Genomic DNA, 144179 nt, shown 5'->3' with positions numbered 1-144179 from the left:
TGGAATGATTTATAGACAGGAAGATCTTGTTCCTTTGAAATCTGCTCAATAGCTCAGGTCTGGTTAAACTGATTAATTTCAGCCTGCTTAACTTTGCTGCAAAACAAGCGGACAGCTCAACCTACTGGATATTTTAATAAATGCGCTGCTTCTCAATGCTTTTCAATAGCAGTCACATGACTGGAAAAAAGGTTGTTATTCTGAAACGGTGTAAATTGAACCGTTGTATAACGAGGGTCACCTGTATTTAATTTAGGGAATTAATTTAATTATAGTGTAGTGTTAGGTGTTAGTGTAACTTAGATTAGGTTTTATTTTACATGTCAATTTGTCTTTATTTTAGCTAGGTAGTTTATTAAATAGTTAATAACTATTTAGTAACTATTCTACCTAGTTAAAATAAATACAAACTTGCCTGTAAAATAAAAATAAAACCTAAGCTAGATACAATGTAACTATCAGTTATATTGTAGCTAGCTTAGGGTTTATTTTATAGGTAAGTATTTAGTTTTAAATAGGAATAATTTAGTTAATGATATGAATTTTATTTAGATTTATTTAAATTATATTTAAGTTAGGGGGGTTAGGGTTATACTTGGGTTTAAGGGTTAATAAATTTAGAATAGTGGCGGCGACGTTGGGGGCGGCAGATTAGGGGTGAATAAATAAAATGTAGGTGTTGGCGATGTTGGGGGCAGCCGATTAGGGGTTAATAAGTATAATGTAGTTGTCGGCGATGTCCGGGGCGGCAGATTAGGGCTTAATAGTTATAATGTAGGTGACGGCGATGTCGGGGGCGGCAGATTAGGGGTTAATAAGTGTAAGATTAGGGGTGTTTAGACTCGGGGTTCATGTTAGGGTGTTAGGTGTAAACATAAATTTTATTTCCCCATAGGAATCAATGGAGCTGCGTTAGGTGCTAAAAGCTGCTTTTTTGCAGGTGTTAGACTTTTTTTTCAGCCGGTTCTCCCCGTTGATCCCTATGGGGAAATCATGCACGAGCACGCACAACCAGCTCACCGCTAACGTAAGCAGCGCTGGTATTGGAGTGAGATGTGGAGCAAAATTTTGCACAATGCTCACTTTTTGTCTGTTAACGCCGGGTTTGTAAAAACCTGTAATACCAGCGCTGTCTATAAGTGAGCGGTGAACATAAACTGCTCGTTAGCACTGCATAGCCTCTAGCGCAAAACTAATAATCTAGGTGTAAGACATTAAAGTGTAGAACCACCTCTACTATAGACTAACTTTTAACCATCATCTATTTCAGGTAAGGCATATTTTATACAAACGACCAGTTTAGGGGATTAATTCTTCATGTATTATAGTATAGACACCTTGTTTTCTGTTATATATCCCCCTATCATTTGAGAATGTTGACCTGAGAAGTGCAGTGTTACTGTGAGTATACAGCAACAGCCTCTACATTACTTTATTTGTTATTTAAAAATTGTTGTGTGGGGCAATATTAGAAAAAGTAGTAATAACCTAATATGAGACATCTTTATAAAAATGAAAGTTTATATTACATATACATGTTGAAGCTAGAAGACCATTTTTCTAAGTTGTCCCAAGAAATTTCAAGGTCTGACTGGATTTTTCAACCCCTGTATATATATATATAAAAGCTTCAATGATATGTATGTCTCTACACACCCTTATGAAGTTACATGCTTTTGACATTTAAAGACAGAAATAGCAACAATGTAAATGTAAGATTTTCAATCTGTAATGTGATCTTCCAACATACAAAAATCTATATATTTATACCCACTGTATGCAATTTGGTAAGTGTCATTAAAATGAATCCCCATGTCAAATGTAATCTAAATTGCCAAAAAACAAATAATAACTTTTAACACCCTTTGCATTTATACGTCAGTTTTGTCCTTAAATTTAATTTTACCGGCTGTATGAATGGTACAGGGAGTGCAGAATTATTAGGCAAATTAGTATTTTGACCACATCATCCTCTTTATGCATGTTGTCTTACTCCAAGCTGTATAGGCTTGAAAGCCTACTACCAATTAAGCATATTAGGTGATGTGCATCTCTGTAATGAGAAGGGGTGTGGTCTAATGACATCAACACCCTATATCAGGTGTGCATAATTATTACGCAACTTCCTTTCCTTTGGCAAAATGGGTCAAAAGAAGGACTTGACAGGCTCAGAAAAGTCAAAAATAGTGAGATATCTTGCAGAGGGATGCAGCACTCTTAAAATTGCAAAGCTTCTGAAGCGTGATCATCGAACAATCAAGCGTTTCATTCAAAATAGTCAACAGGGTCGCAAGAAGCGTGTGGAAAAACCAAGGTGCAAAATAACTGCCCATGAACTGAGAAAAGTCAAGCGTGCAGCTGCCAAGATGCCACTTGCCACCAGTTTGGCCATATTTCAGAGCTGCAACATCACTGGAGTGCCCAAAAGCACCACTGAACAAGACACACAAGCTGAAACGTCAAGACTGGGCCAAGAAATATCTCAAGACTGATTTTTCTAAGGTTTTATGGACTGATGAAATGAGAGTGAGTCTTGATGGGCCAGATGGATGGGCCTGTGGCTGGATTGGTAAAGGGCAGAGAGCTCCAGTCTGACTCAGACGCCAGCAAGGTGGAGGTGGAGTACTGGTTTGGGCTGGTATCATCAAAGATGAGCTTGTGGGGCCTTTTCGGGTTGAGGATGGAGTCAAGCTCAACTCCCAGTCCTACTGCCAGTTTCTGGAAGACACCTTCTTCAAGCAGTGGTACAGGAAGAAGTCTGCATCCTTCAAGAAAAACATGATTTTCATGCAGGACAATGCTCCATCACACGCGTCCAAGTACTCCACAGCGTGGCTGGCAAGAAAGGGTATAAAAGAAGAAAATCTAATGACATGGCCTCCTTGTTCACCTGATCTGAACCCCATTGAGAACCTGTGGTCCATCATCAAATGTGAGATTTACAAAGAGGGAAAACAGTACACCTCTCTGAACAGTGTCTTGGAGGCTGTGGTTGCTGCTGCACGCAATGTTGATGGTGAACAGATCAAAACACTGACAGAATCCATGGATGGCAGGCTTTTGAGTGTCCTTGCAAAGAAAGGTGGCTATATTGGTCACTGATTTGTTTTTGTTTTGTTTTTGAATGTCAGAAATGTATATTTGTGAATGTTGAGATGTTATATTGGTTTCACTGGTAAAAATAAATAATTGAAATGGGTATATATTTGTTTTTTGTTAAGTTGCCTAATAATTATGCACAGTAATAGTCGCCTGCACACACAGATATCCCCCTAAAATAGCTAAAACTAAAAACAAACTAAAAACTACATCCAAAAATATTCAGCTTTGATATTAATGAATTTTTTGGGTTCATTGAGAACATGGTTGTTGTTCAATAATAAAATTAATCCTCAAAAATACAACTTGCCTAATAATTCTGCACTCCCTGTATAATTAAGAATGGGAACAAACAAATGTAGCAACTTAAGAAAAGAGATATTAGTATTCATTACCATAAGTATTAAATAAATATAGATGCCTATGTCAAGAAACAGCATCAGCTTACTATATACACAAATACCCCGTGCATATCATTGTTAAATGCTAGCTATGTAGTTCCGAACTGTACAGAAATGTATATGAATGTCTTTGTGCATGTACCCACATATAAATTTAAACCTATAATTTAGGTTGGCATGACTGCCTTCATCTCTTTATTGTATTGCCTACAACAATCTTTATTTGATTTGTATGAGCAGTGCAAATTAAGTAAAAATATGCTTGAAATGGTTTTCTCATTTTTTCCCTGCGCTTTGTAAAAGAACATCTGTGAAATTCAACTCTGAGATCTAAGGAAGTGTCTGTTTTATCAACATTCTAAAACACAGAAAAAAAATTACAGGCAGAAAAGTTGGCTTAGAAAATAGAATAAAGGGACACTTCAAAAGCAGAAATTATATTTGAAAAAACATCTTTTTAATGTTGCTCTACGTCTGATAATATCAGTAAGAAGCCAACATCAAGCACATAATGTTATCTTTTATCTCATTTAACGTCTCCCAGATGCATTTATCATATTCAAGTTTATTTTTTTAATTCATGACTATAAGATCCCAAAGTATGTGTACATTATTAAAGGCAATTGTATTTTATAGTTTTTTAATATACTAAGTGCTTAAAATCTTTATTTTTAAAGGGACAGGAAACCCAAAATCTTTCTTAATGATTCAGATAGAGCATGTTATTTTAAACAACTTTCCAATTTACTTCTATTATCTATAATTGTATTTGTGCTCTTTGTATTCTTTGTTGAAAAGCATACCTAGGTAGGCTCAGGAGCAGCAATGCACTATTGGGAGCTAGCTTTTGATTGGTGACTGCACATATATGCTTCATGCTATTAGCGCCCAATGTGTTCAGCTAGCTCCGGGTTGTGTATTGCTGCTTCTTTAACAAAAGGATATTAAGAGTATGAAGCAAATTTCAAAATAGAGTAAATTGAAAAAAGTTGGGGTTTCATGTCCCTTTAATGTAGTTATTTTACAAAATAAGGGCGATATTACGAGTGGAGCTCAAATCTTTGTGCGCGAGCGATTAGGGGTTTATTGTGGGTGTTTGTGCTCGTCAGGTTTACCGCTAATATAAGTTGAAAGTAAACTCGGTCACGAGAGTGCAATCGTGATTTATGCTAGAATGATTACAGTGACTTCAGAGCTCTGGTTAACTGTTTCATAAAACAAAAAGTTGCACAAATCACATCAAAAATACATTACAAGTACAGCTACACTCATAATAACACAATCTAATAAACATTATTCACAAAAAATATTGCACAGAAAAGCTATAAGGGCTCAAGTATATGAGGTATCAGGTGTTAGGAAAAAATAGGCATAAGAGCTTTTACATTGAGATACATGCATATACATATCGAAAGATGTATATGTATGTGAGTGTATATAATATATATATATATATATATATATACAACATCTACAGTATATATATATATATATATATATATATGTATATAAATATATATATATATATATATATATATATATACGGTATGTATAGATATGTATTGATGTATTTATGTGTATTTTTGTATTTACAGATATATACACATATAAACACATAAATACATATGTACACACATGTAGATATATATATATATAACATGTAAAACATTTATGCAAAATTCATATTTAATAATGTCTTCTACTGTGTATTTATTTACATATTTCACATTCCAATGTTCTGCACATAGCAGAATATGTTCTAAGTATTTATAAGTAGATATTCCTATCTATACATATATACAGTATATCAAGTAGAAGGAGGCACTCACTGGTCTTTTCAAGTGTACTTTATTTCAAAAGCGCAACGTTTCGGGGACACACTCGTCATGCTTTTTAAATAAAGTACACTAGATAAAACCAGTGAGTGCCTCCTTCTACTTGATATATTTAACCGCTGGCACCCTGGCACCCTGGCAGTTGCCATTAAGGTGAGAGTGCTCATTATTGCATTGCCCCTTATTTCAGTGCTTTTTACATACATGCATTTTAGCCAATCAGTGCTGACTCATAAATAACTCCACGGGAGTGAGCACAATGTTATCTTTATGGCACACATGAACTACTGCTGTCTGGCTGTGAAACACTGTCAGAATGCACTGAGATTAGAGGTGGCCTTCAAGGGCTTAGAAATTACAATATTAGCCTACCTAGGTTTATCTTTCAACAAAGAAAACCAAGAGTACAAAGCAAATTTAATGATAAAAACAAATTGGAAAGTTGTTTAAAATTACATGGCCTATCTAAATCATGAAAGCTTAATTTTGACTAGACTGCAACTTTAATTATTAAACTGTTATTTTACTTGCATGGGAGCTTGAATACAGACACACTGAAAGTTTGACGTTAATCTAATCAGTAGATTTGAGCTATTAAAAACTATTAAAATTGCAGTTTTCCAAAATTTTATTAAGAGATAAAAAAATAGGAAAATCTAATAGTTGTGTTTTTTTCAAAAGGCAAGGAGATTTGGTACAGTTTGAAATAATAATTTACATCTGATTAAGGGCCAGATTACGAGCAGTGCACATGAGTGAAAAGGAGTTTATTGCGGCTGTTTGTGCACGTCGTATTAAAAGTTAAAAGTAAAGGTGATCATCTGAGCGTAATAGAAGGTAATAGGTGCTTAGAGCTCTGGTTAACTGTTTCTCGAAACAAAAAAATGTCACAAAACACATGAAAAATACATTGAAAAGTACAGTTACATTCATAATTACACTATATAATAAAAAAATAGTTTTAGAAAATTGCATACAAAAGTTATAAGGGCTCAATGATATGAGGTCTCAGATGTTAGAAAAAAAGAAGGCAAAGGGCTTTAAGATTAAAATTCACGTCCTAAGCTACTAGCCAGGCCAAAATGTTACTTGTCACTGGTCCCACCCATCACCCACCCACACCACACCCCCTCTAGAAATTGTGAAACACCTTAATGTGCAGTCAATTTTATTTATTTTTTCAATTTTAAACCATAACAAATTAAAACCAAGATTACAAGTTTTGCGCTATATCGGGTGCGTAAATAACACAAAAAAATTAGCGATATTGCACTTTCCATAGCGCTGCCATTACAAGTTACTTAAAAACCTTCTCTTGTGCGGAATGGTGCGTTAAGCTCCATACCGCACAAAAACCAAGGCCTGACTTTACGTGCTCGTGCACGCTTTCATCCATAGACATCAATGGGGAGAAAGTGTTAGAAAAAAAATAACACCTGCAAACGCGGAATAGCGATCACCGTAACGCAACCCCATTGATGTCTATGGGGAAAAGAAAAGTTATGTTTTTTTTTTTTAATTTCAGTAGCTCTCATGCTATTGGCTGATTTTAAAACGTCAGCCAATAGGAATGCAAGTTACCCCATTTTAAAACGGGTACCTTGCATTCAAGCTTCAGTGATCGTATGAAGAGGATCCTCCACGGTGGAAGTCTGCGCCGCCGGCGACGATGCTCCGCGCCGCCACAGCTCCACACCTATACAGCTTCGCGCCACCGGGATGAAGATAGAAGATGCCACTGTGATGGATGAAGATGTCGCCTCTTGGATGAAGACTTCTCGCCGCCTGGATGAAGATGGATTTACGGACTTCAGGAACTGTGAGTAGATTTTCTGGGGTTAGTGTTAGGGTTTTTTTTTTGGGGGGGGTTAAATAAGGGATTGGCAGTATAAGAGCTGATTGAAAAAGAGTTAAATGCCATACAAATGCTTTAGGGGCAATGGGTAGCTTAGGGGTTTTTTTATACTTAGGTTTTCTTATTTTGGGGGGTTGGTTGGGTGTGGGGGGTTACTGTTAGGGGGACTTTGTAATTTTTAGGTAAAAGAGCTGTTTAACTTAGGGCGATGCCCTACAAAAGGCCCTTTTAAGGGCTATTGGTAGTTTATTGTTAGGTTAGGGGGTGATTTTATTTTGGGGGGCTTTTTTGTTTTTATAGGGGTATTAGATTAGGTGTAGTTTTTATTATTTTGGATCATTTTGTTTATTATTTTTTGTAATTTTAGAGTTTTTTATTTTTCGTAATTTTAGAGTTTTTATTTTTTGTAATGTAATATTTTTTTATTTTTTTCGTAGTGTTAGTTTTTTTTTTTAATTTGTAATTTAGTTTTTTTAGTTTTCATTTATTTTATTATTTTAAAATAGTAATGTTAGGTTATGATATAGTATAAACTGATTTTTTTTTTTTTTATTTCACAGGTAAGTTTTTATTTATTTAAGGATAGTTATATTGTAAATTTAATTTAAAATTAGGTGGGTATTAGGTTTAGGGGTTAATAGTTTAATTTAGTGTGTTGCGATGTGGGGGCTAGTTTAGGGGTTAATAGATTTATTATAGCAGTTGCAATGTGGGGGGCTGGCGGTTTAGGGGTTAATATAATTATTATTGTAGTAGTGATGTGGGGGGGGGCGGCGGTTTAGGGGTTTATAGCTTTATTTAGTGTTGGCTATGTGGGTGGGTGGCAGATTAGGGGTTAATAAGTTTAATATAGTATTTGCGATGCAGGTGGGTGGCAGTTTAGGGGTTAATAGGTAGTTTATGGGTGTTAGTGTACTTTGTAACATTTTAGTTATGAGTTTTGTGAACCATTTTTGTTTCTCAAAATCCATAACTACTGGTTTCAGATCGGGTATGGATCACGGCGGTATAGGCTATAACGTCATTTTTTGAGTGTGGAATGGAGAGTTGCGTTACAGGCTAAAACGATTGCATTATAGCTATACCACCGCAACTTGTAATATGGGAGACCTGCCATTCCATGCGCAATGGCCAATTTTTTAGCGGCATAGTCATACCGCACCATACCACAAAATGTATTATCTAGGTGATTGTCATTTAAATAGAGCTATTAAGCTGTATAGACAGAATGTATCTCCCTTTCACATGATGCAAATTTGTGTAAAAGAGGGCAGTTCAATCTAAGGCAGCAGGGACATGAAACAAGTCTCTTTGATGTCCAGTTTGATTTTTTTGTTTTAGTTTTGCATGAGTTGTTACCTGGACAAGTAAACATGGATGTTCTTTAGCTTAATAAAGGGGGGAATTATTTTAAAAAGCTGATTTTGCCTGTGGAAATTGCCACCTATACTGACCATGTCAATACTGCAATATTTGCTATAGAAAGGCTATGTAACCAAGAGGTAGTGGCAATGGGGGTATGTGAATATAAATAACTTAGCTGCTTGGCTTGCCTCAATACAGTATCTGCTAAAAATAACTGTTCTATGGGTAAAAAACATTTCTTATTTACCCACATTATTCATTTAAATGAATGTTTTAAGCACATTCCCCTACTTTGCAACCTGACTAGGATATCCACCCGCCTCATGTGCCTTATGCAATAGCCAAAGGCCAGCTCATACTGGCTGAAAAGAAATTGTTCTAATGCAACATCTTTCAAAGATCAATCACAGGCACTGGTAGAACGTTTAAAGCAACGTATAAAAACTCAGACATCAAAAAGGCCCAATCCGAAGTAGACAGGATTGATAGGAAATCCCTGTTAACTAAGAAAAGCCAAAGATTGGCTCATAACAAAGGTGTGACTTTTGTAACAAATTATAGTGCCCAGTATAAGCAAATTTGTGGTATTATTTGAAAACACTTTTGCCTTTTAAAAGCAGAAGATAAATTGGTCACTACAGTGGAGGGTGGTCTCAGATATTCCTACAGAAGAGCAAGTACAATAGGGAATATTGTGTCCCCATCAAAGCTAAGAACACAACCAGGAGCAGTGAGTTCATGGCTTACACACAGAGGCATGTATAAATGTATTCACAACAAATGCAAGCCTTGTGACTATGTAGAAATAACTCCAACTTTCACATCAGTTGTAAATCACAACACACATGATATTAAGTAATGCTTAAACTGCTCTTCCTCTAATGTGATCTACATGATCCAGTGCACTCAGTGTAGGGTACAGTACATAGGGTTCACTACTAGAGACATCAGATCCCATATTCTGGAACATTTTAGCTCCATAAATGTATCTAAAGCCACTACACCAATAGTAACACACTTTGCCCTGAAACATCATAAAGATGTGTCAACTTTTAGATGGAAGGCCATCGAACAGGTTGTTACCCCCAAAAGAGGGGGAGACAACCTGTACAAAAGGGTGATGTACTGGATCTTCCATTTGGAAACCAGGTACCTGTGGGTTTGAACTCCCAATATGATTTGATAAATTATTGGGAGTAGGGATTGCTTTATTATCCAGCAACCATGGACCCCATACTTCTTTGGCTAATAAGTACAATTAATTGATAAATATTAACATTCTGCTAGATTGCAAGTTTTGTGTTATGAGTAAAAAAGTAGCGTTAAGGCTCATAATGCTGCTTTTCTACTACCGCTGCTATTACGAGTCTTGTAGGTACAGCTGTCCCGCACACTTTTTTGGCATTACTGCAAATTAACTTACACAATTTGCATAAAGTCTATTTTCAATGGGACTTCCATAGCGCCAGTATTACAAGCTTTTTTTTTTAGGCCAAAAAGTGAACTTCAATCCTATTGGCTGATTGGATCAGCCAATAGGATTGAGCTTGCATTCTATTGGCTGATTGGAACAGCCAATAGAATGTGAGCTCAATCCTATTGGCTGATTGGATCAGCCAATAGGATTGAACTTCAATCCTATTGGCTGATTGGATCAGCCAATAGGATTGAAGCTCAATCCTATTGGCTGATTGCATCAGCCAATAGGATTTTTTTAACCTTAATTTCGATTGGCTGATAGAATTCTATCAGCCAATCGGAATCTAAGGGACGCCATCTTGGATGACGTCAATTAAAGGAACCTTCATTCGTCCGGTAGTCATCAGAAGAAGAGGATGCTCTGCGTTCTTCCTGAAGATGGACCCGCTCCGAGCCGGATGGATGAAAATAGAAGATGCCATCTGGATGAAGACTTCTGCCCGTCTGGAGGACCACTTCTCCCGGCTTGGATGTCAGCTCTTCAAAACTGTAAGTGGATCTTCAGGGATTAGTGCTAGGTTTTTTTAAGGGTGTATTGGGTGGGTTTTATTTTTAGGTTAGGGCTTTGGTCTGCAATAGAGCCCTTTTAAGAGCAATGCCCATCCAAATGCCCTTTTCAGGGCAATGGGGAGCTTAGTTTTTTTTAGTTAGGGTTTTATTTGGGGGGTTGGTTGTGTGGGTGGTGGGTTTTACTGTTGGGGAATTGTTTGTATTTTTTTTACAGGTAAAAGAGCTGAGTTTTTGGGGGCAATGCCCCACAAAAGGCCCTTTTAAGGGCTATTAGTAGCTTAGTTTAGGCTAGGGTTTTTTGTTTCATTTGGGGGGGCTTTTTTATTTTGATAGGGCTTTTAGATTAGGTGTAATTAGTTAAATATCTTGTAATTTGTTTTTTATTTTGTGTAATTTAATGGGGGGTTTTATGTAATTTAGGTAATGTATTAATTTAGTTAATTGTATTTAATTTAGGTAATTGTATTTAATTATAGTGTTAGGTTAGGTGTTAGTGTAAGACAGGTTAGGTTTTATTTTACAGGTACATTTGTATTTATTTTAGCTAGGTAGTTAGTAAATAGTTAATAACTATTTAGTAACTATTCTACCTAGTTAAAATAAATACAAACTTGCCTGTAAAATAAAAAATAAACCCTAGCTAGCTACAAATGTAACTATTAGTTTTATCGTAGCTAGCTTAGGGTTTATTTTACAGGTAAGTATTTAGTTTTTAAAAATGAATTATTTAGTTATTAATAGTAGGTTTTATTTAGATTTATTTTAATTATATTTAAGTTAGGGGTGGGTGTTAGGGTTTCGGGTAAGACTTAGGTTTAGGGGTTAATAAATATAGTATAGTGGTGGTGACGGGGGTGGCAGATTAGGGGTTAATAATTGTAGGTAGGTGGCGGCGATGTTAGGGACAGCAGATTAGGGGTTAATAATATTTAACTAATGTTTGTGATGCGGGAGTGCGGCGGTTTAGGGGTTAATATGTTTATTATAGTGGCGGCTATGTCCGGAGCGGCAGATTAGGGGTTAATAAGTTTAATGTAGGTGTCGGCGATGTCGGGGGCAGCAGATTAGGGGTTAATAAGTGTAAGATTAGGGGTGTTTAGACTCAGGGTTCATGTTAGGGTGTTAAGTGTAAACATAAAATGTGTTTCCCCATAGGAATCAATGGGGCTGGGTTACGGAGCTTTACGCTGCTTTATTGCAGGTGTTAGACTTTTTCTCAGCCGGCTCTCCCCATTGATGTCAATGGGGAAATCATGCACGAACACGTACAACCAGCTCACCGCTGACTTAAGCAGCGCTGGTATTGGAGTGCGGTATGGAGCTCAATTTGCTCTACGTTCACTTCTTGTCTTTGAACGCCGGGTTTATGAAAAACTTTAATACCAGCGCTGTAGGTAAGTGAGCGGTGACAATAATGTGCAAGTTATACGTGCAAGTTAGCAACGCACCCCTCTTACCGCAAAAACTCGTAATCTGGCCGTATATTAGGAACATTATTTAAAGCTTAAAGGGACACTGAACCCAAAATGTTTCTATCGTGATTCAGATAGAGCATGCAATTTTAAGCAACTTTCTAATTTACTCCTAATATCAAATTCTTTTCATTTTCTTGGAATCTTCATTTGAAATGTAAGAATGTAAGTTTAGATGCCGGCATTTTTGGTGAACACATTGTGTTGTTCTTGCTGATTGGTGGGTTAAATTCACCTACCATATAAACAAGTGCTTTCCATTGTTCTGAACAAAAAATAGCTGAAATGCCTTCTTTTTCACAAATAAAGAAAGCAAGAGAACGAAGAAAAATTGATAATAGGAGTAAATTAGAAAGTTGTTTAAAATTGCATGCTCTATCTGAATCACAAAAGAAAAAAATTGGGTTCAGTGTTCCTATAGGCAAATGAGCATAGACAGAATTCTACAGTCAATGCTTGTGTACAGAATCAATACACTCTAATAAGCAATATGTATACTATCCTATGTATCAGACAAAGGTTTGTACAACTAACTATCGCCTAGATTACAAGTTTTGTGGTAAGGTGAAAAAGCAGAGTTAACAGGTCCTAACGCTGCTTTTTACGCCCGCTGCTATTACGAGTCTTGCAGGTATAGGTGTACCGCACACTTTTTTGGCCTTACCGCAAACCAACTTACGTAAATTTCATAAAGGCTTTTTACTATGGGACTTCCATAGCGCCGGTATTACGAGTTTTCCTGGGAGGCCAAAAAGTGAGCGGTACACCCTCTCCTGCCAAGATTCCTAATGCATTTTAAAGTCAGTAGTTATGAGTTTTACGCTACAAAGCTGTAGCATAAAACTCATAACTAAAGTGCTAAAAAGTACACTAACACCCATAAACTACCTATTAACCCCTAATACACCGAGGCCCTCCTCCACGTTTGCAAACACTAAAATTCAATTATTAACCCTAATCTGCCACTCCGGACATCGCTGGCCACCTACATTATACTTATTAACCCCTAATCTGCTGTCCCCAAACATCGCCGCCACTTACATTATACTTATTGACCACTAATCTGCAGCCCTAACATTGTTAAACACCTCATTATATTTATTAACCCCTAATTTGCCATCCCCAACTTCACCACCACTATTCTAAATTTATTAACCCCTAAACCTAAGTCTTAACCCTAACCCTAACACCTCCTAATTTAAAATATATTTAAAATAAATATAAATACATTTCCTATCATGACCTAAATTATTCCTATTTAAAACTAAATACTTACCTATAAAATAAACCCTAAACTACCTACAATATAACTAATAGTTACATTGTATCTAGCTTAGGGTTTATTTTTATTTACAGCAAGTTAGTATTTATTTTAACTATGTAGAATAGTTACTAAGTAGCTTATTAACTATTTAATAACAACCTAGCTAAATAAATACAAATTGACCTGTAAATAAAACCTAACCTACGTTACACTAACACCTAACACTACACTACAATTAAATAACTTACATAAATTAAATACATTAAATAAATTAAATACAATTAGCTAAATTACAAAAAAACAAACACTAAATTACAGAAAATAAAAAACAAATTACAAGATATTTAAACTAATTACACCTAATCTAATAACCCTATCAAAATAAAAAGCCCCCCAAAATAAAAAAAAACCCTAGCCTAAACTAAACTATCAATAGCCCTTAAAAGGGCCTATTGTGGGGCATTGCCCCAAAGAAATCAGCTCCTTTACCTGAAAAAGAAATACATAACACCCACCAACAGGTAAAACCCACCACCCACACAACCAACCCCCCAAATAAAACCCTAACTAAAAAAACCTAAGCTCCCCATTGCCCTGAAAAGGGCATTTGGATGGGCATTGCCCTTAAAAGGGTATTTAGCTCTATTGCTGCCCAAAAGCCCTAAACTAAAAATAAAAAACCCACCCAATACATCCTTAAAAAATCCTAACACTAACCCCTGAAGATTCACTTACCAGGAAAAATCTTCATCCAAGCGGCAAGATGTCCTCAACGAAGCCGGCAGAAGTGGTCCTCCAGACGGGCAGAAATGGTCCTCCAGACAGGCAGAATTCTTCACCCAGACGGCATCTTCTATCTTTATCCTTCCAACGCGGAGCGGCTCCATCTTCAAGACATCCCAGCGTGGAGCATCCTCTTCTTCCAACGGCTTCTTGCTGAATGAATATCTCTTTAAGTGGAGTCATCCAAGATGCATCCCTTAGATTCCAATTGGCTGGATAGAATTCTATAAGCCAATCGGAATCAAGGTTGAAAAATCCTATTGGCTGATCCCAATCAGCCAATTGGATTGAGCTCACATTCTATTGGCAAATTGTAACAGCCAATAGAATGCAAGCTCAATCCTTTTGGCTGATTGATCAGCAAATAGGATTTTTTCAACCTTAAAGGGACACTGAAACCCAAATTTTTTTCTTTTGTGATTCAGATAAAAAATGCAATTTTAAGCAACTTTCTAATTTACTCCTATTATCATTTTTGGGGGTTGGTGTGATGTGGGTGGTGGGTGCTGATTTCTTTGGGACAATGCCCCGCAAAAGGCCCTTATCTAATTACTATTGATAATTTAGTTTAGGCTAGGGTTTTTTTTTATTTTGGGGGTGCTTTTTTATTTGATAGGGCTCTTAGATTAGGTGTAATTAGTTTTAAATATCTTGTAATTTGTTTTTTATTTTCTGTATTTAGTGTTTGTTTTTTTTTGTAATTTAGCTAATGGTATTTAATTTATTTAATTGTATTACATTTATGTAAGTTATTTAATTGTAGTGTAGTGTTAGGTGTTAGTGTAACTTATGTTAGGTTTTATTTTACAGGTAAATTTGTATTTATTTTAGCTAGGTAGTTAATAAATAGTTAATAACTATTTAGTAACTATTCTACTAGTTGGAATAAATACAAGCTTGCCTGTAAAATAAAATAAACCCTAAGCTAGATAAAATGTAACTATTAGTTATATTGTAGCTAGCTTAGGGTTTATTTATAGTATTTAGTTTTAAAAAGGAATAATTTAGGTAATGATAGGAATTTTATTATATTTATTTTTATTATATTAAGGTATGGGTGTTAGGGTTAGGGTTAGACTTAGGTGTTAGGGGTGTTACTTAAATTTAGAATAGTGGCGGCGACGTTGGACGGGCAGATTAGGGTTAATAAATATAATGTAGGTGTCGGCGATGCCTGGGGGCAGCAGATTAGGGGTTTAATAAGTATAATGTAGGGTAGTCAGCGATGTTGGGGGCAGCAGATTAGGGGTTTAATAAGTATAATGTAGGTGGCGGCAGGTGACCGGAGCAGCAGATTAAGGGTTAAATAAGTATAATACAGGTGTCAGTGATGTTGGGGCAGCAGAATTAAGGGTTAATAAAGTGTAAGACTTAGGGTTGTTTAGACTCAGGGTTCATGTTAGGGTGTTAGGTGTAAACATAACTTTAGTTTCCCCATAGAATCAATGGGGCCGGCGTTACTGAGTTTTACTCTGCCTTTTTTGCAGGTGGTTAGACTTTTTCTCAGCCGGCTCTCCCCATATATGTCTAAGGGGAAATCATACACAAGCACGTATAACCAGCTCACCGCCTCACTTAAGCAGCGCTGGTATTAGAATGACAGCGTGGAGCGCAAATTTTCTATACGCTCACTTTCTTGCCTCTTAACGCCGGGTTTATAAAAACCCGTAATACCAGCGCTGCAGGTAAGTGAGCGGTGACAATAAACTGCAAGTTAGCACCGCACCCCTCATAATGCAAGACTCGTAATCTACCCATATTATAGCTAAGCCAACTGTCCATTTTTTCTATTCATCTTTAATGTGTCTAGCAATGTAACTTTATTTATTTATATAGTTCTGCCCCATAGTGTATTTTTCACACTTTTTCTCTCTATCTTATATATGAGAGATATCTTTAGGGCTTGATCTGTAATGTTACACTCGGGTACAAGTAACAACTTGTTATAACCTCCATATACAGTTTTTTGACTGATATAGATATTTACCGATATGCTCCGTTAGATAACCTCACCTTGTTCTATGTATCATTTTTTTTACACTGTAAATTAACAGAGTATGTGTTAATGATCATGTATTTAGCACACAGGTGCTTTCTGCTGTTGTGTCACTAAACCTAGCACCGCCTTTTATTTTTAGTCCAATCACAGCATTGTGAATCACCATAAATACACAGCTAGTGAGTGTATATTTAACAAGCTATGAGTAAGGCTACGGCTGAAAATGTGTAAGCTTGCTCTCTAGTCATATTTGGCATATTTGGAAATACCCATGTTGTTGATATTTGCTTTTAAAAATTTGGCTTATTAAAGCATTGGAATTTTACCTCAATACATTTTTGGCTCAATGATTCTTACACCATATTAACTTTATGTCTTTGCCAGTTTCATACCAAGAATCATTATATTGAGCAATGGAGCATTTTGCTATGAGAGTATACAGCCAATCGGCAGTGGATAGAGCACGTGTGTGTCACTTATTTTCGTCACGCTAGTAAGCCTATCGGTGACATTTCAGACAATGGCGCTTCCTATACCAATATTCACCTGAGGGAAAAGAGAATCCCAGACGAGTGGCGGAACAGGCTAAGCCACACCAGAGAGGAGCTCCGGAAACATGGAAGTGAGAGGACGCCCAAGACTGCCACAGTTCCTGACCCCTGCAATGGTACGCTGAACGTGAGTACAGTGTTTACTTTGACTGAGCCCCTTCTTCCATCACTTTCAGCCCGAATTATCCATATACGGAAGTTATTTATTATTTCTGTGTTTTGGGGGCACACAGTGCATCACGTATAGACTGTTTGAAGTACTGAACAGCATTAGCTCACTTGATTTATGTGTGGGAAGGGGTATCTTAAAGCGCAGTGTACTATTTAATTCCCCACTGAATGCAAGCATATCCACATAGAGGTTGGATGTTTGCCTTTATTCTGCATACAAAGTTGTGTGTGACACACACAACCACTACTAGCTATAGTAATCCCATAGCAAGTCACCCTCTCATTTTAAAGGTATACAGAGGTTGACTGTAGGTTCTTTCCATTTATCAGCATGTAATTTTCTCTATGTTCCTACTAGGATATTACTCACCACAATTTAATTTCTACTTGCCAATGGCTAGTGGGCAAGCTGTAATGTACAGTCTGTAAACAGTGTAAATTTGCTGTTCCCCTCAAAATAATCAACACACAGTCATTAATGTCTTACCATTGGCAACAAAAGTGAGTGCACCCTAAGTAGAAATGTCCAAATTGGGCCCAATTAGCCATTTCCCTCCCCGGTGTCATGTGACTTGTTAGTGTTACAAGGTCTTAGGTGTGAATGGGGAGCAGGTGTGTAAAATTTGTTGTTATCGGCTCTCACACTCTCTTATACTGGTCACTGGAAGTTCAACAATGGCACCTCATGGCAAAGAACTCTCTGAGAAACTGAAAAAAAAGAATAGTATGCCTAGGCTATAAGAAGATTGCCAGAGACCCTGAAACTGAGCTGCAGCACGGTGGGCAAGACCATACAGCGGTTTCACAGGCAGGTTCCACTCAGAACAGGCCTCACCATGGTCGACCAAAGAAGTTGAGTGCACATGCTCAGCGTCATATTCAGAGGTTGTCTTTGGGTAATAGATGTATGAGTGCTGCCAGCATTGCTGCAGAGGTTAAAGGGGGTGGGGGGGTCAGCCTGTCAGTTCTCAGACCATATGCCGCACACTGCATCAAATTGGTCTGCATGGCTGTCATCCAAGAAGGAAGCCTCTTCTAAAGATAATGCCCAAGAAAGCCTACAAACAGATTGCTGAAGACAAGCAGACTAAGGACATGGATTACTGGAACATGAGACCAAGATTAAAATAATTTCGTTCAGACTGGTGTCAAAGCGTGTGTGTCAGCAACCAGGTGAGGAGTACAAAGACAAATGGGTCTTGTCTACAGTCAAGCATGGTGTTGGGAGTGTCATGGTCTGGGCCCGCATGAGTGTTGCCAGCACTGGGGTGCTACAGTTCATTAAGGGAACCATGAATGCCAACATGTACTGTGACATACTAAAGCAAAGCATGATCCCCTCCCTTCAGAGACTGGGCCGCAGGGCAGTATTCCATCATGATAATGACCCCAAAAACACCTCCAAGACGACCACTGCCTTGCTAAAGAAGCTGAGGGTAAAGGTGATGGACTGGCCAAGCATGTCTCCAGACCTAAAACCTATTGAGCATCTGTGGGGCATACTCAAAACCGAAGGTGGGGGGAGCGCAAAGGACTCTAACATCCACCAGCTCTGTGATGTCATCATTGAGGAGTGGAAGAGGACTCCAGTGGGCAATCTGTGAAGCTCTGGTGAACTCCATGCCCAAGAAGGTTAAGGCAATGCTGGAAAATAATGGTAGCCACACAAAATATTGACACTTTGGTCCCTATTTGGACATTTCCCCTTAGGGTGTACTCACTTTTGTTGCCAAAGGTTTAGACATTAATGGCTGTGTGTTGAGTTATTTTGAGGGCACAGCAAATTTTACACTGTTTACAGGCTGTACACACTTATTACTTTACATTGTAATAAAGTGTCATGTCTTCAGTTGTTGTAACATGAAAATATATAAAAAAAATATTTACAAAAATGTGAGGTGTGTACTCACTTTTGTGAGATACTGTATATATTGTGGGGGGAGAAGGAACTTTAAAGGAGGTGATATTGTTTGAAAAAGACAAATATTTCACTAAATTAAATAATGATGTTAGAGAAATAATAGCTAAGTTAAAAACTGACATCAAATTAAGAAAGAGACGAAAGTTGGCTTGTGATCAAGATGATTTTAAGAAGAACAAAGTATACACATAATATACAGCAAAGAATTCTTATGACTCAGGCACAGATAATTCTGATATAGAAAATGATGGGATGAGATAAAAAAACCGGAAAGGTTAGGCTCCAGATGGAGGGGAGGTAGGAGACGAAGAGAAAAAAGGAGGAAATACAAATTTACAAGAGAGGAGATACCAACATGATTCAGCAGGACAGGGAATATGGGGCAATTTCAGATGAGGGGACAGAATTACAGAAGGAGAAGAGGGAGACAGAGGAACTTCTGAATTTGAATTTAAAGGGACACTGAACCCAAAAAAAAATATTTTGTGATTCAGATAGAGCATGCAATTTTAAGCAACTTTCTAATTTACTCCTATTATAAATTTTTCTTCATTCTTTTGCTATGTTTATTTGAAAAAGAAGGCATCTAAGCTTTTTAATTAGTTCAGGACTCTGGACCGCACTTTTTTATTGGTGGATTAATTTATCCACCAATCAGCAAGAACAACCCAGGTTGTTCACCGAAAATGGGCCGGCATCTAAAGTTATTTCAAATAAAGATACCAAGAGAATGAAGAAAATTTCTAATTTACTCCTATTATCAATTTTTCTTCTTTCTCTTGCTATCTTTATTTGCAAAAGAAGGCATCTAAGCTTTTTAATTAGTTCAGGCTCTGGACAGCACTTTTTTATTGGTGGATTAATTTATCCACCAATCAGCAAGAACAACCCAGGTTGTTCACCAAAAATGGGCCAGCATCTAAACTTACATTCTTGCATTTCAAATAAAGATACCAAGAGAATGAAGAAAATGTTGCCTATATTTAGAGTTTTGCGTTAGAAGGGGTGAGTTAGCTACGCATGCTTTTTTTCCCCCGCACCTTTTAAATACCGCTGGTATTTAGAGTTCACAGAATGGCTGCGTTAGGCTCCAAAAAGGGAGCGTAGAGCATAATAAATACCAGCGGTGCTTACGGACGCGGCCAGCTTCAAAAACGTGCTTGTGCACAATTCCCCCATAGGAAACAATGGGGCCATTTGAGTTGAAAAAAAACCTAACACCTGCAAAAAAGCAGCGTTCAGCTCCTAACACAGCCCCATTGTTTCCTATGGGGAAACACTTCCTAAGTCTGCACCTAACATCCTAACATGTACCCTGAGTCTAAACACCCCTAACCTTACACTTATTAACCCCTAATCTGCCACCCCCGCTATCGCTGACCCCTGCATTATACTACTAACCCCTAATCTGCCGCTCCGTACACCGCCGCAACCTACGTTATCCCTATGTACCCCTAATCTGCTGCCCCTAACACCGCCGACCCCTATATTATATTTATTAACCCCTAATGTGCCGCCCCCAACGCCGCCGCCACCTACCTACAATTATTAACCCCTAATCTGCCGACCAGACCTCACCGCTACTATAATAAAGTTATTAACCCCTAATCCGCCTTACTCCCGCCTCAATAACCCTATAATAAATAGTATTAACCCCTAATCTGCCCTCCCTTACATCACCGACACCTAACTTCAAGTATTAAACCCCTAATCTGCTGACCGGGACCTCACCGCTACTCTAATAAATTTATTAACCCCTAAAGCTAAATCTAACCCTAACCCTAACACCCCCCTAAATTAAATATAATTTTTATCTAACTAAATAAATTATTTCTTATTAAATAAATTATTCCTATTTAAAGCTAAATACTTACCTGTAAAATAAACCCTAATATAGTTACAATATAAATAATAATTATATTGTAGCTATTTTAGGATTAATATTTATTTTACAGGCAACTTTATAATTATTTTAACCAGGTACAATAGCTATTAAATAGTTAATAACTATTTAATAGCTACCTAGTAAAAATAATTACAAAATTAGCTGTAAAATAAATCCTAACCTAAGTTACAATTAAACCTAACACTACACTATCAATAAATTAATTAAATAAAATACCTACAATTATGTACAATTAAACCTAACACTACACTATCAATAAATTAATTACATACAAATATCTACAAATAAATACAATTAAATAAACTAACTAAAGTACAAAAAATAAAAAAGAACTAAGTTACAAAAAATAAAAAAATAATTTACAAACATTATAAAAATATTACAACAATTTTAAGCTAATTACACCTACTCTAAGCCCCCTAATAAAATAACAAAGCCCCCCAAAATAAAAAAATGCCCTACCCTATTCTAAAATAAAAATTGAAAAGCTCTTTTACCTTACCAGCCCTTAAAAGGGCCTTTTGCGGGGCATGCCCCAAATAATTCTGCTCTTTTGCCTGTAAAAAAAAACATACAATACCCCCCAACATTACAACCCACCACCCACATACCCCTAATCTAACCCAAACCCCCCTTAAATAAACCTAACACTAAGCCCCTGAAGATCTCCCTACCTTATCTTTACCACGCCGGGTATAACTGATCCGTCCAGAAGAGGCTCCGAAGTCTTCATCCAAGCCCAAGCAGGGGCTGAAGAGGTCCATCATCGGGCTGAAGAGGTCCATCATCCAGCTGAAGTCTTGATCCAAGCGGGGGCTGAAGAGATCCATCATCCGGCTGAAGTCTTGATCCAAGCGGGGGTTGAAGAGGTCCATCATCCGGCTGAAGTCTTCTATCAAGCGGCATCTTCAATCTTCTTTCTTCCGGCTCCATCTTCATCCCGCCAATCGGAATTAAGGTAGGAAAATTCTGATTGGCTGATGGAATCAGATTCAAGTTCAATCCGATTGGCTGATCCAATCAGCCAATCAGATTGAGCTCGCATTCTATTGGCTGATCAGAATCCTATCAGCCTATCGGAATTTGAGGGACGCCATCTTGGATGACGTCCCTTAAAGGAACCGTCATTCGTCGGGAAGTTGTCGGCCAGGATGGATGTTCCACGTCGGCGGGATGAAGATGGAGCCGGAAGAAAGAAGATTGAAGATGCCGCTTGATAAAAGACTTCAGCCGAATGATGGACCTCTTCAACCCCCGCTTGGATCAAGACTTCAGCCAGATGATGGATCTCTTCAGCCCCCGCTTGGATCAAGACTTCAGCCGGATGATGGATCTCTTCAGCCCCCGCTTGGATCAAGACTTCAGCCAGATGATGGACCTCTTCAACCCTCGCTTGGGCTTGGATGAAGACTTCGGAGCCTCTTCTGGACTGATCGGTGATACCCGGCGTGGTGAAGACAAGGTAGGGAGATCTTCAGGGGCTTAGTATTTATTTAAGGGGGTTTGGGTTAGATTAGGGGTATGTGGGTGGTGGGTTGTAATGTTGGGGGGGGTATTGTATGTTTTTTTTTACAGGCAAAAGAGCAGAATTCTTTGGGGCATGCCCCTCAAAAGGCCCTTTTAAGGGCTGGTAAGGTAAAAGAGCTTTTCAATTTTTATTTTAGAATAGGGTAGGGCATTTTTTTTATTTTGGGGGGCTTTGTTATTTTATTAGGGGGCTTAGAGTAGGTTTAATTAGCTTAAAATTGTTGTAATATTTTTATAATGTTTGTAAATTATTTTAATTTTTTTTTGTAACTTAGTTATTTTTTTATTTTTTGTACTTTAGTTAGTTTATTTAATTGTATTTATTTGTAGGTATTTGTATGTAATTAATTTATTGATAGTGTAGTGTTAGGTTTAATTGTAGATAATTGTAGGTTGTTTATTAAATTTATTTATTGATAGTGTAGTGTTAGGTTTAATTGTAACTTAGGTTAGGATTTATTTTACAGGTAAATTTGTAATTATTTTAACTAGGTAGCTATTAAATAGTTATTAACTATTTAATAGCTATTGTACCTGGTTAAAATAAATACAAAGTTACCTGTAAAATAAATATTAATCCTAAAATAGCTTCAATATAATTATTATTTATATTGTAGCTATATTAGGGTTTATTTTACAGGTAAGTATTTAGCTTTAAATAGGAATAATTTATTTAATAAGAAATAATTTATTTCGTTAGATTTAAATTATATTTAATTAGGGGGGTGTTAGGGTTAGGGTTAGACTTAGCTTTAGGGGTTAATACATTTATTAGAGTAGCGGCGAGATCCGGTCGGCAGATTAGGGGTTAATAATTGAAGTTAGGTGTCGGCGATGTTAGGGAGGGCAGATTAGGGGTTAATACTATTTATTATAGGGTTTTTGAGGCGGGAGTGAGGCGTATTAGGGATTAATAACTTTATTATAGTAGCGGTGAGGTCCGGCCTCACTACCGGCAGATTAGGGGTTAATAATTGTAGGTAGGTGTCGGCAGATTAGGGGTTAATAATTGTAGGTAGGTGGCGGTGACGTTGGGGAAGGCAGATTAGTGGTTAATAAATATAATATAGGGGTCGGCGGTGTTAGGGGCAGCAGATTAGGGGTACATAGGGATAACGTAGGTTTCGGCGGTGTGCGGTCGGCAGATTAGGCTTTAAAAAAAATTATTATAGTGGCGGCGATGTGGGGGGGCCTCGGTTTAGGGGTACATAGGTAGTTTATGGGTGTTAGTGTACTTTAGAGCACAGTAGTTAAGAGCTTTATGAACCGGCGTTAGCCCAGAAAGCTCTTAACTCCTGGCTTTTCTCTGCGGCTGGAGTCTTGTCGTTAGATTTCTTACGCTCACTTCAGCCAAGACTCTAAATACCGGCGTTAGAAAGATCCCATTGAAAAGATAGGTTACGCAAATGGCGTAAGGGGATCTGCGGTATGGAAAAGTCGCGTCTGGAAAGTGAGCGTTAGACCCTTACCTACACGACTCTAAATACCAGCGGTCCTAACGCTGGTTTTGACGGCTAACGCAGAACTCTAAATCTAGGCGTTTGTTAATAGTAGTAAATTAGAAAGTTGCTTAAAATGACATGCTCTATCTGAATCATGAAAGAAAAAAAATTGGGTTCAGTGTCCCTTTAAAGACGAATTTCAAATTTTCAACTTGTCTTCATTTAAACTTAATTTTTCCCACATTAGTCTTCTGAAAAAAGGCTTGTCCTTTTGTCCTAAAACACACTTAGACAAGTTTGAATTTTTGAAGGACTTGCATTATTTTGCAGGAAAGATCATATTGTCACAAATGTTTTAAAAAAGGAGCCTGCTGAAGTCACAGTTTTTGGTAGTGAGGATATGTTGGCAATTTCAAATTTAGAAAGTCTCTTAGATGAAAATGAGATTTCAAGTATGTCAGATATATTGACAGTAGAAAATGAACAACCTCTAAATGTTAAAACTAATTTCAATTCTAAGTCATTATTTATGCCTTCCTTGTCAACTGTACCAGCAGTGCAATATTCAGTTGAGAAAGATATTGAAAAAAATTGTTAATACAAGGATAATAAATGATAATCTTACAAAAGCAGAAAGAAGTGCTTTAAAAGATTTAGAGAACGCACCAAATTTGATTATTAGATCAGCGGATAAAGGAGGAAATCTGGTCCTCTTAGATGAAAATAAATATGTATTGGAAGTGAAAAGAGAACTACTAGACAGGAATCAGTATTTGAAACTACCCAACAATCCATTGAAAACTTTACAATCCTCTCTATTAAAGATATTGAATGATGCTAAGAATGAAGGAGTAATTACGTTACAGGAGTTTAAATATTTATATCCATTACATCCCGTAATGCCAGTGTTTTATTGTATTCCGAAAATACATAAAAATCCTAAGAATCCTCCCAGAAGACCAATAATTGCCGGTTTTGGCAGTTTAACTGAAAGGATAGGTAATCATGTGGATAATTTTTTGAAACCGTATTTAAATACCCTGCCATCCTTTGTTTTGGATACCTCTGACCTTCTACGAAAACTAGATGGAATTATTGTATCGGAAGAGACAATTTTGGTCTCATTGGATGTAGAAGGACTTTATTCATCTATTCCACACAATATTGGCTTAAAAGCTTGTAAACATTTTCTGGAAGGTCGGGTAGACAATATTAAAGGCATACCAATTTTGTCATTGAATTGATGGAATTTATTCTGGAAAATAATGTTTTTTCTTTCAATAAGAACAATATTTAAGCAGGTTCGAGGAACAGCAATGGGAGCAACTTGTTCTCCCACTTATGCATGTCTACACTTACTGTAGGTGCATGGGAGAATCAAGTAGTTCTTGAACAATGGAGCTATTATACAGAAAATTTCGTACAAATTTGGTTACGGTATGTAGATGATATACTACTATTGTGGAATGGTACTGAAGAAGTTTTGTTAAAGTTTATAAGTGAGTTAAACAACAATGAGAGTAATATCATCTTAATGTACCGGTATGATTTGAATGAAATAACTTACTTGGATATCAAAATTAAAAAAGAAAGAGGTGTCTTGGTTACTGAGAATTATAGAAAGCCTACGGCTACAAATAGCCTATTACAGGCTATTAGCCACCATCCTGAGAATCTCAAGAGGGGTATTCCAGTTGGACAGTTCCTCCGGATTAGGAAGAACTGCTCAACCAGATCTTCTTTTGAAAATCATGCTGATGAAATGAAGAACAGATTTAGTGCAAGAGGTTACTCAACAAAGTGCATTAATATAGCATATAAAAGAGCGAAACAACAAAAGAGGGATGAACTATTATATAAAAAAACAGAAAAGGAAAAGGACAATAGACCTAGATTGGTGACTAAATTTAATTGTCACTGGAGCACTTTGGAAGATATTGTAAGGACAAATTGGAAGTTTCTGTTAGCTGATGAGAGTTTAGCAGAAGAATTAGGAGAGGGACCAGTATTAACAGCAAGAAGAGCCCTAATCTCAAAGATAAATTAAAACACAGCAATTTTGTGGCATCACCTACAAATTAGTTGTCAAGTGTTAGGGTTAAAGGAAATTTTCTGTGTGGAAAATGTGTAACTTGTGAATATATGGAAAAAAACAGACGATTTTCTACCAATCAAAGTAATATGTTTGACATTAGATACTTTTTCAACTGTATTAGTGACGATTTGGTCCACCTCTTACACTGCTGTTGCCCAAAATTCTATGTAGGAAAAAAAAAGAAAATTAAAAAGATTGTATTAGAGAACATAGAGATGATGTTAAAAATATAGATATGGACAGTAGTGTGGCTAGACATTTCATGGAATTCCATCAAAGTAATCCAGAATCATTGAAATTCATAGGTATTGATAAGGGAATTGTTAATGGAAGAGGAGCAACATGGAATAAAAAATATATACATACACTAGAAAAATAATCGCATTCAATATCACTATATATTAGGACAAACATACATATACAACACTTCACTAATACCACACCATCGCAAATTCACATTTAAAAAGAATACTATTGGACAATGTTAGAGAAAACGACCACTATGACATCATCACATTCTACACATTCCACAAATACTAACTCCAAATGAGCATGCGCAAATTCACACACCTAATACACATTCCACAAATACTAACTCAAAATGAGCATGTGCAAATTCACACAACTAATACACATTGCACTAATATTAATTGCTAATAAAGCACACCTGAACACAATTTACAACGGAAATTGGTACATCATTAAACATTTACACAGGGTATATAAGCACCACACAAGCAGGGCTTCTTTGACTGTGTTGCTGGTGGGTCTTTGGAGATTGGAGGTTTAAGATTAGAGAGTTGGTGCATTATTGTGAGTGAGTTAGTGTTAGCGTGAGAGAGTCAGTTGTTAGTGTTATCGTGAGTGAGTTAGTGGGAGTTAGTGGGAGTGGGAGAGAGTCTGTTAGTGGGAGCGTGAGTGAGTTAGTGGGAGTGGGAGTTGTTAGTGAGAGTTGTTAGTGGGAGCGTGAGTTAGTGGTAGTTAGAGAGAGTTAGTGGGAGTGTTTGTTAGTGAGAATTAGTAGTAGTGTGAGTTAGCGAGCGAGTGATTTTTCTGTACACGTAACACATTTACACGCAAACACATTCAATACATACATACACTTATCAATAACACTACATACACTCCATACCCCCTACCCCCTCATACTACACTCCATACCCCATTCCCTGTAGTCCCATTCCCTTTCATCCCATTTACTCTTATCCCATACCCCATACCCATCCCATACCCATCCCCTAGTTACATTTAGTTTACATATCCTCCTTTTAGTCTTATTCTTCTTTTGGTTTATTTAAATACTCCTTACCCTCTTTGTTTTTTTACATCCCACTCACACTTTCAGCACTTTTTTTGTCTTTTTAGTTCTTTATTTTGACCCCCTTTTATTTCATCACACTCACTTTTTGTTTGATTATTTGGGGTTTAGTTTAGGGAACAGATGGAGGGCAGGCAGGGGAGAGGTAGAGGGGGGAGGAGAGGGAGGGGGAGAGGAACAGGGCAGGAAGGGGGGCAGGAAGCGGGGGTGGAAGCGGTGGGTGGACCCAGCCACTTGGTTCAAGATGAACAAGTGGCTGGGCCCAGTGGCGGACAGAGTAGGGCTTCACAGTCCGGGAAACAGAGGGCATCGTCACAGGGGAAGGCCAAGGCGACTAGGGAGGCGAGGTTTTCGATGGAGGAGAAGGAGGCCCTCGTAGAGGCCTATATGGCCAGGTATAGGAGGCTGCAGCACCAGAAGACTTCCCCGACTGACAAGAGGAGGCTCTGGAATGAGATAAGAAATGCAGTCAATGCAGTGGGTGGCCGGAACAGAGATCTGGATTCGATAAAACATCGCTACCGGGACTGTAAGATGGATCTCAAGAAAAGTTAAGCCTGGAGGCCCGACATGCCGCAGGAACCGGTGGCGGACCTGCCCTGGAAATAGAGTACTGCCGATGGGAGGAAATGTTGCGGCCCAGCATCTCCGAGGTGGAAATAGTCGGTATCGGAGGAATTGATACCGGGAACCTGCCACTTTCATCTGACGGTAAGCTCATTGAACAATAAATTCACATACAAATGTATTTCAAGGGACACTATACGCAAACCTTTACTTTCATGATTGAGGTAGCGAATACAATTTGACAAAACATTCAAATGTACTTATATTACCTAATTTGAATCATTCTTGAGATATATTTTAATGAAGAAATAGCCATGCACACGGTGAAACAATCACAGGAGGCAGCTATATTCAGCTAACAATCAGCATCTTATAAGCATATTTAGATATGCTTTTCAGCAAAGAATATCCAGAGAATGAAGCTAATTAGATAAGAAAAGTACATTAGAAAGTTGATAATAAATGTATGCTTCTAAATCATGAAAGATAAAACATTGGGTTTCATGTCCCTTTAAGGATCAGATTAATGCTATAACGTTGTTTACACGCATTCAATTACTTTGCGGTTTCATCACTATCTAGGCTATAGGTTAGGTGTGCATTTAAAAAGACTGAAAACAAACGCGAAAACATTCAGATTGACCAGAGATATCACAAACACGGTTTAGAAAATGCGGAAATCGTATTGATTGTTTGTTAGATTTCAAAGTGGATTAATGATTCTGCATTTGTAATTGTATCGTAAGCTATGTCATTTAAAGCTTGATTTGCAAATATGCTAATATATACATTTTTTTTTTTTTTAAATATACAGAGTCTGGGGAGGAGGCAGCACAAGAAACACAGCCTCATCCATCTCCCCGGGATGAGAGTGGTGGGGAGAAATTTCCACTTCGGAGGGAAGAGGCCCCCCGTGATGAAGAGCGCACGGAAGCTGATGAAGAGGCCCCGGAAGCAGAGGAGGAGCCCGCGGAACCAGAGGAGCCTCAAGGACCTGCACACCGCTGTGCACGGGCACCCCGCCGTGCACGGGTACCCCGCCAAGCACAACAAGAGGAAATAGCGGAGGTGCAGGTTCTACTGGACTACATAGACCAGATGCGTAACTCCCGGACACAAAATATCGAAGGCCGAACTCGAATTCTTGATGGACAAAATCAAATAATTGAAGGCCAAAACCAAATAATAAACATACTTAATAGAATCGAACAAGGCCAAAACCGAATCATTAATCTGCACCAAGAGATGTTCAATTTTTTCCGGGAGGCGCATGCTGGTCTACCTCCTGGTCCGCCTCCTGCTGCTGGGCCTCCTGCTGCTGGGCCTCTTGCTGCTGGGCCTCCTGCTGCTGGGCCATCTCCTCCTGCCGGCCCATCTACTCCTGCCGGGCCATCTCCTCCTCTTCAGCCATCTCCTCCTCTTCAGCCATCTCCTCCTCTTCAGCCATCTCCTCCTCTTCAGCCATCTCCTCCTCTTCAGCCATCTTCTCCTCCTCAGCCATCTTCTCCTCCTCAGCCATCTTCTCCTCCTCAGCCATCTTCTCCTCCTCACCTTGGTCGTCCCAGTACTCTTTCTTCCACTCTTCCCACAACATCTCCAAGGAGAACTCTTCGGAGTCGGCAGTTGCCCCTCCCAGAGCCTCAGCCCTGTGGGAAGAGGGGAAGGAAGAGGAAGTAAGTATTTATTTTCATCTTTAATGTTTTTTTTTATTTAATGTGTAATGGATAGGTATGTGATGATGTGGTTTTCATACACTTGTGGACCACACTCTGTATATAATCTACTTCTATGGGACCGGGTCCATGGAGGCAGATTGTTTGCAGAGTGTGGGTTATAAGTGTGTGAAAACCACATCATCACATACCTATCCTTGTTCATGATATTGATTGGTTTCTGTGATGTGATGTCCAAACTGTTTCCCGAATCGCAAACAAAATTACCATTACAATTATCCATGATGGCATATTACTGTTTGAATGCCAATAACACAGCTTAAAGGGACAGTCAGAAAATTATTGATTACAAAGAAAACACTGTATTACGCATTATCAAGTTGGAAACAACAAAATATGGAGAAATACGTGTGACTTATGTGCTTAACCTTATATCTATGACTAGGAAAAATGACCACTTATTTGTTGTTCTGACATAACAACATTTTAGATATCAATGATCAATACATGGTAAATAATATGCTGTATGAGCACAAGGTTTTACATATACAAATGCTATCCAAATGCCCTCTAGTGGTCAAATTGTATAATGATTACATGCACTCTTCAAGCTCGAAGAAATGAGCACACGAACCTCATAGGTTTAGCTAGCAAATTTAAATAAACACAGACAAATGATTAATTGGTGAGAAACATTTGAAATCATTGATATTACAAAATTGACTTTTAGAATAATGCAAAACATTATTTGTTTTCTAAACTGTCCCTTTAACAAAATTACATATGCTAACACATATTTGAAGCTTGTTGGTATATCTACATGTACTTGTTCAAAAAATAAATATTGAAATCAGATTTATATTGACGTGTTAAATAAAGTCTATTTTCTTAAAGAGACATTATTGTGTTAATTTTTTTTTAGAAAGACATTTGTTTTAACAATGAATATGGTTTAAAGTCCTTTTAGGAGTGGGGGGTGAAAATATGCTAACAATAATATATTTGAAGATTAAACAATGTGGAACTCATACATGATACAAAAATCAACATTTACATTAAAGGGACAGTATACTATATTTTTAACAGAACTGTATGTAATAGACACTACTACAAACAACAAGATTAACATATACTGATATCAATATTACAAAGCTTCAAACACTTTCAAAGAAAATCGGGTTAGCTCTATTGAAAATATAGATGAACCCCCATTACAACCGTAAAACAAGACAAAACACCATCATACACAAAACAGGAGAAAGCTGGAGATGGTACTCACATGAAACTTAGAGGCTTGGCGAGGAGTCTGATAATTAATTACATTTTATTTGAACAGAAGCAAAATGAAACGTGTATTTGTTAAACAATGGACTATCTAACTAGAGACCAAATTAAAAGATTTCATTTATAATGTGAGTGTCTAATGAACCTTTAATAAAATATACAACGAAATTACATTTAGAAGAAGTCCGCATCATATATTTAGCATATGATAAAGCTAAATGCATATTGATTACTTTATTCTAACACAATAGCGCATATTTATTAATTAGATATCTTTAACATTAAACACAACAGTCATTTTTCAGAAAAAGGAACATATTGTTGACAAACATATTAAACAACATGGACTATAGAGATTTGCACTTGCCTCGAAATATCATATGCATGAAAACATTTTGCTTTCGTTCGTTTATTCAACCAGACATCCAGCAAAAGAGAATGTGGTGGTCTTTATCAGCTACGGGTCAACAATGTAACATGATGCAAATAATACATATTCGCAAGGTTTTTTAAAATTGGCTGCAGTCACAAACGTGTTTAACGTGCACAAACAAATATTGCGGGACTACGTAATCCAATCAGACGTTTTTTTACCTTTGCATGTGACGTCTTAACATGGCGCTTCCTTGATCACGTAAGAACGCCATCCAATAAGAGGCACATTCTTGATCACGTAAGAACGCCCAAAAAAAAGGCGCATCCTTGATCGCGTCAAAACGCCATCCAATAAAAGGCACATTCTTGATCACGTAAGAACGTCAGTCAATATAAGGAATCATTGGACAACCTGGCAGGTGACGTCTTAAGCAACATGGCGCATCCGAGATCGCTGAAAAACCGCAGCCAATACAAGGACTCAGTTGACAGCTTGGCATATCACTAAGAAACGTATTTATATTTTAGGAACTAGTATGTGTCTAGATTGCTATCTAGGAATGTCAACAAATCATGAATCATCTTTTCGGACTTGACTGTCCCTTGAAATATAGCTATGGTGTATATCTTTAACATTTAAAAGATACACATGAGAAATACATATGCCATTGATGTTTTAAGATATGTTTTGATTGTTTTGGAATAACAATAATTATACATGGATTGATTAAACGTGTCATTTATTTAAGTTTAAATATGGTCAGCCTACCTATAGCCATATATGGGAGGAGAAGTATTTTGTAAACATATTTGTTAAAAAATATTCATCATCTAAAATATTTGCATTACACACAGAGATTTATTTGGTTACACTTTTACAATAAGATAGAATTGAAAATGAAATACATGTGCTGTCAACATTACAATAAGATTGTTTATTAATAAGATTATATGTCCTTGTTCATGTAAAAAGGACAAAAACGCTTTAGAAATGGAAATACATTCATTAACAATTGTGCTCACCATCACTTAAAGGGACATGATTTTGTTTTTAAAAAGAGGATACACATAGACAATACTATTTCAATAAAATGAACACTTTACAGGGATTATATCATTGTATCAATCCTCAGATCATTTGTTAAAGGTGCATCAATTCATGCAGAGTTTCTAAATACACACATGGATGTGAAAATTGAAATATACATATATACACAAATAACAATCTATATATACAGATATAAAACAATTACTATGCTAATCATAATCATGTAATGATAAAGCTAAGAGAAAAATATATAAAGACAAATAATAAGATTACATTGGAGATGTTAATCTTAAAGTCATTTACAATTGTCTTACATATATGATTTTTTTATAAAAAAATATTTTTGGTAGGTCCCTTTAAGGATCAACAAGATAAACTAGAGCTTTCAAAAAATAACATGAAGAATGAGGACAAAGAATCGTGCAATTACATGTCTTATATTAGTATGTAAGAAAACATCAACAACGTTTAGAAATAATCTTGTAAAAATAAGGAATATTTGAGCCATATGACAAGGTAACAGAGTGCATCACAGTCCATGAAGAGAGTTGCCAAGGGCCACCATAGCCCCATTGGAGACATATGACAAGGTAACACAGTGCATCACAGTCCATGAAGAGAGTTGCCAAGGGCCACCATAGCCCCATTGGAGACATATGACAAGGTAAAAGAGTGCATCACAGTCCATGAAGAGAGTTACCAAGGGCCAGCATAGCCCCATTGGAGACATATGACAAGGTAACAGAGTGCATCACAGTCCATGAAGAGAGTTGCCAAGGGCCACCATAGCCCCATTGGAGACATATGACAAGGTAAAAGAGTGCATCACAGTCCATGAAGAGAGTTACCAAGGGCCAGCATAGCCCCATTGGAGACATATGACAAGGTAACAGAGTGCATCACAGTCCATGAAGAGAGTTGACAAGGGCCACCATAGCCCCATTGGAGACATATGGCAAGGTAACACAGTGCATCACAGTCCATGAAGAGAGTTGCCAAGGGCCACCATAGCCCCATTGGAGACATATGACAAGGTAACACAGTGCATCACAGTCCATGAAGAAAGTTACCAAGGGCCAGCATAGCCCCATTGGAGACATATGACAAGGTAACAGAGTGCATCACAGTCCATGAAGAGAGTTGACAAGGGCCACCATAGCCCCATTGGAGACATATGACAAGGTAAAAGAGTGCAACAGGCACAACAATAAACTTTGAAAAAGGCCAAATGGCAACAATAAAAAAAAAAAAAAACATGTGAACGGAGGATTCTTATCTGCCACCTTGGAGCATCTCCAGATCCTCCACTTACTGGTCATCCTCTTCATCGTCCTGTGCATGTCCAGCTCCAGATTCAGGCCTTGAACTTAATCGCATGATTTCACGCAGAGTCAAGTCCTGAACCCGGAGCTGGGCCTGCATGGTGTCGTTCATCCCTCTCAGGACAGCTGTGTTCCTCAACACGGCCTGCTCTACTCTTGCTATACCTTCTAGCATGAGCCATGCTGAGTCACAGCCTAAAATAAAGAATAAATTAAATATTAAGGATAATTACACAACAGACGAAAAAATAAGCAAAGATACATTGTCATCATAAAGACAAATCATTCTTTACATCAATTAGTTTAAATTGATTCTTTACACATGATATATGTTATTCAGACAGACCGAAATCATTAAAGGGACAGTTTACTCAAACATGTTGTCCCCTTTAATTGGTTTTCGATGATCCACTTATACAGCTTGAGTGTATCAAATCTTGTTAAAGGATTTACATTGTACTTACATTAGCAATTTTAATATTTTAATTATACTGTGGTAGGCACACCTATCCTTAAACATTTTGGCATTGAGGACAAGCTGTGTAAACATAGCAACCTGAAGAAATTACATTCCCACTGGGTTAGACAAGAGATAATGTATAAACATTTGTACATAAATTGTTGGATCCAAGTAGTGGTGATTGGTATATGTAGTGATATCAAATTAAAGGGACACTGAACCTAAATATTTAATTGACTGATTCAGATAGAGCATGACATTACAAATATTTAAAAATTACACATATTCTTTAAATGTTAGAATTCTATAGCTAGATTTTGAATGCAAGAATGTCGGTTTTTAGGGCAGGCCATATTTGTTTATCAACTTTGTTTGTCCCTGCTGGTTGATGGATACATTCATCCAACAATAAAGAAATGATGTCCACAATTATTTTCTATTTAAAAATAATTATAGGCATTTCTTTGTTTCAATAAAGATAGCAAGAGAATGAAGAATAATTCATAAGAGTAGTAAATTATAAATTTGATTAACATTGCATGCTCTATTTGAATCACAATAGAAAATATTTACCTTCAGTGTACCTTTAAGTATCTTATAATGTTGATTTTGAATGATACTTACAGCTGTGCCTGGGAAGGACAATCCGACACCCAGGACAATGAAGGTTGAGACAGGGGGGAGGGATGGGATTGGGTTGGGGAGGGATGGGATTGGCTTGGGGAGGGATGAGCTGCTGCTCCGGGGTAGGCTGTACAGCTGAGGAGTGGGGAGTTGGGGTCTGGGCAGCTGTACGGGCCATAATACGGGGAGAGCGGCGAAGGGGGTTGTAGGGGTGTTTTTTGGGAGGGGCAGGAAATGATAAATGGGAAGGGCCGGCAGGGGTCTGGGCATGGGCAGGAGTCTGGACATGGGCAGTGGTCTGGGCATGGGCAGGGGTCTGGGCCTGGGCAGTGGTCTGGGCATGGGCAGGGGTCTGGGCATGGGCAGGGGTCTGTGACTGGTCAGGGGACTGGGCAGGGGCGGAAACCAGATGACCAGAAGTGGCGGATCCATCTGAAAATTTAAAAAATATATATTAACATCTCATACATCATGAAATCAAATCAACGCATTTCAAATTGATTATGTTTTCAATATACTTCGAAGTGTGTTTGAATTTGTAAACAATTATGAAATGAGGATATGGTATGCATATAGGCACTCAGATGAATATCAATTACTGTCTGTACAATTATAACATTATTATTGTGTTTTGGCCTGGAATATGCATGTGACATAATGATGGCATGAATTATACATTTTTAAAAAAAAAAATATTTTCATGCTGCCTGATATAGAAAGGGGGCAGTAGTGTATTTGAACAGACAAATAATATTCCTTTTTAAAGTGCAAAAGCTGTAGACTTTGAATGTCTTCAATGAAATGATTTCAAATAAAGCAACATGTTGGAAACATGATAGATATATTTCACATACCATTAGACTCCAAGGCAGCCTCTTCCTCCTCCGTCACATATGTTAAATCAATCTCTGTAAAACATAACATGTTGTGTACACGTTAAGAACAGATATTATAATATATGTTACTGTTGTTCAAAGACACACATCAATGTTGCATTAAAGATATACACACCCAAAGTTATGATTTACATCATTTTGATGGAGCATACAAATTACATTAGATTTGTTATTCTCAATGATTCATATTTTCGATGTATTGTTTGTATTAATTTAAAAATCATAAAAGCATAGTACATAGAACATTTAAGATTTCTCATGTGTGTATCACTTGATGACTGTTGTCAAAAATGAACATGGAAACAAAGATATGCTATACATCTTCTGAATAACAAATGTTTAGACTAATAAAGTTTTAATTATTAATCTTTCAATATTAAAAGAAAATTAATATATAATCAGAAGAGAAAATTATATGTTTGTTTCAAATGTTATGCTTCATCAGAATCATGCTCATAATATTGATTACCAATACACCTTCAATGACATATAAATGAGTCAATGGACTTACCAGGAGACCGCAAAGGTGGCTCTGTGTCACTGCTGGATTCCTGTGGGCTCCCCACACCAACTCTCTCTATGAATGATATAGATATATATTAGTAAACACATTTGGGATATCACTAAATCACATCTGTATCGAATTTTAAGATTAATCAACTTGAAAATGTGAAGAATAGAGCAGTCATTAAACCAAAAAATGCTTGATTGAATCAAGGGAATTCTGTTAAAAATGATGTATTGAACATATGTTTAATTTCAGACTATATTAGACATCAAACTCATCTCATACGATGCTATTGCATATCTAAATATACCCATTGATCAATGTTCTTAAAAGAATACACACAAACCACATTTTGAAGAACAGCTGTTGACAAATCTAAACAAACACATGTGGCACATCGAGCCATTTGTGCAATGTACAGTAATCTTGTTTAGGACACAACACATATTTATCACAATACAAAACCAAATTGATTAGTACAAATATGTAATCATGGTGCTGTTAGAGTATGCTGATATCTATAAAGTAACTCCAACAGTGAATATGTGAATTATATATCAATATTGTTTAATCCAAAGAATGTAAAGATGAATGAATCTATTGTTTATTAAAGGGACACTGACATGATTTATTTAAATAATTGATTTCTCTGTTCAAACTGTTCAAAATGATTTAACATTGACTCCTATTATAATTTGAATGTTGCTACATTTTAATCTTAAAGGCAGATAAGCAATATTGTATTCAATAAATATTGTTTGTTGAAGGTATCCACCAATCATCAATAAAAACCCAGGTTGGTCAACCAAAATTGAGATGCAGATAAACGTACATTCTTGATTTTAAAATACATTTAGCAATAGAATATTTCACATATGATGATAGTATTATATTTAAATGTTTATTAATATTGCATACTCTATCTGAATGACAACATTAATAATTGTAGCTCAGTATCCCTTTAATATAAAATTATATTGATTTGACAATGTTGGTGGTAATGAATTCTCTACTCCATATGTTGATGTAATGAATGGGATTGAGCATGCAATTCAAATCTAATATGTTATTTAAGGATATCCGAAGAATTATTTAATTTTCATCTATTAAAGGGACATTACATATAAATATTGAACAATGTGGATTTAGTATGTAATGTTCTGTCCATGTTTCTAAGACAAATGTCAATTAAAATGAGACATACCATACTGTGACAAGCCCTGCCTTAAGGATCCAGCAGCAACATCCATATCTGTAATATATTAAATGAGGATTGCATATCATTAATACAAATTATGCCATGTTTAAAATCTTTACATTATTAGCAAATCAATTTAAAACTATTAATCCTTTGGTAGTCCCATGAGTTAATTGTTTCCTCAATTCAATTCATGATAAATATATCCTGTACTCTTATTTTCAATCAGTTGTGTTGTTTACTGTAGCTTTAATTATTTTTTTGGTGTTATTTCATTCTCATCAATTGATGGGCATATGTTATAATTTATTTGGATTCTTCTTTTTTTATTATGTATAATATTGAAAATAAGAATACTGTATTCTTCACATATATAATAATTCACATTTCATTTTGACCAACATGTATAAAGCAATGCCACTTACAGCAAAGCCATGTTAACGTGTATGCGAAATTCCATTTTCGCGATCATTGCGCAATGATTCAAAGCGGAATTACGCATCCGTCATTTGACCAACATGTATAAAGCAATGCCACTTACAGCAAAGCCATGTTAACGTGTATGTGCCATTCCATTTTCGCGATCATTGCGCAATGATTCAAAGCGGAATTACGCATCCGTCATTTGACCAACATGTATAAAGCAATGCCACTTACAGCAAAGCCATGTTAACGTGTATGCGCCATTCCATTTTCGCGATCATTGCGCAATGATTCAAAGCGGAATTACGCATCCGTCATTTGACCAACATGTATAAAGCAATGCCACTTACAGCAAAGCCATGTTAACGTGTATGCGCAATTCCATTTTCGCGATCATTGCACAATGATTCAAAGCGGGATTACGCATCCGTCATTTGACCAACATGTATAAAGCAATGTCACTTACAGCAAAGCCATGTTAACGTGTATGCGCAATTCCATTTTCGCGATCATTGCGCAATGATTCAAAGTGGAATTACGCATCCGTCATTTGACCAACATGTATAAAGCAATGCCACTTACACCAAAGCCATGTTAACGTGTATGCGAAATTCCATTTTCGCTCTGTGACGCATATTCTGTAGAGCGCAAGACACATCATTCCTATTTCATGTGTCACTAATCTAAAATCAGATATCTAAACATCATATGTAGTGTATGTTGTGAGATCTGTATAGGTTTAGTATCTGACTATATACACCTTTTTTGATAAAAAAAAAAATATTAAGATATTATATGAAGTTGGATAATTACCTGGTTCAGATTCTCCATCTCCTCCCAGGCCACCGGACGTAGAAGCAGCTGCCCTGGCCCCCGCGTCAGGACTTTCAGATCCCGCAGCTGGGAGGGAAGAAGAGGAGGCCGAGGATGGCGAGGATCTGAATCTTTTGGGGACCCGGAGATTGAGGAGCTCGCATAAAGTCACCTCATAAGGGAGTAGGTACAGTTTCCGCGGGGCCTCTCTTTTGCCACCTCTTTTACGGGCTTGTACCCAGTCCCTTATGAGGTTGACTTTTTTTGTTAACCGCAACCTCATATCTCCGAATCTCCTCATGATCTGATCCTGGGTCCTCTGGACGTCACACACCAATCTAACCGCATTGGTGATAGACTCCCAGAGGGCCTTCTTCTCAACAGAAGAAATTTAAATGCACATGGTTGAGACAATCACATAAGGCATCTCTGTGCATCCACCAATCTTCATCTACTGAGCCTATCTCGATATGCTTTTCAAGCAAAGTATGTCAAGATAGGAAGAGAAGTAAATGCACTATTTAAATCTCTTAAAGGGACACTGTACAAACAAATTTAGCGTTGGTGATTCAGATTGAGCATGAAATGTTAATCAACGTTATAATTTAATCCGATTCTCAAATGTTAACAATTATCTTGTTATCTTTCTTTGCAAATCAATAATGATATTTGAGATTACGGACAATTGTTTCAAAAAACCTGGGTTGTCCTTGATGATTGTTGGATAAATTAATCCACCACAAAAAACCAAGTTCAGTCCAGAGTACTGAAGCAAATAAATTATCTATTTAATGCATTATTTTTAAAGTAATGATAGCAACATCACAATGAGCATTCATAATATGAGACAATTTTTAAAGTTGCTTAAAATAGAATACTCATTCAGAATGTATAAATCATTAATTTTTTAACTGTCTCCCTTTAAGTATATTTTTAGTTCATGTCCCTTTAAATAAACATTTCACAATAATGCTTGAAATATCAGAAACCTAGGCACCTTCCTTTTGATAAATTAGTATAACATATGAGTAAATAAAATTTAGATTAACTTCTGGATTGTTTTACACACTGACTGAAATATATATTGTAAAGGAGGTATTTCGGAGTCTTCAGCTTAGAGGGACATTGAGCTATATGTTATGTATGCATTTTGGATAAGATTATAATATTTGAACAACTTAATATGTTTTGCTATTCAATCATTAGATTGTAATTATATATATTTTTGGATTAAATACATATCTACATAGGCTATTTTGATGCTGATTGTTGGTTGCACATAGATACCTTATGTAATTGACTAAGATATGTGCATTGATGGGTTTTTTTCAAAGTATATTTAAAGACTGAATGTAATTCTATAGTACTTTCTAAATATGTTTAAATTATTTTATGAATTATTTAAAAATCAATACACAATATACTTTGTGAATGTCCCTTTAAGGATAAAAACATTTGTAATGTTGATTTAACATTGTCAAAATAAACTAAAGGGGAATGAAAATTATATATAGATATGTGATGTCTAACCCAAGAGGTAAGATTTTAAAAACTACATAATATTATTAACTATAGTTAAATGACTCCACTAGAAAATCAAATCGATTAACCTGCCATCCAATAACTAGCTTGTGAAAAATATCAAGTTAAATGACCTACCATTTATAAATGTAAAAATTAAAATAATTTAGCAAATAATGTTTTGAGATACCTAAGGAAGATACAAGATCTTATAAAATTAATTTTACATTCAACAACACTGTCACTTTAATGTAATTGAACCACTTCCCCTTCTTAAAAGTGAAAACAATTAATTTTTGAGAAATTGACTACATATCCGAAATTGTTTTAACATCTAAGAATTTCAAAAGAAAAGCATTGATGGATCTCACTCCCCAATGAATGTTAAAAAAGATAGTTTAATGTAACATTCTCGGAATCAGTGGATTTTCAACAATTAATGCATTATTTGATCTTATGCATGTGCTTGTCAAATAGACAACTACCAGTCATGGGAGTCAAATTGTTTTTTATTGACAGATTATATGGATATTTATTATAATCTGTTCCAAAGAGTGTATTTAATACTAAAATGTTTATTATTACCATTTTAAAATGTAATAGTTTCTGAACCAAAAAGAAAAAAATATTCCTGGAAGTCATCAGATGCCAATCTGAAATTTAAATTTTTTTTTTAACAAAGTTAATACACACGTAGTCAAAGATTCATAAAATACATTTACAATCATCTTGTGTCTATGCTCTAACTTTGTTCAACATTTTTTAAAGATATTTATTAATTAAATAAAAAAAAATAAAAAAAAAACAATTATATTGTGTAATAAAATAAAAAAAAAATCTGATTTTCTAATTATACATAATAATGTATATCACATTTCAATAATATATATGTTGAACATAAATGTCATATTTCATGTCCATTCAAATACCTCTATATCAACTATAATATGTATTCCTTTTTCTGATTGTGATCCCTAAATATCTAATGATGAAATATGTATGACTAATGTATGTAAGCTACCAATAATCAACATTCTTCCTGTGATTCTTAACTAGCATGCATTGGTACACCAACCTGGATAATGCATGGTCTTTGAAAGTCAATTCAGGGGTAAACAGTTGATCTACAATAGGTGTCTTATTCATCATTTCAAAAATAGAGGACTGAAATCCCATCTAAAAATTAGAAATTCATCTAAGTGTCTGATTGTGATCCCTAAATATCTAATTAAGAACTAAATATGACTAATGCAAAACAGAATGAGAAGCAGTCTGCCAGGAACGAACAGCAGCATCAATAGCTTGTTCTATGGCCCGGTTGCCACCTGGTAGTAGCTTCTTTCTGCCCAATTGTGCTTTTCACAGAGGAAAACTTTCCTGTAGTATATCAGTCTGATCCCGCCGACATGGTCAGTCCAGCACCGAAATACCAGGCAATTCTCCTCTGAACAAGGAACATGACAACCCCAGACGATCGTTTCGGCCTCCTTTGGGCCTCGTCAGTGAGGTGCAATCATATCCCTCTAAGCACATTGGGCAAGGAGTCCACGTCTGGTTCCCCCATCACCCTTAGGGAGACTATCCCCAGGGTCATATTTACATATGCAAAACAGAATGAGAAGCAGTCTGCCAGGAACGAACAGCAGCATCAATAGCTTGTTCTATGGCCCGGTTGCCACCTGGTAGTAGCTTCTTTCTGCCCAATTGTGCTTTTCACAGAGGAAAACTTTCCTGTAGTATATCAGTCTGGTCCCGCCGACATGGTCAGTCCAGCACCGAAATACCAGGCAATTCTCCTCTGAACAAGGAACATGACAACCCCAGACGATCGTTTCGGCCTCCTTTGGGCCTCGTCAGTGAGGTGCAGCCATATCCCTCTAAGCACATTGGGCAAGGAGTCCACGTCTGGTTTCCCCCATCACCCTTAGGGAGACTATCCCCAGGGTCATATTTACATATGCAAAACAGAATGAGAAGCAGTCTGCCAGGAACGAACAGCAGCATCAATAGCTTGTTCTATGGCCCGGTTGCCACCTGGTAGTAGCTTCTTTCTGCCCAATTGTGCTTTTCACAGAGGAAAACTTTCCTGTAGTATATCAGTCTGATCCCGCCGACATGGTCAGTCCAGCACCGAAATACCAGGCAATTCTCCTCTGAACAAGGAACATGACAACCCCAGACGATCATTTCGGCCTCCTTTGGGCCTCGTCAGTGAGGTGCAGCCATATCCCTCTAAGCACATTGGGCAAGGAGTCCACGTCTGGTTTCCCCCATCACCCTTAGGGAGACTATCCCCAGGGTCATATTTACATATGCAAAACAGAATGAGAAGCAGTCTGCCAGGAACGAACAGCAGCATCAATAGCTTGTTCTATGGCCCGGTTGCCACCTGGTAGTAGCTTCTTTCTGCCCAATTGTGCTTTTCACAGAGGAAAACTTTCCTGTAGTATATCAGTCTGATCCCGCCGACATGGTCAGTCCAGCACCGAAATACCAGGCAATTCTCCTCTGAACAAGGAACATGACAACCCCAGACGATCGTTTCGGCCTCCTTTGGGCCTCGTCAGTGAGGTGCAGCCATATCCCTCTAAGCACATTGGGCAAGGAGTCCACGTCTGGTTTCCCCCATCACCCTTAGGGAGACTATCCCCAGGGTCATATTTACATATGCAAAACAGAATGAGAAGCAGTCTGCCAGGAACGAACAGCAGCATCAATAGCTTGTTCTATGGCCCGGTTGCCACCTGGTAGTAGCTTCTTTCTGCCCAATTGTGCTTTTCACAGAGGAAAACTTTCCTGTAGTATATCAGTCTGATCCCGCCGACATGGTCAGTCCAGCACCGAAATACCAGGCAATTCTCCTCTGAACAAGGAACATGACAACCCCAGATGATCGTTTCGGCCTCCTTTGGGCCTCGTCAGTGAGGTGCAGCCATATCCCTCTAAGCACTTTGGGCAAGGAGTCCACGTCTGGTTTCCCCCATCACCCTTAGGGAGACTATCCCCAGGGTCATATTTACATATGCAAAACAGAATGAGAAGCAGTCTGCCAGGAACGAACAGCAGCATCAATAGCTTGTTCTATGGCCCGGTTGCCACCTGGTAGTAGCTTCTTTCTGCCCAATTGTGCTTTTCACAGAGGAAAACTTTCCTGTAGTATATCAGTCTGATCCCGCCGACATGGTCAGTCCAGCACCGAAATACCAGGCAATTCTCCTCTGAACAAGGAACTTGACAACCCCAGACGATCGTTTCGGCCTCCTTTGGGCCTCGTCAGTGAGGTGCAGCCATATCCCTCTAAGCACATTGGGCAAGGAGTCCACTTCTGGTTTCCCCCATCACCCTTAGGGAGACTATCCCCAGGGTCATATTTACATATGCAAAACAGAATGAGAAGCAGTCTGCCAGGAACGAACAGCAGCATCAATAGCTTGTTCTATGGCCCGGTTGCCACCTGGTAGTAGCTTCTTTCTGCCCAATTGTGCTTTTCACAGAGGAAAACTTTCCTGTAGTATATCAGTCTGATCCCGCCGAAGAGGCTGCTTCTAGGGTGGTAACTAGCCATAGAACAAGCTATTATGCTATTGTTCGTTCCCAGGTTGAGCGCTTCTCTCTTTTTAATTATGCAAATTATGACACTTAGGGAAGTCTCCCTAAGTGTGATGCGGGAATCCAGACGTGGACCCGTTGCTCAGTGTGCCTAGAGGGATATGGCTGCACCTCACTGACGAGGCCCACAATAGGCCGAAACGTACGTCTGGGGTTTTGCTGTTTCTCTTGTTCAGAGAGGGATTGCCTGGTATTTCGGGGCTGGACTGTACTGTGAAGTCAGGATCAGACTGATATGCTACAGGAAAGTTTTTCTCTGTGAAAGGCACATATTGAGCAAAAAGAGGCTGCTTCTAGGGTGGTAACTAGCCATAGAACAATCTATTATGCTATTGTTCGTTCCCAGGTTGAGCGCTTCTCTCTTTTTATTTATGCAAATTATGACACTTAGGGAAGTCTCCCTAAGTGTGATGCGGGAATCCAGACGTGGACCCATTGCTCAGTGTGCCTAGAGGGATATGGCTGCACCTCACTGACGAGGCCCACAATAGGCCGAAACGTACGTCTGGGGTTTTGCTGTTTCTCTTGTTCAGAGAGGGATTGCCTGGTATTTCGGGGCTGGACTGTACTGTGAAGTCAGGATCAGACTGATATGCTACAGGAAAGTTTTTCTCTGTGAAAGGCACATATTGAGCAAAAAGAGGCTGCTTCTAGGGTGGTAACTAGCCATAGAACAAGCTATTATGCTATTGTTCGTTCCCAGGTTGAGCGCTTCTCTCTTTTTATTTATGCAAATTATGACACTTAGGGAAGTCTCCCTAAGTGTGATGCGGGAATCCAGACGTGGACCCGTTGCTCAGTGTGCCTAGAGGGATATGGCTGCACCTCACTGACGAGGCCCACAATAGGCCGAAACGTACGTCTGGGGTTTTGCTGTTTCTCTTGTTCAGAGAGGGATTGCCTGGTATTTCGGGGCTGGACTGTACTGTGAAGTCAGGATCAGACTGATATGCTACAGGAAAGTTTTTCTCTGTGAAAGGCACATATTGAGCAAAAAGAGGCTGCTTCTAGGGTGGTAACTAGCCATAGAACAAGCTATTATGCTATTGTTCGTTCCCAGGTTGAGCGCTTCTCTCTTTTTATTTATGCAAATTATGACACTTAGGGAAGTCTCCCTAAGTGTGATGCGGGAATCCAGACGTGGACCCGTTGCTCAGTGTGCCTAGAGGGATATGGCTGCACCTCACTGACGAGGCCCACAATAGGCCGAAACGTACGTCTGGGGTTTTGCTGTTTCTCTTGTTCAGAGAGGGATTGCCTGGTATTTCGGGGCTGGACTGTACTGTGAAGTCAGGATCAGACTGATATGCTACAGGAAAGTTTTTCTCTGTGAAAGGCACATATTGAGCAAAAAGAGGCTGCTTCTAGGGTGGTAACTAGCCATAGAACAAGCTATTATGCTATTGTTCGTTCCCAGGTTGAGCGCTTCTCTCTTTTTATTTATGCTAAATATGACTAATGTATGTAAGCTACTAATATTCAACATTCTTCCTGTGATTCTTAACTAGCATGCATTGGTACACCAACCCTGATAATGCATGGTCTTTGAAAGTCAATTCAGGGGTAAACAGTTGATCTTCAATAGGTGTCTTATTCATCATTTCAAAAATAGAGGACTGTGAAATACCATCTAAAAATTTGAAAATCATCTAAGTGTCTCCAATAGGATGCCTCAACAGCCTTATTCTATCAAATAGTTGGCACTTACCATGTGAACATGTCTTTGTATGGTTTTCAAGGTCAGCAGATTTGAAAGATAATGCCAGACATGATCCCATTGGTATACTTCAATTTCAATCTTGGCTTTTTCCACTGTCAGTCTGGGCAATCTTCACTGTCAGGCTTCTAATTCTTCCCTTTCAGTCTTTAGATTAAGTCAGCTCCCTAATGGCATAAAAAGTTTATTCAAAATTACTACAAGTGTGTGAATCATTTCTGTAGCCCTCTCCCACCCCCCATTTCATAAAAAAATTCTGTCACTAGCTTACTGTGTAGCATCTTGTGTTATGTTCTATCAAGTGTGAAGATGAGTCATATTGAGCAGAACAAACCTCTAATGTGTGACATTGAACCATAGTCATGCTAGAGGATCCCTTTCTGAGTATTTACATTTTAAGTAATGTGTAAACTAAATACTAGTTTATAAAATGTATGCCATATGATGTATTTGTGTACAATTCATGCCAGCAACAGTCCAGACATTTATACTTACCAGCTGATGTCCTCTTTAAAAACCAGGTGGAAAAGACTCGCTACAGGACCCAATGGCCAGAGCATCACCAATATTAATAAATGAAACACATTTTTAGCATTTAATGAACAATCCTAACATGTTTGCACAATTCTCTACTTGTCATTTCCCTAGAGTTCACATCTATTGATAATACTCCAGTCTAACTTCTATTCTTTACCGTCTAAAGTTGCGGTTGATGATGTCTGCTCTGACATTGAGCCCCTCGTCCCGGAATGGCCCCTCTAGAACAGGATCATCCTCCTCATCTCTGAGGAGGTTTCTGTCCGGCCGGACGGCCTGCAGCATCCCAGCCCGCTGTACTGGAGGGCTCCTCCCGACCTGTCCAGGCACCTGAACCTCATCTTCAGGAGCCCGAACATCCGTTCAACCACCGCCCTGGTTCTCTTATGAGCCCTATTGTAGCGCTCCTCAGACACATCAGTCGGGCTACGCAAGGGGGTAATGAGCCAAGGCCGGCTCATGTACCCAGAATCACCTATAAATTATGAACAGAACATAATTCTAACAGAATCCTCAAAATAGTATTTGTAGTACAATAAAAAGTTTTGTACACAATAATCCATTAACAAATGTTTATTTTAAATTTAAAATATCTAGTTCAATATTATTCTCTATCTTCCCATTTCAGCTAAGACATGCTACATATGCGTATTTCTCCTAAATCAAGCCTTGTGTAAAATGCTAACTACATGGTTACATTACATTCTCTATCTGAGCATTTAAGGTAAGACATGCTACATATCTGCATTGAACTAAAAGACATTTGCGGAAAGAGACAATGACATGGTTAAATTGCATTAGCTAATATCTTCCCATTTCAGCTAAGACATGCTACATATGCGTATTTCTCCTAAATCAAGCCTTGTGTAAAATGCTAACTACATGGTTACATTACATTCTCTATCTGAGCATTTAAGGTAAGACATGCTACATATCTGCATTGAACTAAAAGACATTTGCGGAAAGAGACAATGACATGGTTAAATTGCATTAGCTAATATCTTCCCATTTCAGCTAAGACATGCTACATATGCGTATTTCTCCTAAATCAAGCCTTGTGTAAAATGCTAACTACATGGTTACATTACATTCTCTATCTGAGCATTTAAGGTAAGACATGCTACATATCTGCATTGAACTAAAAGTAGACATTAGCGGGGGGAAAATATATGGTTAAATTGCTCCTATAGCTGAACATTACGCTAAAATTTTAAAACTACAGTGGCAATTGTCAAACTAATTAACCATGTTGTGCACAAATACTCACCAACGAGATAACCAGGGGGCATTTGTCTTTCCTCAAACTGTCTCCACAGGGACGACAGAGAGAGGATGCGGGCATCATGACAAGCCCCTCCAAAATTCGCACACACATGCATAATCCTCATCTGTGCGTCACAAACATACTGCACGTTGAGGCTATGAAAATGTTTGCGATTTCTGAAGGGCGAGTCATCAATTGGAGCATGCAGCGCAATGTGGGTACAATCTATGGCTCCCAAGACATTGGGCAATTGAGCAATATCAAAGAATTCCCGCTTCAGGTGCCTCCAATCACCATCATTCTGTGGGAATCCTATGTATTGCTTACTGATACGTACCATGGCATCCAGAAAGTTATCAAACACCCCAGAGAATGTACCTTGAGCCAGGCCATGCATGTACAGTTCTCCGGATTGAAAACTCCCGGAGGCCAGGACGTATAGACAGCTTAGCATCTTACTCATGGCGGGAACAGCAGTCCTTATTCTTATACGTGGCTCCAAATGAGGTTTAAGAAGATCGTAAAGGCCAATGAGCTGTTCGCGATCGAGCCGATACTTATCATAAACCTCAAAGTCGCTCATGTTTTCCAAGGTGGGTCTCACCCTGTAGACACGAGGACCTCGAACCAGATGACCCCTTCATCTCAGTCTGAGCCGCCGAGGCTGCCTGATTCGACCAACAGCTAGTTTGCCAATAGCAGCACCAGCAGCGTCTACCATGTCATCGTCATCCATCTTTCAAAACAGCGTAACAAGGTAAGCACTTGATCTGATGTGGATCACAAGTGATGCATTGGCCATGTTGTTTGGGGGATTTATAGTACAATTAGTCCAATGGTAGTGAGTTTGTAATGATTGCTGATTGTATTCACCTGTTTGTATGTGAGCGGCGCGAATGCTTTCACAGTGGGCGTTTATTTGTTGTTTGCTGAAATGTTATTTTCAAACAATGAATCTCAATGTGAAAGTGTCAAATATCACACATACAGTGCATGTTTGTAATATTTTTTCATATGCGTAATCAATATTTCTTAAACGCGATCTTATAGTAACAAGCACACGTCCAGGCTAACATGAATGAAAGTGCATAGTTGTGTATAATGTGCATCGAATGTGATCGATCAATGTTGCTGCAATATTGTTTGTAAACGATAAAGTAACAGCTGCCATCTGTAGTATTGTATATATAAGTGATTGCCGAGCTGTCAATATTGTATGCGTCCCTTTAAAATCGCAATAATAATTCCGAACTTCCCGTCTGCCATCTGTAGTATTGTATATATATAAGTGATTGCCGAGCTGTCAATATTGTATGCGTCCCTTTCAAATCGCAATAATAATTCCGAACTTCCCGTCTGCCATCTGTAGTATTGTATATATAAGTGATTGCCGAGCAGTCAATATTGTATGCGTCCCTTTCAAATCGCAATAATAATTCCGAACTTCCCATCTGCCATCTGTAGTATTGTATATATAAGTGATTGCCGAGCTGTCAATATTGTATGCGTCCCTTTCAAATCGCAATAATAATTCCGAACTTCCCGTCTGCCATCTGTAGTATTGTATATATAAGTGATTGCTGAGCTGTCAATATTGTATGCGTCCCTTTCAAATCGCAATAATAATTCCGAACTTCCCGTCTGCCATCTGTAGTATTGTATATATAAGTGATTGCCGAGCTGTCAATATTGTATATGTCCCTTTCAAATCGCACTAATACTGAATAACTTCCGGCTGTCATCTGTAGTATTGTATATATAAGTGATTGCCGAGCTGTCAATATTGTATGTGTCCCTTTCAAATCGCACTAATACTGAATAACTTCCGGCTGTCATCTGTAGTATTGTATATATAAGTGATTGCCGAGCTGTCAATATTGTATGCGTCCCTTTCAAATTGCACTAATACTGAGGAACTTCCGGCTGTCATCTGTAGTATTGTATATATAAGTGATTTGCGATCTGAAAATATTTATTAATTGTCCCATTGAAATCGCTTTAATAATGCTGTTTCAAACTGTTGTTTACGTATATGTTGTATTGTAGTATTGAGTGTTAAAGTTCCGAAAGGGGCGGTACAGTCGTGAATCTGTGATGTGTATGGTTGAATCTTCTAATGACGTCATGATATTATTAACCTGCCTATGTAGTTCTGAAATCCTCATTGTGTTGTTGTATTTGACTACATTGTTATTGTGTGCTGAATAAAATCTAAATGTGTGCTTTGTGGTTGCGTGATGGGTGATGCGTGTTATGTACATATACGTATATATTGTGATTGTGTCCCACATATGCTGACTTGTATATAGCGGTCTGGCATTGTTGTTCCTTCCCATAAAGTGACATCTGTAATCTGGTGTAATGATGTTCTTGTTGTACGTAATTCTTAATGGTTTCTGGTGATGGAATCATGATGTTAAAAGTACAGTAAAATCCATATGTTGTGTTTTGTGATTCCTCGAGAGAATGTAATGTGTTTTTCCCCCATCATTTGAATGCACATGTATGAGTGAATGTTAAAAGTAATGTATGTGCATCCATGAGTGATCATGTGTTAAGCCTATGTAGATATGCTGTTGCTGCAAGCATATGAGTTGAATAACTGAAATGCAATAATAAAGGTAAATGAGAATTGTTTCCCATTGTGTAGTGTTTGTGAATCCTGAAAAGTTGACATTATTTTTGTGTCCGTTTAAATGTAATATTTTTAAAACAAAAATGTTGTTACTAGTGATGTTGATTTGTAGTTGATGTAATATAAAAGTCTGAAACAATTTAATGGTGTTGTGAATATTCAAACAGTAAAATCCATAAATCCACCATAGGGAAATAGTCATTTCTTGATCTATTTATCATAGCTGTGTCTAACGCATGAAATCATGTCTTTTCTAGTGCTGGTATTTGGAGTTTTTCTGTCTACGCTATTTGCGTGCGTTAGGGAAATGAGGGTTTCGCGTGCACGAGCACGTCTTCCCAATAGAAGTCAATGGAGGCTCTAAAATTTGTTCTTGTTTTTTTTCTAAGACTGGTTTTCCTCGTAAAGTGAATGACGTCATGAGCTTTTGTGAAAAAGTAACTAAATCGTGTTCTTTTTGTGATAAATAAATATTTTTTGTATGTCATGTGGTGTATATTGTTTGTATGCATCGATGAGTGTATGTTTGTGATAATGTTATTAGTTAGATGTAGGTATATGAGGGTCTTTTCCCGTGTGTCAATGTAAGTCAATGGGAAAATGGATTTGTGTTGTTTTTTTTCTAACACCCGAGATCTCGCAACTTTAAACCTTTGTATTTTGATGAAAAATTATTAAATATGAAAATTAAATATAGTGTCGTGTTTGTATGAGTGTAAGTGTACTTTGTGTAATATTTGTTTTGTGATTCGTGGATGTTTTTTTTGTCGGTATATGTTTACTACTGGGTCTGAGGTGTCGGTAGAAATTTGAGCGTTAGGTGTTTTTTGAGTGTCGGTAACTGAACTCTAAATACCGGAGTCCGTAAGAAATCCGCGTTAGGAGCCTCTAACGCTGGTTTTCACGGCTAACGCCAAACTCCAAATCTAGGCCTAAAGAAGGCCATTATTTAAAAGTTGTGAACAGCTCTCATGTGACTACACTCTTGCTTACATGCCAAGATCCCCAAGTTAACCTGCCCAGACGTTGGCCTGTTTACATACAGGATCTGGTGCAGCAGGGTGTTGCATGTTATTAACCTTGAATCTAGGATGCCAGAATTGCCTTTTTAATATTTGTATTTTTGCACTGTTGTTTGTAGGGTATTTATGTGTGTTCATTATGCCGCAGAAATGGATTCTGTCTATCTATGAATGTGTTTGAATAAAATGAAATTCTTTGAGAATATATTTTGAAGAGTTCTTGATTCCCAATCTTTTATACAAGGTTTATTGTATCCTTGGAATCTATCTTTGTTAGTATAAATAAATATAGTTTTTTGGGTCTGCACCACCAATATTATTTTACATTATTTAACAATTTACACTTGTTGAGCTAGTTCAATAGATTATAACGGAGAAGGAAATCTCTCACATATCTGGTGGAAATGCCTCAAACTGGACACATTCTGGGTCGAGATTCTCACTCATATTACATGGACAATAGGAAAACCACTGCCCAACAACCCCAAAACCCTGCTATTCTTGTCACTTCCCACTATAGAGAATAAAGCACTTAAAGTTCTGATGTTAATCATGCTAAATAGCATTAAACTACTAATACAGAAACACTGGAAATCACAGGTAGTACCAACAGTAGAGGAATGGAAACAACAAGTGGACACACTGATACATTTGGAAAGATACCACCATATGCAGAAGTAGACAGACGACACACATGAGTATATGCTGGAATCCTGGGAGCAATGTAAATCATGAATCATATATGTGACAGACCCTTCTGTCAGGACTGAAGGAGTTAATTGTGTTTAGCTAAGAAACTAATTTCTAAAGACAGAGTTGCTGGCTCCAGCTATAATCTAATTAGGGCTAAGCATTCTATTGTTTGATCACCTCCAGAGAGAAAACGCCTAAGTGATAAGAAGGTCCAAGAGTGTCTTGTGGTTGAAGTGTTTAAGTAATATAATTCTATTGTATCATGTCAAAGGGCTTGTTCCCTCCATGTAATGTACAACAGCCTTTCAACCCCCATCTGGGGGGGGGTCAGACCTGCATAAATACTAGGCATAGCCTTTTAATAAATGTCATTCTGTTTTAAACCTGAAAACTGGCTGGGTTGTGAATTGCTGATTCCCTATGCAGGACATTGTTCATCTGATATTAACCTTGGTACACTGTTGGTACCGTAACAATTGGTGGCAAGCGACGGGATGAACCTTATCGCCCAGAAGAGCAACTACACAAGCCAGTAACCTCAGGAAGAGGGGGATTATTACAATACTGACTAAGATGGAAAGAGTACCAGGGACAGAAGGAACCAATGGGCCCAGCATATCAGACAGAACCCCTGAAGAAGCAAGCTTTGATCGGGCGGTTAAAATAAGACTGGCACATTATGGCCCCAACCCATCTGCGGAAATTATTGACCGGGTCATAGCAGCTGTGGAGGCCAACCTACTTCGCCAAAGCAGCGCTGCAGCAGCCCAAGTGGAAAAGAGAAAAGTAAATTTTGCAGCTTTTAAAAACTTCCTGGAAACAGAAGGAGAGATTGATGGGTTCCTTGCGGATTTTGAGAGGCAATGTGCACTACACAAGGTACCCGCAGAGGACTGGGTCACGATATTATCCGGAAAATTATCCGGCCGGGCCAGTGAGGCTTTTCGGGCCATTCCAGATGAGGAGGTTGGGGATTATAATACTGTGAAAGAGGCTCTGCTCTCCAAGTATGCGGTTACACCGGAGGCATACCGGAGGCGGTTCAGAGACACTGTTAAATTAGCTGGTGATTCCTACGTTGAGTGGGCATGTAAGGTGCACCGCACAGCAGCTCACTGGATAGCGGGGTGCCAAGCCGTATCTGGGGAAGAGGTGCTGCAGCTATTCCTGTTGGAACATTGCTTTGACAAGTTATCAGCAGGAGTTAGAGAGTGGGTTCGGGACCGTAAACCCTCCACCCTGCATGAAGCTGCTCGCCTGGCAGATGAGTATATGGATGCCCGCAAACTGGACACTGCTACCACTAAGCCCCCTGCTAGAGTGGAGTACAGACCCCCAGTCACCCCAGCAGCTGCCAGTTACCAACCCCCGGCGCACCGCTATACCACACGGCCTCCGGCCACGAACTACCCTCAGAGAGCCCGGTTCAATTCACGGGGCTACTCACAGCCTATTTGGTGCTTTGGATGTAAGCAACTAGGGCACAAAAGACCAGAGTGTCCCCTAAATGCAGCGAACCAAGCACAGTCCTGGAGAAGACCCGCCGGCGGAATCCCACGTAACTCTCAGCCTGCGGCCCGCTACGTAGAGGCGCAAGAATGCTGGAGCATCCTACATGAGGCAGACCTTGTGCAAGCTGCCCACCGGAATAACCGGCAACTGGTTAAAGTGAATGGGAAGAAGGTCAGTGGTCTACGGGATACTGGTGCTACCATGACCTTGCTCCAAAAGAACTTGGTGTCTGAGAAACAGTACACTGGAGACACTGTGGCTGTGAGGGTAGCAGGGGGCGATGTGTTCAGCCTACCTGTTGCCAGGGTACATTTGGATTGGGGAGTGGGCGCTAGACCTGTGAATGTGGGGGTCAAGAAGGACTTACCTGCTGATGTTCTTCTTGGAAATGACTTGGCTCCCCTTGTTTCTGCCTATGCTCCCATGGGTCCCGCTGATGTTAACCCTGTGACTACCCGTGCTCAGATCCGTGCAGCAGAGACTGACCCCCCTGCTGCTAAGCCCCAGGACGCTGAGCTCAGTAAATCTCTATCCGCTATTGATATGTGGAGGTCCCGTTACAATGCGCTGATGAAGGAGAAGAGGAGCGCAGAGGAAAAAGCACGTTTAGAACGTGAATCTCTGCTAGACAAGCTGCACCGACAGACTGCAGAAAACACCAGCTTGAGAGTGGGACATGAAACCTTAAAGACAAACTTAGCGACACTTGAGGAGAAGCTGACGCTGGCTCATAGTGAGGTGCAGCAACTCAAGGGCACCCTATGTCAGTATGAAGGGATTGTGGATACCTATAAAGAGCAGGTACAGAAAACTCGTAAAGAAGCTGATGGGATTTTGAAGGACTGTTTAGCCCTAGTCTGGGCACTGAGGAAGTTGAACCCTTCTTTGTATGGACAGGAATTCTCTCTCATAACGGGAATACAGATGGATTGTCCTGGCAAACTGACATGCCTACCACCTCCTAGTCCGGTCATCCCCAGGTTGACCCGCCAAAGGGTCAAGCCGGGTCTGCCGGAGTGTTCCACAACGGGGGAGATATGTGACAGACCCTTCTGTCAGGACTGAAGGAGTTAATTGTGTTTAGCTAAGAAACTAATTTCTAAAGACAGAGTTGCTGGCTCCAGCTATAATCTAATTAGTGCTAAGCATTCTATTGTTTGATCACCTCCAGAGAGAAAACGCCTAAGTGATAAGAAGGTCCAAGAGTGTCTTGTGGTTGAAGTGTTTAAGTAATATAATTCTATTGTATCATGTCAAAGGGCTTGTTCCCTCCATGTAATGTACAACAGCCTTTCAACCCCCATCTGGGGGGGGGTCAGACCTGCATAAATACTAGGCATAGCCTTTTAATAAATGTCATTCTGTTTTAAACCTGAAAACTGGCTGGGTTGTGAATTGCTGATTCCCTATGCAGGACATTGTTCATCTGATATTAACCTTGGTACACTGTTGGTACCGTAACAATATAGTCAACACTTACACCTGAATCACATAAGTGAGTGGGCAGAGGGACAGGGGAAATAGGAGGCCTTCGCTGCATTGGAAAACATAGACTGCATGGCCCTCAGCAAGTTCGAATTTATATAATATGGCCTCTATTTAACAAAGGTCTTGCGACCTGATCCGACAGTGTGGATCTGGTCCGCAAGACCTCGATGAATGCGGAGAGCAATACGCTCTCCGTATTCAGCATTGCACCAGCAGCTCACAAAAGCTGCTGGTGCAACGCCGCCCCCTGCTGACTTGCGGCCAATGGGACGCCAGCAGGGAGGTGTGAATCAACCCGATCATACTCGATCGGGTTGATTTCCAGCGATGTCTGTCTGCCTGCTCAAAGCAGGCGGACAGGTTATGGAGCAGCGGTCTTTGTGACCGCTGCTTCATAACTGCTGTTTCTGGCAAGTCAGAAACACGGGCCGTCAAGCTCCTTTCGGAGCTTGATAGATAGGCCACTATGCCTCTCCTCAACACTAATTCCCCAAAAACGGACGCTTACCTACCCGGAAAATCAAACTTACACACAATATAGAATCAGAGACTGGTCATACCAATGTTATCCCATATGTTAACTCTTTATGTGCCAAGCAAATTTTTTAATTGTTTGACAGGCATCTTGTTAGATATTATTGTTGTGTGTTGGAACTTTCTCTACCTTCCACTTGCCACATTAGACTATTTAATCTCTGCTGTAAGAACTATAGCGAGAGATGCCCACCTGGGCTGCTGACTCCGACATCTCATGTGGTAAACACAGATGGACTATTAGCCTGTAACTGGACAGTTTCAATTTGTCAGCATCATTTTGTTAGCATTAACAAAATATAACCTTCCTTTAGTCCTTAGGGGACATTGTTTACTAAATATGTTGTATGATTATATTTGAACTTAATAAAGCTTTTTTTGAAAATTAAAAAAAAAAAGAGGGCAGGGGTATCTCAGGAAAGGAAATAAGGTATCTATCTGTCACCAAAACATATAAAGACAGATTACAAGTGGTGCGCTAACTACATTTTTTGCTCACTCTAACTGTGTTCAAAGTAAATTTTTTAGGCAGCCAGGTTATTACATTTGTTACAAGTTGAAACTAAAAAGTTGGCGCAAGAGCAAAAGTCTGATGCGTGCTAACGTTTGGACTTAAAGAGAATGTAATAATTTATTCTGCCCATAGACTTCAATGGGGCGAGCTGTTAAAAAAAAAAATCCTATGTGATAACCCAACACCCCATAAGACCAACTGCTCTAAACACGAAGGTAGTTATGAATACTTTACATTACAATGCTTTTCACATAGAATAAAATGTTTTAATCCCTTCACTAACCGGGAATTTTAGAGAAAAACTTTCTCAAAGTATCTGAGATTTTTTTGTATTTTTGCTATCACTTCATTTAAACAGAAACAAAACATAGAAACATAGAAACATAGATACGTTTTTCTCTAAAAATAGAGAAGAGAAGAGCGCAGACTCAAATGCAGAGTAACATCAATTTAATAATACACACGACAAATGGCCACTTACAAAATAAAAATATAAAATCAGCATATATATGAAATAAAACCATAGACTTATCGTCTCATGCCAGCATTCATCTGTGTTGATGAGATGTCAGAGTAAGCTTGTCCCTTTGTATCCTCTTTAGTATTGCCAGATTCAGGTATGTCAGAGTGGGTCCTTTGAGCTAATCGTTCCTGTGAAGCCGCCCCAGCTCTAAGTCTGCAGCTACGAGCTTGGAGGTTAAAAGAGCCGAGGAACGGTTTGTACTTTTAGCTATAACGCACACTTAGCTTGCCATTTCACTTGTCACCTCTTGTAATATCGATTCAGAACTTTGGTCCACAATTGGCTTTATGATTGTGGCTTTATGAACTTTGTTTGGAGGTAACTCCTCAAGGACCCACTCTGACATACCTGAATCTGGCAATACTAAAGAGGATACAAAGGGACAAGCTTACTCTGACATCTCATCAACACAGATGAATGCTGGCATGAGACGATAAGTCTATGGTTTTATTTCATATATATGCTGATTTTATATTTTTATTTTGTAAGTGGCCATTTGTCGTGTGTATTATTAAATTGATGTTACTCTGCATTTGAGTCTGCGCTCTTCTCTTCTCTATTTTTAGAGAAAAACGTGTTTGCAACCAAGGTCTGTGGAATCACCTGTTCCAGAGGAGCTGCTGGATCCTTTGCTTCATTTCATTTATCAATATATTTTTGGAATAAATATCAAGGACTGTCCTTATACCTAAAACAATTCTTTGGACTTTGTGTTGTTGCTTTATAATCTTGCACAACTATATATATATATAATTGTCAGATATTGCTATTTATTTTTAATATAGAGTATTCTATCTGTTATTTCCAGATCATTGCGCTGCTTTGGTGTGTGTTTTACACATACCTAAAATCTGTATTCTATAGAAACATAGATATTGACGGCAGATAAGAGCCATAGGCCCAGCAAGTCTGCCCGACCTTACCTAACAGTATAAACTTATCTAGTTTGTAGGATAGCCCTATGCTTGTCCCATGCATTTTTAAAGTCCCCCACAGCGTTTGTTGCTACTACCTCTTGAGGAAGTTTATTCCATAAATCAATCACTCTTTCTGTAAAGAAGTGCTTCCTCAAATTACTCCTGAATCTACTACCCTTTAGCTTGAGCTCATGACCCCTTGTTCTTGAATTTTCCATTTTATGTAAAATACCCACAGCCTCAGTTTTACTAAACCCTTTAAAAGCTTTGTTTTTTTTATTTACCTATGAAACTTATATATATATTGTTGTCATAAAAGAGCTTTCAGTGGATAACAGTTTCAATTAGTTATTTATTTACAGAATTATGAGATTATTGTAAATTTACCCAAAAAATCTCAAAATTTGTTCATTGGCATCCTCTGATTCAGCTGAGATCAAACAAATATATTTTGCATTATTTTTGAGATTTTTTATGTTTTTATCTGCAGCTATGTATACCATGTTCTAGAATGATGCAATGGGGTAACTCATTTGGTATAGCAGAACTGCCAAAATTCTCAAAAATGACCCCCTAAACTGTGTATATTTATAAAGTAGACAAGCCAAGGTATTGATCTAGTCCCATTTTAGTATATTTGATTTAACCATTTGGTAGTCAGATGTATGCAAAATACGATCATATAAAAAAAAATCATAAAATTCTTCACAAATGGTTTTCTCACAGAAATTATTTACATATAACAAGTGCAGTCATAAGACAAATGCTTGCAAATAGCTTCTCTAGGATTCCCTATGTGCAGAATTAGTAGACATTTATGGTTATACTATTGCTTTTTGTAATGAGAAGGCCGCTAATTGCACTTACGCACAAAACATCTGAAAAGGATTTTTAGACACGTTATGGAAAAGGATGCAGGGCCCATTTGGAATGACATAACGTCTCAAATTCTCAAAATTAATGCCCACATTTATATATATTTATAAATTAGACAACCCAAGATATTGATCTAGGCAATATTTCATGTGACAAGTTTGTAGTCAGATGTGTACCAAATGCAAACATATAAAAAAAAATCATTCATTTTTTCAGAAACTTTGGGTTTCTCACTGAAATTATTTACACATAACTTGTGCAGTCATAAGACAAATGCTTGCAAAAACTTCTCTAGGATCCCCTGTGTTCAGAATTAGCAGACATTTAGGGGTTTACTATTGCTTTTGGCAATGAGAAGGCCACTAATTAAACCTAGGTTTATCAAACTTCTGAAAGAGTATTTTTATATATGTTATGGCAAAGCGTGTGGGCTCATATGGAATGATAACGGCTCAAATTTTAAAAATAATGTAATTAACAATTGTAACATTGCATCTATTGAGCTATTGCTTTTGTCTACAGCAGCCATGAAAGATTAAAATGTAGAAATAATTTGTAGAAATTCACTAGGAAAATTCATATTAGGGGCCAGATGGAGCATACAAATTGAAAGTAAATGGGCTTGAGCGATTATTACGACTTCAGAGCTCTGGTTAACTGTTTCGCGAAACTAAAAAGTTGCACAAAACACATCAAAAATACATTAAAAATACATTACAAAGTACAGTTACACTCATAATAGAACTTTTTAATAAAAAATTATTAAGAAACAAATCCTTTATAATAAAAGGCCAAGTGTGTTTGTTCGAAGCTGTCATGTGCTGTAGAGACTGCGCGCGAGGACAAACACACCTGTCCTTAATATAACTGACCTCACCTGGCATCTGGCATAGAGTGGGCATGGCCGGGCGTGATGTGGGCAGGGTCAGACATGATGTAGGCGTGGCCGTGCTTGGCACGGGCGTGGGTGGGTGTGCCGTGGGTGGGGCCGGGCATCACATAGAGAGAGCAGAAGAGGGGGGATAAAAAGAGGGAGAGAGACAGCAAAAGAGAGGGAGAGAGACAGCAAAAGAGAGGGGGGAAGAGAGAGAGCAAAAGAAAGGGGGGAAGAGAGAGTGCAAAAGAGAGGAAGAGAGACAGCAAAAATGAGAGGGGAGAGAGAGCAGAAGAGGGGAAGAGATAGAGCAAAAGAGGGGGAGAGAGAGCAATCCTTCGCTACCTCTATACTATAGTTTAAGCCTTATCTAATGATCTATACTTACAGGAGATCAGTAATTTAACAGGACAAACTATAGAAAACGTGGATGATAGAATACAAGCAAAATGATCTGTGTTAGATCTCAACCCACAATCATTTTACCTGTCAGTATCCAACTAGTGAACCTTAGCAACGATATAGCTCCACACTAATAGGGACACAATTTAAACACTAAGGTGTTAAAAATCAATGCTACTTTCAAGTATTTATACCTAGGGTATCATTACTTTTCAATACCTATACTTAGGAGACTTCAGACAAGGGCAAACGGTAGTCTTAGCCTTTGACAACCAACATCAGCCTTGTGTAATTTTATTAAATAGTAGCAAACTTTGGCCTAGATTTGGCGGTAAATGGGCTGTTAACGCTCCGCAGGCTTTTTTCTGGCCGCACCATAAAATTAACTCTGGTATCGAGAGTTCAAAAAAAAGCTGCGTTAGGCTCCAAAAAAGGAGCGTAGAGCATTTTTACCGCAAATGCAACTCTCGATACCAGAGTTGCTTACGGACGCGGCCAGCCTCAAAAACGTGCTCGTGCACGATTCTCCCATAGGAAACAATGGGGCTGTTTGAGCTGAAAAAAAACCTAACACCTGCAAAAAAGCAGCGTTCAGCTCCTAACGCAGCCCCATTGTTTCCTATGGGGAAACACTTCCTACGTCTGCACCTAACACTCTAACATGTACCCCGAGTCTAAACACCCCTACCCTTATACTTATTAACCCCTAATCTGCCGCCCCCGCTATCGCTGACCCCTGCATTATATTATTAACCCCTAATCTTCCGCTCCGTAAACCGCCGCAACTTACATTATCCCTATGTACCCCTAATCTGCTGCCCCTAACACCGCCGACCCCTATATTATATTTATTAACCCCTAACCTGCCCCCCACAACGTCGCCGCCAGCTACTTACAATAATTAACCCCTAATCTGCCGAGCGGACCTGAGCGCTACTATAATAAAGTTATTAACCCCTAATCCGCCTCACTAACCCTATCATAAATAGTATTAACCCCTAATCTGCCCTCCCTAACATCGCCGACACCTAACTTCAATTATTAACCCCTAATCTGCCGACCGGAGCTCACCGCTATTCTAATAAATGTATTAACCCCTAAAGCTAAGTCTAACCCTAACACTAACACCCCCCTAACTTAAATATAATTTAAATCTAACGAAATTAATTAACTCTTATTAAATAACTTATTCCTATTTAAAGCTAAATACTTACCTGTAAAATAAATCCTAATATAGCTACAATATAAATTATAATTATATTGTAGCTATTTTAGGATTAATATTTATTTTACAGGCAACTTGGTAATTATTTTAACCAGGTACAATAGCTATTAAATAGTTAAGAACTATTTAATAGTTACCTAGTTAAAATAATAACAAAATTACCTGTAAAATAAATCCTAACCTAAGTTATAATTAAACCTAACACTACCCTATCAATAAATTAATTAAATAAAATACCTACAATTACCTACAATTAACCTAACACTACACTATCAATAAATAAATTAAATACAATTGCTACAAATAACTACAATTACATAAACTAACTAAAGTACAAAAAATAAAAAAGAACTAAGTTACAAAAAATAAAAAAATATTTACAAACATAAGAAAAATATTACAACAATTTTAAACTAATTACACCTACTCTAAGCCCCCTAATAAAATAACAAAGACCCCCAAAATAAAAAAATGCCCTACCCTATTCTAAATTAATAGAGTTAAAAGCTCTTTTACCTTACCAGCCCTGAACAGGGCCCTTTGCGGGGCATGCCCCAAGAAAATCAGATCTTTTGCCTGTAAAAAAAAACATACAATACCCCCCCCAACATTACAACCCACCACCCACATACCCCTAATCTAACCCAAACCCCCCTTAAATAAACCTAACACTAAGCCCCTGAAGATCTTCCTACCTTGTCTTCACCATCCAGGTATCACCGATCCGTCCTGGCATCCGGTGCTGAAGAGGTCCAGAAGAGGCTCCAAAGTCTTCCTCCTATCCGGCAAGAAGAGGACATCCGGACCGGCAAACATCTTCTCCAAGCGGCATCTTCGATCTTCTTCCATCCGGTGTGGAGCGGGTCCATCTTGAAGCAGCCGACGCGGATCCATCCTCTTTTTCCGGCGTCTCCCGACGAATGACGGTTCCTTTAAGGGACGTCATCCAAGATGGCGTCCCTCGAATTCCGATTGGCTGATAGGATTCTATCAGCCAATCGGAATTAAGGTAGGAATATTCTGATTGGCTGATGGAATCAGCCAATCAGAATCAAGTTCAATCCTATTGGCTGATCCAATCAGCCAATCAGATTGAGCTCGCATTCTATTGGCTGTTCCGATCAGCCAATAGAATGCGAGCTCAATCTGATTGGCTGATTGGATCAGCCAATAGGATTGAACTTGATTCTGATTGGCTGATTCCATCAGCCAATCAGAATATTCCTACCTTAATTCCGATTGGCTGATAGAATCCTTTCAGCCAATCGGAATTCTAGGGACGCCATCTTGGATGACGTCCCTTAAAGGAACCGTCATTCGTCGGGAGACGCCGGAAGAAGAGGATGGATCCGCGTCGGCTGCTTCAAGATGGACCCGCTCCGCACCGGATGGAAGAAGATCGAAGATGCCGCTTGGAGAAGATGTTTGCCGGTCCGGATGTCCTCTTCTTGCCGGATAGGAGGAAGACTTTGGAGCCTCTTCTGGACCTCTTCAGCACCGGATGCCAGGACGGATCGGTGATACCTGGATGGTGAAGACAAGGTAGGAAGATCTTCAGGGGCTTAGTGTTAGGTTTATTTAAGGGGGGTTTGGGTTAGATTAGGGGTATGTGGGTGGTGGGTTGTAATGTTGGGGGGGGGTATTGTATGTTTTTTTTTTTACAGGCAAAAGAGCTGAACTTCTTGGGGCATGCCCCGCAAAGGGCCCTGTTCAGGGCTGGTAAGGTAAAAGAGCTTTTAACTCTATTAATTTAGAATAGGGTAGGGCATTTTTTTATTTTGGGGGTCTTTGTTATTTTATTAGGGGGCTTAGAGTAGGTGTAATTAGTTTAAAATTGTTGTAATATTTTTCTTATGTTTGTAAATATTTTTTTATTTTTTGTAACTTAGTTCTTTTTTATTTTTTGTACTTTAGTTAGTTTATGTAATTGTAGTTATTTGTAGCAATTGTATTTAATTTATTTATTGATAGTGTAGTGTTAGGTTAATTGTAGGTAATTGTAGGTATTTTATTTAATTTATTTATTGATAGGGTAGTGTTAGGTTTAATTATAACTTAGGTTAGGATTTATTTTACAGGTAATTTTGTTATTATTTTAACTAGGTAACTATTAAATAGTTCTTAACTATTTAATAGCTATTGTACCTGGTTAAAATAATTACAAAGTTGCCTGTAAAATAAATATTAATCCTAAAATAGCTACAATATAATTATAATTTATATTGTAGCTATATTAGGATTTATTTTACAGGTAAGTATTTAGCTTTAAATAGGAATAAGTTATTTAATAAGAGTTAATTAATTTCGTTAGATTTAAATTATATTTAAGTTAGGGGGGTGTTAGTGTTAGGGTTAGACTTAGCTTTAGGGGTTAATACATTTATTAGAATAGCGGTGAGCTCCGGTCGGCAGATTAGGGGTTAATAATTGAAGTTAGGTGTCGGCGATGTTAGGGAGGGCAGATTAGGGGTTAATACTATTTATGATAGGGTTAGTGAGGCGGATTAGGGGTTAATAACTTTATTATAGTAGCGCTCAGGTCCGCTCGGCAGATTAGGGGTTAATTATTGTAAGTAGCTGGCGGCGACGTTGTGGGGGGCAGGTTAGGGGTTAATAAATATAATACAGGGGTCGGCGGTGTTAGGGGCAGCAGATTAGGGGTACATAAGGATAACGTAGGTGGCGGCGCTTTGCGGTCGGCAGATTAGGGGTTAATTATTGTAAGTAGCTGGCGGCTGCGACGTTGTGGGGGGCAGGTTAGGGGTTAATAAATATAATACAGGGGTCGGCGGGGTTAGGGGCAGCAGATTAGGGGTACATAAGTATAACGTAGGTGGCGGTCGGCAGATTAGGGGTTAAAAAAATTGAATCGAGTGGCGGCGATGTAGGGGTACATAGGTAGTTTATAGGTGTTAGTGTACTTTAGGGTACAGTAGTTAAGAGCTTTATGAACCGGCGTTAGCCCAGAAAGCTCTTAACTCCTGCTTTTTTCCTGCGGCTGGAGTTTTGTCGTTAGAGCTCTAACGCTCACTTCAGAAACGACTCTAAATACCGGAGTTAGAAAGATCCCATTGAAAAGATAGGATACGCAATTGACGTAAGGGGATCTGCGGTATGGAAAAGTCGCGGCTGAAAAGTGAGCGTTAGACCCTTTAATCACTGACTCCAAATACCGGCGGTAGCCTAAAACCAGCATTAGGAGCCTCTAACGCTGGTTTTCACGGCTAACGCCAAACTCCAAATCTAGGCCTTTGATTGTAGCAATTTTTGGGAGTTACTATAACCACGTTTATTAAATTAGTATTGCAGCAACCGATGCTAGTTATTTTGTATAATACATTGAGCTACATTACAGTACTCTCCTGTGATATTTAATTGTCAATATATTTGAACTTACATTAAAAGATAAAATTGTGGGAGTATATTTTATACTCTATCTCTAGCTATAATTCACTATGATACTAGAGTATCCAATGTACACAGACAATTAGATTACCTCAAGTTAGCACAATCTGACAAATTGGCACCTATCTGGTGTGCAGATCAATATAAGGTCTTTATTCAGGCACAATTATTATAATTAGTTTGATAGTACTCATAGATACCGCATATTTTCTTTGTGATATTCTGAACCACTGACTAAAGACGTGGTGGTTACTTCAGGTGTGGAACCTTATACCTTATAAACCATGTGAACCCTTCATAACCCGGATGTAATTTATATTATTCTTATCAGTACTCCAGTCATTCAGACCAGTATCTAGCAACAGACCCATGAGCCTGTGACAAGAAACACAGGACTATAATTATTGCCCTGTATATACAGAGCGTGAGATTATAAATAATTCAGATCTATCTATATTATCAACAAATAGACTTTGTCTCTACCGCATATAGTGTCACAAACCGATACTATATATTTCTTTTTAGATATTCAGAACCACCAATCGAGACATGATGGTTAATTGAGGTGTGGGACCTTATATCTCATAGATTATAGTATTTCTCCCCAACCTGTGTATAACCCCAATTATATCTATTATCACTCTAAGTGGCCAGACAGGTATCCAGCAATAAACTATATGAGTATATGACAAGAAACACAGAACTATAATTGTTGCCCTGTAAACTCAAAAGGTGAGACCACAATAAGTCAGATCTATTCACATTTATGACAAATAGAATTTGTCTCCTAAGTACACACTTACATTAATAGATATATGAGCCTGTGACAAGAAACACAGGACTACAACCATTGTCCCGTTGGTACACAGCGCAAGACAACCATTATTTCAGATCTATCTATACTGTTGATAAATAGACTCTATCTCTGCTACAAACTGTGTCTCAAACAGATATTATATAAGTTTTCTTGATAGCTAGAGTCACTGATTCCAACGTGGTGGTCAATCCAGGTTGGGTCCTTATACCCTATAAGATCCCATAATTATTTTATAACCTGTGTGCAACCTATATTAAATTTATCATCACTCCAAGTGCCAAGATAGGTATCAAGCAATAAACTATATGAGCCTGTGACTAGAAACACAGGAGTATAATTGTTGTTCTGTAAATCCTCAATGTGAAACAATACACAACTTTGATTCTTTTACAGTAATGATAACAGACTGTGTTTCTACCTCTCACAGTTAATAAGCACATTACAGACGGGCAATTTAGTATCCTACAAGAGGAGCTGACATAGTTATATCACTTGTATCAATCCTTGATATATCTCGCCCGGCCAGACCTTACCAGAATTTTATGGATAGCTCATTATACCCATGATATATAATCGTGGAATTAGCACTATATCCTAGGGTAATTCTATTCCAATCTAATTCTGGACGAGTATATCTCTTCCCTTTATCCCCAGTGGGTAGCAAAGTGAATTATCTACTGGTCTAAACTTTATTGTAATTTTAAATGTTTTGTTGTGTTTGTTTTGTATTTTAATAAAACCAATAAAGGTTAAATTTTAAACACATCACATCACTTCATCCACCGATTTTGATGTTTCTCTTATTCATTATGGGAGAGTGAAGTGCTACATAGATGCAAACTTTTGCCCAACCTCTATGTTGACAATTTTTCTAAGTTAGTTTTTGCATAAGCACTCCTGCTCAGGATAATCCAATTCTCCTTAAATTGAGCAACTCCCCAATCTTAGTGTAGTGCTGTTGCACGTTCTTTTTCATTTAGACACCTGGCCTTAATCTAACTGACCTCACCTGGCATCTGGCATAGAGTGGGCATGGCAGGGCGTGATGTGGGCAGGGTCGGACATGACGTAGGCGTGGCCGTGCTTGGCACGGGCGTGGGTGGGTGTGCCGTGGGTGGGGCCGGGCATCACATAGAGAGAGCAGAAGAGGGGGGATAAAAAGAGGGAGAGAGACAGCAAAAGAGAGGGAGAGAGACAGCAAAAGAGAGGGGGGAAGAGAGAGAGCAAAAGAAAGGGGGGAAGAGAGAGTGCAAAAGAGAGGAAGAGAGACAGCAAAAATGAGAGGGGAGAGAGAGAGCAAAAGAGGGGGAGAGAGAGCAAAAGAGAGGGGGAAGAGAGAGAGCAAAAGAGAGGGGGGAAGAGAGAGAGCAAAAGAGAGGGAGAGAGACAGCAAAAGAGAGAGGGGAGAGCGAGAGTAGAAGAGGGGGAGAGAGAGCTAAAGAGGGGGAGAGAGCGCAAAAGAGGGGGAGAGAGAGAGCACAAAAGTGGGGGAGAGAGAGAGCACAAAAGAGAGGGAGACAGAGCACAAAGAGGGGGAGAGAGCTCAAAAGAGAGGGGGGAGAGAGAGAGCGCCAAAGAGGGGGAGAGAGAAAGCACAAAAGAGGAGGGAGAGAGAGTGCAAAAGAGAAGGGGGAGAGAGAGTGCAAAAGAGGGAGAGAGAGAGCGCAAAAGAGAGGGGGGAGAGAGCACAAAAGAGAGGGGGAGAGAGAGCAAAAGAAGGGGGAGAGAGAGAGCAAAAGAGAGGGGGGAGATAGCATAAAAGAGGGGGGAGAGAGAGCGCAAAAGAGGGGGGAGAGAGAGAGAGCAAAAGAGGAGGGAGAGAGAGGGAAAGAGGGGGGGAGAGAGCAAAAGAGGGGAGAGAGAACGCAAAAGAGATGGGGAGAGAGCGCAACAGAGGGGGGAGCACAAATGAGGGGGGAGAGAGAAAAAAAAGAGGGGAGAGAGAGAGAGCAAAAGAGGGGGGAGAGAGAGTGCAAAAGAGGGGAGATAGAGCAAAAGATGAGGGAGAGAGAGCAAAAGAGGGGGGAGAGAGCAAAAGAGGGGAGAGGGAATGCAAAAGAGATGGGGAGAGAGCGCAAAAGAGGGGGGGAGTGCAAATGAGGGGGGAGAGAGAGCAAAAGAGGGGGGAGAGAGAGAGCAAAAGAGGGGTAGAGAGAGAGCAAAAGAGGGGGAGAGCAAAATAGGGGAGAGAGAGAAAAAGTGGGGGAGCGAGAGAGAGCAAAAGAGGGGGAGAGAGAGCAAAAAAGGGGGGAGAGAGCAGAAGAGGGGGGAAGAGAGAGCGCAAAAGAAAGGTGGGGAGAGAGAGGGAGCAAGGGTTGGAACCGCGGTACTTAAAAAAATTGGCCCGTGTACACGGGCTTTAGGACTAGTAATGTTATAAAAGCTCAAAGATAGGTGGTCTCTGGTGTTAGAAAAAAAAGGCAGGCAAAGGACTTTAACATAGAGATACATACATACATGTCAAAATATGTATATGTATGTACAGTATATTTATATGTCTATATATGTATACATATATATTTATATGGGTATATATGTATTTACAGACATATATACACATATAAACACATAAATACATATGTACACACATATATACTGTATATATATATATATATATATATATATATATATATATATATATATATATATACACAGAGAGAAGCACACTCACAGGAACGAATAAACGGCTCAATACCATTGTTAGCCTGTTCTTTGGTGATTTACCACCTGGGTGCAGCTTCTTTTAGCCCAGTAATGCTTTTCACAGAGTAGAACTTTCCTGTAGTATATCAGAGGAATTGCCTGGTATTTCAAAGCTGGACTGACCGTAATAGGCGGGATCAGACTGATAGACTATAGGAAAGTTCTTCTCTGTGAAAAGCATTACTGGGCTAAAAGAAGCTGCACCCAGGTGGTAAATCGCCATAGAACAGGCTAACAATAGTATTGAGCCAGTTGTTCGTTCCTGTGAGTGTGCTTCTCTCTGTGTGTATTTAGACTCCCTATGGGAAAAAGGGGAAACCAGACGTGGACTCCTTGCTCAGTGTGCTTAGAGGAATATGGCTACACCTCACCGACGAGGCCCAATGAAGGCCAAAACGATCGTCTGGGGTTGCTGTGTTCCTTGTTTAGAGAGGAATTGCCTGGTATTTCGGTGCTAGACTGACCGTAATAGGCGGGATCAGACTGATATACTACAGGAAAGTTCTTCTCTGTGAAAAGCATTACTGGGCTAAAAGAAGCTGCACCCAGGTGGTAAATCGCCATAGAACGGGCTAACAATAGTATTGAGCCAATTGTTTGTTCCTGTGAGTGTGCTTCTCTCTGTGTCTATTTAATCTCCCTATGGGAAAAAGGGGAAACCAGACGTGGACTCCTTGCTCAGTTTGCTTAGAGGAATATGGCTACAACTCACTGACGAGGCCCAATGAAGGCCAAAACGATCATCTGAGGTTGCTGTGTTCCTTGTTCAAAGAGGAATTGCCTTATATTTCTGTGCTGGACTGACCGTAATAGGCAGGATCAGACTAAAAAACTACAGGAAAGTTCTTCTCTGTGAAAAGCATTATTGGGCTAAAAGAAGCTGCACCCAGGTGGTAAATCACCATAGAACAGGCTAACAATAGTATTGAGCCGGCTGTTGGTTCCTGTGAGTGTGCTTCTCTCTATGTGTATTTAGTCTCCCTATGGGAAAAAGGGGAAACCAGACGTGGACTCCTTGCTCAGTGTGCTTAGAGGAATATGGCTACACCTCACTTTTTAAAATGTAGGTGTCTCTCCTTCACATCCAGAATCTAGCATTGTGGAATAAACAGTTCTCCAGCTAAAATGTGCCCTTCTAAAAATGTTTGAGGGACTTTGCAGTATTGACAAATCTTCTTATATAACCTTACCAGACCAGAGAGCTTTAGAGATCTGGCCACATTTAGGGCCAAATTACAAGTGGAGCGTTAATGAACGCTACCTTTCGAGTGTTAATTGTGCTAGGAGTAAGCTTTTTGTGTGAGTCAGGTTGCACTCGTATTACGAGTTGCAAGTAAACTGTTTTTGCAAACGCGCTAACCAAACGAGCGCAAAAAGCTGACATTAGAATATTGCGTGTGCGTTCACGTATTTCCCATAGAAATCAAGAAAAAAGTGGAAAAACACTGCACTTTCAATCAAACCCTATCGCATATTCGCATGTGCACTAACCCAACATGAAAATATGAATATTTCACATTCCAGTGTTCTTCACATAGAAGAATATGTTCTATTCATAAATATACATACAGTATTTGTGATTTTTTTTGTACAATATATATCTATACCAACAAAATATCTATACATGATTATATATAGGTATATTTTGTATTGTCTGACGAAGGGGGTAACACTCCGAAACATTACATTAAATGGTAACTTTGAAAATCCTGGCAAGTTCATCCCTTTTCTTCACTACTATCAATACTTTGGAAGCACCCTGGGTGGATGAAATGTTAACCGTGAGTGCTGGCCTGCCTGCTGTTTATATATATATATATATATATATATATATATATATATATATATGTATGTGTGTGCATTGGAGCCCTTTGAAGTTAAGTAGATAAAAACATGTAAAAAGCATATTTATGCAATATTCATATATAATAAAGGTTTTAACTATTTATTTAGTGTAAGTATTTAACATTCCAATGTTCTGCACATTGGGGATAATGTTCCAAGTATTTATAATTAAAATGCTTAAATAGATATTCCTATATATATATATATATATATATATATATATATATATATAGCTGTAAATATCTATATCTATATATAATCATGTATAGATATACTGTAGGTATAGATATATATTGTACAAAAAAAACATCACATATATGTATATTTAAGAATAAATAGAACATATTCTTCTATTTGAAGAACATTGGAATGTGAAACATTCATATTTTCATGTCGGGTTAGCGCACATGCGAATATGCAATAGGGTTTGATTGAAAGTGCAGTGTTTTTCCACTTTTTTCTAGATTGACTTCTATGGGGAATACGTGAACGCACACGCGATATTCTAACTTCAGATTTTTGCGCTCGTTGGCATAGCGCATGAGCAAAAACAGTTTACTTGCAACTCGTAATACGAGTGCAACCTGACGCACACAAAAAGCTTACTCTTAGCGCAATTAACACTCGAAAGGTAGCGTTAATTAACGCTCCACTTGTAATTTGGCCCTAAATGCGGCCAGATCTCTAAAGCTCTCTGGTCTGGTAAGGTTATATAAGAAGATTTGTCAATACTGCAAAGTCCCTCAAACATTTTTAGAAGGGCAAATTTTAGCTGGAGAACTGTTTATTCCACCATGCTAGATTGTGGATGTGAAGGAGAGACACCTATATGTAAATAAAGCCTTGAAGGTTTTTGTGTGATTTCTCTCCATAACAACAACATTTTGATAATCAAGCCCTTTGTTTTAAAGGGATATGAAAACCAAAAAAATGATTTTGTTATTTAGACAGAGAATACAATTTTAAATACATTTCCAATTTACTGCTATCAACAAATTTGCTTTGTTCCCATGGTATTCTTTTTTGAAGAGATACCCAGGTATGTGGCTGGAGCACTAGATGGCAGGAAATAGTGGTAGATAAAGCATGTGATTTTAAACAACTTTTGTTTTCTTGAAATCCTTTGTTTAAAGGGATACCTAGGTAGACTCAGTCGCTGCTGATTGGTGGCTGCACATGTATTCCTCCTGTTATTGATTCTGTTTCTTCAACAAAGGATAACAAGAAAATAAAGCAAATTAGATAGCAGAAGTAAATTGGAAAGAGGTTTAAAATTATATTTCCTCTGTTAATCATGAAATAAAGAATTATGAAAGAAAACATTTAGGATTCATGTCCCTTTATGCCCCTGCTTTTAAACAAAAGATACCAAGCGAACAAATAAAATTTGATAAAATAAATAAATTAGAAATGTTGTTTAAAACTGCCTGCTCTATCTGAAAGATTAAAGAAAAACGTTGGCTTTCATATCCCTTTAAATAGATATTAACTGCTTCAATGCACATGACAAGCTCAAAATTAGCTCAGCACTACTAAAATGTAACATTATTCAAATGTAATAGATGTTGTTGGGGGGGGTTGACTTTTTTTGTGCTGAAAAAAAAAAGAAAAAAAAAAAGTTTTTTTTTTTCCTCTACTTTTGGATGTCATGTTCTAAAATAAAGGTGTAGGAATTGTCCTTATCAGCCTGTGAGAAATCTGCATCTAGAGATGAGTTGTAGTTTTAAATCAATGTAAACAGTTTTTGATAGAAAAAAGGCAATACAAAGTTTTTTTAAAAAAAAGGATTAAAGTATCTTTTCTGTTACATTTTTAATAGATAGGATTTTATTTAGTGCTATGATTTTTCTATTAAATATACACACTATTACAAACATTCTCTAATATAATAGTGTAATCATATAACTGTTACAATTCATTATATTATCTCTATTGTACAATATTTTACGTCTGCCATTCTGTAGCATGGTTGAAGAATATAATATGCTAATTGGGGCTTTCACTAAAACAATTCATCTTAGTACTAATCAATTCTTCCCTCTAAATAATTGTAATTCAAGACCAAATGACATTTGACTATCCCAGAATGCATCTTACTTTTAGGCTATAGTGTCTGCCTCAGGCTATACCTATATATCTCAGTCATGTGTAATGAAGCATGAAGCTGCCAAGTGATGGAAGCCTCTGCTGTGTCAGAGACTGATAGGCATTTCATTTTCTCAACTCCCAAGAGCCCTCGCATATCTCAGGGTCATGTAGTATTTATTTTAGGCTCTCACATTTCTCATCTGTGAACTTCACACTAGAAACAATGAATAATACTGTGCTCTGAATGAAGAAAAAAAAACTCTCCAGGTACTTTTAAAAGTAACTCAATAAAGGATGAATTGAAGAGGAATTCGAAAAGAAACAGTTTTGGTAAGCAAGTAACAGTTTTATATCTTACAAAACTGAAGTGCTCTTTAAACCAAAAATGTTTTTTTTTATGTATTGATAAAGGCCTCAAGTAAGGCCGAAACGCATCGACTTAACCAAAGTAAGTTTATTACCTATACACTATTTTATTTCAAATAGATTCTATAGTGTTGTTTATTTTTTTCGCAGGCTATGCACGTTTAATTTGGAGCTATTTACAATTGTCTTTGAAGAACCGGAACACATTTTTTGGATTACAACCAACCAATAATTATTTATTTTTACTAGTTTTGTGCAAAAGATTTTTTCATAATTTTTTTAAACAATTTTTTAAAATAATTTTTTCACATTTTTAATATTGCTACTACTTCACACATAGCACTTTTTTTCACTATTCACACATTTTTCACAAAAAAAAAAAATTTCATCACTATCTTTGTCTTTTGATTTTTGGTGTTTTGATTAACTATTTTGGTCGTTCTTAATACATTTTTTATCACTATCACTATATAGTGAGTCTTATTTATCAACACCTTTTTCTTGGAAACCATTCATCACTACAACTGGACATCATCATGGACATCATAGGACGTGCACTTTAAAGACTGTCTGTTTGAACTGTACTTTCTAGCCAGGTTAACTTAGTATTCACATCTAAACCCCCGGTCACCTCATCAGGATTTTTCAGTGTATGTTTTTGTATAACTTATGTTTTTACTAACTACATGGTTTTAATAGGTTTTAATATATATTTTTATGTAACATGGATCCATGATTTATTGTATTGTATAGTTAGCTATGTATTAAAATTTCAACTTTTAAAACTATATTTTAGAACCTCACCTATTATATTATTTTACATACCAGCTACCTCAGCCTTTGGGCGCTCGCCTCATTACCTTATACACTATCCATGGCTGAGAGCCCAGCTCACCACAAGCCCTTACTAGAACACTGGATATAAACACAGTGTTCAAACAAAGGCCAGGAGTAAGAGAGCAATGAAACTAAACTTTGTAGCTGAACTCTATCTAGTACTTTAATCATCTCCTACAAAACAAACAAGCATTAAGTACTGGAAAGTAATTTTATGTTTATAAATTCAAATATCAAAAGAAAGACATACCTTTGATAAATTTTAGTCTCGCTATCCAGGCTATAGTAACTTAAAGTGAATGTCAATTTTGATGCTAAAGTGCCCGATTTTTAAAAATTTGATTAAAAACAGGGGCACTTTAATTCATCAAAATTTACATTTCACTCCTGTTGAGAAAAAAAAAACTTACCTTTTAATCTTCACAGCAGCTCCAGCTTCCTTCGGTCGTTGCAAGCCATTTCTGACATTAGAAATGATGGATAGGTCATCCTCCAATCACGGCTTCCCCCTGGGGAATCAGTGTCTGATTCAACGCCGTGATTGGAGGAAGCCAGATTCCTCATTTTAGACCCAGGAAGAGGCTTTGCGACGGGCGGAGGAAGCTGGAGCTGCTGTGAAGATTAAAAGGTAAGTTTTTTTTTTCTCAACAGGAGTGAAATGTAAATTTTGATGAATTAAAGTGCCCCTGTTTTTAATCAAATTTTTAAAAACCTGGCACTTTAGCATCAAAATTGACATTCATTTTAAATTAAGATGTTCTGATAGCAGAGGAATCCAGGATTAAGGTAATCAAGTCAGACAATCTCAGTCAAGGCCTCACATGGAAAAGTAGCACAAAATCATTCCCACAAACAAGCAAAAGTCATAAACCAAGTAAGTCCAAACAAAGCATTAAACAGAAGCGTAGTCAGGGGAAGCATTAGTCAAACTACTAAATCCAAATAGTAACTGCAAAAGTAAGAGGAATTAAATGAATACACAAGCAACCACATGCTGAAAATAGAGAGTTTATAAAGACTGCTACAATTAGGGCCTAGTTGTTCTTCAAAGCCTCCTTAAAGGTACAGTATGCTTTATTGAAGCATGAAAATAAATCACTCTCTTAGACAAGTGCCTGTTATGACAGCATGAGATATTGTATATCTAATTTACATATGTTACCCATAATTCTCTGTTGTATTTGTAACAGTGTATAAGGGGGATTCTGTGAAGTAGCAATGGGGATACTTGCCTAGATTTGCTAATTGCCTATACAATAATCTTATGACTTTTATGTTTATGAAATAGAGGATTTAAATCTCATGCTTTTATCTGTACCATAACATGAATATTGCTTTTGCCCTGGAAATGACTACACTTAGAAGTAAATCAAATGTATCTTTTGCTGATGAGTGTTAATATATCTTCTGCTTATAAGAGTAAAAAAAAACTCAAAACTGCTGTCTAGCAGAAGGTTGCTTTTTATACTGAGGACCTGCCACTCAGCCTTGCACTCATTCCCTTTGGGGTTGGGTGCATGCGGCTATTGTAGAAGCAGCATACCCTACAGTTGTAAGAGCATTGGCCAGTAGTCTCAAGCATCTTTGCCTTGCAGAATCACCATTTGGCCTGCTGCTCTTTTGTGTGAGAGCCTATAAGATTGAAGAGATCCTTCTAATATGGATCTGCTGGCCGACTTTATGTGACGAAGGAGAAGAGGAAGGCGTTTGGTTTTCATCATGTGCAGTATGTGGTGTTGGAGAAGGTGATGGGGTTTCACAGAGATAGTTTGTTTTGTGTGCAGCCTTTTCTCCTAGGAAGTATACTTTAATATGGCTATTTACAAGATTGAAGATTTTGAATTGTGCCATTTGAAAAGTTCCGATGTTGCCTCATGTCCGGAATTGAGGAGATTACTGTTGTAATGAAGACTTCTTGGGCCTGATGATCTAAAGGTCTCTGGGCTTGTAAAATCATTAAAGAATACTCACTAGTACTTCTGTTTCCCTGGTGGAATGATCTAAAGCCCTTTACCCTGAAAATAGGGTGTATTACTAAGAGGCGAATATTGCATTTTTTTATCTCATGTGCAGAATAAAATACGTATTTTAAAAATCTTGCAAAACAAATAATTGAACCATTCACATAAAAAAATGTGAAGGAAAAAATTGTATTGTAAAGGTGCATCAAAATCTTAAAATTCTTCACTAAAAATTGAAATTTTTATCAAAAAAGGAACACATCTTATTAAATATGCATAGTGTGAATTGTAATTTAAGTAAACTGGATGCGCCAAAAACACAAAGAAATTTGTACTTATAAGTACAAAGCGTAATTGTTGTTTTTTTGGTAAAATGGACTGAACATGGGCGTTCCATCTGTGTATATGAAATTATCTCTCTAATTGCCCCTAGAGAGAAGATGAAGAGGGTTCTTATTATAGTACAATGTGCCAAACTCTCAGATTATTGTGTGACTGGGGTGAAGTCTGTCAAGCTGAAAAAAATCCTTACAGACTTTTGATGCAAAGAGGAGGTATTGGGTTGAGTTTCAGAAACATGTTGATGGTGAGCTGTATCATCCTCCCAAAACCTTCTTGATGTGAGGAAATAAAGGTTTTATCCTTTATATGTTTATGCCTACCTTCTGTCAAAAATGCCAATGTTTTTGGTCATTCTAAAGCTGGACGTGTGACTTGTGTGGAGATTTCGATCATATGGCTAGATTGTGTCCTATGCTTCTTGTAAAGAAGGGTACCTTTGCAGATGTTCTTGCTGGTAGTGTTCCTAATACTACGGCTGTTACAGAAGAAAGCTTAAGAAATATGCTTGAGAAATGTGTTCCTGCTTCACCAGAGGCAAGTTACATTGTCTTATATCTGATGGTAAAGATTCAGAGCTTGCTGAAACTAGTTTGTGATTTCTACCTGCAGATGACCTGGAGAAGATAAACCCATGGATGGATGTCAAAGATCCCTAAAGAGAAAAGAGGTTCCAGGGGAAAGTGAATCTTCTAATAAAATTGAGGAGTTTGAAAGTTCTGAAGCTGGGGGCTCTCTTTAAGGACCCCAGTATACTTTCAGATACTGCTTCTTCTATTAGTGATGTTCCTTTTCTGGAAAAATCAGCTGTTGAACAGTTTACTGCTACTGTGAACAGTTTACTGGCACTGCCACTGTTGGAGTGATAGCTGAAGAACCAGAAGTGTCATCTGAGGACTTTCAGTCAAAGTCTGCTAGGAAAAAGAAGAAGGGATCTGATGTTTCTGAACCTACTTGATTATGTTCCATTTTTGTTTTGTATTTCTATTTCTCTTTTAGATGCTTAAGGTCTTCTATTTAAATATTCATAGTGTATGAAGTGTTAGCAGTAGAGCCAACATTCTTCAAATGATAAAATCTGTTAATTGTAAAATTCTATGTTTGCAAGAGTGTGGGTTGTTTGGTTTGTTTAAGGAGGCTGGGTGGGATGTAGGTCCTGCTTTTTAGTTCTTTAATAAGGATCATAATGTCGGGGTTGGTATTTTGTTTAGAGGGGATAGCTTTAAGATTCTAAGGATTGAGCATGTGGTTATGGGGAGGGTTTTGTTTTTTTGTTTGTTTTTTTGGTAAGTTTTTTCGTATTTTCAATGTTTATGTTTCTCCTAATAAGAAAAAGAGTATTGAGTTATTTGAGAAGTTTAGCTTTCTTGGAGGGAGAGAATCTAGATGTGGGTGATTTCAATTGTATTTTAGATGTTGGTGCTAGGGAGGGTCTGGGGGGTAGTAAAGGTTTTTTAGAAATTTTAAGAAATTTTGGATTGAGATATGCCTTTAGAATGATTAATTCTTCTGATAAAGGTTTTCCTTTATTTTTCTGATAAAGGTTTTCCTTTTTTAGTAAGTATGTAAATTTCAAATTATGTATTGATTTTGTTTTTCTTGTATTTTGGATTGGTGTGAATGGGTTAAATTTGAATCAAAGATTTTTTTAATTTTAAGTAATTGTGAGAAAGTGCGTAAGGAAGGTGAGGTGTATGAGAGGTGTCAAGTAATATTGCAATATTTGAAAGATAAGTGATTTTTTTTGGAAGTGAGTGATTAACTGGAAGAAGCAAAAAAAGTGATTAAGAAATGTATGGGCATGAAGGGTAAAGGTATAATTATGCATGCAAGAATGGAAGAAAAAGAAAAAGGTGGTAAGTACACTTGGTATTTTGTTAAGACAATGGTGGGAAAGAAGGTATGTTGAGATATGGAGGATAGAGAAGTGGTCAGAATGGAGTTTTGGTTGAAGATCTATAATAATTTGTATCTAGAGGGTGGTAGGGATGTGTGTGCTAATGAGGTTGTATTAGGGAAGATTGAAAGTAGACTGATTGAGGATAATTGTATTGATTTGGAAAGATTTTAGGTGGTAGTTAATTGGATAAAGAAATAAATATCTTGTGGGGGTTAGGGTTTGACTGTTGAATTTTATGTTGCTTTTTGGGATTAGATTAAAGGGATATAAACCCAAAATATTTATTTTGTGATTCATACAGAGCATACAATTTTAAAAACATTTCCAGTTTACTTATATTATCAAACTTGCTTTGTTCCCATTATATTCTTTGTTGAAAAGATACCTAGGTAGGCATCTGGAGCAATACATGGCAGAAAACAGTGCTGCCTTCTAGTGCTCTTGCAAATGGAGAACAAATACAAATTGATAATAGAATTAAATTCAAAAGTTGTTTAAAATTGAATGATTTATGTGAATCATGAAATAAACATTTTGGGTTTCATATCCATTTAACCCCTTAAGGACCACAGCACTTTTCCATTTTCTGACCGTTTGGGACCAGGGCTGTTTTTACATTTCTGCTGTGTATGTGTTTAGCTGTAATTTTCCTCTTACTCATTTACTTTACCCACACATATTCTATACCGTTTTTTTCTCGCCAATAAATGGACTTTCTAAAGATACCATTGTTTTCATCATATCATAAAATTTACTATAATTTTTTTTATAAAATATGATGAAAAATGGAAAAAAACACACTTTTTCTAACTTTGAACCCCAAAATCTGTTACACATCTACAACCACCAAAAAAACACCCATGTTAAATAGTTTCTAAATTTTATCCTGAGTTTAGAAATACCCAATGTTAACATGTTCTTTGCTTTGTTTGCAAGTTATAGGGCAATAAGTACAAGTAGCACTTTGCTATTTCCAAACCACTTTTCTTTTCAAAATTACTGCTAGTTACATTGGAACACTGATATCTGTCAGGAATACCTGAATATCCCTTGAAATGTATATATATATTTTTTTAGAAGACAACCCAAAGTATTGATCTAGGCCCATTTTGGTATATTTCATGCCACCATTTCACCGCCAAATGCGATCAAATAAAAAAAATCATTAACTTTTTCACAAACTTTTTCACAAACTTTAGGTTTCTCACAGAAATTATTTACAAACAACTTATGCAATTATGGCACAAATGGTTGTAAATGCTTCTCTGGGATCCCCTTTGTTCAGAAATAGCAGACATATATGGCTTTGGTGTTGCTTTCTTGTAATTAGAAGGCCGCTAAATGCCGCTGAGCACCACACATGTATTATGTCCAGCAGTGAAGGGGTTAATTAGGGAGCTTGTAGGGTTAAGTTTAGCTTTAGTGTAGTGTAGTATACAACCCAAAGTATTGATCTAGGCCCATTTTGGTATATTTAATGCCACCATTTCACCGCCAAATGCGATCAAATTAAAAAAACATTACATTTTTCACAATTTTAGGATTCTCACTGAAATTATTTACAAACAGCTTGTGCAATTATGGCACAAATGGTTATAAAAGCTTCTCTGGGATCCCCTTTGTTCATAAATAGCAGACATATATGGCTTTGGTGTTGCTTTTTTGTAATTAGAAGGCCGCTAAATGCCGCTGCGCACCACACATGTATTATGCCCAGCAGTGAAGGGGTTAATTAGGGAGCTTGTAGGGTTAAGTTTAGCTTTAGTGTAGTGTAGTATACAACCCAAAGTATTGATCTAGGCCAATTTTGGTATATTTAATGCCACCATTTCACCGCCAAATGCGATCAAATTAAAAAAACATTAAATTTTTCACAATTTTAGGATTCTCACTGAAATTATTTACAAACAGCTTGTGCAATTATGGCACAAATGGTTATAAAAGCTTCTCTGGGATCCCCTTTGTTCAGAAATAGCAGACATATATTGCTTTGGCGTTGCGTTTTGGTAATTAGAAGGCCTCTAAATGCCGCTGGGCACCACACAGGAATTATGCCCAGCAGTAAAGGGGTTAATTAGGGAGCTTGTAGGGTTAATTTTAGCTTTAGTGTAGTGTAGTAGACAACCCAAAGTATTGATCTAGGCCCATTTTGGTATATTTCATGCCACCATTTCACTGCCAAATGCGATCAAATAAATCGTTCACTTTTTCACAAACTTTTTCACAAATTTTAGGTTTCTCACTGAAATTATTTACAAACAGCTTGTGCAATTATGGCACAAATGGTTGTAAATGCTTCTCTGGGATCCCCTTTGTTCAGAAATAGCAGACATATATGGCTTTGGCGTTGCTTTTTGGTAATAAGAAGGCCGCTAAATGCCGCTGCGCACCACAGGTGTATTAAGCCCAGCAGTGAAGGGGTTAATTAGGTAGCTTGTAGGGAACTTGCAGGGTTAACTTTTATTTTAGTGTAGAGATCAGCCTCCCACCTGACACATCCCACCCCCTGATCCCTCCCAAACAGCTCTGTTCCCTCCCCCAACCCACAATTGTCCCCGCCATCATAAGTACTGGCAGAAAGTCTGCCAGTACTAAAATAAAAGGGTTTTTTTTGTTTGTTTTTTTAAAAAACAAACATATTCTGCTGTGTAGGATACCCCTTAGCCCCCAACCTCCCTGATCCCCCCCAAACAGCTCTCTAACCCTCCCCCTCTACCTTATTGTGGTACCATCTTTGGTACTGGCAGCTGTCTGCTAGTACTAATTTTACCTAGTTATATCCTATTTCATTCACTAAGATCCTCTGCATCACCGTCTCCCACATTGGCTATCCCACTTTATATTGTACAAATTAGATTCCCCTTTTAAGATACAAATTACACCTAACTGTACTAAGGCCCAAAAGTATTATTCCTCTATTTTACTCCACAAGTGTCATTAGACACAAGAGTGGCCTTCAGTGTATATAAGAGGATTTTATACTCTGTTTTAAAAACAAAATATTTGAGGTCTCAAGTATATATGCACTCTCATAATTGCCGGATCTGGCTTTTTCATTTATGGTTAAATATGCTTATGTTGATACTTAACAGGATATGCTTACCTAGCAGGTTGAATTTTTTTTCTTTTTGTATGCATACCTACTGTCATTGTGAATTGACATATATTTCTTAATGCTGTAATCTATACAAACCTCAATAAAAAAATAAATGGTATTTTTATAAAATTATTAAATATTTTCTGCAGTGTAGCTGCCCCCCTCAATATCCAACCCCCCACCCCCTCCCAGATCCCTCAGCTAAAAATTCCCACACTCCCCAGTCCTCTCTCCCACTTTATCTAATAAATTAATTGTGCCATTGGGGCCTATTTATCAAAGTGTCAACTATGTTGCATTCGCCGGCATCAATACACTCGCCTAACATCACCAAACATTGTGGCTGCAGATCTCAATACGCTCTCCTTATTTATGAAAAAAGCCATCAAAAACACACGCAACAAGTACGGGGCGATGAGCATCGGACTGTTGTTAACTAGCAGTCATCGATCTCGCGTCTATTTGACTTTTTCCCAACTTTATTTATACCATTTCATGAAATGCCGCCACTATACTAAAATGTTTAACCCCTATCCCGCCACTCCCCAACATTGCCGCAACCTAAATAAAGTTATTAACCCCTATCCCACCGCTCCCCACCACCGCTACCACTAAGTAAACATATTAACCCCTAAACCTGATTGGAACAGCCAATAGGATGAGAGCTCAATCCTATTGGCTGATTGGAAAAGCCAATAGGATTTTAGCAGCTCTAATTCCTATTGGCTGTTTGAAATCTTTCAGCCAAAAGGAATGCAAGGGACACTATCTTGGATTGCGTCACTTGCATTGAAGAATCAGTGTACGGCGGCGACAGTATGAAGATGCTCTGCGCCGGATGAATTCAGGATGGATCTGCTCCACGCCAGTTGGATGAAGATAGAAGAGGCCACCTGGATGAAGACTTCTTGCCGCCTAGATAATGACTTCGCCGGCTAGATGGATCCTTCAAGTGGGACTTCAAGAACTGTCGGGGGTTAGTGTTAGGTTTTTTAAGGTTTTTTGGGTGGGTTTTATTTTTAGATTAGGGTCTGGGCAGTAAAAAAGCTAAATGTCCTTTTAAGGGCAATGCCCATACAAATGCCCTTTTCAGGGCAATGGGTAGCTTAAGTTATTTTAGATAGTTTTTTTATTTGGAGGGGTTGGTTGGGTGGTGGATTCACTGTTGGGGGGGGGGTGTTTGTATTTTTTTTGCCAGGTAAAAGAGCTGTTATCTTTGGGGCAATGCCCCACAAAGGCCCTTTTAAGGGCCATTGGTATGTTATTGCAGGCTAGGTTTTTTTTTATTTTGGGGAGCTTTTTTATTTTGATAGGGATATTAGATTAGGTGTAATTTTTTTTATTGTTGATGGTTTAGGGGTTAATAGGTTTAGTTAGTGGTGGTGATGTTGGAGGCCAGAGGTTTAGGGGTTAATAAGTTTATTTAGTGGCGACGGTGGTGGGGAGCGGCGGAATAGGAGTTAATAACATTATGTAGGTGTCAGCGATGTCGGGAGCGGCAGATTAGGGGTGTTTAGACTCAGGGTTTATGTTAGGGTGTAACTTTTTTCTACCATAGAAATTAATGGGGTATGCTTAATTCTCTTGCAGCATCAAACATAAGCTTTCGGTGCTTTCAGACTCCCATTAATTTCTATGGCATCCGCGGCCTCAAGGGTAGCAGATTGAACACCAGGTATGCTGTGTCAGAAAAGACGCGAGCGTACCTGTTATATGTTTGATAAATGGGTAAAAGTGTCAAATAGAGCCGACTGTGTATTCAGAACATCTGTAATGATGTAAGCATCGATCTGTGTCGGATTTAGATCGCGGGATCATATATTACGTCACAAATTTCAACATTTGCCAATCTTGAGCATTTGATAACTAGGTCGGATCAATCTCACAACAATTACGATGCGGAATTCCAGCGTATTTTCGGTTGACACTTTGATAAATAGGCCCCATAGTGTATCGTTCCCACCCGCTCATGTCCCCATGCTCGCTCCCGCCCCCGTGCATGCGCGCATGACCGTGCGCACCCCAAGTGGCCCTGCACGCGATCCCGCCCCCCTCTGACTACTTCCTTTCATCAATGTCCGCCCACCCGCCTCCCTGCATCGGCTCCCACCCACCAACGATAGCGACCATCGATGGCCAAATAGTGGCTCTCTCTGCATCGGATGGCTAACAAATGTTATTGCAGGATGCCTCAAGGCATCACTGCAATAACATGAAAGTGGCTGGAAGCGATCAGGATCACTTCCACTGCTTGGAAACACTAACGACGTACAGGGTACTTCTTTGGTTGTTAACAACCTTTTTTTGTAGGACGTACACTGTACGTCATTGGTCCTTAAGGGGTTAAAGAGGTTGCCTTTGATGTTTGTAGGGGGTTTTAGAGAATGGTAAGATGCCTTCATTAATGAGAGAAGCTGTTGTTGTTTTGTTATATATGAAATGGGATCAAAAGAATCTTCACAACTGGAGACCTATATCGTTATTGAATATAGATTATAAGATTATTGTTAAAGTAATTGTGAAAAGGTTAAAAGGTGTGATTGAAAGAATGGTTGGTGAGGAGCAAGTGTGTGTAGTTCTTAATAAACATGTAATTGAAGTTAGGCAATGTGTTAGTTTGTAAAAAATAAAAGACACAAAGGTGCCAAATGGCATAATACAATCTCAACTCAGTGAAGAAGAATCAAATAAGTTCAACTCACAAATGAACCAACCTATCTGGTGCATATGAAGCATGCGTGAACTTTGCTGTTGTCCAGCTAACTGCAGGTAGTGAATCAAGGGTGTCTAAACAGGGAATGTGCTGTACCTTCCTATAATAAGGAAACAGAAAACCACATGGACCAGCACAGCAAAAATAAAATTGTTGTGATGTGGGAAAGGAAAGACTTACAAAAATATTGCACCTCCAGGTGCAATATAAGCAAGCTGAGACTTTACAGTCGCCTAGCTGACTGTACACCCCAGACAAAAGACAGGATTCGCTCCAGCGGTCCCAAGTGTCAAAAAACAAAAGCAAGTGTATTAAAAAAATATATTATTTTTGTTTTTGTAAATAATGTTTATCTTTGCCTTTTTGTATGTGGGTCGGGTAAAGATGAGTGTTTAGTGTTTTTGGCTTTGCGGGATATGTTAAGAAAAGTGGTAAGGTAACATATTAGATTAAGTGTTGAGGGTGTTTTAGCGGTTTCTTTAGCATTAGGGTTAATTTTTTTGTGTTGTATTTCTGATTGAGGAAAATATATTATTTTTTCTTTTGTAAATAATGTTTTTCTTTTGTTTCAACTGTTTTGTTTATGATTTGGTTTTGCTTAGTTATGTATAATATTTATCCTGTTTATTTGCGCTTCATTTGTTTTTATTTCTGTATAGATCTATATATGTTATTTATGTTATTTTTATAATACAGGGAGTGCAGAATTATTAGGCAAATGAGTATTTTGACCACATCATCCTCTTTATGCATGTTGTCTTACTCCAAGCTGTATAGGCTCGAAAGCCTACTACCAATTAAGCATATTAGGTGATGTGCATCTCTGTAATGAGAAGGGGTGTGGTCTAATGACATCAACACCCTATATCAGGTGTGCATAATTATTAGGCAACTTCCTTTCCTTTGGCAAAATGGGTCAAAAAAAGGACTTGACAGGCTCAGAAAAGTCAAAAATAGTGAGATATCTTGCAGAGGGATGCAGCACTCTTAAAATTGCAAAGCTTCTGAAGCGTGATCATCGAACAATCAAGCGTTTCATTCAAAATAGTCAACAGGGTCGCAAGAAGCGTGTGGAAAAACCAAGGCGCAAAATAACTGCCCATGAACTGAGAAAAGTCAAACGTGCAGCTGCCAAGATGCCACTTGCCACCAGTTTGGCCATATTTCAGAGCTGCAACATCACTGGAGTGCCCAAAAGCACAAGGTGTGCAATACTCAGAGACATGGCCAAGGTAAGAAAGGCTGAAAGACGACCACCACTGAACAAGACACACAAGCTGAAACGTCAAGACTGGGCCAAGAAATATCTCAAGACTGATTTTTCTAAGGTTTTATGGACTGATGAAATGAGAGTGAGTCTTGATGGGCCAGATGGATGGGCCCGTGGCTGGATTGGTAAAGGGCAGAGAGCTCCAGTCCGACTCAGAGGCCAGCAAGGTGGAGGTGGAGTACTGGTTTGGGCTGGTATCATCAAAGATGAGCTTATGGGGCCTTTTCGGGTTGAGGATGGAGTCAAGCTCAACTCCCAGTCCTACTGCCAGTTTCTGGAAGACACTTTCTTCAAGCAGTGGTACAGGAAGAAGTCTGCATCCTTCAAGAAAAACATGATTTTCATGCAGGACAATGCTCCATCACACGCGTCCAAGTACTCCACAGCGTGGCTGGCAAGAAAGGGTATAAAAGAAGAAAATCTAATGACATGGCCTCCTTGTTCACCTGATCTGAACCCCATTGAGAACCTGTGGTCCATCATCAAATGTGAGATTTACAAGGAGGGAAAACAGTACACCTCTCTGAACAGTGTCTGGGAGGCTGTGGTTGCTGCTGCACGCAATGTTGATGGTGAACAGATCAAAACACTGACAGAATCCATGGATGGCAGGCTTTTGAGTGTCCTTGCAAAGAAAGGTGGCTATATTGGTCACTGATTTGTTTTTGTTTTGTTTTTGAATGTCAGAAATGTATATTTGTGAATGTTGAGATGTTATATTGGTTTCACTGGTAAAAATAAATAATTGAAATGGGTATATATTTGTTTTTTGTTAAGTTGCCTAATAATTATGCACAGTAATAGTCACCTGCACACACAGATATCCCCCTAAAATAGCTATAACTAAAAACAAACTAAAAACTACTTCCAAAACTATTCAGCTTTGATATTAATGAGTTTTTTGGGTTCATTGAGAACATGGTTGTTGTTCAATAATAAAATTAATCCTCAAAAATACAACTTGCCTAATAACTCTGCACTCCCTGTAAAGCAATGAAGAAAAAAAATTGCTGTTCAGAAGTGGTTTTGTTTGTTGCTGCACGTACCCCATAAGAGGATTTCTGTGTTCACTGTACTAGAAGTAAAAAGTATAATATAATGTATATCTATTTTGCATATCTTACCCATAATCCTCTAGTTCATTGTTAACAATGTATACAGAGTAATTCTGGGGAAAAGCAAGCTGGAAAACTTGCCTAGATGTGCTAATTGCCTACACAATAATGCATTGACTTACAAAACACGTTACTCATATGCTAAATCCCTTTAAATTGATGAGGCATATCTTTAAAAAATTGATTAGAAAATATTGCATGACTGTCTTTAAGAAAAGAAAATATTTTACAACAATATTTCTTAAGTTCACCAGTAATTAAGTGCTCTGTGAGCATTTATCATTTAGCTACTATTTTACTGTCATCTACATGGTAAAAAAAAAAAAATCATTAAAAGTGCAAAGTTTACACTTTTCTTTGCAGTGACCTCAGAGGTTTTCAGCAACATCTCAAAATACTTCATATTAAACTCCCTTCAACTGAAGCTGGAAACAAGTTGACTGTGCCTGCACATACCAAATCCATGCTTCCTTGCTAGCCCAGAGACAAGTATTCTGAATGAAAACTTTAAAAGGACAATAAACTGTTGAGTACTACTACAATATATATGTTTTTTTTTAGATGTTTCACTATGTTCTGAAGTCATATATCTGGCACATGGCACAATAACCTTGGGCTAGATTATGTGTGTAGCGGTAATTTGAGCTCCTGCTCACTTGTTAACTCTGCTAGATGAGGGGTTTTTTTGTGCATAGGGTAGATATACACATACAGTAACCTCCACTAATATTGGCACCCTTGGTAAATATGAGCAAAGGAGGCTGTGAACATTTTTCTTTATTGTTTAACCTTTTGATTGTTTGTTAAAAAATACACAAAAATACTTTGCTGTCATGGATATCAAACAATTGCAAACACAGGTGTTTTCAAAAACATAATAATAATCTTAGTTAAATATATGTATGGCACAAATATTGACACTCCTATGAATTCATATGAGAAAAATATATTTGAAGTATATTCCAATTGATATCTTACACGTCTAGTACACTTGGGTGACTTCCTGTTTCACAAGGGTATAAATATGAGGTATCCACCCTTGCTTGAGGAGTTGAGCCTTTAGCCCGAGAAGAGTCCAGAGCTACCACTGGATACTGTGATCAGCCTTCCCAGAGTGCCGCACCTGTTTGGTCAAACCCAACTTACCCACAACACGCCCACGACTTGGCGCTGTAGAGAGCAGTTTGGAGCGTACGGCTCAACCGACCGAGGTGAGAGTGTTTCCCTGTTTCGTGTGAAGCACTAACTGCAGGGAGAAGGCGCTACTATTGGTGATATCGTAAACGCCCTGGATCCGGTCTGATCTGGTTTGGTCCCCAGTGGCAACACAAGCATCAGAGACTGGAGTGCTTACTTGTGCAGAGGTGGTTATCGGCAGTCAGCTGTCCCTAGGCCCACGTCTTGGCAGTTTCCTGAGAGGATTCTTGGACAGCAAGAAGGTAAGCTCTCACATTACTGCTATTACTATTAGTGACTTTTGCGGTGTGCTGCACTCTGTTAAATAACGAACTTTGGCTGCAGGCTCCTCTCATACTATTAATACCTTGACGAGTCATTACTTCGTTTTTGCTTGGTTGATTTGGCAAACATAGTTCCCTGTTTCCTACAATTCCTTGGTTGCTTGTTATAAATATGAGGTAACACATACACCAAATCCCCTTAGTCAATCATTACAATCGGTAAGACCAAGGATTATAGATCTGTGATGTGCTGATATGCGGCAAAAGGTTGTTAAGCTTCATAAAATAGGATGTAGCTATGGGGGCAATAAATAAGAAGTTCTAGTCAACTGGAAATTTTATGAATTAACCTGGAAGAGGACGCGTGTCTAAACTGTGTCAACGCATTGTGAAGAGGATGTTTCAAGTGGCCAAAATATCTCCAAGGATCACAGCTGTAGAATTGGAGAAGTTACTTGAGTCTTGTGGTCATATATTTCCCTCATCTCTGAAACATACACTTGTCACACCTATCCTCAAAAAAACCTTCCCTTGATCCTACCTCCCCATCCAACTACCGCTCTATTTCCCTCCTCCCTCTTGCCTCAAAGCTTCTCGAAAAACTAGTATATGCACGCCTATCCCACTTCCTTACATTAAACTTCCTCCTTGACCCACTGCAATCTGGATTTCGTCCCCATCACTCCACAGAGACAGCAATTGTTAAGGTTACCAACAACCTACTTAAAGCAAAATCAAAAGGCCACTTCTCTCTGCTTATCCTCCTTGATATGTCCGCAGCCTTTGACACTGTTGACCACCCTATTTTGCTCCAAACCCTCCAATCCTTCGGCATCTGTGACTCTCTTCCTACCTGTCAAGCCGTACCTTTGTTGTAGCCTTCTCTGGGGCCTCCTCTGCCCCGTCACCACTTTCTGTCGAAGTACTGCAAGGCGCTGTCCTCAGTCCCCTTCTCTTCTCAATCGAAACGTCATCACTAGGTTCCCTAATAAAGTTCCCACGGTTTCCAATATCATTTGTATGCCGACAACACCCAAATCTACTTCCCTGCACCAGACCTATCTCCTTCCTTGCTAACCCGTGTCACTAACTGTCTTTCTCACATCTCTTCCTGGATGTCCTCTCACTACCTCAAGCTAAATCTCTTCAAAACTGAGCTCCTTATTTTCCCCCCTTCTTCCAAAATATCCACCCCCAATCTCTCTATAACTGTCGAAAACTCCATCATTACCCCTACCCAGCATGCCCGATGTCTCGGGGTCACATTTGACTCAGATCTTTCTTTCCTCACATTCAGTCCTTGGCTAAAGCATGCCGCTTCCACCTCAAAAACATCTCTAAAATTAGACACTTCCTTACACAAGACACAACTAAGATTTCTATCCACTCTCTCATCCTTTCCCACTTCGATTACTGCAACTCTGTCCTCTCTGGTCTCCCCACCTTCCACCTTGCTCCTTTACAATCCATAATGAATGCCTCTGCCAGGCTCATCTTCCTTACACATCACTCTGCATCTGCTGCACCGCTTTGCCAATCCCTTCACTGGCTTCCTCTTGCCTCTAGGATCAAACACAAAATTCTCACTCTGACATACAAAGCCCTCAACTGCATTGCTCTCCCCTATATCTCAGACCTTGTCTCCAGATACTCTCTCTCCCATTCCCTTTGCTCTGCTCATGACCTCCTACTCTCCTCCTCTCTTGTTACCTCATCACACTCCCGTTTACAGGACTTCTCCAGACTGGCTCCCATCTTGCTCCACAAGACTCTCCCCTAGTTTTGAAAGCTTCAAGTGCTCCCTAAAGACTCTATACTAACCTTTCTTTATACCAGTTCCTCTCCTCCAAAGCTATCCCCTGAACCCCCTTAGCATGTAAGCCTAAGAGTCCAGCTGTTTGTAGATCACCTTCTTAAGAGTTGACTACAACAGTGCAACTCTTGGCAAGGCCCTCTACCCATTTGATCCCTATAATTGTTTTGTTGTACTCCACATTTGTTTATAGGACTGATGAATCTCTTGGTGCTCTACAAATAACCGATAATAACAATAATAATAATAATAATAATAATAATAATAAAGTCTCTAAAACTACATCACCTACATCACCACAAGTTGTTTGAAAGGGTTAAAAAAAACCTCTATTTTCATCCAAAACAAACTCAAGCATCTTTAGTTTGCCAGACACTACTGGAACTTCAAAGTGGGTTGGTTTCTATGGTCAGATGAAACCAACATAGAGATTTTTGGAAATAAACAACAGAGGTGGGTTCGGCACACACAGAGAGGTAGCCATATGGAAAAGTACCACATGCCCACAGTTAAATATGGTGGTGGCTCTTTAATGTTTATGGGGTGTTTTTCTGCCAGAATACCTGGACATTTTGTTAGGATACATGGCATCATGATATTAAATGAACACCCGACTGCCTCTGCCAGAAAGCTTAAAATGGGCCGTGGTTGGATCTTCCAGCAGTACAATAATCCAAAAAGTACATCAAAATCAATACAGAGATGTTTTACTGACTACAAAATCAAGGTCCTGCCATGGCCATCCCAGCCCCTTGACTTGAACCCCATAGAAAGCCTGTGGGGTGAACTGAAGAGGAGAGTCCACCAGCATCAATTTCAAAATTTTAAGGATCTGAAGAGATTCTGTATGGAGGAATGGTCTCAGATCACATGCCATGTATTCTACAACCTCATCAGGAATTATAGGAGAAGATTCAGAGCTGTTATCTTGGCAAAGGAAGGTAGCACAAAGTATTGACTAAATGGGTGCCAATAATTGTGCCACACATATATTTAATTTTGGATAAACCTGTGTTGTGTTTGCAATTGATATCCACGAGAGCAGAATATTTTTTCTGTATTTCTTGATCAAAAGGTCAAAAGGTTAAACAATAAAGACAATTTTGACAGCCTTCTTTGCTCAGATATACCAAGGGTGCCATTATTAGTGTAATATTTGTTGTAAATACACAATTAAGCACTTTATTAAAAATGAATATTGTATAAATATGATTTTACATGTTTTTAGCTTCTTGACTGCAAAGGACTCCAACTCACTTATATATATATATATATATATATATATATATATATGTGTGTGTGTGTGTGTGTGTGTGTGTTAGGGTGTGTATATATTTATATCACATGGGTTGATCCAAGCACTCCCTGTTCAATGCTTTTTTGTCTGGTGCTCACTACATAACCCAAACTCATAAAAACTTTTAACACTTTTGATTATACAAGTCCTGTGAGTTCCTCTTCAATCTGTATTATACTATATACAGTATATATCTTTATATATGCATACATATAAATATTTAGACATGTGGATGTATGTATCTTTATGTTAAAGCCCTTTGTAGCCTTTCATAACTATGCTCCCTTACAACTTTTTATGCAATATTTGTATTAAATTATTTTTATCAGACAGTTATTGTGAGTGTAACTGTACTTTTAAATATAATTTTAAAGTTTTTTGTGCAACTTTTTAATTGAGCCTAACAGCTAACCAGAGCTCTAAAGTCACGTTAACCCGATATGCGTTTAATTAAATTTTGCTCAAGCAAATGCATTTACTTTAAACTCACAATATGTGCGCTACTTCCAACATGTGCAAAGAGCCACAATAAACCCCTTGTTACTTGTGTGCAACAGTTAGCGGGCCACTCGCAATCTAGCCCTTCATCTGGCACTTTTTCCTGTGACAAACTTTATACCAGAGTTTCACAACTCCAGTCCTCAAATGTCACAAACAGGCCAGATTCTAAGGTTTTCCCTTCCTTAGTACAGGTGAGTCAGCCTCAGTAGCAGCTGAGAAGCCCAGGCAAGGAATTAGAATCTAAAGTCAAAGAGAGAGAACAGCACTCCATGAGATAGAACAGAAGCTGGAATAACTTCCATGCATGTTCATTTTTATTGAATTCCTCAGGGTGCCAGTTCTTTTTGCACACTACGCCCCTTCACAGAGAAAAAATATCCTGAAGCATATCAGTCTGACCCTGCCCAATGACAGTCCAGCGCCGAAATACCAGGCAATTCTTCTCTGAACAAGGGAAGCAACAACCCCAGACGATCGTTTCGGCCTTCTATGGGCCTCGTCAGTGAGGTGCAGTTGTATCTCTCTAAGGGCAAGTGTGCATGGAGTCCACGTCTGGTTTCCCCATTACTCTTAGGGTGACCCAAGAATAATTTGCATAAAAAGTCAAAGAGAGAGAACAGCACTCCATGAGATAGAACAGAAGCTGGAATAACTTCCATGCATGTTCATTTTTATTGAATTCCTCAGGGTGCCAGTTCTTTTTGCACACTACGCCCCTTCACAGAGAAAAAATATCCTGAAGCATATCAGTCTGACCCTGCCCAATGACAGTCCAGCGCCGAAATACCAGGCAATTCTTCTCTGAACAAGGGAAGCAACAACCCCAGACGATCGTGCCTTTTAGGTTTTCTTGGGGGTAGAACTGAGAAACACTGGCTTCTGTGATCCATTGAGTATTTACTTTAGTGGCATCAGGGCAAAAATAATAAGAGGAGACAAGCATCTACACGTTTTTGAAACTTAGCTGGCATAATTAGGAGGGATAATCTTATGATGATGGTACCAACTTTCATCCATAGCAGAATTACTGCTATCCCCACAACAAGCCATTCAGCAGTTGTAAGGAGCTTTCTAGAGATGCATTAAGTGGAGTTAGTATTGACCTATCACACACTAAAAATGTACTACCATTCAATGAAAAACTGCACCAGACCCTTCCTGTGGTCCTTTTTAGGAAGGGCATTTGTGTTTAATTTCACATCATAATGTGCCACCAAATATTTGTCTTTACCCTAGAAAATAACATATTATTTGCCACCTCGGAAATCCCAAAACACAACAGAAATAAACTTCCTTGGTATTATAAGTGGGCTTCTATTATTTTTAACAAAAACTGTTATCTCCGAGGTGTCAAGAGGGCTTCAGCACATTTCTCTACAGTATGTGCCATCTTGTTCAGCAGCAAATATATTAAAAGCTATAGACATTTGCACACTTAAAGGGACACTGAACCCAATTTTTTTTTTCTTTCATGATTCAGATAGAGCATGCAATTTTAAGCAACTTTCTAATTTACTCCTATTATCAATTTTTCTTTGTTCTCTTGCTATCTTTATTTTAAAAGCAGGAATGTAAATCTTAGCAGCCAGCCCAGTTTAGGTTCAGCACCATGGACAGTACATGCTTATTGGATGCTTACATTTACCCACCAATAAGCAAGCATAACCCAGGTTCTCAACCAAAAATGGTCCTGCACCTATGCATCACATTTAAATAAAGATAGCAAGAGAATAAAGGAAAATTGATAATAGGAGTATTATAGAAAGTTGCTTAAAATTGCATGCTAAGGGGCCTATTAATCAAGCTCCGTATTGAGCTTGATGTCCCGTGTTTCCGGCGAGCCTTTAGGCTCGCCAGAAACACAAGTTATGAAGCTGCGGAAGATGCTCCATAACCTGTCCGTCTGCTCTGAGGCGGCGGACAGACATCGCCAGAAATCAACCCAATCCAATACGATTGGGTTGATTGACATCCCCTGCTAGCGGACGATTGGCTGCAAATCTGCAGGGGGCAGTATTGCACCAGTAGTTCACAAGAAATGCTGGTGCAATGATAAATGCCAAAAGTGTATGCTGTCAGCATTTATCGATGTGCAGCGGACATGATCCGCAATATCGGATCATGTCCGCTCACACGTTCTTAAATAGGCCCCTCTATCTGAATCATGAAAAAAAAATTGGGTTTAGTGTCCCTTTAAATCTTTTTTTCTAATCTAACAAAATATAGTCTATCAAAATGTCTATCTGAGACAAGCACACAAGCTAGTATTCACAGTTGTTCCCAATCCCCATTCTAAGTGAAGAGCTGGCAGAAGCACTGCTCTGTTGTTTACATATTTTATGAAAAAAGTGCCCTTTGAATTGATAGTCAATAGAAAAGGTTTTCTTTAATAACCTTACACTTGATTTTTTTTTTAATCCCCCTATGCTTCCTAAACCCTTAAACACCCTTAGCATTCTTATTTTCACCTGAAACCACTATTTTGATTTTCAGTACCTTAATTCACTTGCTATCTCACTACTGCCACGATTAACAATTGTCCAATCACATCCATATTTACCCCACATAAAAATGACCCCTACCTACATTCCTTCTTCATCCTTTAAGTCATTATTAAAGTATTGAGATTGCAAGGCTATGAAAAAGAAAGTAAGAAAAATTAAGAAGTAGAGGGAAAGGGTTAAGGGTTAAGGGCAAAGGGGGAAGAAGCCATGTGAAAAGAAGAGAGGGTGTTGGAGTGTCATGATCTTTAACCTACCCAGGTACATTGAGTGTATTTAGGTATAAAATAGGTGGCCTATCTGTGAGACTAGGTAGTAGACCAGGCCAAAGTTTGTTCAATAGAAAAAGAGTATTGTTGTTTGTGGTTAAAGCAGACCAAAAGGAGAATATCATAATTTACCTTAAATCCAAGACAAAGTTGTATAACAAAACCAGTTACTATTTACTGCCTCGGATTGTATGTTCCACAACTGCAAGAGGATCTGAAAGAATAGGTTACAAAGAAGTTCCAGGAGAGACAGGCTAGAGGAGATATCCACAAGCAAACAGTCTGCCACTTTATGGTATAGGTAATCCAGCATCTGACACACCAATTCTGTTGTAGGAAATAGGCTCTAAGGTAAAGCACAGAGTACTGTAGAGTATGACAACAACAACAAAAAACAACACTGTAAACATCACATGAATAAAATTATATAGTTTCACCCTGTTGATCAGCTAAAAAGTTTTCAAACAGTTCTTTATTTTACATATTAAAATACAAAACATGTCAGGGTTGACTTACACATCTCCCTGACATATTTTTTCATGCTGAAATTAGTGCATAGTCATAGATATCATTGATTGACATCACTATGTATTTATAGCAACACACAACCAATCAAACTGAGGTAAATAATCACAAATTGACAGCATTAGATGTATTCCAAAAAATATAAAAACTATATATTTAAAATAAGTGATGGTCAAATTGCATTTAAACAAGGAAATAAAACAACAAATTGTAATCAAAGTTTCCAAGCAACACAACATAAGACAACATTCAAAACAAAAAATGACGGGGGGCGGAGCCAACAGCCGAGGCAGACAGAAGCATATCTATTGAGCTCCTAGGCCTTGATTCTTAAACTGCTTATTTTCAGAAAAATTCCAAACTTTTCTTATAGGTGGGCTACCACTATCTAATCTGCAATTAAAGGATTTTTGGTCTGAGCAAAATTATGCAGCAATTTCGAGGTTTAATATCCCCTCCAGGAGAGAGCCATCGCACTGGGAGTAGAGAAATCAGTAGGCCTCCCATAACTACTACTGGCCCAAAACCTTATAGAACAAATCCTGAAACTACTCTCAAAGTGGAGGAAGATCCTGAAATACTACTCGCCTTGCTACTAGATTTTGATAGACAGATGGATCACTGTTTTTCGGATTTATCTGATTCCTTAAAGTTACTATCAAGAGGAGCGACTATCAACGAGCTAACTAACAAAGACCCTGGAGATACACAGCTAGAATCACCTTTAAAAAGCCTGCCGATGAAGCTACAACAACAGACCTCGCTGTCTACCATTAATAACCAAGACATTGGTGTATCATCGCTAAGCCGCTATGACCTGCTTTTTATTGATCACTCAGCAATAACAATATACATTGCAACCTCACCGGAGCAGAACTTACAGAATGCTGAGTCCCGTTGGATACCTGGGCCCCAACCTTGCTGCACAGTGGAGGAGATACGCCGCTCCCTTTTCTATACCGGTGAGCCGATCGATTGGTGTGAGGGAGAGCTGGACCTTGTACTTATGTTGCATCCACGGAGATGGTTGGTGAGGCCTTGCGTTCTCCCACTGCTGAGCCCAGCGTGTTTGAAGACGGAGCAGATGCCTGCTTACACTCACAGTTGTTCGATCGCGGCGACCTCGCATCTCAGGCCAGCTGACATGAGCATCTGTTATCGTGCTGTTGGAGTGCCAATTTTTTCTCTGAGGGACATGATGTTTTGTATCAGACCGGGTGACCTCTCTAGCCCTGCAGACTTTACAACTTATATCTACAGCAGGGAGCTAATACCCGTACATTGGAGCAATCTAATCAGATGTGGCGTGGGCTAGTGGAGGTCTCTCTCACTATACTTTTGAGGACAGCTAGATCCTTTCCTGATCTTTTACTTTCAGGACATTATGTGACTTTGATATATCGTGTGCTTCTAGTCAAATATATTATTCTATAGTTAGACACTGTTATCTATTGAATGTTAGTTTCTCTGTATTTTTCTCCCACACTATAGGGCATACTTAGTGCTGTCAAAGCTTCCATATAATATTTTGAGATGTGGACATGCTTCATATCATAATACTGTTTGCTTATCTTATACACCTTGAGATGTTATAAAAGTTATTTTTAAGTGAGCACCTAGTTATTAAACATTGGCCCTTAACTTATTCCCTTTTGTTTTGACTCTCAACATCGATGGAGATTTAAATTTAGAGGCATTCTCTAAACCCCCTCAATCACTGATGTCATTTTGTTTACCTTAGTTTTTAATAGTCTAGAAACTGTGCTAGCAGCTGTTCTCTTAGTATTTTTGCATTAATATATGTTAGGATCTGCATATAATTTCAATGTCAGACAATATACTGTCCAAGTCCCCTTATAATTATAATTCAAATAATTCACCTAATTTAACTTAAAACCTTAATCGTTTTAATATAGAGGTAGAAGCCAGGTGTTCTTACTCTTTCTTTTCTTTATTTTTTTGTAAGATTTATATGGCACAGAGTATGATATCACCTAGTTGCTCTGTGGTTCTGTGTCCTTATTACTCTTTTGCAGGGCAATTTTCTGCAGTATAAAACTGGGAGATATCTGTAGTTATTATTTCCTGGCTGCTATAATTAGAATGCTAAGTGTAACCTATAAGATATTTATATTTTTACTCTTTCAATATTATTTTATGTTAGAGGTTATTTGTTCTTTCATTGAATACTTCTCGTATCTCTCTATTTCATGCATAATTGTACTATCATAAGCCTATGTATATAGTGGTGCGAGAAGTGATGGGGGCTGTATCATCAGTCCCTGCAACGCTCCCTTTTACACATAGCAATTACCCTTGCAAGCTGAGAGAGAAGTGCTACTAAGTTCCTTATAGCATAGGTCCTAAACTAGCGCTGATTCTGATGCATAGGCTACATGTTAAGGGCAGGGTCGGCTCCAGAACGAATGAAATGGGGGGCATTGTTTTTCACGAGGGGGCACTCATTTAAAAAGCATGTATGAGAGTCAAAATAAGAGCAGACCTACTGTGGCAGTCCAGGGGTTACATTAATCAGATCTCTGGCTGTGCAGGAGTTAGATTTGTTTATATTTTTGGAAGTGCAGTGGTTACATGTGTCATATCTCATGGTTACATTTATAAGATGTCTGGCAGTGCCGCAGCAGTTACATTTACCAGATTTATGGCAGTGCAGGGGTTACATTTGTCATATCTCAGGAATGTCTCCCACATATGACACAGCCAGTGGACACTGTTTGCATGTGTAGCTCTACCAATGACCCTACTAATGATCAAATAAGCTTTTACGTGACAATAAGTTTGAGTGCCAAGCAGTACATTACTTGTACAGATATTATTAATGATATTTACCAGCACGCACATAGTATATACAGTATGTATATACATACAAATTATCTCTCTCTCTCTCTCTCTCTCTCTCTCTCTCTCTATATATATATATATATATATATATACATATATATATATATATATATATATATATATACACACACACACACACACATACACACACACACACACACACACACACATATATATATATATATATATATATATATATATATATATACACACATACACACACACAGTATATATATATATATATATATATATATATATATATACACACACACAAACAATATATACATATACACACAGTGTGTGTATTGTGTGTATGTATGTATGTATGTGTATATATATATATATATAATAAAACAACATTTGGGACAAATAGGAGATGTTTTGAAACATGTAAATAATAAACATAAGGCTATTTCACTCAATATCCCACAGCTACATTTGAAGTGTGTGTATGTGAGCACCTATAATCTGACACACATTTTACACTGATCACTGCAAATAAAGCAGGCACAATGCACACTTGTTTTGTGTGACCTGCAGTGGGGAAACCGAGGAATTCCCAATTTGCTTCTTTATCTGTGGCTGCCAGGATATAAAGCACAATAGGGAAGGGATACTACTCTCACACACACATTGGTTATACGGCTGTGTTTTCACAAACTTACTTCTGCCTTCCCTCTCACTGACTGTTAGCTTCTCCCAGCACTTCCTGCAGAGGTCTGATGATGTCATCATCTCACTTCAGCTCTGTAGTAAGTGGGCTAGCAGGAGGAGCGGCATTGCAAGCCCTAGGTTAACTGTGAGAGCACCAGCAGGGAAATGCAACTTTATTTGTTATCTGGTTGTAAATAGAGGAGAGTAAAGAGATTAGCTGGGCCCTCCAGTGGCAGATCTCCAGGGTCCAGTGGCTGCAAATGGTTGATGCGACATTTGGGACCCTGGATGTTCCGTCACTTTTAAAATGGGGGGCACAGCATTCCATTTGGGAGGGCATTGCCCCCCAATGCCCCCCCTTAGAGCCGACCCTGGTTAAGGGCGCTATATCTCATAATTTCATAAAGTTAAGTTTTGTGTACATATATGCTACTCTATTGTGTTATAACCCACCTGATGTAACAGTTGTATACCAGGCTGTATATAATAATACCTATTTTTGCCTCACATAGCATTAACCTCTATAATCATATATTGTCTATTTTCTTTGTACATGACTTTGATATTTTTAATAACCTGTTATGTGTCATGACTTTGCATTGAAATTGTTGTGATATGCTATTCTTCATCACTGTTGTATTGCAGATTTATCTTTTATGTATGATCTAACACTCAGTTTGATATGTCAGAGTCATTTTCCACATTATGTAATTTAGAGACCTAACTCACGGATATATATTATAGTCTGGTATCAATCTAATACCAAGTTGTATATATGTAATATTTATCCTATTATCTCACTGTATCAATGAATCCTCATTGTAGCTTTTTCTATTTCACTATCTAACCCTAGCATATAGCGCTAGCAAATTTTGCTAACATATATAGACTATAGCCATATACTTTAATATGGGTGTTTTACTCCCTTCAATCGGCTAACATGCCCTGTATCATTGCTGCCCTGAATATGTATACTATACTGTGGTCCCCTTGCATAATTATGGTACTGATGTACTAGTGGACCCCAACAGACCTTATTTAACATATCTGTACATGACTTATTTGTTTTTCTTACATTGCTCATCCCTTCTTTAAACATACACATAGTAAAGCACCCTTTATGGGGCCCACCTTTCCTAGCCATGTAGTGGGACTTGCATCTCTGCCCTCCACTCTACTACTCTGACATTCTAGATGGCTCCGCCCCCCATCCCCCCTTACTTCATTTTGAGCGGCTCTTGCCTGCTGCACTCCTTTCCCCCTTCCTTGTGTATTGTGGTCTATGAGTGACCAAGACAAAAAAGCTAATTCCCCTCTTATCTCAATCTTGTTTGAATAGATATTTGTATGAAAGCTTTTTCTGGTTAGGAGGGGATCATTTCTCAATTTTCTTATTTATATAATATAAAATAGAGGTTTCAGTATAAAATCCATCATCTTTTTTATAGACATACAAGCTAGCCATGTTTGGGAATATCACTTCCATCTTCATATTGTAGATTCCTTTATTTCCACGCAGGCAGTTGGAATTTGAACATAGCTCTATACTTCATGGTTATAGTGCATACATCCCTCCAGAAATGTTCTGACTCTGTGTCCAGAGCTGTTACCTCTCAGATACTAGATTATGTTAATGCCTCAATAATGTATGCTTTATTGTTATTATGTTATTATTGTCTATAGATGACCCTTGTCTGTAACATTTTTCAAAACCTCAATAAAAACTATTAAAAGAAAAAAAAAAAAAAGAAAAAAAAAAGAATTACATATACATAGAAATATGTAATTCATTAAAATAAGTTATGTTTCACCCTGAATTTGAACCTTGGGAGGGTATCATACATATCCAAAATAGCTTTCTTTTTTACCACAATTTATACTTATTCCCACCTTAGGTGGCCTTTTTACAACCTCAGTGACTCTTGCTGTTGAATTTAGAATGTTAGTCAATTAAAAAATTAGAATTTAGAACGTTAGATTTATTAAAATCCCTGGCAAAAGTGGAATCTATACTCCTGATCTAGATGATTAGTCACCTTGATTACATGCCCAGATAAGATACATACAGGAGCCTCTAGTTATCAACGTGTCTACTTACCTGCCTTCGCCGGCCCAATACGCCCGCCTAAGCTCGCCTCACATCGCCGCCACAGACCTGAATACGCTCGCCAAAGTTATCAAAAAAGCTGTCAAAAAGCCGCTCACCAAGTACGGGGCGATGAGCAGCGGACTGTGATAGTTATCACTCATCCAATCTCGCTGCTCGTCGGCTTTTTCCCAGCTTTATTGATACCCCTGTCACTAAGCACTCACACTAAACTACACTGTTCTAACCCCTATACCGGCGCCCCCAGAGCCCCCCGCAACTAAGTAAAGTTATTAACCCTTAAACCGCTGCTCCTAGACGCCGCCACAACTATAATAAATGTATTAACCCCTAAACCGCCGCTCCCGGACCCTGCCGTCACTCTAATAAACTGATTAACCCCTAATCCGCCACTCCCAGACCCCACCGCAACCTACATAATACCTATTAACCCCTATCCTGTCCCCCTATACCGCCGCCACCTATAATAAATTTATTAACCCCTATCCTGCCGATCCCGTACCATGCCGCAACTAAATAAATTGTTTAACCCCTAAACCGCCACTCCCGGACCCCGCCACAACCTATATTAAACATATTAACCCCTAATCTCCCCCCTACACCGTCGCCACCTATAATAAATTTATTAACCCCTATCCTGCCCCCCTTATACCGCCGCAACCTATAATAAAATTATTAACCCCTAAACCTAAGTCTAACCCTAACCCTAACACCCCCCTAACTTAAATATTAATTAAATAAATCTAAATAAATATCACTCTTATTAAATTAGTTATTCCTATTTAAAACTAAATACTTACCTATAAAATAAACCCTAAGATAGCTACACTATTACTAATAATTACATTGTAGCTATTTTAGGATTTATATTAATTTTACAGGTAACTTTGTATTTATTTTAACTAGGTAGAATAGTTATTAAATAGTTATTTAATAATAACTACCTAGCTAAAAGAAATACAAAATTACCTGTAAAATAAATCCTAACCTAAGTTACAATTAAACCTAACACTACACTATCATTAAATAAATTAAATTAATTAACTACAAATACCTACAATTAAATACAATTAAATAAACTAACTAAAGTACAAAAAATAAAAAAAAACTAAGTTACAAAAAATAAAAAAATATTACAAGATTTTTAAGCTAATTACACCTAATCTAAGCCCCCTAATAAAATAGCAAAGACCCCCAAAATAAAAAAATGCCCTACCCTATTCTAAAATCCGAAAGTTAAAGATAAGTATAAAGCGCCTAAAAGGCTGGGTTAGGACGGGCTTAGCAAGGCCACAGAATAAAAAATCTTAATTAAGCATCAGAGTTAAAAAATCACATAAAATCACCCAAAATAGGGAATAAAATCTTGATTTATTACAGATATAATGACATAAAATATATATATATAAAACAAACACAATACAATAAGTAAAAGATCCGGATCTAGTAAGGCTCATAAAAAATTCTAAAAAATGTCAGAAAGGTGTCCAATGGGTGTAATCCTGAATACACTTAAAAAGTCACACAGTCACAAAAAATTGAACACAGTCACAAAAAATTGAACTCCAAAAGTCTTTGGTGGCAGAATAAGAGTGATGCAGACGATGAAAAAAAAAAAAACTAATTTGATGAAGAAGTGAAAAATATGTGTGAATGTTAATAAAAATGTTGGAAAATGTTGAAAAAATGTGAAAAATAATAAAAATTAAAAATCCAAAATATTTAAAAAAATATGTGGCCACATATGTGGCCAAAAATGCAAAAATATTTTAGAAAATAAAAATGTGAAAAAATCAAAAAAGTTGTAAAAGTGTGTGTTATCTAAAGGTGAGGGAAACAGTGAGGCAAAAAAACGATAAAACAAATCCTCCAAAGGTTATAATCCTAATAGTGGTAGTGTCCTTGAATCCTATTTATTGTAGTATCCCAGTGTTGGTCCTATTGATGTGGTGTCCTATAAACAGAAATATAACATAATGTATTCCATATAAATAAAATAACAGTAATTAGAGTTTTGCTTACCCAGTATCGACGCGTTTCGGCCCCTATGAGGCCTTTTTCAAGACATACAATTGTGTGACACAATTGGCCTTATATAGGGTAAGCAATCAAGTGAGCAGAGTGGGTTCTGGCACCAAAATCGTTACCTTTTGGCCCACCCACTTCCTGTTTGTGCTGTATTGTGGGTAAAGTGGTAATAACAATAAAAACTATCTAGAAAGATCTTGTTTCCAAAAATAAAGCTATAAAACCTCCTTTACTTTGTATGTACAGTAATATTTAATATTCCTAAACTTTTCTGTGTTGTTGCTTTTGTTCAGAAATGTGTTCTAAGTTACGATAACATATTTACAATAACAACATATTTACAATGACATCACTTCCGGTTTCATTGAAACCGGACGTGTACCATAGGGATTTTGCATTAATTTCCTGATGTGGCTAATTGTGCCCATGGCTTGACATCAAGTTATCGCTAATTAAATGGAGTGTACAATTCACGTGAATCAACAATTTACATAAAATATACAGGGAACACAGAATACCCCATTACGCCAAACCGGAAGTCAGAAGCGTCACTTCCGGTTTTTGAACATAGCTCTATACTTCATGGTTATAGTGCATACATCCCTCCAGAAATGTTCTGACTCTGTGTCCAGAGCTGTTACCTCTCAGATACTAGATTATGTTAATGCCTCAATAATGTATGCTTTATTGTTATTATGTTATTATTGTCTATAGATGACCCTTGTCTGTAACATTTTTCAAAACCTCAATAAAAACTATTAAAAGAAAAAAAAAAAAAAGAAAAAAAAAAAGAATTACATATACATAGAAATATGTAATTCATTAAAATAAGTTATGTTTCACCCTGAATTTGAACCTTGGGAGGGGGGGGGTATCATACATATCCAAAATAGCTTTCTTTTTTACCACAATTTATACTTATTCCCACCTTAGGTGGCCTTTTTACAACCTCAGTGACTCTTGCTGTTGAATTTAGAATGTTAGTCAATTAAAAAATTAGAATTTAGAACGTTAGATTTATTAAAATCCCTGGCAAAAGTGGAATCTATACTCCTGATCTAGATGATTAGTCACCTTGATTACATGCCCAGATAAGATACATACAGGAGCCTCTAGTTATCAACGTGTCTACTTACCTGCCTTCGCCGGCCCAATACGCCCGCCTAAGCTCGCCTCACATCGCCGCCACAGACCTGAATACGCTCGCCAAAGTTATCAAAAAAGCTGTCAAAAAGCCGCTCACCAAGTACGGGGCGATGAGCAGCGGACTGTGATAGTTATCACTCATCCAATCTCGCTGCTCGTCGGCTTTTTCCCAGCTTTATTGATACCCCTGTCACTAAGCACTCACACTAAACTACACTGTTCTAACCCCTATACCGGCGCCCCCAGAGCCCCCCGCAACTAAGTAAAGTTATTAACCCTTAAACCGCTGCTCCTAGACGCCGCCACAACTATAATAAATGTATTAACCTCTAAACCGCCGCTCCCGGACCCTGCCGTCACTCTAATAAACTGATTAACCCCTAATCCGCCACTCCCAGACCCCACCGCAACCTACATAATACCTATTAACCCCTATCCTGCCCCCCTATACCGCCGCCACCTATAATAAATTTATTAACCCCTATCCTGCCGATCCCGTACCATGCCGCAACTAAATAAATTGTTTAACCCCTAAACCGCCACTCCCGGACCCCGCCGCAACCTATATTAAACGTATTAACCCCTAATCTCCCCCCTACACCGTCGCCACCTATAATAAATTTATTAACCCCTATCCTGCCCCCCTTATACCGCCGCAACCTATAATAAAATTATTAACCCCTAAGCCTAAGTCTAACCCTAACCCTAACACCCCCCTAACTAAAATATTAATTAAATAAATCTAAATAAATATCACTCTTATTAAATTAGTTATTCCTATTTAAAACTAAATACTTACCTATAAAATAAACCCTAAGATAGCTACACTATTACTAATAATTACATTGTAGCTATTTTAGGATTTATATTAATTTTACAGGTAACTTTGTATTTATTTTAACTAGGTAGAATAGTTATTAAATAGTTATTAACTAATAATAACTACCTAGCTAAAAGAAATACAAAATTACCTGTAAAATAAATCCTAACCTAAGTTACAATTAAACCTAACACTACACTATCATTAAATAAATTAAATTAATTAACTACAAATACCTACAATTAAATACAATTAAATAAACTAACTAAAGTACAAAAAATAAAAAAAAACTAAGTTACAAAAAATAAAAAAATATTACAAGATTTTTAAGCTAATTACACCTAATCTAAGCCCCCTAATAAAATAGCAAAGACCCCCAAAATAAAAAAATGCCCTACCCTATTCTAAAATCCGAAAGTTAAAGATAAGTATAAAGCGCCTAAAAGGCTGGGTTAGGACGGGCTTAGCAAGGCCACAGAATAAAAAATCTTAATTGAGCATCAGAGTTAAAAAATCACATAAAATCACCCAAAATAGGGAATAAAATCTTGATTTATTACAGATATAATGACATAAAATATATATATATAAATAAAACACAATACAATAAGTAAAAGATCCGGATCTAGTAAGGCTCATAAAAAATTCTAAAAAATGTCAGAAAGGTGTCCAATGGGTGTAATCCTGAATATACTTAAAAAGTCACACAGTCACAAAAAATTGAACACAGTCACAAAAAAATGAACTCCAAAAGTCTTTGGTGGCAGAATAAGAGTGATGCAGACGATGAAAAAAAACAAAACTAATGTGATGAAGAAGTGAAAAATATGTGTGAACGTTAATAAAAATGTTGGAAAATGTTGAAAAAATGTGAAAAATAATAAAAATTAAAAATCCAAAATATTTAAAAAAATATGTGGCCACATATGTGGCCAAAAATGCAAAAATATTTTAGAAAATAAAAATGTGAAAAAATCAAAAAAGTTGTAAAAGTGTGTGTTATCTAAAGGTGAGGGAAACAGTGAGGCAAAAAAAAACGATAAAACAAATCCTCCAAAGGTTATAATCCTAATAGTGGTAGTGTCCTTGAATCCTATTTATTGTAGTATCCCAGTGTTGGTCCTATTGATGTGGTGTCCTATAAACAGAAATATAACATAGTGTATTCCATATAAATAAAATAACAGTAATTAGAGTTTTGCTTACCCAGTATCGACGCGTTTCGGCCCCTATGAGGCCTTTTTCAAGACATACAATTGTGTGACACAATTGGCCTTATATAGGGTAAGCAATCAAGTGAGCAGAGTGGGTTCTGGCACCAAAATCGTTACCTTTTGGCACACCCACTTCCTGTTTGTGCTGTATTGTGGGTAAAGTGGTAATAACAATAAAAACTATCTAGAAAGATCTTGTTTCCAAAAATAAAGCTATAAAACCTCCTTTACTTTGTATGTACAGTAATATTTAATATTCCTAAACTTTTCTGTGCTGTTGCTTTTGTTCAGAAATGTGTTCTAAGTTACGATAACATATTTACAATAACAACATATTTACAATGACATCACTTCCGGTTTCATTGAAACTGGACGTGTACCATAGGGATTTTGCATTAATTTCCTGATGTGGCTAATTGTGCCCATGGCTTGACATCAAGTTATCGCTAATTAAATGGAGTGTACAATTCATGTGAATCAACAATTTACATAAAATATACAGGGAACACAGAATACCCCATTACGCCAAACCGGAAGTCAGAAGCGTCACTTCCGGTTTCGGCTCTTATCAATCTATTTGGAATAAACCGGACCATTCCCGGATGATGCCCTAAAGTGTTTATACATAGGTGCCGAAAAGCGTTGATACTGGGTATGCAAAACTCTAATTACTGTTATTTTATTTATATGGAATACACTATGTTATATTTCTGTTTATAGGACACCACATCAATAGGACCAACACTGGGATACTACACTAAATAGGATTCAAGGACACTACCACTATTAGGATTATAACCTTTGGAGGATTTGTTTTATCATTTTTTTCTTTGTCTCACTGTTTCCCTCACCTTTGGATAACACACACTTTTACAACTTTTTTGATTTTTTCACATTTTTATTTTCTAAAACATTTTTGCTTTATATATATATATATATATATATATATATATATATATATATATATATATATATATATATATATATATATGGCCACATATTTTTTAAAAAATTTTTGATTTTTAATTTTTATTATTTTTCACATTTTTTCAACATTTTCCAACATTTTTATTAACGTTCACACATATTTTTCACTTCTTCATCACATCAGTTTTGTTTTTTTCATCATCTGCATCACTCTTATTCTGCCACCAAAGACTTTTGGAGTTCAAGTTTTTGTGACTGTGTTCAATTTTTTGTGACTATGTGACTTTTTAAGTATATTCAGGATTACACCCATTGGACACCTTTCTGACATTTTTTAGAATTTTTTATGAGCCTTACTAGATCCGGATCTTTTACTTATTGTATTGTGTTTGTTTTATATATATATATATTTTATGTAATTATATCTGTAATAAATCAAGATTTTATTCCCTATTTTGGGTGATTTTATGTGATTTTATAACTCTGATGCTCAATTAAGATTTTTTTATTCTGTGGCCTTGCTAAGCCCGTCCTAACCTAGCCTTTTAGGTGCTTTATACTTATCTTTAACTATCTGACAGTCCATTTGAGGCCAGCTAGGAGGCCTCACATATAAAGCACAAGGGTTCCCACCTGTGGCGCTTTTCTATTTATTCAACTAAAATACGAAAGTTAACAGCTCTATTACCTTACAGCCCTTAAAAGGGCCTTTTGCGGGACATGCCCCAAAGTAATCAGCTCTTTTGCATGTTAAAAAAAATACAACCCCCCCAACATTAAAACCCACCACCCATCCAAGGGGCGCTGAAGAGGTCTTCCAATCAGATTTTTCCTACCTTAATTCTGATTGGCTGATAGAATCCTATCAGCCAATTGGAATTCGAGGGACGCCATCTTGGATGACGTCACTTAAAGGAATATTCATTCGGCGAGTAGGCGTCGGTGGATGAAGATGGCTCCACGTTGGCTCCGCTCCTCTCCGGATGGCTGAAGATTGAAGACGCTGCCTGGATGAAGACTTCTTTCGGATGGAAGACCTCTTCAGCGCCCCTTGGATGAAGACTTCTATCGGATGGAAGACCTCTTCAGCGCCCCTTGGATGATGACTTCGGCTGCTGCGGAAGTCCTCTTCTGTTCCATCGTGGTCGGCTGGCTGAAGACGGCTAAAGGTAGGTTGATTTTCAGGGGGGTAGTGTTAGGTTTATTTAAGGGGGGTTTGGGTTAGAGTAGGGGTATGTGGGTGGTGGGTTTTAATGTTGGGGGGGTTGTATTTTTTTTTAACATGCAAAAGAGATGAATACTTTGGGGCATGCCCCGCAAAAGGCCCTTTAAAGGGCTGGTAAGGTAATAGAGCTGTTAACTTTCGTAATTTAGAATAGGGTAGGGCATTTTTTTATTTATTTTGGGGGGCTTTGTTATTTTATTAGGGGGCTTAGATTAGGTGTAATTAACTTAAAAATCTTGTAATATTTTTTTATTTTTTGTAACTTATTTTTTTTTATTTTTTTGTACTTTAGTTAGTTTATTTAATTGTATTTAATTGTAGGTATTTGTAGTTAATTAATTTAATTTATTTAATGATAGTGTAGTGTTAGGTTTAATTGTAACTTAGGTTAGGATTTATTTTACAGGTAATTTTGTATTTCTTTTAGCTAGGTAGTTATTAAATAGTTAATAACTATTTAACAACTATTCTACCTAGTTAAAATAAATACAAAGTTACCTGTAAAATAAATATAAATCCTAAAATAGCTACAATGTAATTATTAATTACATTGCAGCTAGCTTAGGGTTTATTTTACAGGTAAGTATTTAGTTTTAAATAGGAATAATTTATTTAATGATAGTGTAGTGTTAGGTGTAATTGTAACTTAGGTTAGTTTTTATTTTACAGGTAAATTTGTCTTTATTTTAACTAGGTAGCTATTAAATAGTTAATAACTATTTAATAGCTATTGTGCCTAGTTAAAATAAATTGAAATGTCCCTGTAAAATACAAATAAATCTTAAATTAGCTACAATGTAATTATTAGTTATATTGTAGCTATATTAGGGTTTATTTTATAGGTAAGTATTTAGTTTTAAATAGGATTAATTTAGTTAATAAAAGTAATTTTATTTAGATTTATTAAAATAATATTTAAGTTAGGGGAGGTGTTAGGGTTAGTGTTAGACTTAGGTTTAGGGGTTAATTAGTTTAATATAGATGGCGGCGGTATAGGGGGGGCAAGATAGGGGTTAATAAATTTATTATAGGTGGCAACGGTGTAGGGGGGGCAGATTAGAGGTTAATAAGTTTAATATAGGTGGCGGCGGGGTCCAGGAGCAGCGTTTTAGGGGTTAAACAATTTATTTAGTTGCGGCGGGGTCCGGGATCCGCAGGATAGGGGTTAATAAATGTATTATAGGTGGCGGCGGTATAGGGGGTAGAATCCAAATAGTGGAAACAGCACACCAAATTTCCTCTTTCAGTGGGGCACGGAGCAACAGACTTGCCAAGTCTCACCAAAGTCCATAAATTTCAAGAAACTCCAGCCACCAATTTCTTTAAAAGACCTTTATTCTTTTGTCTTGGGTCCCATTGATAATACAACGTTTCAAGCCAGCATTAGGCTCTTAGTCATGTACACTTTAGTTATACAGGTTTCTGCTACTTATACCTGCACCTGTTAATCATTCACCTGATGTTTATTAACCCATTCCATAAAGAACACAACCATTGCTGTTGCAACAGTGACATCTTGTGGATGAAAAATATAGTACATCACTGTTTTCATTTTAAGTTTTTTCAGTGCTTTTTTATGGAATGGATAAACACCATAACATATTATTAAAACAACATAAAACCTATATACAATTTAAAAAGAGGAGCATAAAATCCCAATATCTATAGAGCCACAGTAATAGGGATCAATGTACATAATACATTCTCATCATTATGAATTTGTACAAAAAGACAATCATACAGAAAAATTAGAGAAATATGCCATTCCAGAAAAAACCTGCTTTTAAAGAGAAATATCCACAATCCTTTTTGCCAATATATGACCAATTGTTATTATCTTTAAATACTGGTGTCTATACTCATGATATATTTTTTCTCTTTAACTCATCCATATGGTATACTAGACAAATAATTAGAAGTCAACAAAACAGACTCCAATCAAAGTCTTTGTTTAAGCCCCTAGGGGTCAGACAATCCGATTTGTGAATCCAGAACATCTCCCTCATTTTAAGGAGATGTTCCCTATCCCCACCCCTCCTTGGTTTCATTACCTGATCTATAATCAGGAATCTAAGTTGACTAATGTTATGACCTGCAGAGAGGAAGTGAGAGGACACAGGAGCCTCCATGTTTTTACATCTTATGTTTGATTTATGCTCTGTTATCCTCTCCCTTACCTCTCTGCAGGTCTCGCCTATATAGATAAGTCCACATGGACACTTGATCATGTAAATAGCAAAAGTAGTTCTACATGTGAAATATTTATTTATTGTGTATTTCCGTCTGCTAGTTGGATGATAAAAGTTTTTTCCTTTTATCATAGAACTGCAGTGACTGCAGTTCAGGCACGGATAACAACCATTATTCTTACTACCAATTGTTAATTGGATATTTTTCTTAGCAGAACCTATGTCAGTGTGTACAATCAAGTCCCTGATACTTTTATTTTTCTTATATGCTACCATGGGCGCCTGTTTAAATTCTTCCACTTGTGGATTACATTCCCTTATTATGTGCCAGTGTTTTTTCAAGACACCGGTTATTTTTCGACTGAACCTGTTATGTTGGGTGACAAATATTATGTTATTCTCTCCTTTCTTGCCCATGTTGCCTTTTTGCTGATTTTGTTTAAGACCAACTTCTGCATTTGCCAATTGTTCTATTATCAAGTTCCTAGGGTATTTCCTCGCAATAAATTTATTAGCCATTTCTCCCAATCTTTGTTTGCATTTGTTACTATCTGATACAATTCTCTTAACCCTAGTGAACTGGCTCTTAGGTATTGCTTTAAACACACTCTTTGGGTGGCAGCTGCCATATTGTAGCAAATTGTTCTTATCAGTCTTTTTTGTATATAGATCAGTTTCCAAAAAACCTTTCTCTTTATACACATAAGTGTCCAAATATTCTATGCCCACTTCACTCATATTCATACTGAATTTTAATCCTTTTACTGAGCAATTTAGATCCTCTATAAATGTTAATAGGCTCCCAACGTCACCCCCCCCATACGCCAAACACATCATCAAAAAATCTCCACCAGGAGACCCCATGAAGTTGGAAAAGTGAGTTTGAGTACACAAAGTGTTCCTCAAAACTATTCATGAATATGTTGGCGTATGTGGGGGCGACGTTGGAGCCCATTGCTGTCCCCTGTTTCTGAATATAGTAAGTATCCATGAACAAAAAATAATTCTGATGTAGTATTAAAGTTAATAGATCTATCAAAAAGTCAATTTCTATAAGAGTGTAATTGCTGTCTGTTTTTAAGATATTCTCAACTGCTGCTATTCCACTCGTGTGCTTAATGGAAGTGTACAAGCTGGAAACATCTAATGTGAATAATATGCATTTCTCACCAACCTGGCCCAAATCTTTAAGTTTAGACAAAAAATCATTTGTATCTCTTATATATGAAGTGGTCTTCTGTATTGTAAAACTCTATCCAAAAAAACTGAAATATTTGAAAATACAGAGCCTATTCCAGCCACAATAGGGCGCCCAGGTGGCTTAGTCATGGTTTTATGGATTTTAGGTAACACATAAATGACAGGTCTAATAGTTTTTTTTTTAAACAAGGCATCCCTAAGTTTTTCTGAAATGATCCCCCTCCCAACCGCTAGTTGTAATATGTTCTCTATCTCCTTATTGATCTGGCCAGTAGGGTCCCTAGGTAGTTTCTCATACACCTGATTATCTGCTAACTGGCGTTCAATCTCTTGTATGTAGTCAGATCTATTGAGGATGACTACAGCCCCGCCCTTATCCGCCTCCTTGATGATTATATCATTATTGTTTTTTAATGACTGAACTGCCAATTTATCTTTCTTATTCTTTTGTACCAACTTTCTTTTTGTTTCTTTCTTAAGTAAGTTTTTAATTTCTCTCTGAACCAAATTCATATAAGTTGTGACACTGTGGGTAGTTGAAGGTGTAAATTTACTTTTTTTGGTTATTCCAAAATCTTTAATATTATTGAATATAACATTCTTATCAGTGACCTTTGTGTGTGTGAAATTAGTGTCTTTCTGCAAAGAAAAATATATCTTCAATTTAAATTTCCTGAAAAACCTGTGCAAATCTTGAAAAAATTGTAAAATCATTAAAAGAATCATCTAAACAATACGATAACCCCTTATTTAATGCTAAGTGTTCCTCATCACTGAGGACATAATCAGACAGATTGTATACCAAATTATCAGTGTCATAAGTAACATTATTGTGAACATTCATAAATGCTTGTGAATTAATCTCCTGTGAAAAAACGTGATTGTTCTTTGTATTAGAATTATGGATAACATAATAACCTGTATAACTAAAGTGTACATGACTAAGAGCCTAATGCTGGCTTGAAACGTTGTATTATCAATGGGACCCAAGACAAAAGAATAAAGGTCTTTTAAAGAAATTGGTGGCTGGAGTTTCTTGAAATTTATGGGCGGTATAGGGGGGGCAGGATAGGAGTTAATAGGTATTATGTAGGTGGCGGCGGGGTCCGGGAGCGGCGGTTTAGGGGTTAATAAGTTTATTAGAGTGGCGTGGGCTCCGGGAGCGGCGGTTTAGGGGGTAATACATTTATTTAGTTGCGGCGGTGTAGTGGGGGGCAGATTAGGGGTGTTTAGACTCAGGGTACATGTTAGGGTGTTAGGTGTAGACAGCTCCCATAGGAATCAATGGGATGTCGGGCAGCAGCGAACATGAACTTTCGCTATGGTCAGACTCCCATTGATTCCTATGGGATCCGCCTCCTCCAGGGTGGCAGATTGAAAACCAGGTGCGCTGGGCCGGAAAAGTGCCGAGCGTACCTGGTAGTCATTTGATAACTAGCAAAAGTAGTCAGATTGTGCCGAACTTGCGTTCAGAACATCTGGAGTGACGTACGAATCGATCTGTGTCAGACTGAGTCCGGTGGATCGAAACTTACGTCACTATATTCTACTTTTGCCGGGCAGCAGGGCTTGATAACTTAGGCGAATCAGCCTTGCCACAAATATAATGCGGAATTCCAGCGTATTTGAGGTTGACGGCTTGATAACTAGAGGCCAGGGTCTCTTAGAATAGTTAATAAAGTGTCCTATTGTATATGACAGGACACAGCCATTTCATTGATCAGATTGTTAATGCAGTTATGGCACGAGTTTTTGCAGCCCTTTAGGAAAAGCAGAACTAGCAATGCGTGCCATAGTTTTTGTGGCTCTAGAGAAAATAAACTAAAAATGTTTGCTTTGTTGTGACTACAACTCAAAAGAGCCCTCTGGAGGGAAGTACTGCAGTCAGAGGATTTCCTGCAACGTTACCCAAATCGGGCCTTGTGCCACTGAACATTTTTAGAACATATTTTTCTTGTTTGTTTAATGATTATAGATTTATATGCAGCAATACAACTTCTGAAATATCTGTGGCCTCCATGTGCTAGAAGGTTACCCATCACTGATTAAACATATGATTTAAGTATCGGACCTTCTCAGCAGAGGGCCCTAGTGCAAAAAAATTATGTTGCCCCCCTCAAAGGTAACTTAGTAGTAAGCAATACAGGGAGTGCAGAATTATTAGGCAAATGAGTATTTTGACCACATCATCCTCTTTATGCATGTTGTCTTACTCCAAGCTGTTTAGGCTCGAAAGCCTACTACCAATTAAGCATATTAGGTGATGTGCATCTCTGTAATGAGAAGGGGTGTGGTCTAATGACATCAACACCCTATATCAGGTGTGCATAATTATTAGGCAACTTCCTTTCCTTTGGCAAAACCAAGGCGCAAAATAACTGCCCATGAACTGAGAAAAGTCAAGCGTGCAGCTGCCAAGATGCCACTTGCCACCAGTTTGGCCATATTTCAGAGCTGCAACATCACTGGAGTGCCCAAAAGCACAAGGTGTGCAATACTCAGAGACATGGCCAAGGTAAGAAAGGCTGAAAGACGACCACCACTGAACAAGACACACAAGCTGAAACGTCAAGACTGGGCCAAGAAATATCTCAAGACTGATTTTTCTAAGGTTTTATGGACTGATGAAATGAGAGTGAGTCTTGATGGGCCAGATGGATGGGCCCGTGGCTGGATTGGTAAAGGGCAGAGAGCTCCAGTCCGACTCAGACGCCAGCAAGGTGGAGGTGGAGTACTGGTTTGTGCTGGTATCATCAAAGATGAGCTTGTGGGGCCTTTTCGGGTTGAGGATGGAGTCAAGCTCAACTCCCAGTCCTACTGCCAGTTTCTGGAAGACACCTTCTTCAAGCAGTGGTACAGGAAGAAGTCTGCATCCTTCAAGAAAAACATGATTTTCATGCAGGACAATGCTCCATCACAGGCGTCCAAGTACTCCACAGCGTGGCTGGCAAGAAAGGGTATAAAAGAAGAAAATCTAATGACATGGCCTCCTTGTTCACCTGATCTGAACCCCATTGAGAACCTGTGGTCCATCATCAAATGTGAGATTTACAATGAGGGAAAACAGTACACCTCTCTGAAAAGTGTCTGGGAGGCTGTGGTTGCTGCTGCACGCAATGATGATGGTGAACAGATCAAAACACTGACAGAATCCATGGATGGCAGGCTTTTGAGTGTCCTTGCAAAGAAAGGTGGCTATATTTGTCACTGATTTGTTTTTGTTTTGTTTTTGAATGTCAGAAATGTATATTTGTGAATGTTGAGATGTTATATTGGTTTCACAGGTAAAAATAAATAATTGAAATGGGCATATATTTGTTTTTTGTTAAGTTGTCTAATAATTATGCACAGTAATAGTCACCTGCACACACAGATATCCCCCTAAAATAACTATAACTTAAAACAAACTAAAAACTACTTCCAAAACTATTCAGCTTTGATATTAATGAGTGTTTTGGGTTCATTGAGAACATGGTTGTTGTTCAATAATAAAATTAATCCTCAAAAATACAACTTGCCTAATAATTCTGCGCTCCCTGTAGTAATAACATACATGCTTAATGAATTTGAGAATAGACAGACAGAGAGATAGTGTCACAACAATGATTATCGCCATGCTGATACGGTTCCTGGATCAACGTGACACGCATGGGCAGTCCCGCTTTGATGATGTGAGGTGGGCTATTTACTCTTGGCTGCTGGGAGCCTTGGTGCCCGTTTGTTGCACTCTTCTCTGCTAGTTGGGTTTATTACTGCCTTTCGGGAGGACCTGACCTTTGACTGCCTGACAATTCTTGTGGATAACCCTATACTGCCTGCACTAAGTTACCTGACTTCTGCCTGTCTGACAATTCTTGTGGTTTACCCTATACTGCCTGCACTAAGTTACCTGACATCTGCCTGCCTGGCAATGCTTGTGGATAACCCTATACTGCCTGCACTAAGTTACCTGACCTCTGCCTGCCTGACAATTCTTGTGGATAACCCTATACTGCCTGCACTAAGTTACCTGACATCTGCCTGCCTGACAATTCTTGTGGATAACCCTATACTGCCTGCACTAAGTTACCTGACCTCTGACTGCCTGACAATTCTTGTGGATAACCCTATACTGCCTGCACTGTTACCTGACCTCTGACAATTCTTGTGGATAACCCTATACTGCCTGCACTAAGTTACCTGACCTCTGCCTGCCTGACAATTCTTGTGGCTTACCCTATACTGCCTGCACTAAGTTACCTGACATCTGCCTGCCTGACAATGCTTGTGGATAACCCTATACTGCCTGCACTAAGTTACCTGACCTCTGCCTGCCTGACAATTCTTGTGGATAACCCTATACTGCCTGCACTAAGTTACCTGACATCTGCCTGCCTGACAATTCTTGTGGATAACCCTATACTGCCTGCACTAAGTTACCTGACCTCTGCCTGCCTGACAATTCTTGTGGATAACCCTATACTGCCTGCACTAAGTTACCTGACCTCTGCCTGCTTGACAATTCTTGTGGATAACCCTATACTGCCTGCACTAAGTTACCTGACCTCTGCCTGCTTGACAATTCTTGTGGATTACCCTATACTGCTTGCACTAAGTTACCAGACCTCTGCCTGCTTGACAATTCTTGTGGATTACCCTATACTGCTTGCACTAAGTTACCAGACCTCTGCCTGCCTGACAATTCTTGTGGATAACCCTATAGTTTAGAAACTATTTAGCATGGTTGTTTTTTGGTGGTTGTAGATGTGTAACAGATTTTGGGGGTCAAAGTTAGAAAAAGTGTGTTTTTTCCATTTTTCCTCATATTTTATAATTTTTTTTAATAAAAATTATAAGATATGATGAAAATAATGGTATCTTTAGAAAGTCCATTTAGTGGTGAGAAAAACGGTATATAATATGTGTGGGTACAGTAAATGAGTAAGAGGAAAATTACAGCTAAACACAAACACCGCAGAAATGTAAAAATAGCCCTGGTCTTTAAGGGAAATAAATTGAAAAATGGCCTTGGTCCTTAAGGGGTTATATTAAAAAAAGAATGTAAAGGTAAAATCCTTTTAAAATGTAGAATAATACATACTGCCATGATTTTTATTAAGTATAAGCTACTGCTTAGTGCTTTTTTGTTACCACATACTGTTTAATATCCCTTTAATCATATCCATTTAGGGATTACTTGCCTAAAGATTGGATTGTGAGGTTCTGGTTTATTGACCTAATAAGGTGCTGAAACTTTATTAATTGGTGATGCACTGATTATTTTTGGAACTATTGATACTGGTTTGCAGTAACGGGTCCAGTTCATATCTTTTTCATTATTGCATTGGATACACAGTATTTGTGCTGATGCGAGTCTGGCTGTTTGTAAATGATTTCTTTTTTTCAGCATTTTAATCATATGTGACATATTAACACAGAAATATATATGTATATAAGCATATAGATTTATATTTACAGCGATAACACAGTCCTTATTGACGGCAATGTATAGGCACTTTTCAGTGCCATTTTCTTTCTAACACCTCACACCCGCACACTTTAACCCCTTAAAACTGCTTTGTGTAGATTTTTTTTTTAATACAAATAAAGATGCTATAATTTTTTTTTTTTTCAAAAAGGAAACTCATACTTTATTTGGGGGGCAATTGGGAGATATTTTTAAAATTAACCAGAGGTCTGACCTCTGGTTAATTTTTGTAGCGCTAGTTGCTACTGTGAACTTGTGGTAGTATTAACCAGCCACTCATAATGGCTGGTTATTTATCATGCGTCCATAAACAGGCAAATTTGCTCGTTTCCGGGCGCACAATAATTTAGCGGATAAATTGGGATGCACTATCTTCCACCTTTTCGATTTAACATTATTCAACTGCCTGGAAATAGCAGCATCATAGTTTTCAACATCATTGAAACACTTTTGCACCCTACTCCTGAACTCCCTTGTTATACAAGCCACATACTACAGATAGCAAACCCCACTTTCAAATTTATAAGCCACCCACTTTTTCTTTACATTTGCATAGATATTCATGTGGTAGGTTTTGCCAGTCATAGTACTGTTTAATATATCTTCAATGGCCAATGATTCACAGGAATTACCACATCTTAAACCACATCTATAACTGTCTTTGCATATAACCAACTAGCAGAGGGTTGTCTGGATTCACTTAATAAGGTGGGAAAAGTCTTAAAGCTAAAGTAACAGGCTTTTTAAAAACAAGTTTCAATGTATTATCAGTACAGCAATGTAAGAACCAAATTAGCCCCCATTCAAATGATAGACTCCAGCTTCAGAGCCAAAAACATTATTCTTCTGTAGACCTGCTACCTCCGAGGCATGCACAAAAGCACTGCTCCAAAAGTTAAAGAAGCCATGCATAATATCTGGAACACCCACATAAGTGGGCTGCTTTGTGGAATTTCGATATAAACTTATTTAGCCCATTAGTCTGAGTGATTTAAATAATCTGCATTGCATCCAGTGTCCTAGAGTACCCAGTGTCCTACTTTATATCCTTTAACCTGCCTTAGGCCCAATATCCTGTTTATGTCTGGTATTTTGTTTGGCATCTGCCATGGGCCCAGTATCCTGATTTGAGTCTTGTGTCCTACCTTTGCCCAGTATCCTCTCTTTTATTTTCTTATGGGCCCAGTACCCTTTCTTGTGTCTGGCCGACTGTCTAGTATTTTATCTTGGACCCAGTATCCTGTCTTGTACTGGTATCTTGGCTGATCTACTGCTTTGGGCCAAATAGCCTGTCTTGTGACTGGTAGAATGCCTTTATCCTGAATACTATCCTGCCTTGGGTCTAGTCATGCTTTGTACCTGATATCCTTCCTGGTATCCTGTCCTGTGTCAAGTATCCTACTTGGTATTCTGCCTTAAGTCAGGTATCCTGCCTAATATTACCTATTACCTTGAGTCCAGTATCCTGCCTTGTATTCAGTATTTTGCTGTGTATCCACTTGTGCCCTGCTGTGGTTACTGATTACTTGGTACCTGACTGTGACTAATTGGCTTGGCTTTGGACTCTCCATCTGCATTGCTTCCTATGTGAGGTTTTGATTCTCTGAAATAATCATTCATTGTATTTCTACTTGTGTCTTCTGGTGTTGGTTCCTGCACCTGAGTCCTATTCAACAAACCTTATAGGAAAATAATCTACATGCATAATTCTCTTTACAATCCTACAGATCATGTCAAATTGTGGTGTATATTCAGTACTAACAATTATTCAGACATCTGTGAATTTAGGAAATCAATCTTTCCAGTTTCACTGCCTTATTAATCAACAATAATCAGACAAGAAGCTTTCTGTGAATTGTTTTTATATGGAGGAAAAAATGAGAATTCATGGAAGATGGAAATAGTGAGTTGACTCACTGCAAATATATATCCTTTGTAAAATTAAATATTGTGTATTTTCCATCTTTCAAGGTAAAGTAGATAAAAATCCAGAATCAGAGTTTTTTTATTCACTTGACAGTGCATTCTGTGTTTCAGTATTCTACATGTTTTTGGAGATATAAAAAAAAATTGAGAGTTTTAACAGTACAAAGCCAAGACAAATGTGAACTTAAAAAAGAGCATATTCAATAACGGCTAGATTTAAAGTTTTGTCGGTAACGACCCACGTATCTAACGCTGGCTTTTTTCTGACCGCACCTTTTAAATAACTCTGGTATTGAGAGTTCACAGAATGGCTGCATTAGGCTCCAAAAAGGGAGCGTACAGGCATATTTAACGCCACTGCAACTCTTGATACCAGAGTTGCTTACGGACGCGGCCAGCCTCAAAAACGTGCTCGTGCACGATTCCCCTATAGAAAACAATGGGGCTGTTTGAGCTGAAAAAAAACCTAACACCTGCAAAAAAGCCGCGTTCAGCTCCTAACTCAGCCCCATTGTTGTCTATGGGGAAACACTTCCTACGTCTGCACCTAACACTCTAACATGTACCCCGAGTCTAAACACCCCTAACCTTACACTTATTAACCCCTATTCTGCTGCCCCCGCTATCGCTGACCCCTGCATATTATTTTTAACCCCTAATCTGCCGCTCCGTAAACCGCTGCTACTTACATTATCCCTATGTACCCCTAATCTGCTGCCCCTAACACCGCCGACCCCTATATTATATTTATTAACCCCTAATCTACCCCCCACAACGTCGCCTCCACCTGCCTACACTTATTAACCCCTAATCTGCCGAGCGGACCGCACCGCTATTATAATAAAGTTATTAACCCCTAATCCGCCTCACTAACCCTATAATAAATAGTATTAACCCCTAATCTGCCCTCCCTAACATCGCCGACACCTAACTTCAAACATTAACCCCTAATCTGCCGACTGGAGCTCACCGCTATTCTAATAAATGTATTAACCCCTAAAGCTATGTCTAACCCTAACACTAACACCCCCCTAAGTTAAATATAATTTAAATCTAACGAAATTAATTAACTCTTATTAAATAAATGATTCCTATTTAAAGCTAAATACTTACCTGTAAAATAAATCCTAATATAGCTACAATATAAATTATATTTATATTATAGCTATTTTAGGATTTATATTTATTTTACAGGTAACTTTGTATTTATTTTAACCAGGTACAATAGCTAAAATAGTTAAAATAATTACAAAATTACCTGTAAAATAAATCCTAACCTAAGTTACAATTAAACCTAACACTACACTATCAATAAATTAATTAAATAAAATACCTACAATTACCTACAATTAAACCTAACACTACACTATCAATAAATTAATTAAATACAATATCTACAAATAAATACAATGAAATAAACTAACTAAAGTACAAAAAATAAAAAAGAACTAAGTTACAAAAAAAAAAAATTACAAATATCACAAAAATATTACAACAATTTTAAACTAATTACACCAACTCTAAGCCCCCTAATAAAATAACAAAGACCCCCAAAACAAAAAAAATGCCCTACTCTATTCTAAATTACTAAAGTTCAAAGCTCTTTTACCTTACCAGCCCTGAACAGGGCCCTTTGCGGGGCATGCCCCAAAGAATTCAGCTCTTTTGCCTGTAAAAAAAACACATACAATACCCCCCCCCCCCCAAAATTACAACCCAACACCCACATACCCCTAATCTAACCCAAACCCCCCTTAAATAAACCTAACACTAAGCCCCTGAAGATCTTTCTACCTTATCTTCACCATACCAGGTTCACCGATCGATCCAGAAGAGCTCCTCCGATGTCCTGATCCAAGCCCAAGCGAGGGGCTGAAGATGTCCATGATCCGGCTGAAGTCATCATCCAAGCGGGAGCTGAAGAGGTCCATGATCCGGCTGAAGTCATCATCCAAGCGGGAGCTGAAGAGGTCCATGATCCGGCTGAAGTCTTCTATCAACGGCATCTTCAATCTTCTTTCTTCCGGATCCATCTTGCAGACCTCCGACGCGGAACATCCTGCTGGCCCGACGGACTACCGACGAATGAAGGCTCCTTTAAGGGACGTCATCCAAGATGGCGTCCCTCGAATTCCGATTGGCTGATAGGATTCTATCAGCCAATCGGAATTAAGGTAGGAAAATTCTGATTGGCTGATGGAATCAGCCAATCAGAATCAAGTTCAATCCGATTGGCTGATCCGATCAGCCAATCAGATTGAGCTTGCATTCTATTGGCTATTCCGATCCTAACCTAAGTTACAATTAAAGCTAACACTACACTATCAATAAATTAATTAAATAAAATACCTACAATTACCTACAATTAAACCTAACACTACACTATCAATAAATTAATTAAATACAATATCTACAAATAAATACAATGAAATAAACTAACTAAAGTACAAAAAATAAAAAAGAACTAAGTTACAAAAAATAAAAAAATATTTACAAACATCAGAAAAATATTACAACTAATTACACCAACTCTAAGCCCCCTAATAAAATAACAAAGACCCCCAAAACAAAAAAAATGCCCTACCCTATTCTAAATTACTAAAGTTCAAAGCTCTTTTACCTTACCAACCCTGAACAGGGCCCTTTGCAGGGCATGCCCCAAAGAATTCAGCTCTTTTGCCTGTAAAAAAACCACATACAATACCCCCCCAACATTACAACCCACCACCCACATACCCCTAATCTAACCCAAACCCCCTTAAATAAACCTAACACTAAGCCCCTGAAGATCTTCCTACCTTATCTTCACCATACCAGGTTCACCGATTGATCCAGAAGAGATGGCGTCCCTCGATTCTATCAGCCAATCGGAATTAAGGTAGGAAAATTCTGATTGGCTGATGGAATCAGCCAATCAGAATCAAGTTCAATCCGATTGGCTGATCCGATCAGCCAATCAGATTGAGCTTGCATTCTATTGGCTGTTCCGATCAGCCAATAGAATGCGAGCTCAATCTGATTGGCTGATCGGATCGGCCAATCGGATTGAACTTGATTCTGATTGGCTGATTCCATCAGCCAATCAGAATTTTCCTACCTTAATTCCGATTGGCTGATAGAATCGAGGGACGCCATCTATTCTGGATCAATCGGTGAACCTGGTATGGTGAAGATAAGGTAGGAAGATCTTCAGGGGCTTATTGTTAGGTTTATTTAAGGGGGGGTTGGGTTAGATTAGGGGTATGTGGGTGGTGGGTTGTAATGTTGGGGGGGGTATTGTATGTGGTTTTTTTACAGGCAAAAGAGCTGAATTCTTTGGGGCATGCCCTGCAAAGGACCCTGTTCAGGGCTGGTAAGGTAAAAGAGCTTTGAACTTTAGTAATTTAGAATAGGGTAGGGCATTTTTTTTGTTTTGGGGGTCTTTGTTATTTTATTAGGGGGCTTAGAGTTGGTGTAATTAGTTGTAATATTTTTCTGATGTTTGTAAATATTTTTTTATTTTTTGTAACTTAGTTCTTTTTTATTTTTTGTACTTTAGTTAGTTTATTTCATTGTATTTATTTGTAGATATTGTATTTAATTAATTTATTGATAGTGTAGTGTTAGGTTTAATTGTAGGTAATTGTAGGTATTTTATTTAATTAATTTATTGATAGTGTAGTGTTAGGTTTAATTGTAACTTAGGTTAGGATCGGAACAGCCAATAGAATGCAAGCTCAATCTGATTGGCTGATCGGATCAGCCAATCAGATTGAACTTGATTCTGATTGGCTGATAGAATCGAGGGACGCCATCTCTTCTGGATCAATCGGTGAACCTGGTATGGTGAAGATAAGGTAGGAAGATCTTCAGGGGCTTAGTGTTAGGTTTATTTAAGGGGGGTTTGGGTTAGATTAGGGGTATGTGGTTGGTGGGTTGTAATGTTGGGGGGGTATTGTATGTGTTTTTTTACAGGCAAAAGAGCTGAATTCTTTGGGGCATGCCCTGCAAAGGGCCCTGTTCAGGGCTGGTAAGGTAAAAGAGCTTTGAACTTTAGTAATTTAGAATAGGGTAGGGCATTTTTTTGTTTTGGGGGTCTTTGTTATTTTATTAGGGGGCTTAGAGTTGGTGTAATTAGTTGTAATATTTTTCTGATGTTTGTAAATATTTTTTTATTTTTTGTAACTTAGTTCTTTTTTATTTTTTGTACTTTAGTTAGTTTATTTCATTGTATTTATTTGTAGATATTGTATTTAATTAATTTATTGATAGTGTAGTGTTAGGTTTAATTGTAGGTAATTGTAGGTATTTTATTTAATTAATTTATTGTTAGTGTAGTGTTAGGTTTAATTGTAACTTAGGTTAGGATCGGAACAGCCAATAGAATGCAAGCTCAATCTGATTGGCTGATCGGATCAGCCAATCGGATTGAACTTGATTCTGATTGGCTGATTCCATCAGCCAATCAGAATTTTCCTACCTTAATTCCTATTGGCTGATAGAATCCTATCAGCCAATCGGAATTCGAGGGACGCCATCTTGGATGACGTCCCTTAAAGGAGCCTTCATTCGTCGGTAGTCCGTCGGGCCAGCAGGATGTTCCGCGTCGGAGGTCTGCAAGATGGATCCGGAAGAAAGAAGATTGAAGATGCCGTTGATAGAAGACTTCAGCCGGATCATGGACCTCTTCAGCTCCCGCTTGGATGATGACTTCAGCCAGATCATGGACCTCTTCAGCTCCCGCTTGGATGATGACTTCAGCCAGATCATGGACATCTTCAGCCCCCCGCTTGGGCTTGGATCAGGACATCGGAGGAGCTCTTCTGGATCGATCGGTGAACCTGGTATGGTGAAGATAAGGTAGGAAGATCTTCAGGGGCTTAGTGTTAGGTTTATTTAAGGGGGGTTTGGGTTAGATTAGGGGTATGTGGGTGGTGGGTTGTAATGTTGGGGGAGGGTATTGTATGTGTTTTTTTTACAGGCAAAAGAGCTGAATTCTTTGGGGCATGCCCCACAAAGGGCCCTGTTCAGGGCTGGTAAGGTAAAAGAGCTTTGAACTTTAGTAATTTAGAATAGGGTAGGCCGTTTTTTTATTTTGGGGGTCTTTGTTATTTTATTAGGGGGCTTAGAGTAGGTGTAATTAGTTTAAAATTGTTGTAATATTTTTCTGATGTTTGTAAATATTTTTTTATTTTTTGTAACTTAGTTCTTTTTTATTTTTTGTACTTTAGTTAGTTTATTTCATTGTATTTATTTGTAGATATTGTATTTAATTAATTTATTGATAGTGTAGTGTTAGGTTTAATTGTAGGTAATTGTAGGTATTTTATTTAATTAATTTATTGATAGTGTAGTGTTAGGTTTAATTGTAACTTAGGTTAGGATTTATTTTACAGGTAATTTTGTAATTATTTTAACTATTTTAGCTATTGTACCTGGTTAAAATAAATTCAATGTTACCTGTAAAATAAATATAAATCCTAAAATAGCTATAATATAAATATAATTTATATTGTAGCTATATTAGGATTTAATTTACAGGTAAGTATTTAGCTTTAAATAGGAATAATTTATTTAATAAGAGTTAATTAATTTCGTTAGATTTAAATTATATTTAACATAGGGGGGTGTTAGTGTTAGGGTTAGACTTAGCTTTAGGGGTTAATACATTTATTAGAATAGCGGTGAGCTCCAGTCGGCAGATTAGGGGTTAATTATTGTAGGTAGCTGGCGGCAACGTTGTGGGGGGCAGGTTAGGGGTTAATAAATATAATACAGGGGTCGGCGGTGTTAGGGGCAGCAGATAAGGGGTACATAAGGATAACGTAGGTGGCGGTCGGCAGATTAGGGGTTAAAGAAATTTAATCGAGTGGCGGCGATGTGGGGGGACCTCGGTTTAGGGGTACATAGGTAGTTTATGGGTGTTAGTGTACTTTAGAGCACAGTAGTTAAGAGCTTTATAAACCGGCGTTAGCCCAAAAAGCTCTTAACTACTGACTTTTTTCTGCGGCTGGAGTTTTGTCGTTAGATTTCTAACGCTCACTTCAGACACGACTCTAAATACCGGAGTTAGAAAGATCCCATTGAAAAGATAGGATACGCAATTGACGTAAGGGGATCTGCGGTATGGAAAAGTTGCGGCGCAAAAGTGAGCGTTAGACCCTTTCCTGACTGACTCCAAATACCGGCGGTAGCCTAAAACCAGCGTTAGGAGCCTCTAACGCTGGTTTTCACGGCTACCGCCAAACTCTAAATCTAGGCCTAAGAGATTTGATAATTTTTCCAGGCAAGAGATGAAAATAGACTAGAGTTCTGAAATTTATTTCCGAGTAAAAATATCTGGAACTGAGTGACTTTTCTAAAATAATTACTCCATGGTTTGCCAAGTTGATTTTGTGGAGCACATGAAATCATACAAGTGTCCCCAGTAATCTTAGTAGAAATAAAAAAAACTTCAGAGGAGCGCTCCAGGACTCATATTCCGTGTGGTTGTAATGGTATACCTCTGTGATCTTCATGTTGACAGTACACATCCCCTCTGATATCAGAGTTGACAAAGTTGACGCTGTCAGTGTGAAACTGGTGCCGAAAACAGAGCGATTCACCACCGCTTCAAAAGACAGAGACTACAGACCAGCAACAAACTCACCCAGCTCACAAAGGCATCAAAGAAGAAAAGATAGTTAAAAATAGCTTTATTTATCCAAAAGCAATCACGAAAAAGCACTGTTTAAAAACAAGCAGCAGACATGGTCAAACACGTTTTGTTTGTAACATAACTTCCTCAATGACCACTTCTTACTAGAAATGTATGTTTATTCACTAAGTTGTATTTTTAGGGAAAATTACTACAATATACAGTATGTTTAATAGACATACATTTGAATGTGGTCATAAACTTTTCTAAAATAGTGTTCAACACCCACCATGTTTAAAGGGACATTAACTAAATGCTAGATAGACTGTTAGCCTGAGAAAAATATGCAGAGGTATATCTAAAAATCATATTAGTTGAATACTGAAAAAACATAAGTGTAAAGTTTGGTGTTGATAAAGTAATGAGCAACTTAATTTAAGTTTCCTACTCAGCTGAGGCCAATTCGGGACAGCTATAAATGAGTCAATAAAGTGTGTAACCAATGACTATATGTGATACAACAGTAAAAAAATCTACAGTCTGTGCTTCCACTTCTAACAGGAATTTAAAATCATACAATTTCAAAGTTATGTAAGTATAGCAAAAGGGGGAAAATAAATAATACAAAATATATTGGAAAGATTATTTTACTACACATACTGTAGATGATTAGATTACAAGTGGCACAATATTATTTATCTCTCCCTTTCTAGCTTAAACTGTGCTAGAAGTAATCTTTTTGCACTCAAGGGTTAGTGTGTAGATTACAAATTGAAAGTAAAAGTTTTTATGTGCGCTAACCCGACACATTGCGTTAAAAATACATTGTGAAACTCAAAGTGCGTTGCACATATTTTACATTCCAATGTCCTTTACATAGAAAAAAGTTTGTTTTTATTATATATATATATATATATATATATATATATATATATATATGATATTAATGTGAAATACATATCTATACCTATTTATCTATAGGAATAGTTATTGAAATATGCATTTACAATAAAAATAACATTTTCCTGTATTTGAAGAACATTGAAATGTTAAATATTTACAGTAAATACTCAGTAAAATACATTAAATATTATTATGGGATTATTATTTAGAAACATAAATATATATTATAGCCCTTTGCTGTCAAATACATGGCCATATACCATATACCTTTGAACCCTTACAAATATTTTTAATTAATATTTCTATGACTAATTATTTATCCACTCGTGTTAATATATGTGTAACAGTTTTTTTGTGTTAGGTGCAACAATTCATTTGCACTCAAACAAACTCTTTATTTTCAACTTGTAATACACTTGCAAATTAACGCATCTGTAATAACATTAGCACAGCACTTGTGATCTAACCCAGAGTAATCTCAAAGTGAATACAAATGAAGGGGTGACGTGGCTCCAGGAAAACCTCTGTTGATCATAAAATGCCTCCAGTCACAAACGGCATGTAACAGCAACTCCGTAAAGTTCACAAGTGAAGACTTGAGGTGCAGGCCAGGAAAGAGGACTGAACGTGTCCCAAAGGACTATGATTAAGTGCCGCAGGGCACAAAACACATAAGGACAAGCCCCCTTTTCCTTGTGTTCGTGTGTTTGTGTATTTTTTGAAAATGCTGGATTAAAGTTCCATTTTTATTCGGATACCGTGTGTGCTGCCTTTTTGTCTGCTCAAAGTGATTAATGTTGGTTCGAATATTTGACAATGAAGTTTTTATTATTGTAGTAAAAATTACAGAAACATAATAATAATAGCAATCTGACATGTAAAGTGGGTTGATTAAGTGAATAATAAACAACAACAGAAACCATCTGGCACTCTCTCAAACACAAAAAGCTCCAAATAGTAAAAAATGGAAGGTTAGGTAGAGCCGTTGGCCAACAGGTAAGCCTAAGTGTCTCTCTTGGGCTCCTCCAGTTCTTGGGTCCTAAATCCAGCCTTATATCATTTTTTTCTAACCGCACCCCTGAGGGTATCTCTAGCTATATTTAACCTCTCTAGAAAATACAAGAGAAACATGATAATGGACTACATTCTAATTATTCCTATTCCACTTTTGTCATCAAAAATACAAGTTTATCCTTTTGGTAAATAATTAGTTGAACATTTAACTTATTTCTTGTATGTGGAAATGAAATATAGTTACTGTTTTCAATTCCTAGAGAGAATAGGTATAAAATTGTACCTTTCAGTGACGTTTCATTAGTTTTGGATTAGTCAGGGTCAATGTTAAGTGCACATGTGTTTTAAAGCTTTGATACACAAGAACCAGTTTGCAAAATCAATCCTGACTACTACTAGTGTCAAGGTTATAATTGCATACAGTGCAAGAGCAAATTAGGTTTCTCAAATGTTAATCTCATTATCACTCTGATTATAGTACCTCAGTTCACAGAGTTAATAGCTAGGACTAAGTTTATCAGTATAGAAGATAATAAAGTAATTTTCATAGTGCTTTCTAACAAGGAAATAACCTGTATATAAAACCCTCTGCAATGATCTCTGAATCTAGAATACTAATAAACAAAGAGTAAATAATTAAAGAGTATTTTAATATTGTTTGGCAAAAACATGGAAAGCAGATTATTTTGAACAAATATTTATATAAAAACAGATATTTTGCAAATGATCAACTGATATACAGCAGTTTGATTCCAGGTTTAACATTTTTCAAGTACAAACTAGGAATAGGCTAATAGGTGAAGGGGTTAAAAGTTATCATCTTGATTGAAATGTTTTTTTTAACAGACACACATTAGTTCACATTTAGGGCTAGATTACAAGTGGAGTGCTATCGTTGTGATGAGAAGTGTCACAGAGTTTCTTCTTTGAGAGACCCAAAAAAGTCCAGCAAGGACTTGGCTCAACATCTGGCAGCTTCAGCGGGATGCTAAGTTGACCCTTCTACAGTCCAAAGAAGCTTGATCAGTAATGGTCTTTGTGGAAGGGTAGCAGCCAAGAAACCACTTTTTTGGAAGGGAAGCAGGGTGGAAAAGCCAAGATATGCTAAAACTCACAAAGATTGGAATGAAGAATAGTGGAAAATAGAAATGTGCAATTTGTTTCTGCTGAATTTCATTTTTGGCCCGAAATTTGGCCGATTCGGAGATTCAAATGAATTCAAATTTCCGATTCGGCACCATAACTAAAATCCCGAAAAATTCAGAAAATTAATAAATCAGTTTCCGAATTTTTGGATCCATTCTTTATTCATATTTGGAATTTTTCATTGTTCTAATCTAAACCGTAGTTCCCCGACATTACTGACACAAACTAAATCACTAAATAAAGCTATTAACCCCTAAACCGCCATTCCCTGACATCACCGACACTAACTAAAGCTATTAACCCCTAAATCGCAGTTCCCTGACATTGCCGACACTAACTAAACCTATTAACCACTAAACCACCATTCCCAGACATCGCCAACACTAACTAAACCTATTAACCCCTAAACCGCCGTTCCCAAACATCGCCAACACTAACTAAACCTATTAACCCCTATTAACCTCCGCCCCCCACTTCTCAACAACCTAAATTAAACTATTAACCCCTAAACCTAACACCCCCTAGCTTTAACATAATTAAAATAGACCTAAATTAGGGGGCAGAGCTAGCCGCCATACTGAGTGGATGCAAGTCTGAGGAGCTCCGTAAAAAATCTCTCTCCTAAAGGAGTTTCTAAGCCCTATTCTCCCTATAACTATATATATACATATGTTCCTACATTTCAGCAGGGACCTGACGAGAACATGGAAACAGATTATTCTGGAATAAAATCACAGGCTTTGGATTGAAGGCACGTAGCCGTGATTGCGGCCTATCACGCCGTTGTGCACCCCAACTGTGACATCCCCTGGGGAAACGACGATCCATGATATAGAGACTCATCGCTGAGGGGACTCCAGATACCTCTCTATAACACTAATATACAAGTGAGGAGACAGGCTTATGGCTACATCTATGTGCACATACAAGTTTCTCTATGGAGCTGGTTACTGCCCTCCTGGCATCGTTATGCACCCGACTGGATTACCACCAAGCAGCAAATGCAGTCAGTGCTCCTTACACTGTGATACTGCATGAGGATCCACACACCAGCATGATAGATGCCCTGTCTGATTGTGGAGATTTAGCTTTGCACCGCTTATACACTCAACAATACGGGCAACAGGAAGCCTGAGTTTTCTACAGGACCGGAAAGGAGAGTGCTAGGCATAGTGAAAAACCCTGGCTTTAGCTGCGACGTGGCTCTAGAACCAGTCCGCGGGATACATCAGAGGATTGGTAGCCCTCATAAACCACATACACCAGTGGTGTACATCTTCAGGAGTACCCAAGTTAAGAAAGAGGACAATACACTGCAATCTATGGATGGTCCTGGATGGCGGGGGCCCCACCTACACTTTTGAAGCTCACAATGGACTTTTGATTGTATCCTGACACTGGGCACCTGGTGCTGTTTTTTAAAATCGAGGTCTGGGGTTGGGTGAGTCCATACCGGATCTAGGGTAGTGTCCGGATTGACTTTATGCAAGCTGGAGTATGCCACTGTCCTTTACTCAATATTGTGATTTTTTTCAATTTTAGTTTGTATACTGGGATATCTAGCCATTGTCTCCTAGCTGTTCACTAACCCAGATGACAACCTTTGGATCTGAAGCTTGTGGACTCAGGACTCTAGATGCCCCGTTATGCCTATAAAATATTAGTTACACAACATTGGCTCATAGAAAATTGTTGTTGAGGGTCATAAGTTCTTCTATTCATTTGTTTAGGTGTTGTGTGGGATCATAAATTGTTATAGACAAATTTTAATGTGTAATGTATAAGGTACACAGCTGCCATCATAGGTGTTCACTGGGACAACTGTCTTATTATTTTTACTCTCCTATCACACCCATTATAAAAATAAACGGCTGTGATCTGGCTGCCAGATATGCACTAGGGACCAGCACTACAACATATAGATGGGGCTGTAATTCTAACCCATGCCATCTATTAACTATATATTTATAACCATCTACAATTTTGATATGATTCCCTCATATATATTATTTTAGTTAAGGGCAACCAGAATGGCCTTGTACTTTTTTACAGGTTGTGGTCCCCTATAGCCCTTAGCCTAGTAATGCATTACTATTTTACACCCATATTGTGCCTGTGTGATACATTGGGGACTTAGTTTTAACTGTTATACGTCCCTGCTTTCTCTTTATTAGCAATTGCAGGGGTCCAATTGGTTCTAGTATACTGAAGCAGCTAGAATTTTATTTACATTTTTATATTTATCTTTGAAATCAGAATAGGCTCACCTCTAACCCTGTGGGATTATTTATATATTTTATCAGCTGGACATAATAAGTCTGAACTCAAAGCCTCTTTTTATTGTCCATCTATATATACACCTTATACTAACCATCATAAGCCTTTAGTCTCTGCACTCTCATTTATAGCTCTGTCGTGTTATGGAGGGATCGCATCTACCTAGTTGTAATGTATACAATACCTTGTGTTGCTGTGACATGTGCTACATGATTATTTAGCTTTATTTATTCACATCCTTAGATAGAGCATTACAGCACCTACCCCTTGGATACTTAGTACTATAGACCCTTGCTTACTTAAAGTCTGAAATTCTATTTGATTTAGGGGGAATTAGCATTACTTTACACTTAGTAGTACCAGGGGGCTTATTCATTAGGCCTCATACTTTCCCATTATATACCACCATATCCTTCTTTTATGTCATGGAAAATTTTACATCCCTAAGGAGTAGTCTTACACGTGTATATAGACTTCAACGTTTCCTCATCTCTCCTAGGTCACTTATATGCTAAACATCTGAAGAACATCTTTGTATTTAGATACCTTACATATTGAGCATTGTAGTTAGTAGCTCTTTACCATAAGTTATATCTTACTATGAGCCTCCCTATCACTATAGAACTACACATTGGAGCATATCTATATGCTACTACCCTTATAAGGAGATATAGCTGGCTATTATAGCGGTACACCCTTTTTAACACCCACAATGCTGACGGGTAAGGATGGTCTGATATCTACATATCTATATTTAGGACATCTCACATAGGGGTGCCCAAAGAACCGTGAAGGAGGTTGGTAAACTGGGTTTAGGTTGCCTAGAGCTCTTAGTGTTCTATTTACAGTTTTGCGGCCGGGACCCTAGAGAATAATAATCTCTCAAGTTACACTTACTACTAGATCCTTATTACATCACAACAGCCCAGTTACTACATATTAGGGAGAGCATTACTTAATACATATTACTAATTGCAGATAACTATTGCTCCACCTTAAGCCCTTCATGTTCATCACCGGTAACGGAATTCTCCTATTATACTGATCATGTTGTCTTGCTGACTAGGTCCTTTTCCCATTGGTAATGTAGCTATAATACTTTGGGTTGCCCTTGTCTTTATAATATACTCCTACCATACTGCCCCCCCATCCCCCCAAAATTAAAAGTGGCTCTTGCCCACTGACTTTCCTTTCCCCCTCCAAACCAAACCACTACCCATTGTTACATATAGGTATATTTGTTATATACTTAACCCTTGGGTTCTCATTCAACAGAGGCGACTGATCTTCCTCAACCCTTACTCCTTTTACACTCTATATACCTCAGCAATAGGTTTTCCAAATCTATATACCTATTTCATAATTTGACTTGCTATACCTAGTAGTGTTTGGTTTACAGAAAAAGAGGTCTTTCACACCTTAGCACAGGTTATTCTTCATTGTTATAATTATCTCTCTACTATTGCTTAACATTAGCTTTTGAATAGAACAATCTATGTTTACTGTTCTAAACTTTTATTGTGGCATTGTATTATGTATTTAACCTGTGCAGATGGACTATTATATGTTACATTTTCCTTCCACCTCAATAAAAAAATAATTTTCAAAAAAAAATTAAAGTTACAATTATTAACTAACTACATATTTAAATATAAATACAAACTTACCTGTGAAATAAAAATAAAACCTAAGCTAGCTACAATATAACTATTTACTAACTACCTAGTTAAAATAAATACAAACTTACCGGTGAAATAAAAATAAAACCTAAGCTTAAACTAATAAAACCTAACATTACTAAAAATAAAAAACCTAACATTACAAAAAATAAAAAAACCTAAGATTACTAAAAAAAAAATAAAAAAAAATACCATTACACCCTAAAGTTAATAGCTCTTTTGCAAACAAATAAAAACAAACACCCCCTAATATTAAGCTCTTTTACTGCCCTTAAAAGGGCATTCAGCTCTTTTTTGGCCATTAAAATAAAAAAAGCAATCTAACAAAAAAAAGTGCTAAAGGAGGTCACACTAAATACTGACTTTTGCCTGAAGAAACCATTTTGTTTTGAAAATTGTTTTCTTTTTTTTATATATTTTACTTATTTCCTTTATTTTAGGTTTGTATCTTAATAAAGAGACCGAAAAATAAATATGGATGGTCATTAAAACTTTGCTAAAACAACAAATCTAACAGTGGCCTAAAACTTTTGCATAGTAATGTATATATATGCCCCTTTAAATATGAATATTGATTTGATTTAAATTATATACTGTTCATATTAAAGTTAAAATATTTGTTTTGTTTCGCACTCATAACACGCAGACTCCCTGTTTATTTTTATTTTTTTAGAGACTTCCATAATTGATGGATTTAGGCAAGGAATTTACCTATTGTCCTACTCTCTCTTTTTCTTTTTTCTTTCCAGATTGTATTACTACTAATAAGATTTATATATTTTAACTGTGCTATGATATGTATCTATATTTTTCTATTTATGATTCACACACATATCAGACGGACAGAAAGACAGATATAGATAGATGATAGATGATAGATAGAAAAGACAAAAAAAATTCTAGTTCAATTTTATTAAAGTTAAGACCAAATAAATTGTATTTTACTAATTCAATTGTATTGCCTCAAAATATGAGTTATTATTCTAACCCAGAAAAAAATGCTTAAAGCAATAAAAAGAGGCATGTTTTACTGTGTCTATAATTATACACCAAATGCAGTACTTTATCAGTTGTTTATATATCAATAGGGAACTTACAAAATATTACCTCTTTATAAAAGTAAATTTATATTATAAAATATTTATAAATACTCATGTCTTACTGTACTTCTTAATAAGGTCAGACTTGTCAGCATTTTTATGGATTGCATCCCTAACCTTTCCTAATAGTTCCACTTTTAATACACTATTACATTATTAACTAATCGAGTGTTAATTAATCCTGTTGGTTTTGTATAGTAAAAGTGACAGTGCCTGTGTCTTTGCATGCATCTCATTTCGTTAATACATAATTTATAATAATGATTCATTAATTTCCTATAAATCAAGTGTGCCATATTTTACAAAACTATATATGTGAATGTTTAGTAACATAGACATCCATAGTGTTGGTTATCCTGATAGAAAAGAAAAAATAATAAACTTTTTTGTCTTTCCCTTCCTGTATGTAACAACAATATGGAATTTCCATTTACCAAGTAATAATGTGCCATTTCACCACTATAAATTACTTGATTGGCAGAGAAAGTTCCAAATATGCAGTATTGTGGTGACTAAAGAGGTTAATGGGGATCTTTTTGTGTGTGTTTGTTTGTTTAAAAAAAAAATACAATTTTGGTCTTGGCTTGCTTTGAAATCATTCTACAAAGTCACAAAACATTAAACATGCATAGTGGAAAGATTAATCTCAACACCTAATGAAATGTTTGCGTACTTGTAAAACAGAATCAGGAAAGTATGCAAACAAGCAGCAAAAAGGATGCTGAAAGCACTTTATACCAGACAAATTAAATAATATTTTTTAGTTTCCATTCTGTTTTCAATGCAAATGTACTCTCTGTATAAAGCATCTTAAACAGAGTAAAAACATAGTTAAAGTAATCCTTACAGATGCTCCAGAGCAGCACATGGCAAGTAGGCCAATTAGGTCACGGTGTGCCATACTCAGGTAGCCTCCAATCTCCAGCCTTATCCTGCTCAGGAAAAGCTTTTTGCTTCAGGTAGCACCCATATTACAAGTTGAAAGTAAAATGTTTTTGCACGAATGCTAACCCAACACGTGCAAAAAGCGACTGCAATAATGTTTTCGCCCATAGACTTTAATAAAGTGCAAAAAGTGGGAAACAAACTTAATACCCAGCAAGTCTTGTAAACCTGAACTTTTTATAAGTGTGCTAACCCAACATGAAGTATTAATATTTCAGATTCCAATGTTCTTCACAGAATATGTTCTATTTATTCTAAAATACATATTTCTATTTATATCTGATGGATTTTGGTAAAATATATCTATACCTATACAGACATCCCAACCTGCAAAAATTAATTTTAGGGAGGTGCCCCCCCACGCCCCTCACTATACTACCTCACTGCATGCCAACCTCACTATACTACCTCACTGTACCACCTCTGTATAGTACCTCACTGTACCACCTCTGTATAGTACCTCACTGTACCACCTTTGTATAGTACCTCACTGTACCACCTCACTATAGTACCTCACTTTAACACCTCACTATAGTACATCACTGTACCACCTATGTGTAGTACATCACTGTACCACCTCACTATTGTACCCCCAGCCTCCCCAACCCCAATTCAGAATTCCTAAGTGCTCTGATTATGAAATAGTTGAAAATGTTATCACATTATAGAGTATAGGAGTCTGCACAAAAGAGAGTATAGGAGTCTGCACAATATAGAGTATGGGAGTCTGCACAATATAGAGTATAGGAGTCTGTACAATATAGAGTATAGGAGTCTGCACAATATAGAGTATGGGAGTCTGTACAATATAGAGAATGGGTGTCTGCAAAATATAGAGAATGGGAGTCAGCACAATATAGGGTTTTGGGAGTCTGTACAATATAAAGTTTGGGAGTCTGCACAATATAGAGTTTAGGAGTCTGCACAATATAAAGTATTGGAGTCTGCACAATATAAAGTTTGGGAGTCTAGTACTGGAGTATGTACGATATAAAGTTTGGGAGTCTGTGCAATATAGAGTTTGGGAGTCTGTACAATATAGAGTTTGGGAGTCTGCACAATATAGAGTTTAGGAGTCTGCACAATATAAAGTATTGGAGTCTGCACAATATAAAGTTTGGGAGTTTGTACAATATAAAGTTTGGGAGTCTGTACAATATAAAGTTTGGGAGACTGTACAATATAACGTTTGGGAGGCTGCACAATATAGAGTTTGGGAGTCTGTGCAATATAAGGTTTGGGAGTCTGCACAATATAGAGTTTGGGAGTCTGTACAATATACAGTTTGGAAGTCTGTACAATACAGAGTTTGGGAGTCTTTATAATACAGAGTTTAGGATACTGCACAATATAGAGTTTGGATGTCTGCACAATATACAGTATGGGAGTCTGTACAATATAAAGTATAGGAGTCTGCAAAATATAGAGTTTGGGAGTCTGCACAATATAGAGTTTGGGAGTCTGCACAATATAGAGTTTGGGAGTCTGCACAATATAGAGCATAGGATTCTGTACAATTTAAAGTTTGGGAGTCAGTACAATATAGAGTTTAGGAGTCTGTACAATATAGAGTTTGGATGTCTGCACAATATAGAGTATGGGAAGTCTGTACAATATAAAGTTTGGGAGTCAGTACAATATAGAGTTTAGGAGTCTGCACAATATAGAGTTTGGTAGTATGCACAATATAGAGGTATGGGAGTCTGTGCAATATAAAGTATAGGAGTCTGCACAATATAGAGTTTGGGAGTCTGTATAATATAGAGGTATGGAAGTCTGTACAATATAAAGTATGGGAGTCTGCACAATATAGAGCTTGGGAGTCTGTACATTATAGAGGTATGGGGGTATTCACAATCTCACCTATATATATCAGGTCTGCTGCTGTCTTGCACCGCACTAGAGTAGAGATCAGGAAGGGGGGAAAAGTCTAGAGAGGAACACAGTAACTATTTACATTGAGCTATAACGGAACAGTGATACCTAGAGGTAGAAATTAAAAGTGCAGGCACAAATTTAATTTTCTCTGGCACCGCTATTTCCGGGAGATTGTGTTTAATTTGCAAGTTTCAGGGAGCAGCTTTTTCAATGCGGGAGACTCCCGGACCTTCCGGGAGAGTTGGGATGTCTGCTAATATATATATATATATATATATATATATATATATATATATATATATATATTTATATTTATATATATATATAGGCAAAACAAGGAAAGTGGAACAGTACTCCCAGACCGGACTGGGGACACATCATATGACCCTGAAACACTGCTCAACTATTTTTGTGTATATATATATATATATATATATATATATATATATATACAGGTGAAACTCGAAAAATTAGACTATCGTGCAAAAGTTCATTTATTTCACTTATGCAACTTAAAAGGTGAAACTAATATATGAGATAGACTCATTACAAGCAAAGCAAGATAGTTCAAGTCGTGATTTGTCATAATTGTGATGATTATGGCTTACAGCTCATGAAAACCCCAAATCCACAATCTCAGAAAATTAGAATATTACATGCAATCAATAAAACAAGGATTGTACATAGAACAATATCGGACCTCTGAAAAGTATAAGCATGCATACTGTATGTACTCAGTACTTGGTTTGGGCCCCTTTTGCAGCAATTACTGCCTCAATGCAGCGTGGCATGGAAGCTATCAGCCTGTGGCACTGCTGAGGTGCTATGGAAGACCAGGATGCTTCAATAGCGGCCTTAAGCTCTTCTGCATTGTTCGGTCTCATGTCTCTCATTTTTCTCTTGGCAATGCCCCATAGATTCTCTATGGGGTTCAGGTCAGGCGAGTTTGCTGGCCAATCAAACACAGTAATCCCACGGTCATTGAACCAGGTTTTGGTGCTTTTGGCAGTGTGGGCAGGTGCCAAGTCCTGCTGGAAAATGAAGTCAGCATCCCCATAGAGCTTGTCTGCGGAAGGAAGCATGAAGTGCTCCAAAATCTCCTGGTAGACGGCTGCGTTGACCCTGTACTTAATGAAGCACAGTGGACCAACACCAGCAGATGACATGGCTCCCAAAATCAACACAGACTATGGAAACTTCACACTGGACTTCAAGCATCTTGCAGTGTGTTCCTCTCCATTCTTCCTCCATACTCTGGGTCCTTGGCTTCCAAATGAGATGCAACATTTGCTCTCATCAGAAAAGAGTACTTTGGACCACTGAGCACCAGACCAGGTCTGTTTTTCTTTAGCCCAGGTAAAATGCTTCTGACTTTGTTTGTTGTTCAGGAGTGGCTTGACAAGAGGAATACAACATTTGAAGTCAATGTCCAGGATCCGTCTGTGTGTGGTGGCTCTTGATGCACTGATGTGTTTTCTGCAACTTTTAGTCAAGAGTAACAGTTAACCAATTATTCTCAAGCGAACATGTTAACTTTTAACCTGTTAACCTACTTCCGACACACGCAAAGAGCTGCAATAATCCCCTTTTTGCTTGCGCGTAATAGTTAACATGCCACTCGTAATCTAGCCTTTAAAGGGTTAAACACATATTACATTGGTGGGGCTAATTATTTTCATCTGGCTGGTAGCTGCTTAAAGAGTTCCTAAAGAAGATAGCACCATCCATCAGTTTATAAAGCTGTTGGGTTTTTGCGCTCATGAAATTACAACAGTGGAATATTGTTAAGCCCTTTAAAGGGACAGTAAACCTTAAAAATAATGTTATATAATTCTGCAGAATTATATAACATTATAGTAGCCAAACATTAAAAAACATAATTGTGGGGGGGCGGAGCCAACTGTTGGAGCGGTTGGTTGTGTTTAGGTGCAGCTCCTGACTTCAAAAAGTGAATATTAAGGTCTTACATATAAATATATAACTTTGATTCCAGTTATTAAACCTAAGACCTACTATATTACATGGAGATTGTCAGGAATAGAGTGAACCGACTGAAATTATGCTCCTGGTGCTTCAATGGAGCCATGTGATGAGAGGCCTTACGAACCTAAAGCCTACATACAATATCCTATAGCCTGAGACATGTCTTCACTGCTGTTTACCCTCCTTAGGGAGCTTGAATTCAAGGTAGATGAGAAATTTGCTGACCTACGGGCTGCGGTGAGAAATGTATGCCCTGAGAGATCAGCGCGACAATCCTTATGGCCGATTACTCGTGCGGTAATTGAAGTGGATAAACAGAGTAGAGGAAAGGAGCCCCTTCCCTATCTGACAACCGCTGCGCAGATCGTGGTCTGTGAAGACGGAGTTGAGAGTGCAACAGGATCCACAGCATTACCAAGACACTGTGACACAGGGGACTCGGAGCCCGGTCTGGCAGAGGAAGGGAGACTTCCTGCGGCACTTCAGTCAGCACGGGAGCTGCAGCTGACTCCTCTCACAACTGATAGCAGTGCCCCCGTAAAAATATGTGTCTTACCTTTGACTTATGAACAGGGATGTGCAGCCGGGTCCCCGATGTGGAGCCTGATCACAGCGCTTCCTCTCGCTCGCCCTGAAGGCCAGGCTGGGAGGGCTTGGAGCACTCGCTGCAGCATTGAGACCCAGATTAGCTACCTACATGTTGCAGGGTGCTTGGTGGAGCTGGCTGAGGAGCACAAGATTTTTGCGTTTGCCAACTGGGACTTTGAGGTATCATACGCGAGTATGGTACTCTGGTCAGTAGGAGTAGGATGGTCCATGTGCACGGAGTACATATGGGAGCGATATATTCTATATATCAAACCAGGCCTGAAACTGGGAATAGGCTAAGGACTACCAGAAACTGCTTCAAGTGGTTGTAATGGACATCACTTATAAGTAAAAAATTTTTTTATATATGCTACTATTTGAAATTAACATTCATCTATCTAGATTTTAACTGTCTCCAAACAAGCATGGTGGGCACTTTTTTACTTGCTGAATATCCAAACGCACTGTGCACTAGAAGTGAAAAACGACACAGGACTTATTGGTAATAGCTTATGACCACATATTGTGATTTTTCTGCCTCAATATTTACATGTTTTTTCTTAGATTTTATTAACTTTATTCAGTGTTATTTGTTGAATGTTCTTGTTCATGCGTCACTTTTTCCATGCAATTGAGGTATGTTTACCAACCCTCCCATTACTTTCCACACGCCTCTTATTAAATGCTCATTGTTAGCATCAGCACCAGTCGCACTCTTAGTATCATTCTATGTTTTCTACATTAAGGCACATGTGGCTGCGCCATATTACATTGTGCTGACTTTCTCTGCTATTCCTGTAAGAGATACATAGACATGTGCTTATTTTAGTGTCTATAGAGGCTTAACTCTTTTTTCAACAGACCTTTGTAATATTAGCCATGGGGTTACAGAGCTATGTATTTGATGAAGTTGTATGTTTTAATATTGTCTTAATGCTCATATACAGTTATTCCATGAGGCTCTTTCTGATACTGCTCTGTCTCAATAATGGGGTAAGAGTTGTGAGTATACTAAAGGTTTACAGCATTGCTCAGTTTTAATGTTTGTTAAACTGTTATGTTCTCCATATGTTTTGTTAGTTCTATTGTAAGCCGATTGATTGCATGTTGACCGTATTTTTAATGCATGGATACTATTTTGATCTTAAATGGCACTGTGGTGTACTAGTGTTAAATTAAGGGTACCCATCTTTCAAAACTTTGGCATCATATGTTAACCCAGAAATAAGTGTAGGGCATATTTCACCTCACATTTAAGGGCGTTTAACATCATAATTTGGAGATAATAGAATAGTCCATTGTTAAGCCATTATGTCTAGGTTGGGAGATGGGGAATATAGCTATTTACTAACTAGAAGTTATGAGGTTGGGCAATTGACACACACTGCAAACCATTGTGGATTACTAATTAGCCTGCATTTATATCTAAATCTTTGTATTTCAGCCCTCACATGGAATCACTAGCCTTCCAGTCACTATATCTGGTTAATTAGTCACATGGGTGGAGTTCAGTATATAGGCTATTGTTTACTTACTTTGAAAATTCAATAACTATAATACACTTCCTCAGCTTACCACACGTATCCCACACCGACAATTTTATTCTCATAACTCACAACCCTATATTTAAGTGATTGTCATTTGACTATACTATAATATATCCTATAACTAGTGAGCTGTCTGCGGCCGGGACGGTTTACACATGCTTTCATTATCAGATATAGTCAAACCAATATACAGGTTTTCTCATCTACAATATGTCAGGGCGTAAAACTTAGCTCAATATCTAGAAGTATGCAGTTGAAATTTAGGCTGTCAGGACCAGCTCCGTTTCCCCTCCCTAAGGGTTTTCCCTTAGTATTGTTCTTTGTACCCCACAAAATCCTATATTGTAGGTTTGTAGTTTCAGACACAGTTCCACCTCATTACTAGAGCACATTATCTACTTCGGTTGGGCCCCTCTCCTTCCTTTCCCGCCGGTACTTGTTGCCTGCGGGTCATACCCCCACTTCCTTTTCCCTCATCGCCTATAGGTGGCATCTCCCCAGGAGAGGAGCTCATCTGAAAGCCCCCTACTTCTTATCTTATACCATGTCTTATATCACATATCACATATCTCTTAGTGCATTCATACTAACACCCCTCCTTGAGAACAACTGTTCCAGAATGTAATCTTACTCATCCTCTACACAAAAGACCAGGGACTTTTATCAGATCTTTACTTAAGTACACTCATAGAGTACAGCTACAATGATAACAGCCTGGGAAACTTGTTAGCTACAATATAACTTATGGCTCCGCCCTCCACCCTCTCATTTAGCTCCCGTCCACCCCTATTTTAGGTGGACAAACAAGCGGTATTTATCCGCTATTGATATTGTACTGCTATAAGTTGCTCTTATCCTATTGTTTATAAAGAAAATGAGGCAATTTGCCCTCTAATTACGTGCATTTAGTAGGAGTAACTTGTTATGACTCACCATAGTTTGTAAATTTTCGGATAACAAATACACCTATTTTATAATTAATATATCACTCTATAAGAAGTATACGTTTTTTTGGTTGTTCAAATTATATCACTTTCTTATGCGTCTATATAGGAAACAAAAAGGAAAAAAGAGGCAATGCTTGATTATGTGTAGTTGATTTTGTACTAGCATACAATGTCCTTTATTCTCATTATATTCTTTTGGTGAGATTCATATATGATATCTGAATTAAGATTTCTTTACTTTCTTATATGAAAAGGTTTCATTGCCAAATGGATAAACAATGTCTTGTATGCAAAATTTACCAAAGAGATGCAAACTGTATATTATGTTTATGTTTTTTCTCTGTCTTGTATTGCCTCAATAAAAATCCTTGATTTAAAAAAAAAAAAAACAAAAAAAAAAAAAAACATAATTGTACCCTATTAATTTAAAAAAACAAACACTGTTTCACAGACCCGCTCTCTGCTGAGTGGGTCTGTTATATTTAGTCAGCACATCGGGCCAGCTGTATAGTCACAGCCCAGCCCGACCGCGCCATAAGACTAAGTGCAGCTCGCTCCTGTGACAGAGAGCGGGTCTGTGAAACAGCGTTTGTTTTTTTAAATTAATAGGGTACAATTATGTTTTTTAATGTTTGGCTACTATAATGTTATATAATTCTGCACTATGTGCAGAATTATATAACATTATTTTTAAGGTTTACTGTGCCTTTAACAGCTATTACCTTAAAGGGACACAAAGCACAAATTTTTTCTTTCATGGTTTAGAAAGAGCATGTAATTTTAAACAAGTTTCTAATTTAGTTCTATTATCTTATTTGCTGAAAAGCATATCTAGATAGGCTTAGTAGCTGCTGATTGCTGGCTGCACATAGATGCCTCGTGTATATTTTCTCACCCATATGCATTGCTATTTCTTCAACAAAGTATATCTAAAGAATTAAGCAAATTAGATAATAGAAGTAAATTGGAAAGTTGTTAAAAATTATTTTCTCTATTTAAATCATAAAATAAAACATTTGAGTTTAATGTCCCTTTAATTTTCAGCTAACTCAACTAGCCATAAAGAGTATAATGTCAGTATAATATCAGTATAATGCTGAATGCTGGTGATTTCCACACGCAATCTCCTGACTAGACTAGAATTGGAAATATTATATGCAGCTAATTACTTTTCTTAAATGGTTTGTGCAAACTCTGGAAAGGCAAATATGTAAAAAAAAAAAAAATTGCATCTATTGTAGATTTTAAAATATGCAAATTAGTTAACATTATTTCTTAACGACATACAAAAGTGCTCAAAACATTAGCATATAGGAGTCATAGTAAACATTACAGCCAACACTAATACAGTTAATACATCATAATACTTCCCAATATTTATAACTCATTACCCAGCAACTTAAATTAACACCGGACCCAATTTTTTTCTTTCATGAATTCAGATAGAGCATGCAATTTTAAGCAACTTTTTAATTAACTCCTAATATACATTTTTCCTTGATCTCTTGCTATCTTTTTTGAAAAGAAGGCACCTAAGCTAAGGAGTCAGACAATTTTTGATTCAGTACCCTGGACAGCACTTGTTTATTGGTGGGTAAATGTATCCACCAATCAGCAAGAACAACCCAAGTTGTTCACCAAAAATGGGCTGGCAACTAAACTTACATTCTTGATTTTCAAATAAAGATACCAAGAGAATAAAGAAAATTTGATAATAGAAGTAAATTAGAAAGTTGCTTAAAATGACATGCTCTATCTGAATCACAAAAGAAAAAATTTGGGTACAGTGTCCCTTTAATGCCAGGAGTTTGAGTATTAGTGGTCCTAGTAGGGTGAAATTATGGGGGGGCTGTTCCTGGATTGGGAAGGTAGCCGGGGGCTGGTCATATGGAGCAGGGTTTGGGTCATTTCATGTCCTAGAGAAGGCTGTAGGCTAAAGAAGGGAGCTAGATAGGGTGAGTATTAAGAGCTAGATTTATCAAAGCCATTCTCCTATAATTCTGTCCAAAATAGCGCATACAAACTGGTCGTCATATTCAGCAAAGCACTTTTAACTAATTTTTCAAAGGCTCAGCACCAAGAAGAGACTGTTATTGCCAGAAATTTGCGTTTCTACAGGCGCATATGGTACCAACAGTTTTATATATATATATATATATATATATATATATATCCTATAATATAAAAGGTCAAGTGTGTTTGTCCGAAGCTATCATGCGCAGTAGACAGCACGAAGACAAACACATCTGGCCTTTGAGTCCCTAGCTGTCGTCTGATCTGCGGCCGAAGTGGGCATGGCCAGGTGTGAGCAGGGGCGTGGCCGGGCATGAATAGCCGCAAAGGGGGCGTGGTCGAGTGTGAAGGGGGCGTGGTCGGGGGCAGTCGAGCGATAGAGGGGAGAGAGAGAGAGAGAGGGGAGAGAGAGAGAGAGGGGGAGAGAGAGAGGAGGGGAGAGAGAGAGGAGGGGGAGAGAGAGAGAGGAGGGGGAGGGAGAGAGGAGGGGAATAGAGAGAGGAGGGGGAGAGAGGGGGAGAGAGAGAGGGGGGAAAGAGAGAGAGGGGGGGAGAGAGAGCAAAAGAGAGAGCACAAAAGAGAGGGGAGGAGAGAGCACAAAAGAGAGGGGGAGAGAGAGAGCGTAAAAGAGAGAGGGAGAGAGAGAGCAAAAGAGGGGGGAGAGAGAAAGCACAAAAGAGAGGGGGGTGAGAGCACAAAAGAGAGGGGGGAGAGAGCACAAAAGAGAGGGGGAGAGAGCGCAAAAGAGAGGGGGGGAGAGAGAGTGCAAAAGAGAGGGCGGAAGACAGAGCGCAAAAGAGAGGTGGGTGAGAGAGAGCACAAAAGAGAGGGGGGAGAGGGTGCAAAAGAGAGAGGGGAGAGGGAGCACAAAAGAGGGGGGAGAAAGAGAGCGCAAAAGAGAGGGTGGGAGAGAGAATGCAAAAGAGAGGGCGGGAGAGAGAGCGCAAAAGAGAGGGGGGAGAGAGAGCGCAAAAGAGAGGGGGCAGCGAAAAAGAGAGGGGGAGAGAGTGCAAAAGAGAGGGGGGGAGAGAGTGCAAAAGAGAGGGGGTAGAGAGAGTGCAAAAGAGGGGGGAGAAAGAGAGCACAAATGAGAGGGGGGAAGAGTGCACAGAGAGCGCAAAAGAGAGGGGAGAGAGAGAGCGCAAAAGAGAGGGGGGGAGAGAGGGTGCAAAAGAAAAGGAGAGAGAGCGAGAGCAAAAGAGAGAGGGGAGAGCACAAAAGAGAGGGGAGAGAGCACAAAAGAGAGGGGAAGAGAGAGAGCACAAAAGAGAGGGGAGAGAGAGCGCAAAAGAGAGGGGGGAGAGAGCGCAAAAGAGATGGGGGAGAGAGCGCAAAAGAGAGGGTGGAGAGAGCGCAAAAGAGAGGGGGGAGAGAGAGCACAAAAGAGAGGGGGTGAGAGCACAAAAGAGAGGGGGGAGAGAGAGACCACAGAAGAGAGGGGGCAAAAGAGAGGGGGGAGAGAGCGCAAAAGAGAGGGAGGAGAGAGCACAAAAGAGAGGGGGAGAGAGCACAAAAGAGGGGTAGGAGAGAGAGTGCAAAAGAGAGGGGATAGAGAGAGCGCAAAAGAGAGGGGGGAGAGAGAGTGCAAAAGAGAGGGGAGAGAGAGAGCGCAAAATAGAGGGGGGAGAGAGAGCGCAAAAGGGAGGGGAGAGAGAGGGGGAGAGAGCGCAAAAGAGATGGGGGAGAGAGAGAGCGCAAAAGAGAGGGGGAGAGAGAGAGTGCAAAAGAGAGGGGGAGAGAGAGCGCAAAAGAGAGGGGGAGAGAGAGAGAGTGCAAAGGAGAGGGGGAGAGAGAGAGCTCAAAAGAGAGGGGGGAGAGAGCTCAAAAGAGAGGGGGAGAGAGAGAGCAAAAGAGAGGGGGGAGAGAGAGAGCGCAAAAGATAGGGGGGAGAGAGAGCACAAAAGAGAGGGGGAGAGGGGGTGAGAGCTCAAAAGAGAGGGGGAGAGAGTGCTCAAAAGAGAGGGGGAGAGAGAGAGAGAAAAAGAGAGGGGGGAGAGAGAGAGAGAGAGCAAAAGAGAAGGGGAGGGAGAGAGCGCAAGGGGTGGGATTGCTGTACTGCAAAAAATGGCTCATGTGAACAGGCTTTAGGACTAGTATATATATAAAACGATATATTGATATTTTTTTTTTTTTGAGATTAAATTATCAACATATGGCAAAAACAGCACAGACACATCATATAATATAAATATAAGCTAAATAGTTACCAAAAAAATGCTTTTTTAATAATCAAAACATTGCGGCGTAAATATTAATAGGGATATACTGTGATAAATAGGAAGTAAATAGGGAGTAAATGCTTTTTCTGACAGGCGAAATTTATCATTATTATGCCCCAGCTCGCCTGCGCAAAGTTATGTCTATGTTTTTGATGAATTAAGGCGCACATGTGCGCTTCTTCGGAGGCGAGCTGGGGCGCAGTTACAGGCGAAGCACATACAGAGTTCGCCTAGCCTTTCAAAAACTCTGCCCTAAAACAACCTAAAAACATGGCCTAAAAACACCCATAATTTGAAAAGCAATTGCCTGGTTGTGTACAAAGTTTAACCACATGTTTTTAAAAAGTTAAATAAAAAACTAAAGAACACTTATTGCAGGGTGGGTACTTTCAAAAGGCTATCAAGGAGGTCTAGAGACCCCAAAGGCCCCTTGTTTTTAGTCTAGAAACCCCTCTTTTATTCTTATATAGGTTTTTAACAGCTATGTTAAAAACCTATTTGCAATATACATGTATTGGTAAAAATGCTTCTAGTAAAAGTTATCACTGTTTTAGGGGTAGATTTACCAATGTCTGTCTGACATGATACGCTGTAGCGTATCATGTCCGACAGACATCGCTGAATGCCGACAGCATACGCTGTCAGCATTTATCATTGCACAAGCAGTTCACCAGAACTGCTTGTGCAATG

Source organism: Bombina bombina, chromosome 4 (assembly GCF_027579735.1).
Source record: "Bombina bombina isolate aBomBom1 chromosome 4, aBomBom1.pri, whole genome shotgun sequence".
Classification (NCBI taxonomy): Eukaryota; Metazoa; Chordata; class Amphibia; order Anura; family Bombinatoridae; genus Bombina; species Bombina bombina.
Note: the sequence above shows the minus strand (reverse complement) of the source record.